General features: G+C 41.5%; 2 long non-coding RNA genes across 2 annotated transcripts; one reads left to right on the forward strand and one right to left on the reverse strand.

Moving 5' to 3' along the window:
- Positions 1-34964: 34964 nt before the first annotated feature.
- LOC125116851 (uncharacterized) lies at positions 34965-105412 on the forward strand. Its single transcript, XR_007132437.1, has 3 exons — positions 34965-35121; positions 88046-88096; positions 105323-105412. It is a non-coding gene; the product is annotated as an uncharacterized LOC125116851 (long non-coding RNA).
- Positions 87001-88505, reverse strand: LOC125116852 (uncharacterized). The gene is made up of 3 exons (XR_007132438.1): positions 88369-88505; positions 88114-88187; positions 87001-87367 (listed from the first exon to the last, which is right to left on the reverse strand). It is a non-coding gene; the product is annotated as an uncharacterized LOC125116852 (long non-coding RNA).
- Positions 105413-144179: the final 38767 nt, after the last annotated feature.

Genomic DNA, 144179 nt, shown 5'->3' on the forward strand with positions numbered 1-144179 from the left:
TCAATCCATGGAGATTTTCGGTTTATTTCCCTGGTTTTGAGGCCTGTGCCTCGTGGATAATCTTTGTTTTCAGACTTCCGAAGACAGCTTGGCTGTTCAACTCTGGTAGGCATCTGATTACTTCTAACCACCCATTAGTTAATTGCTCAGAGGGTGAGGAGCTTATTGGGCAGGGCCAAGGTGATCCTTGGGGTACCCTTCGACCAGTGGGATTAAGGACACAGAGATGGGGAAGACACAAGTCTCCAAGCCCTTGTGAAGTCACAGGGCGAATTCCCTGTGTGTCCCAGGATTCAGCACTGTCCACAGCTGTGTGGTTCAGGGGTGACATAAACAGTGACAGGTCTGGAAAACATTCGGCCAACATGGAGTGGAGCAAGGCCAGGGACTGAACCCGCATTCTCATAGATACTAGTTGGGTTCGTTGCCACTGAGCCACAAAGGGAACTCCAGGGCTGTCTTTTTCTGAAGCCTCCCTTGCCTCTTCCTACTTCCAGTGGTGGCAGATAATCCTTGGCTGTGTCACTTTAAGTTCTGTCTGTGTTGTCAGATGGCATTTTCCCTCTGTGCCTCTTCTCATCTTCTTATAAGGACATCATTCATGTGGGTTTAGGGCCCACCTTGTGACCTTATCTTAAATTGATTACATCTGTTACGTAGTTTCCCAGGGTTAGGACTTCAGCATATCTTTGTAGGGGACATAATTCAACCCATAGCAGAGCATGGTGGAGGAACAGATCTAGACTTGAAGGGAAGTATGGTGGTGGACCAGGGACTTTGTAAGGCTTCTCTGAAAAGCTCAACCTTGAAGAATGTGTATGAAAGCAGTGTTTGTCTTTGAGGAATGGGGAAATGTAGCTGGGAAGGGTTTGGCTCAGTCAACACAGGCAACTCAGGAGCCAGGAGAAGACCCAAGGATTAAATCCAGAGTCTTTGCAAGAGTATTTTTGAACTCAAGTCCATCTTTCTGTATCAAACCCAAACTATTAACCGGGTACACTGATTTATTCCTAGGAAATTCCTTTATGTTTGGCTTAGGTCTGACATTGTACCCAAGCCCCAGGTAAAGAAATTAAAGTCAAAACAGGGTAGAAAAATTAAAATCAAATTGACAATGCTCTTTGAGTGGCCTGAATGAGGTGATGGAAGACATACAGATAAAAATAAGAGGTGGGTTCAACCAAGGAGACAAGAGATTAGGCTTTGGAATACAGAGAAATGGGTTTAAGCTCTAGCGATGTAGCTTCTGATCCTATGTGAATTTGGCCAGGTAAGGCAACCTGTCAATGCCTTAGTTTTTTATTAGTGAAATAAGTCACGAATTCCTCTGTTTCCAGCTCCTTGTCCAGAAAAGTTTACTGTTGTCACAGGACCAATTACAATGCCAGACACATGGGAGATCCCCAAGAGATGGTGATTATGATAAAGGCTTGGCCAGCCAACTAAGGAGATATAGTATCCACACATGAGAAATTAAATCCTGAAAGATTTAAACCAAATATCAAGAGGAGATGTCACAAAGCAGATAATGATTAATTTTCAATGAAATTTTACAAATAATAATTGGCATAAGAAGAGATGAGCTGATAAGGGGGACACCTATGGATGAAGTAGTCTTGCAGGATCAAAGCCACAAAATAGGAGCATTCCTTGCAGAGATAACAGGTTGATTGGAGGATTGCAGAGGGCAAATTTTGAGTGTGGTTTTAAAATAATGGGTAGAACCATTTGACTGGGAGCATATAGCCCTCTTGAGAAATGAAATCCCGCCCTATATATTTGAAAAGGGGTTCAGTGTTGGGAGTGGTTTGAAAACATGCTCACGAGTTCCTGGACTCTTTTCCTATCAAAAGGTGGATGCTGGGAGTTCCCATCATGGTGCAACGGAAAATGAATCGGACTAGGAAACATCAGGTTGCTGGTTTGATCCCTGGCCTCACTCAGTGAGTTAAGGATCTGGTGTTGCTGTGAGCTGTGGTGTAGGTCACAGATGCAGCTCGGATCTGTTGTTGCTGAGGCTGTAGTATAGGCTAGTAGCTGTAGCTCCAATTCAACCCCTAACCTGGGAACCTCCATATGCCATGGGTGCAGCCCTAAAAAAAAAAAAAAAAAAAAAAGGTGGTGGATATTAATTTCTTTACCTTGAATGTGGGCAAGCCTTGTGTCTTGCAATGGAAATAATATTGTGTGACTTCTGAAGCTAGGTCATAAAGGGGGATGTGGCTTCTGCCTGGCTTTCCCTCTTGGTCATTCACCTTTGGAGCTCTGAGTCATCATATAAAATGTCTGGGTTTATGTCCTGAAGTTGCCATGCTCGGGGGACACATGGAGGGATCCCAAAGAATAGAGAGAGATGCCCCAGGACCTGGAAATGTTCTAGCCCCTGCTGTTTGTCTTCCCAGCCCAGGCACCACATGTGCAAGTGAAGGAAACTTCACGATGACTCCAGCCTCAGCTACTCTCTGCCTCCAAGGACATGAGAGACTATACACATGGTCCTGCTGAGTCCAGTTGCTTCCCATAGAAAAATAAGACATGATAGTTATTTGATTTCATTAAGTTTGAGGTGATTTGTCATGCAGCAATAGGTAATACAGCAGGGCTGGGCTGAGAAAGTCAGCTTAAAAGGTGTGGATTTCAAGTTATGGCCAGTGGGAGCCATGCAAGGTGTTTGAGCTGTGAGTAACATGATCAAAGCAGAGCCTTAGGAAGACGAATCTGGATGCTCCTGGCAGGTAAGAGTAAGGAGAGATAGATGTGCAGACAGCTGTTGAGAAGTGAAAACCGAATCCTATGTCTATCTTCTTCCCAAACGATCTGTAATCCATCCCTGGGAGTTGATAGCTGGGCCAGTGCATTTGTCTGCAAGTAGGACTCCACCTGTTGCAGGGAAGGGTGAGTTTGAATTGGCCAAGGACAGATGACAAGGAGGAAATCAAGGTGGGGACAGAGATTCTAGGAGGCTTTGCATGAGGTCCCTAAGTTTACCTGTGACTGTCTTCTAGCTGCTCCAGATCTGGGGGTGTGGGCATTAGTGTCTTGAGTGAGTTTGGGATTAAAAGGTAAACCTTGATGAAATCTTAAGTGTGTAATTTACCACATGAATCACCTGGTAGAGCATTAAATGAAATTTAGAGCCTGGGGTGGCAATTAGCGTAATTAAGCAGCCTGAGATGCTTTGACTTGGAGGCATCTCCCTGCATTTGCTTTTGAGACTGAGCAAACAGGCAACCTAGCAGATAAACTGGGGAAACCTGGATGAGTCAAAGGCTTTCACAGGTAATTCATAGGCTGGATTCCTCCATAAGGGCCACAGGATGTCCATTTTGTCTTTTTCAAAAATGTGGATTCTTTCTGGGGGCAGGGTGGGCTCTTATGTTTTGCACTTTTTTTTTTTTAAACTATAGCAACTGGTAGAAGCTGATTAAAGGGCACATGTTCCTCTAAATGCAGATTCTCAGAACAATGGCATAGGAGCTGTTAGGGGCTGGACTTGGGGATTGGCATTTTTTAACAAGCACTCAGGTGGTGCATACCCTCTCCAAAATTTGAGAAACTTGATCAAGTGTTTTAGAGGAAAATTCTTCCTGGTTTTCTGTCCTAGTTTGCACACACACACAAAAAATTTTTAATTACAAATGTAACACATGTTCACTGTAATCAATTAGGAAAATCTGGTCTGCTTTTAATAAGTAATTAAAGATGGAACATTCATAGAATGATTCATGTGGAAATGTTCACTGGGGTGTTTTCTACTTACCAATTTATATCTCTGGATAGTGATTAACAGCTACTTTAAATAAAGGAGGGAGAGGGAAGAACCTTTCTACCTTGCCTAAGTGACCCTGTATAGGGTGGCCACCACTCATGACAACTCCAGTTGGAACCCTTTTCGAAGCTCCTGGGACACGCCAGGCTGGAACAGCAAGGCTGTGACTGAATGGGTGAAAAAGCCTGCCCAGAATGTTTTGAATGATAGCCAGAAGCCCAGCAGATTTAGCCATTCAACAATTATTTCCTAGACATCGGGAGTGAGGCCATGAACAGCCCTGCAATTCTGGATTCTGATAGGGCGACGCGTCCATTAGTTTCAACCCAGGGAAAGCAGGTCATCAGAAGGCTGGAAAGCCATGGAGTTCCCGTTGTGACTCAGTGGTTAATGAGCCCAAAGCATATCCATGAGGACCTGAGTTCAATCCCCAGGATCTGGCATTTCCGTGAGCTATGCTGCAAGTCGAAGACATGCCCAGATCCCCCGTTGCTGTGGCTGGGGTGTAGGCTGGCAGCTATAGCTCTGATTGTACCCCTAGCCTGCAACCTTCATATGCGGCCCTAAAAAGACAAAAGACCAAAAAAAAAAATTAAAAATTAAAAAAAGGATGGAAAACCATATTCACTCACCTTTTCAGGAAAATCTTCCCCTTAAGAAGGATCTTCTTGGAGTTCCTGCTGTGGCACAGTGGGTTAAGAATCCAACTGTAGGAGTTCCCATCATGGTGTGGTAGAAACAAACCTGACTAGGAACCATGAGATTGTGGGTTCAATCCCTGGCCTTGCTCAGTGGGTTAAGGATCCGGCATTGCCATGGGCTGTGGTGTAGTATGCAGATGTGGCTCGGATCTAACATTGCTGTGGCTGTGGAATAGGCTGGCAGCCACAGCTCAATTAGACCCCTAGCCTGGGAATCTCCATATGCCGTGAGTGCGGCCCAAAAAAACCAAACAAACAAAAAAAAACAACAACAACAACAAAAAAAAAAACAAAAAAAAAAGGGAATCCAACTGCAGATGCTCAGATTGCTGCCAAGGTGTGGTTTTGATCCCAGACCAGGTGCAGTGGGTTAAAGGATCTGGCATTGTCACAGCTGAGGTGCAGGTCACAGCTGCAGCTCCAATTCAATTCTTGGCCTGTGAACTTCCATATGCCATGGATGCAGCCTTAAAAAAAAAAAAAAAGAAAGAAAGAAAAAAGAAAAAAAGGACCTTTTCTTCTACCTTGGACAAAAGACAGTTTCATGAAATGCTAAGGCACATATTTAAAGATCTCATATAATTTGTAAAGCAGGGATTGATGAACTATGACACCTGGGCTAAACTGGGACCACTGTTTATCTTATTGGCACGCAGCCCCACCCATTCATTCATTCATTCATTTGTTCATGTATTGCCACAGCAGCCAAGTCAAGGAGTTGCAACAAAGTTGGAAATCTTTACAATCTAGCTCCTTCCAGGAAGATTTGGCGAACCCTGCAGTGGCAAGCTTCCAGTGGCCCAGGCACGCAGGAGTCCTAAGTAGATTGGGGGAGGGAATAAAACATGAGTTTGTGCTGGTGCTCAGGGGTTCTGGAAGAGGAGGACCGCTCCCTGCCTCTGCCCTTTTGCATGCATCTGGTGTTTTCTGGGCTTGTCCGGGTCATCTGACAGCTCCAGCAAAGATCACACACCTTCTCTGCTCTATGAACTTCCTTTCAGGCCCCCACGTGATGTCTTGGAGTTTTGCCTTAATCCAACACGCAAGCCATGGGTGGGAATTTAAACCGTGTTTGGGTCTTTAGCTGATCTGCAGATAACGCAGAAGGACAGCTGGCCCTGGAGCCAGGGGTGATAGTGATCGGGCAGAAAGTTGTTTGGAGAGGCCCAAGGTAGGGCCATAAACCATGCTGACAAGACTCCCATGTCAGTGAGTGGTCGTCTTCTTTCCTCTCCCCCATTGCCAGGGTTCCTGTTCGCTGGGGGCTCTAATTACAGGTAGCAGAGATGCTAAGAGGCTCTTAATCCCCAGATATACTGGATGGATTTATGCTCCTGGGTGCCTTTGCTCTTTTGTTCTCCAGTTGATTGGCTGGCTGTGTAAGAAGTCTAAATCCTTGATACACTGGGCCCACTGGGAGGTTAACAATTCTTTGTGAAGGCTGCCAGCTCCTGTGGGGACCAGTAAATTGCCCCAGAGCTGAGCTTCTAAGAGTTTCCCAAGCTCATGACTTAAAGGGCTCTGACCAAAGACATAGAGAAAGAGAGTTGAGCAGACTGCTGCCTCGGTTGTAATTTCACTTCTGCCCTTGGCAACTGGCTGGCTCTGGGCAGGATGATTCCTCTTTAAACCACAGTTTTCTATCAAACTACCTAAGAGGATGATGAGAGGATTAGATTAAGTGCCACATACAGCCAGCCACATTGTAGGTGGTCAATAACGGCGAGTCTCTCTTGTCTATTCTTCTGTTCTGGAACCTTGTATGACTCCCCGCTACCAGCCCATTCAAAGCCACGGTAGAGATGGAACCAGTGATGAATGCAGAGGACAGAATTTCAGGCAGAAAGAATAGGAGGTACAAATAAAAGACCATGAATATTTGTCAGTGTGGGTGTTTGGGAAACAGCTAGAGGGCTCATGTGACCAGTGATGGGTAGAAGGGTAGAGTTTCAGCAGGGCTATGACAGAAGGGCTACCTAAGGAGTTTGGATCTGATTAAAAAAAAAAATGGAGTCTTTTCAGCAAGGAGTGATTTGCTCTTGCACCAGTTTAAGGTGATGGCTTTGGCTGCTGCAGGGAGAATCCTGGCACATTCTTCTTGAAAGCACTGGGAAGGTGCCATTGTCTGCATGACCTTCCTCCGTGGTTGAATTTTCAGAGGAGTTTGCAGGTCTGAAAAGGTGGGGGAGCGAGAGAAAAGCCTGTTCCTATTGAGAGGTTCCCAAGGTCACGTCAAGAGCCTGAGATCGAATCCTTGCCTGGTGCTGCATAAAAGCCCTGCTATTTTCCAGGAAAGAAAAGCCTTGGGCACAGGTGCTGTTGCCTTGCCCATGGCCCTCCCGCTGGTTGCGGCTGTCAAGGCTGCCTCAGCCCAGGAGGAAAGCAGCCCAAAGTGTGGGCAGGGACTAAAACTATGCCATGTTCTCTTAGTGCTTTGGAGCCAGACATGCTCCACTTTGAATTTTACCTCTGCCATTTCCTAGCTGGAAGGCTTCACTGAGTCTTGATTTTCTCAGCTCTAAAATAGGAATATGGTATACAATTTATCAGCACATCACGGTCACTCAATATGGTATGCATTGCTATTATCTTTTTTTTTTTTTTCCAAACCCACAGCATGCAAAAGTTCCCAGGCCAGGGATTGAACCCTGCCATTGCAGTAACCAGAGCCACCGCAACAATAACCTCAGATCCTCAACCTGCTGAGCCGTGGGGGAACTCCATTATCTTTTTTTTTTTTTTTAACCGTATTTGCAGCATGCAAAATTTTCTGGATCAGGGATTGAACCCACACCACTGTAGTAACCAGAGCCACTGCAGTGACAATGTAAGATCCTAAACCTACTGAACCACAAGGGAACCCCTATACTGCTATTATCTTAATTAGCTGCAAGACTACTGGCCGAATTTTTTGGAGAAATTTGAAAAATCAAATATAATTCCTGATAATTCCAACACCCAGAATTTGGGGAAGCGTTAATATCTAGTGACATAAATGTTTGTGTGTGAGGTCTCACGAGATTTGAAAGGGTGGGAAGTGACAGAAACTCAGATTTTATACTTAGATTGAATTTGAACCCCTGAACCCCCAGCTTCCTCAGTAGCGTGACTTTGGGAGTTTATTTCACTCCTCTGGGTTTGTTTCTTCATCTGTAAGATGGCAATACTTCCTTCAGAACAGTGATCTTTGACATTCATAAGGAACTTAATTGAAATTAAGTTTAAAATTATTTTAGTGCTAAGTGTATTTTATTCAAATTCCTTGGGAATGGGCATTTGTGTAAAACAGATGAGATGACAAGAAAGCGCTGTACGCTTTAATACCGCACTCCCATAGGTTGTGTGTCTGGTATGAGCCCCGCCTGGCACATCGTAGATTCAGGCATGTGTTCTCTTCCTTCCCTTTGGCACTGTGGATTCAGCCAGGAGAACTCCCACGGTGCTTTGGCTCTGAAGTAAAGTCTCAGTGTTCTCCTATTGACACCTAATCCTTGTTGAAAACTGAGCAATCTTTCCAGAAAGGGAAAGGCCCTTTGCTCTGAGTCACGGGGTGGCCAGGATGTTGGTATTGTCTCCTGGAGCCAGCGGACCTGGAAGAGGAACTCCTCCCTAGCTCAGCGCCTGGACCGCTGCCCAGGAGGATGTGTCAGCCCAGGAGCCAGGCCTGAGCTGGAAGGGGCTCCTCTCTGCAGTCCTGGCATCAAGCAAAGTCCACTGGGGTCACTTGCAGGCCCCAGACTGATTCACTGGGGAAGACCTTCCTGCTGGTCGCCCTGTGCCACCTTCACCCCTCTCATCCAGTCACTGAGGGAGTTTTTCAAAACCAAGACTAGATTGTGTTACTCACAGTGGTGTCAGTGGATCCTGGAGTAACGTTCAAACTTGTACAAGGCCATGGAGTACAGTGGTCCAGAGCCTTCTACCACCCTGCCTTCCATACATTCTTTGCACCTTTCTTTACACCAGAGGTTCTCATGGGGAGGGGAGGGTGATTTTTTCCCCCAGGGGACAACATGGCAATGTCCAGTGGTCATGACTTTGGGGAGAGGGTGCTACTAACTGGCATCTAGTGGGTAGAGGCCAGGGACGCTGTTAAACATCCTGCAGTGCAGAGGAGGGCTCCATGACACCAAGTTATCCACGTCAAACTGTCAAGAGTGTCAAGTTTATTTGATTGTTGTTTGTTTTGCTTTTTTAGGGCTACACCTGCAGCATATGGAAGTTCCCAGGCTAGGAATTGAATCAGAGCTGCAGCTGCCGGCCTACGCCACAGCCACAGCAATAGCCACGCGGGATCCAGGCCACATCTGAGACCTACGCAGCAGCTCACGGCAACTCTGGATCCATAGCCCACTGAGCAAGGCCAGGAATCAAACAAACATACATCCTCGTGGATACTAGTTGGGTTCCTTACTATAGCGCCATGATGGGAACTCCAAATAGTGTCAAGTTTGAGAAAGAGGTGTGGACCTCACCTCCTCCAGAAAGGCTTCCCTGAATCCCTGAGTGGAATAGATATATCCCTTGGCTCCGAAGCACTTCTGATCTTATCTGTCACAGCCTCATCACTCTGTGCAGTCCTTGGACTCTACAGGAAGTCCCATATCATTGTACCTACATCTTTGTCTTCCTTTCTGTCTAGCTTTTGAGTCTCTGGAGGTCAGGGACCGGGTCTTGTCCACAGTTGTGTCTCTACTATCTACCATAGAACTTGTCACATTGTGTCATTTGTTGAATAAATGAATGAATGATTGCATGAATGAATAGAGCTATGGGCTGAGACTCAAGGAAACAAATTTATCTTTATTACCCCCCATCATGCTCCCATTGGGCATGCTATTAAACTTGCTCTCAATTCCAGCCCTCCTTCCAAACTGGTTTACTAAATATTCTCCCGGGAGCCTGGTCCCTGTGAAAGAAAGGCTAGTGGGGATGGAAGTGTGCTGAGCTCTTTGCAAAAGAGAAGACCCACCCTTTCAAAATAAGAGACCATTATTCTCATGTGTTACTCTGATAATATCTGTTATCCCTCCATGCTTAGGAAAGCCCTGGATAAAGGCTTTGTGCTGTGAACAGTAGTGCCACAGTCTCAGGGATCTTAATCTCTTATCTATGACTTTATTTTGGAAAATTGTGCTTGCTCCTACCTCCACCCTTTCCCCCTAGTCCATGCTAATGCTTTCAACAAAGATCCCCGGAAGGGGAAATAGAATTGAGTTCATCCTAGCCAGGAATCACCCCCCCTTCTCCAGCCCAACCCCGGAGTGGGTGGAGGGGCTAGTGGGTTCCACCCCCTATTCAATCTTGTCCTATCAGCTCCCCACACACCCTCAAGAATCACCAAATGGAGTTTAAAACAATGGGAGTTTGAAGACAAAGAAAAAAAAAAAGAAAGAAAGAAACAGTAGATTTGGGGCTCTTCCCCTAAGCCAAAGTTTCTCAACTGCAGCCATGTTGACCTCAGAGACTGGATGATTCTTTGTGATGGGGGGTTGTCCTGTGCACTGCAGGATGTTTAGCAGATCCCTTCTTTTCACAATGTCAGCAGTTGACATCGGGGAGGGCATTGATCAAGATTTTTATCTGTGTCAATAACCTAGGGAAGATTAAATGTTGGGGTAGTAAGATGGGTCCTTAAGTCCAAGTCCTGGTGTCTGGACAGATAAATAAGATAGCCATTCAGTTTCCACTTGCTCATTCATTTTTATGGGTTCACCATGTAAAATCTGGTCATTGTATATCTATTATGCATGTGGCTCATGCAATGATTTAATCCTCAGGAATACTTTATAAAATTACCTCTCTGACCTTATCTCCTACTCCCCACCCTTTCACCCACCCCTACCCCCACTGCTGGCTTCCCTGCAGCTCTTCCAGTAGCCCAGGCACACCCCCACCTCAGGGCCTTTGCACACGCATGGAATCTTTTTGTCCAGGCAAATGCATGGTTTGCTTTCTCAGCTCCTTTGGATCTTGTCTCAAGTGTCACCTTTTCAGTGACACCTTTCTGGATGACTTTCTCTAACCACCACCCCCACTCCAACACGCACACATACAGTCTCACCCAATCCCCTTTCCCTGCTCTGGTTTTCCATTTAAGCTCCTATGTAATTTTCTTATTTAATTTGTTTATGATCTCTCATCCTATACAGGAATGAGGGCAGACTCTGTTTTGTTCACTGCTCAATCTCCAGTGCCTGGAATGCTACCTGGCCCAAAATTAGTGTTCAATAAATATTTGAATATGTAAATGCATGAATAAATTAGAAAAAAAGAAAACAACAACAAAAAAAAAAAGCAAAAAAACCCCCTTACTATCCTTTGTTTTGCAGAAACCGAAACTCAGAAAGTTTAAATTATTTGTCCCAGCTAGTAAAGGACAGAGGCCAAATCTGGTTCCTAATCTACCTGCCCCATGAGCTAGTTGGACCTGCAGAGGTAAAAGACCCCCACCCCCCACCCCAGACCCCAAGGAAGGCAGCACTTAAAGACACAGTTACACATCAGATGAACTAATTACGATTTTGCCAGAGCTTCCGAAGGCAAGTGCAGATGTTCACAGAAATTTCGTCAGAGAGCTCATTCAAATATTTTAGGTCTCTCTTTTTAAACTCTTTTTAACTAAGGGGAAAAAAAACTGGTGTCTACAATAGGATATCCATAATCATGGTCATTTCGGATTTGGGTTTCAACAAAAAGTGCAAAGAAATGAAGGGAAAAACATCACCAACAGTGTGTGTTTATCCTCATTGTTTCAAACCCAACCCATCACAGCATTCTATTTTTTAAATAGACGCTCTGGAAAACAACAATATCCGTCTGCTCCCCGCGCCCTTGCTAACTCCTCCAAAACAAAACGGCCATAAATAGGACTTGGGAAGCAATCTTGCTCGTGCAGACTCAAATATGAACAGTAGAAAGTTCAACTGCCTCACACAATGGCTGGTTACTGGTGGGAGTACACGTGTGTGTGAGTGTAGGGGTGTGTGTGTGTGTGTGTGTGTGTGTGTTGGAACTGGGCAATTGCTGGTGTCTGGAATCTTTTCAGTTACAGAACGAGGCCCGCCTCCCTTATTTCTTGAATGTTCACATGTTTATGGGAGTGAAACGCTGGATTCTGGTGTATGAGACAGGAGGCTCCAAGGCCATGACACCAGCAGCTGTTGATGGCAACATCATAGCTGACATACTGGACTGACTTTCCTGCTGTGGGAGCTGGATGCACTGTGCCTGGCCACCCTCATAAACACTGGCATGGTGTGCTCTGTAGCATGGGGGTGCCTCTGGCCTAGCCCCTTGAATTAATGAGTAAACCCTCACAGTGAGCTCCCCTTTTGCTGGCCTTATTCTGGGCACTTAGTACAGTATGTGGACTCATTTAATCTTCAGGGCAACCCTGGGAACATGTCCTCTTTTCATCCATTTTTGCTGTATGGAAGAGTTAAAGTCAAAGACACAAAGTGACATATCTCTAGGCACAAAGCTAGGAAGAGGCTCAGCTGGGATTTGAATCCAAAGAGTTGGGTCCCAAAGTGGCATTCCAAACCTCCAGGATACACTTGCTCACAACATTAGGTCTCCTCTGACTTTCACCTTGTGTTTCTAAGACCCTCACCCTAAAAGAAAATAATGCCAGTACCCTCCTAATTTAAATATTTATTGAGTCCCTACTTGGATGACTTTGATTTCTGGAAATCCTCACATCAACCTTCTAGGGACTTAACTAAGAGTATCCATGCCCTGTTTTTCAGGTATAAAATCCAGGCTCAGGAAAGTTAAGGGGCTTTGATAGGATTCCATAGCCAGGAAGTGGATAGAATCATCAACTGAACCCAAAAATGTCTAGGTTCAATTTATGAATTTCTAGATTTATAGCCTTTGCTCTGACACTATTCAGCAGTTTTATGCTCTTTTGACTTCTACTGCTCATAATTGCCCCAATGGCTGATTTGGGTTTTGTCACCATTCAAATTTGTGATCTGTCAAATTTTTTAATCTCTCTGTGCCTCAGTTTTCTCATCTGTAAAATGGGGATGATAATATTACCTGGTTCAAAGGATCACTGTAAAGATTTAAGTTAGCTCACATAAACTTTAGAATGATGCCTGACATGTGAATAATGATTATTGTTATAGTTACTGTCATTATCATTATTTCATATTAAACATTGTTTTTCCTTTTGCCTAATGCAGAAAACTCAGTACTCTCTCTGCATTTCTACCTATCTATCTTTACTACTTGCTTCAAACACCTAAATCCTACTATCATTTAAAAGCTACCACCTCCATGAAGCCTCCCCTGATTTCTATGGAGTCTTGTAGACTTCTCTCCCCTCTCCAAGTCACTCCCACCTATATCAGACACCTCAGCCCAGAACCCTGTGCTTCTATGAATATAACTTGTTTCCAGAGTGTCATCATCCACTCCTCAATCACGTACCATCTTGCACTGCTCGGAGTAAACCCTAGCTCTTGAGAAATGGTTCTCTCCCAAATCAGGCACCAATATCTAGACTTTGTCTTTTATTGGCCTGGAAGGCTTAGAAAAGTGTTGGATACTGGGAAGAGCTCCAGGCTTGTGGTCTGGCAAAGAGGTGGGTGAGAATCCTGCCTTTATCACCTGTACCATCATTTAACATCTCAGGTTGTGGGTTCCTTGTTAGTATATGGAAGATAAAAATCCCCTTTTTTTCCTTTTTTTTTTTTTTTTTTTTTTAGGGCCACACCTGTGGCATATGGGAGTTTCCAGGCTAGGGGTTGAATTGGAGCTGCAGCTGCCAGCCTATACCTCAGCCATAGCAACACTGGATCCGAGCTACATTTGTGACCTGTGCCACAGCTTGCATCAGTGCTGGATCCTTAACCCACTGAGTGAGGCCAGGAATTAAACCCACATCCTCATGGATACCTGTCAGGTTCCTAACCCACTGAGCCACAGTGTGACCTCCAGTAATCCCTACCTTTTGAGAGTGGCTAGAAGCAAACCATGGGAAAATGTCTATGCAATTGCCTGTATCAGGTGCTAGATTAGAGCCCTCTTACCTTATTAATAATAGCAGCTCAGTATCGATCAGTCACTTATTATATGCCAGACCCTGTTCTAATTAGTTTACATATATCATTCTTCCATTTAAATGATTATTCAAATGACATCAAAAACACAAACAACAAAATGCAAAATAGATACTTGGACTTTATCAAAATTAAAAACATTTTGCCTTGCTGGACACTGTCAAGAAAGTGACATGATAAGTCACAGAATAGGAGAAAATATTTGAAATATTTAATTAATATTCAAACATTTGAAATATTTAATTATATATCAATGTATAATTAATAAATAATAATTGATAAACACAAAATGTTTGAAAATCGTATATCTGATAAGAGATTGGCATCCAGGATATACGAAGAACATTTACAACTTAATAAAAGGTGAGTAACCAAATTAAAAATTGGACAAAGTATCTAAATAGACATTTCTCAAAGGAGGTGATATGCAAATGGCAAAAAAATAAGATGTTTGACAAAATTAGTCATCAGGGAAATCCAAATCAAAACTGTAATGAGTTACCATTTCATACCCACTGGAAAGACTAGAATCAAAAAAGACAGATAATATGTGTTGGTGAGGTTATGGAGATATTGGAACACTCCTACACTGCTGGTGGAAGTGTAAAATGTCACAGCACTCTGACAGTCCAACAGGTCCTCAAATGATTAAGCATAAAGTTCCCATATGATCCAGAACTCCACTTCTAGATATTAGAAAAGAATGAGATGAAATGAGACAACCCAGAAGAAATGAACAAATACGTACCCCCAAAAACTTTTGCAAATGTTTATAGCAGTGTTATTTATAATAGCCCAAAGGGCCAAACAACCTAGAGATTCTTCAGTAGATGAATGGATAAATTAAATGTGGCCTATCCATATAGAAGAATATTATTCAGCTATAAAAAAGAACGAAGTACTGCTACATACTACAACATGGATAAGCCTTGCAAATATTATACTTTATGAAAGAAGCCAGCCAAAAAAGACCATATATTATGGAATTCCATTCATATATAATGTCTAGAACAGAGCAATCTATATAGACATGAAGTATCTTAGTGTTTGCTTAGAGCTTGGGGAGAAATAAGGGTTAGAAGAGGAGGGTACAGAGTTTCTTTTCGAGGTGACAAAAATGTTCTAAAGTTGATTGTGATGATGGTTATACATATCTGTGAATATACTCTAAAAACCATGAAACTGTATACTTGCAATGGATAAATTTTGTGGTATGTGAATTGCATCTTAATAATGCTATTATAAAAAAGTTCATGTTTATTCTCTAAGATACAAAATCAGAAGGGATACTGATGCCAAATATAAAAAAAAAGAGAAGAGTTTCTTGATTCTTGGGGAAGAAGATACTGATAATAGTATATATTAGTTTCTCATTGCTGCTGTAACAAATTACTGGAAACTCAGTGGCTCAAGACTATACAAATTAATTTTATAGTTCTAAGGGTCAGATGTCTGAAATCAATGTCACTGGGTTAAAAGCAAGGTGTCAGTGGGTCTACTTTTATTTTGGAGGCCCCAGGGAAGAATCCATTTACTTGCCTGTTTCTAGCTTCTACGTTTCATCTGCATTCCTTGACTCATGGCCCTAAATCACTCTGACCTCTACTTCCATCTTCAAATCTCCCTTTCTGACTCTGACTCTCTCTTCTCCCTCTTATAAGGACCTACCTAGTGATTACATTCGGCTCACTGGGATAATCCAGGATAATCTCCCCCAACCCTCAAATCCTTAATCACATTTGCAAAGTCCCTTTTGCCATGTCAAGTAACATGTTTACAGGTTCTGGGGATTAGGACATGGACATTTTTGTCGGGAGGGAGAGAGTCATCATTCTACTTTCGATGAGGTGTTAGAATCTCCATTTCTTTCAAAAGAAAATGGTCCCTCCCCTCATCTGTCGCCTGTGATATAGTTTACCTGCGAAGACAGGAGATCTTTGGAGGTCCCTTCTGGCTTGAGGCTTCTGAGGAGTTCTTTAAGTTTCTGACTCCCTTTGCTGTTATTCCTACTTCTTCCTCTGGAATGGGTGAATATGAGGAAAGGGACTTTGGCTCTCAGATAGGGCTGTTGGAGTCTTAGCTGTATTACCTACCTGCTGTGTGACTATGGGAGAATTAATTAACCTCTTAAGCTTCAGTTTTCTCATCATCAGAATGAATATTATAATGTGCCACTCATAAAATTGGTATGAACTATAAGCAATGACCTAGGCATAAAGAAATGGTTTATTGGTTAGTAGCTATTGTTATCAACATATTTTTCTCCATTCTCACCTCTGTCTCTTTACACACTATCATAGGAGTTTGCATAGTCTATTGAAAATATCTGTTCTCTTATCTATCACTGTGTAATGAGCTCCTTAGAGGGCCAAATGAGGGTCTTCTCTCTCTGAAGGTATTGCAAAGAGCAGATAGATGGATGGATGAATGGATGGATGGATGGATAGATGATGGTTCATCACTGAATGGACAGATGAATGAATGGGTGCATAGACGGATAAATGATGGCTAGGAGGCTGTATGTGTTGTATATATGTAGGTATGTATGTAGTTATTATGTATGTATAGGTTCATGAATTAATGGATAAGTACATAGGTGGATAAATAAATGGCTAGATGCATGGAAGGGTATATGTACTAAGAGTTGATGGATATTTGGATGGATGCATTGATCTATAAATGCATGGATGAGAAATTGGGTGCATACATGAATGGGTGTATATGTCTTATGCATGTATGTGTAAATGACTTGACCGATGGATGGATGGAAGTTTGGATTCTCGAATGAATGAATAGGAGGATGAACACATGTATGCGTATGTATATATATGAATAGGTATGTGTACGGATACATGGATTCAGGAACAAACTGATAAATGGATTCATTACAGAATGGCTAATGGAAGCCATTACACAGCTATGTATGTGTGTGTGTGCACACACACACACACACATATATACATATGGATAAGTGGTTTTATGGATGAACAGATAAATGGATGATCATTTAAGAACTTGCATTCTTATTGCTGAATGATATTTTCATTCTATATCTTTATCACTAAAGGTTCTGATCCCTAAGAATATCAGATCCCTAAGAAAAATCTGATCCCTAAGAATAATCTACTCTGTCCCATAAAAGGAAGACTGGTGAAACCCCCTATTGTGGATATGGATCAACATCACTGCAGAAGCATTCACTATAATCATCTCTAAATGCCTTCTCAATATGACATCTCAAAACCTGATCCCAAGCTTGGGCCAACTCCCTTAGCACAAAATGGTAAGACTCGAGGGGAGCCTAGATGCCATTTCTTTCAATACTTTGATTTTTCAGATGTGGAGATCAGAGCCCAGAAGAGGGAAGGGACTTGCCTAAGGTCTCACAGCTAATGAGTATCAGACCTGAAACAAGAACTCAGGGACCCAGGCCAGGGCTTCTGCTACAAAGTGCTACCAGGCTTCATTTGTTTTGTCAAACCTCCCTGTACCCAGATGCCTCTCCCAGGCAACCTCTCCCAGATAAAGACTTTCTCTCTCTTTGACTCCAACACCCACAGGTCCCAAGAGCCAACCTGAACTTGTTCATCTCCTGTGTGACAGTCATTAACTTAGCCACCAACACCTGGCCCGCAGAGCAGTTGGAAGGATTTAGAAAGACAAGAAATTTGGCTTGTGTGGGTAGATTCCAAAGATGCCCTCTGGGGTTTCAGCATTTAATGCTTTCCCCTTGTCTTCTGATTTTCTAAAGGGAAATCTTTCTTCTCTTTTTCTTTCATTAGTAGAATAAAAGAAAGACAGACACACAGAGTTTTCCCTAGTTACTCAACAAAGGCACCCCACAAAGATTGTGTTTGTTCATCCCCAAGGCCATGGGGGCCCTATGGACCTTCCTGGAATCTTTAGAGTGGCAGTGATGAACTCCAAGCCCTTCCTGCTCGCAGGTGCTGTCCCTCCTTAACCACGTACTTAGGACCCAAAAACTGACCACATTTCATCTGAGTTTCCCAGAGAACCTGGGATGTTGGGCAGATCCCATTGTCATGGTTTTGTAAATAAGCCCTGCTTATCTTTGGGTTTCTGAACTTTCCAGTCTTGAAACAATCTAAACCCCTGTAGGAAGAGCCCTCTCACCTGTGGGGGGCAGGGTAGGGTATCACTTCTGGTCTCTGGGCACTGGGCCCACATGGGAATAACCACAAAAACGACAGCCACATCAGTGATAATAACAACTGAATATGGAGAGAAGACCAGGTGGCAGTCACTGTTCTCACTCAATCCCCACACCAGCTCTCTAAGGGGTATGACCTATGTAGCCCCATCCAACTGATAGAGAAACTGAGGCATGGAAAACACCACCCAGCTTGGCTTCCAGCACTGTATTTAATTGCTATATGATACCAGGCACTTTACATGGATTAGCTTGTTTATTCTTCTTTATGGCGTAACCATCTAATCACTATCCTTATGCCTGTTTTTACTGAGTTGATGGTACGGGGAACAGAGACATTGAGTCATTTCCCAAGGACACACAGCTAGTAAATAACAGAGCTCCCATGCCATCTTCCCAGTGGCAATGACTTTTAAAGTAAATACTTTATGGAATTATAAAGCCATACATATATGGGGCTGAATGGGTCTGTCAGGATCATTTAGGTGAAACATTATAGGTCAAGAAACAAGACCCAGAAAAGCAAAGTGACTCACCAAAGATCCAGGACTGGTTAGCTGCAGACTTCCTGGCAGAGTTGTAGAATAAAAATAATAGTAATAATTATTATTTCAAATATTTCAAATCTTAAATTATTATTATTATTTTTCTTCTTTGTCATCGTCTTCTTCTTCTTTCTTCTTTCTTCTTATCTTAAGGATTGCAGTGGATCTTGTGGATATTTTGTAAATGCACATTCCATTCTATGCAAATCAAATTATAAAGTCATTAAAATAAGAACTACCTCTTAAATGGACTTGCAGGAGCATTTGAGAATACTATCCCACTTAAACACACACACATACTCACAAGCACAACACAACACACACGGCTCTCTTCCTTGGGTAGTGCTTTGGGTTTTGATATATATGGTGTGAATATTTGCTTTTTATCTACCCTTAGATGGCCCTCAAGGACGAAGTGATCATGAGAGATCTGTGTCCTGAAGAAAATCATCTTTGCCACCTCCTGAATTCAGTTTCCTGGGAAAAAGTATGGCTTCAACCCAGGAGAGGGAAATTATTTAGAAAGGGAATTTGGAGCTGATTAGTGGGGGAGGGGGAGGAGCAGCACAGAGGCATGAATAAGGGTAATTCTTCCTGAGAAAACTGGGGGGATTGCCTCTCAGTTTTGCAACCAAGATGCAGCAGGCCCCTTAGCCTCTGAAAGCTTGCATGACAGGGCTGGTAGAGATTGGGTAGGATACACTGAAGGTAAGAGATGAAATGGCAAAGACCCTCCAGATATCATAGATCTTAACCACGTACTTAGGACCCAAAAACAGACCACATTTCATCTGAAGTGATTTTTCAGGAAAGTTTCTCAATTTGGGAGGGACTTTCAGGTGGTATGGGAACAGGACATTGTGTAACATTAGACAACATGGTGGAAAACATAGTGCCTTTTCTCTCCCTTCTCATTCCTTTGGATTTCTTCAGATGTTTTTGCTTTTACTACTTTACCTCTTCCAACACTAGCTGACATCTTTTAAAAAGAAGGAGGTCTCCCCCTGGACCCAGAGCCCTTCTGGAGTTATCTAACTAGAATTTAGCATCAAAATTTTGTGTTCTTTATATTTATATTCAAGGCCACTTTCTGTTTGGACCCTGGAATACCAATAGCTGGAATAATACAAAGTGGCCTTTTGAAAGAAATGTATTTGACAGCAAAATGAGTTGGCATGAAGAACATCTAGTATAATAGTAAGGTAGTTTATGGATGATGCCAAAGTCATGAAGATGATAAAGAATGACTGTTTGGGGGGATCAGTCTAGATAAGAAATGGAGAGGGAGCAGACAGGGTGAACGCAGGGAAAGTGTATCAGAAGGATTCACAGGAAGGTGCCATATGTGTTGGTGGTAGGCCTGAAAGTTGTCAGTGGGTAGGCAGTAGTTGAGTATTATAAGGCAGGATAAGCTTGCTGCTGTCACAAATAACCCCAAACATCAGTGGCTTCCCAAAGGAAGGCCAATCAGGGGCTCCTCATTGGTGGGATGTCTTCCACCAATGACCACCAAATGGTGTTCATTTGGGGCCCAAGTTCCTTTCAGAGCCTTTGTCTCTCCATTTAGCTGGTGAATGACCACTATGGGTGGGTTTTGTGGGCCAGGTGAGGCTTTTATCACTTCTTTCACATCCTTTTGGCCATACCTCTGTCATGTGACTACACTAGCTGCAAAAGATTCTGGGAAATACAGTCTGGCCATCTACTGGAGTGGAAAAGGAAGGGGGTTGGGGGATAAGCTCATCAGTCTCTGCCCTAGATGGTTAGTTCATCCAATGTATTCATTCAATGTTCATTCAATATTTATTTATTCCTTCCATACTTCAATATTTATTCATTCAATATTTATTAAGCACCTATCATGTGCCAAGAATTTTTGCCTCTCAATTTAATTAAAGTGATGCCTTTACCTTTTTTATTTGGGTTTGAAGATCATTTATGAGATATATTTGAAAAATTAATTATATTTTTAGCTAAATAGAGTGGTGATTCTACTCTTTTCATGTGTCTAGGGATAATTTGTGAGATGATGTTTGAAAAATGAATCCCACATACCAAAGTGTGTTCAAATGATCTTTTCAGTAATAATTACTCATCTTTAGTGGAGATTCTTGAAGGTAAGAGCAACATCTTAGGTATTATTTCCAAGTCCCTAGCCCTGAGGCAGGAACATAAATGTTTTGTGGAAAAGAATGTAGAAAATAAGTTTCTAGAGACAATGAGTCTGTCAGATTGGTACTGAACTAGTGGGTTGGGTCATCCACTAACAACCAAGATCTTCACCCACATCATGATCTCATTAGCCCAGGACAGAATCCCAAGACTGAAAGGAAGGATGCTTTTGGCTTAGATCCTCATCTCTCCTGTTGCCATGGCAATACATTGTCTGGCGGGAGACAGGGCCTCCTGTCAATGATCCCTGGTATCCCCTTTTTTACCCAATAGCACAGGTAGTATTTTTTGCTTAATATGATCTATATGAACTTGCCTGTTGAACTCATCCATGGATGAACTCCTCCAAAGGGTGAAGTTCAGAGAACATCCCAGGAGAGTTCATTCGTCTAATGTGCATCGAATATCAATTCACCACTTCCAAATTCTGTGCAATCTTTGTGTAAGTTGTTTCTTTGGATATATACTTTGGGAATGGTTTCCAGGTCTTGGCATATCTGCTCCACAAACCCCAATGATAATACCACATCATTCATAATGTTCAAGGTATATTGTCTTCTACTCATGTAACCCATATAGTTAAGATCATGCTGTTTAAAAAATGTGCCCTTAAACATACATCTTGGAATAATTTCCAATGTCATCAATGTTATTTTTATCTTTTTAATATTTCCAAAATAATTTGGTTCTTTATCAAAGATCTTTAAGTAAGGGAGGACATAATCAGATTAGAATTTTTTTTCATGTCTAGAATGCTAATTCTGGAGCATTATGGAAGTATGAAACGATAAGGACAGAGGAGCAGTTGAGAAAAAAAGGCAAAAGGTTGGTGGAGTGGTCTGAAAAAGAGCAATGGAACTAAGAGAAGCAGCTAAGTGTGCTGGCTGTGTAGGCCCTGGAAAGTGGTTTCTGTGCATTTATAGAAAGGTTCAGGTATTTACTAGTTGTATGACTTTGGTCAGATAATCTCCCCCAGCCTCAGTTTCCTCATCTCCAAAACAGGTCTACTGATGGTACTCACATCACAGGGTTGTTTGAGGGCTAAAAGAGATAATTCCTGTAAAACACTCTGTGTAATGCTTTTATAAAGGATAGGTTGTATAATTTTAAAATATTTATCATCTATAATTCATCTAAAACTACTCTTAAGTAGTGCCTGGCATAGGTAAGTGCTCTGATAGTGTTAGCTGGTATTCTAGTGGCTCTGATAGCAGGACAGATGAGGGTTGTGGGGGGGCATTATAATAAGTTTGTGTGCCTGGGTAAGTGATGGTGCATTTGGTCCAGATGTGAAAGATCGGGAACCACTGAGGAAGGATGGGGAGTTGAGTGTGGGCCTTTTTGACTGGTTATGACCTCCTAGCCCATGTCCACCATAGAGGGTGAGGGACCTACCTGGTCTCGACAAGTCCAGGGACTGGCTTAGCTGGGCATGTGGACATATATTGCCTGGAACCTTGGTCAGGACCAAGAGACATACACCCCTCTGCTCTCTCTCCTTTGTGTACCTATTTAAGGAAGACTCTAGGGTCTAGAATATCTAATTTTGGGAGAAGAGGAACAGCACAGGGGAGGCATCCATTTCCACATTGGAAAATGCAACCCTGGTGGTCTAGTGGTTAGGATTTAGCACTTTCTCTACAAATGCAAATGGGGTCACATCACCCTCTCCTTAAAACCCTCTTCTGGTGTCCTACTGATTTCATGATCTGAGCTGAGCCCTTGAATGTTGGTTTCCCCTGGAAGCAGCCTCTGAGATGGAGTCTAGAGCACAGAATGATTTTTCAGGTGTGCTTTTGGGAGCTGGCAGAGGGAGAAATTTGGCTAGGACGTAGGCCTGACAACAGACTTAGCCAAACCCATGGAGAATTCTGGAGCCAGAATGGTCCTTCAGAGATGTTACACATTGTGCTATCATGGCCAGACCTTTTTATTATTTATAGTCACATGGATCAGTCATTAGATGTGGGACCCCTTGAGAAGGGATGTGATCTGGGGCTAGGCTGCGCTTTGCTTCTGGGGAATCCTTGAAGGGGCTGTTGACTGAAGGTCAAATTAAGTGCTAAGAGTACTTTGGCAACGAGAGCAACATGTTTTTTCTTAGAAAGATCTGGAGAGGGTGACTCTCTGTCCACTTCAGTGGTCTACAAGGCCCTGAATGATCTGGACCTAAAGACCATCTCAATCTTTCCCCAGTGACTGCTCTTTCAGTGTCTATGCTCCAGCCACACCAACCACCTCTCATGGCCTCAAGTGCCACATACTGTTCTGTGTCTCAGGGCCTTTGCACATTCTCTACCTGAAATGCTTTCTACTTGTTTTCATCTGACCAACATCTAACTTGTGTCATCAATCTCAGTTCAAATACCACTTTCTCCCAGAAGCCTTCCTTGAAATCTATATGCATTCAGGATTTACTATTTTGTGCCATGAGTACCCTATGGACTGTCCCTTCACCATTCACAATTACAGATTTATTTGCATGAATCTGTGTTTGCTCTCTTCCCTACTCACCTGAATACTCCATGAAAGCAGGATGTGCATGAGCTTGGACTCAGGCTCATGGTTTTCTCCTGGTCCGTTGGGGCACACAAGAATGATACATTTCCTCTTCTCTCTTCCCACTGGACTATAGAAAATCTCCATTTTTGGCATGTTTTAAAATTTGAGCAAAAAAACACATTCATAAATTCTGATATTTAAGATTTCCCAGTATGAGGACAACAAACTGGAGAACAGGTCCCATTGCTTACCCTTTCAACCACAACTTGTAATATAACTTTAAAAATGGCTTTGCAAAAAGGCAAATCTGATCTCAAATCTCCATTGTATCACTTACTAGCTGTGTGACCTTGGATGAGCCACTTTACCTCTCTGAGCCTCTCAGCTTTCTCTTTTGAAAATGGCTCCCTATTCCTTAGGAAAAAATGGGACATTGTATAGAGCCCAGCATAATACCTGGCACACAATAGATACTCGATGAATACTGCTCATTCCTCTCCTCTCAGATTCAGTTAGATTCTTGCCACACTGCTATCTGTCAAGAACAGCAGTGGGAGATAAGCTGCAGACAAAGAGTGGCTTAATCATCTCATCCTCCTGGCCACTGACCTCGCTGGGGCCAAGGCTTGTTTGCCTTGGAAGATGCGCTGATGGCTCCCAAGGTGGTTTGTTTAACTGATGGCTTTTGAGGGCTGGGGTGAGGGGTAGAGAAACAAGAGGCTCCTGGTCAGGTTGAAGGGCCTTGCCAGACAAGCTGGAACAGAAGTCTGGTGATGCATTGTTCCAAAGTGGAGTGACTAGTTAATCTCTGTTGCTTTTAGAAAGATGGCTCAATGTGCCACCTATGGAGACAGGTGGGGCCTTTTAATTCCTTGGTGATGGCTTGGTCATGTAAGCACTCTGGACAGAAGGAAGTATATTTAGGGAAGTGGCAGTTTTAGTTAGTGATGTTCTAGGCACAGAGGGCTCCTGGCATGGAATCCTGTCTGTTCCACACGTTGGTAATCGGACTTCATGTGACACATCTGGCCCTTATAAGTAGGCAACATCTTCCTTTTTAGTCAGCATCTTCATTAATTACTATCTGACTCCCATGATGCACTAAGGACTAAGATCTGGAAGCAGTGACAGTTGGGGTCAGTTATCACCCTTGGTGTGCCCCTCATAAACAGAGCACAAATTGAGTGATAACAGTGAACACATCCAAAGAGCTTATTAAAAGGAGTCTTATGGGGGGGGGGTCCTTAATAACCAATTAATTATCTTGTGAATTAGTCATCTTTGTAATTCATTAAACATAATCATGAAAATTTGGCTGTTAATCATCCGTCTATCCATCCACCCTTTCACTCATTCACTTATTTATGCATGAACTCCTTTACTTATTTACCCATCTCCCATTGACTTATTCATTGATTTACCTGATCATCCATCCAGTCATTCATCTGTTTCTCCATGTTTTTATGTGTCTATCCACATACCCATCTATCTATGCACTACTCTATCCATGAGTCCAGCCAGCTATGCATTTATCCTTCTATCCATCCATCCATTCATCCACTCACCTACCCATATGTCTATCCAACCACTTAATATCAACTCAGCCATTCACTCATTTTCTCCTCTATTCTTTTTTTTTTTTTGTCTTTTTGCCTTTTCTAGGGCTGCTCCCATGGCATATGGAGGTTCCCAGGCTAGGGGTCTAATCAGAGCTGTAGCCACCGGCCTATGCCACAGTCACAGCCACAGCAACGGCAGATCCAAGCCACATCTGTGACCTACACCACAGCTCACAGCAGTGCCAGATCCTTAACCCACCGAGCGAGACCAGGGATCGAACCCACAACCTCATGGTTCCTAATCGGATTCGTTAACCATGATGGGAACTCTCTCCTCTATTCTTTAACTAGTTATTCCTTCAGTGGAATAACTGAGTACTCACCCTGTTCCTAGTCCTATTCTAGGCACTGGGAAGATAAGACCCTGGCTTTCAGAAGGACATAGTCTCCTGGCAAAAACCATCATAGAACTAGACAATGACCACCCAGCAAGCCAAGAGGAAATTAGAGTGTCTTAAAGTTGGGCATAGCTTTATGCCAAGTAAATATCCATGAAGCTCCAACTCCCTGAAGGTCCTAGGACAAGTTCCTATACTAAAAATGTGAAATGGAGAGAGGAGGCCAAGTTAACTTTTCATTTTTCCAAATCTTTATTCCATTTTGCAATATATGTCGTTTCCTTTTTCTAGCAGTCTCACTTGTATAAATCAGCTTGGAAACAACCCAAATATCCAACTACAGAGAACTGTTTAAATACATGTCTGTACATCTGAACAATAAGGCACTGTGCAATGATTGGAATGGAGAAGGTAGAATTTTATGGATGATACAAAAAAGAATTCAGGATACATTTTTAAATACAGGAAACTAAGCTGCAAAACAATGCTCTAGAAGTCTAGAAGAATCACTCTGTGAGGGTGATGTGAGATCATGTAGATGGGATTACTTCTCTCTCCTGCCCCTTTATTTTTTTTCCTTTTTAGGGCCACACCCATGGTATATGGAAGTTCCCAGGCTAGGGGTTAAATCAGAGCTGCAGCTGCTGGCCTACACCACAGCTACAGCCACAGCAACGTGGGATCTGAGCTGCATCTGTGACCTGCACCACAGCTCACGGCAACGCCGGATCCTTAACCCACCGCGCAAGGCCAGGGATCGAACCTTCATCCTCATGGATACTAGTCGGATTCATTTCTGCTGTGCTACAATGGGAACTCCATATCACAGGTCTTTCTTTCATCTAGGGATGCAAAGGGAAACTTTCTAGGAGAACCAGAATTTGCTTTTCCTCACTGCTGCACCCCCAAAACCTAGAAGAGTGTCTGATACAGAGTAGACATTCAATATATATTTATTGAATGAATACATGGAGACATGATAAAACAACAACCATCACTACTTACTTTGGGGTACAGAAACAAGATTTTGCTTGGGACTTCTGCCTTTTCTTTTATTACATAAAGTACATGAATGTTTTGCTGCAAAACTTTTCAAATTTAAAAACAAAGTGGAAAAAAAATCCTTTAGCGTGTTCAGCCTTCCTATTCTCTGGGAAGGGATTACATAGTTGGGGTGACATGTCTCCATTTATCCACACTGTTTTTCATGTCCAATTAAGGAAGGGGGCCTTCTGTATTTCAAGTTTCCCCTCTCCCATGGGGTAAAAGCCAGACTTGTTAGAGAAAACAAACAGCAGCTTACATGTGTGTGTGTGTGTTCAGGCCCAGGCTCTGAGGTGCATAAAAGCCCAGACCCTCTTTCTGGGGTAGAAGCTGACATCAGGGAGCTGTTGACAGTCCCCCCCCCCCCCAGTGACTTCTTGCACAATGCCTGGGACAGCTCAGCAGCTTAGAAAAAGGAAGAAAACAAACAAAAAAGTCGGTCGAGTCTGTTTGTTCTGAAGAAACTCAAAGAGGTGTTTGACAGTCAGTAAATGCCAGCTTTGCTGTTGTCTTTAATCTCTAACATGGGAGGCAGGAGGCCAGAGCAGGCGTTGGGGGTGGGAGGGAGGAGGGCATGAAAGAGAGAAATAAGGAGAAAAAAAGGGCACCACTGGGGTCGGGTGAGCTCCTTCCAAGAATGCAGACAAAGCAGGTTAAGTAGACTAGGTAGGGGACCTTGGAGGGCAATGATTTAGGACCTGCCCTGTGACCACTTAGGTGATATCAACCATGTTTCAATCTTTTATTTCATTCACTTGTGTATCAATTCATTCATGTCCTCCTTCTTCCCTTCTGCCCTCCCCATATTTCCTTTCATCTCTCTCTTTACAACTATTTATTTAGTTCCTCTTATGTGCCAAGCACTGTTCTGGGTGCTGAGGACCATGGCAATAAATAAATCAAGGAAAAACCTTACCTTCTTGACGCTTGCATTCAAGTCATGGAGACATGAAACAAGTGTTGAGTGGCTGTTAAGACTAAGATGGGCAATAAGGTGGGATAGAGACAAGGGGCATGATGGGGCTGTTTCAGGTAAAGTGCTCAGGGAAAGCCTTTCTGTGGACATTGGAAGAGAGATCTGGATGAAGTGAAGAAGAGAACCATGCAGTTAACTGGGAGAAGACAATTCTAGACAGACTGGAGAGAAAATGAGAAGTCCTGGAGGACATAATGGCCTGGAGTGTTTGAGGAACAGCAAGTTGGTGGTGTAGTTGGGGCAGAGAAAGCAAAGGTGAGAAGGGAGGTGATGAGTTCAAAGAAGGGAGGTGAAGACAGATCATTCAGAGACTGTCCAGCCATGGTATGAGCTTCCTTGTAATAGGATGGCAGGTCTTTGGAGGGTCTAAGCAGGGCAAGGGTATGATACGGTTAATGCCTTGGAAGGATGGATGTTCTCAGAGGGGCTTCATCAGGGCTGGAAAGCAGAGCACAGACACTGCTGTGGAGGGAAGATAAGGTCTGGGGTACAAACCTGTGATCATCATGGTGGATCTCAGGCTACAACTTAATGAGAATGCGATTGGTGGTCCACAAACCTTGGGACCACCATGGAGGTTCAGGTGGAGACCTGAATTAGGGTCGTCGTCGTTTACCTCCAGGGTCCAAGTTCCTCTGAGGCCTTTGGAAAACTAGATTGGGGATATTAGAATCAGAAAAACTTGCCTTTTAACATTGCCTGTCTCTTAGTCAGTCTGAGCTGCAGTCTATTCATTTGAAAACTGTGTCCAATGGGACTTAACTCTCAGGGTGGTTGTAAAGATTAGAGGAGATACTATGGCTAATGTCCTTGGTGCAGCTCATTCCCATAATAACTTCTCAGTACACAACGTATTTTCCTTGATAGCAAAACAGGATAATTAGTTACTCACAATTCAATGCGTTTTGCAAAAAATTTCCTTTAAGTATAACGGTGATCTGGGTTTGTCATGGCTACCCTCTACATCTCTTTCTTTTGAGTTGTGTGAATTGCTTGAAAATAGTGCTCCCTGTGAAAGATGTGGAAATGTTGTCAACATATGCATTCAATCATTGGAGGAAATCACTTGAGATTCATGTAGCCAGTTCTCCTAATGGAGTATATCCCAAGCAATTTGTGGAAAACGGGAGGAAATAAGCCACCATTATCAAAACACTATGACCACACCCCACCACCAGTAATAGCAACACAATCAACACCAGCAGCAATGACACGGCCTCTGCTAAACCATCACCACCATTGCTAACATCACTGCTGTTAACATCACCACCACCATCCTCCTCACCACTGTTAGCACCGTCACTGCCATTACCACCGCTGTCATCATCGCCACCATCCACACCACCGCAGCCATCACCATCACTACCATCAACCACACCAGCAATGATACCAGTGCCGCTACAGTAGCAGCCTATCCACATGACCTATCCACACAAACACCATCACCCTCACCACCACCACCAAGGCTATCAACACCTTTGCCAACGCCACCAGCTTCATCATGACCCCTGTGAAAATCAATAATGCCCACAAACTTCACAACAAAGAAAACCAGAAAACCATGCTTTTCTGTCTCTGAAGGTAATTCTTAATCACACACAAGGCACTGGGTAGAGAAACAAGGATGAATTATAAGTGGCCATTGTCCTCAAGGATCTCACTGTTACACATCAAGTACATAAAGCTAAAATAGGGGTTCTGATGGGGCAAAGTGCTAGTGGTATCCAAATGGAGAGACAATACATGTCTGATTGGGGATGGGGATAGATGAAAGTGGTCCATTTTGATAGAGGAGTTAAAATTGGAGAAGAATGCTATGTGTATGTCAACTTTCCCCTTGGGGAGGAGTGGTAAATAAATGTTCCAAATTCATTTCCTCTGCCAATGGTGGACATCCAGAATCCACCAGAGAAGACTTTAGCTGATCCTGAAGGGGGCCCTAGATCCCTAGAATCCACTTCAATATAGGGATACTGGCAACCTAATCACCTGATGGAATTGGTTTTCAAGATATACCCTATTTGCCTGCCCTAAATGAGAGAGTGCTTAGGGAAGGCACCTATCTTGTTAAGTGTTATATCTCCATGGCTGGGCCACGGGCCTCAGGAATTGCTTTGAGTGTCATTGAATGGATGGATGAATGAATGGGGAGAAGAGAGTGGTCCATATGAAAACAAGAGCATCAGCTGAAGCCTGGAAGCAGGAAATTGCGGTATGTGTCCTGAGAATGGCATAAATGTTGGGCAAATGGGTGAAAAGGGAGAAAAGATCCTATTTTGGATGCACTTGAATGCAGTCACTAGATTTTGAGAAGGAAAATGGTATGATGTGAGTGAGTTATTCATATAACCTGGAAACATAACAGTAGAGGGAACATAACACTCTAGTGATAGGTGGCAAAAGTAGTATAGGGATGGTAATAACCATAGCTAATATTTTATATTGCTTACTGTGTTTGGTGCTGATTTTTTAATCTCTAGGGCAATCATTTAGGTACTATTATTATTGTCATTTTACAGATAAGAAAACTGAGGTATAGAGAAAAGTAACTCACTCAGAGTCAAATATACAGTAATTGGTAATGAATATATAAATGGGTTAAGTCTATTTCTGGATAAAATTGGAAAAATATTCCTTCCTTGTCCCACAATGGTTTAGCTAATTTTTCTTTATTTCCAGTTAGAACCAAAGGATTCGTTCCCTTCTTTCTGCAGCAGTGGGGGGCAAGAAACGCATTTTTACGAGGCTGGTGGCAGCTGTTCTTCCCCACACCCAGCTGTCTTTTCCTGAAATAGGATAGGGCAAAAATTCAAGGTTTTCACGGATAGCCCTTGGGTTGGAGATCTGAGTTTGAATCCCAGCCATCACTCTTTGTCTGGGTAACCATAGCAACCAATATCACCATTCTGCTTCAGTTCCTCATCTGTAAATGAAAAATACCCTCTGTATTCTTGGTTCATATGATCATGATGAAAATCAGTGAGTGGTCTGCATGCATGAGAACACTTTGTAGAATGTGTATACAGAGAGAGCCTGCAATATATTTATCCTTTGCGACAGGTACCATGTTCATAATAACACAGTTATTTTTCTAATTATTGTCATCATTTAACATTTGGCCCCTGAACTAGGTTGGTAAATAGCTGATGTGGATACTTCTGATGCATATTTCCAATCCCCTTGCTTCTCCTATCTTTAATACAGGCATCACCTGGTGTCTTTTCTATGCAAGGTCTGACTGTATTTCACGCAGGTGCAATGCACAGGGCTTTACCTCAGGCCCACCTTGTGTACCTCTCACTTCTGGCCCCAGGTCTTTTCTTCATATGTCACAGTATGGCACACATTGGAGAACCAACTCATCACCAAATTCATCCTCCACGAAATGGCAGGAACTGAATGCTTGTTTGGGCAGTCCTTTGGTCAATGGAGAATGCAAAAGTGAGATGAAGTCTTCTTTTTCCTCCTCATAGACAGACGAGCCTGAGCCCCATTTCATGTGGTTTCTCAGATACTCCTGCAGCCTCACAGTGGTCCACTCAATGGACCATTCTTATGTTGGCTCTCTTGCTTTCCTCATTTCATCCATCCATCCCTTGGTTGTTCCCCAGGACCACACTTGGCCATCAAAGTACAACATATACATCTCAGCCTGTTTTCTGGGTGAACCCAGGCTTAAGAAGTGTTGAACCTAGAAGTGGAAACTCTGATTATTCCCCCAACCACTCATGTTTGTATCCCCCATCACACTAAAGGACTGAGCATAGTATGTGAGACATAATAGATGCACAGTGCATCCTTAGTGAATGCATGCATAAATTAATGGGATGTCTGTATCTCAAGAACATAGTACAAGACAAATTTGATTTATTGACTTCAGTGGCTAAGTATGGTGGTTACAGGTGAAGACTTTGCAACTGATCAGCAAGATTCAAACATCAGCCCTGCCATGTATTAGCTGTGTTACCTCACCTAAGTTAAGTTACATGGTCTCTCTGGACCTCAATTTCCTTGTTTGCAAAATGGTTAAAAATAGAAGGAGGCAGTGACCTCCTTCACTTTATGTAAAGTACTTGGCACATAGTCATAAATCAATCAATGAAGTTAGTACTATTACTAAAAGTAGTAGTATAACTATTACATGAGAAATAATGCATTAAAAAGCTATAGAATAGAATTCAAAGGTCACATAGATGTACATCACTGAATGTTTCCCCCCTCCTTTTTAAACTTTCTTTCTACAGGGGTAATAATTCCCCCATTGACTTCTTATGTGATAATTTTGAGAGTATTTTACAAAGTATAAATACTTCTAGAAATGGAAAGGACTTTTTCCCCTCCGTGATATTGGTGGTGAATGGGACAATCCAGAAAGCATGTCAGATGGCTGAAGAAAGACTTCCACTTTGGGAAGACGGAAATTCATTTGTCATTTCCGAAAGGTGATCTCCCTAGCTGACCACAGTGATTGCCCGCTGAGATGTAAATCCCCCAGACATGGGAAGGGAAACTAGGTTCCTGGAGTCCTGAAAGGTGAAACTGGGGCCATATTTCACATGTGGCTTAAACCCATTATTGCTGATGAAAACAGGATTTTTAAAGGACATGCTTCTTTCACCCTTCAACCTTGTTCAGTGGACCTTTGGCCAAGAGCTGAAGTGTTGTGTGCAGCCAAAGAATTCTTGGTATTTCCCATGATGTCAGTGAGATGAAACATAGGGCTTTCTTTTTACCTCATCTGTGGAGTAGAGGTAATTATGGTCCTTCTTTGATAACATATATATCAACTTAGTATATGCAAAACACCCCTCTCACTTCATTGCATTGTATTGCATTGCACTGTATTTTCACTCTTCATTCCAACCCCCACTTTTGTCTCCTTTTCCCACTAAAGGCATCTAAAGGTATTCACTTTCATATGTCTAAAATACTTCTTTAAATAAATTTTCCTTTAGAAACATGCAGTAGTTTTTGCATCCACTTTTTTTTTTTTTACATAAAACTCAGTAAGCTACCAACCTCGTTTTGTTACTCTCCTTGTTGCTATATGAATACATTAAAAATGTGGTATACTTTATAGGTTTGTATAGTGCACACTCCCCACATTTTCTGTATCATTCCCCTAGAGATGGACACCTAGGTTATTTCCAATTCTTCTCCACAAAACCCAGCACTATGAAGATCTGCTTAAGATTTTTCCTGGAGTTAGATTCTTGGATCCTAAGATACATCTTAGTTAAGTCAGGATGGATTCTATTCAAGTCATGTCGAAATAAAGATGCCAAAGCCACTTTATGGTCAACTTTGCCCAAGCCCCTTGCTTTCTATGGGTATATATTTCCCTTCATTTGTATAAAGAGGGGATTTGGAGGAGAAAATCTCTAAGGGCTCTCCCCATATTTATATTCCACTTCTAATTTCCAAGCCAGCTGTGTTTATCAAACAAATGGAAGAAAAGTTGGACAAAATGTGGTAGTCCATCATCCAAATATTTGGAAGTAGCCAGATGTTCAGCATCTTGTAGACACCACCTAGAAGGCTTTTGTCAGTGTTTTTAGGTGGCTCTCTCAGCAGTATTTGTGTTCTTTTAGGTTCCCAGGAATTCTCTTTTTCTCAGAGAGCTAATGTAGATTAAGGCTTATAGGGGTCTTGTAATCCCTTAGGAATATGGGCTTCAACTTTTTTCAACCTAGGGTTCACATCTATCTGGATCTGTCTGTTTATCTACCTGTCTATCTATCATCATCCTATCTGTTTATTTATGGGGGGATTCAATATTTATGGAGTTAATGAGAACATTGACTCTCAAATCAAATAACATGGCTCAGACAGATATGAGTGCAAATAACTAGCTGTTTGCCCTTGAGCCAGAAACCACTTCTTGACACCTCAGTTTCCTTATCTACATATTACAAACATGAGGATGATAATGTTTCTTCATCAGCCAGTTGTGAAGATCAGATGAGACCATGGGTAGTAAGAACTTAGCTCGGGACCTGGCACAGAGTAAACTCCGTGGAAGTGGGAATCACAAACATTTTGATATTCTTCCCATGGGGAAATGGGGTCTAAGACCCTTCCAATAAATCTAGGTGGGCTTGTGATTGCTTTGGCCAATAGAATCAAAAGTGACATTATGTGACTTCCCAGGCTAGGTCCTTGTGCCCTCTTCAGTGGAACCCTAGCCACTGGGAAGGAAGTCTAACCACCTTGAGGCTGTTATATTGGAAAAACCTCTGGAAACCACTTCAGATAACAGTCTTGTCTGAACCCAGTCTCCTTGCCAGGATACTTGACGCTTAGAAGCTGATTCTCTAGTTCCAACTGTTCGAGCTTCCCAGTTGACTCTAGACATAGTGAAGCAGAGATCAGCCATCTCCTCTGTGTCCTGTTCAGATTCTTGACTCCCAGAATACATGAGCACGTTATGGTGATTGTTGTTTTATGCTTTTATGTTTGGAGGTAGATTGTTGTGCAGTGATAATAATTAGAATGCTCTGAACTATTAATATCATTATATTCCTTCAAGGCAACACTCAAATATTATGTCTTCTAAGACGATATATTATTTTAAAGCTTTGTTGAAGTATAACTGACTAATAAAATTTTAAGATAGTTAAAGTATAAAATGTGATGATTTGATGTACATTGTGAAAGGATTCCCCTCATTGAGTTAATTAGCACATCTATCACCTCTCATATTTCAATCCCCCCTCTTTTTTAAATTGTGAGGACATTTAAGTTCGACTCCCTTAGCAAATTTGATTATATAATATGGTGTCATCAACTGTAATCACCATTTTATAAATTAGATCCTCAGATTTTATTCATCTTATAACTGATTGTTTGTACCTTTTTGCCAGCATCTCCCTATTTCCCCCAAAACCCCCAGCTGCTGGCAAATACTTTTCTACTTTGTGTTTCTAGTTTGACTTATTTTTTTAAGATTCCAAATATAAGTGATACCATACAGTATTTGTCTTTGTCTGGCTTATTTTGCTAGCATAATGCCTTCTAGTTTCATCCATGTTGTTACAAATGATAAGATTTCCTTCTTTTTTTAAGACAATAATATCCCATTCTGTATATATACTATGTATATACTATATATACGTATATATAATTTTCTCGATTCACTCATCTGGTAATGGACACTTAGGTTATTTCCACAGATATTGTGAATAATGCTGCAATGTACATGGGAGTGTCAATATTTCTTTAAGATGATGGTTTTATTGTGAAGATATATTATAACATTGATAGTATCTAACATTTATCCAGTGTTTATTATGTGCCTGGTACCAGGTTAGTGCTTTGCAGATATGTATTCATTTAATCCTCACAACAATGCTATGAAGTAGGTACATTTTACTTGCATTTTAGAGATGAAGGGACAGAAGCTTAAATGATTTCCCCAAGCTAGCAAGTTGTTAAACTTGAATATGAACTCTAGTCTTTCTGACTTACATGATGACTTCATGATCACTCTGGACTTTTTGGTTATAGAGGTGACACTCATTTCTGGTTCATGTGAGGACATTGACCATGCCACTTGATCAGAGAGGTTTCATCCTCTATACCCCCTTTCCTACTTCCCATTTGAAAACCAACCATGTTTTGCCAGAGAAACAATCTGATATCAATTCTTCCAGAGGTAGGGATAGGGAGTAGAACTTCATAGAGAAATCCAAGCGCAAAGGAAACTTCAGCTTCCACCACTGGGAGGGGAAATTCTTTGTTAAAGGATAATGCAAAGGGTTACATTTTCTAAAATGATGAGAGCTCCCCCGCCCCGCAAACTGAGGGAGCCCCCACCCCCTTCAGACCTGAGGACAGCAGATGCTTTGGTCTGAGCAGGTCTGGGAATGGATGGAAGACCCTTAGGTTTCTGCCCTTGCCCCCTGCCCCCAACCTTAAATCCATAACTTAAGTGACTATAACTATAAAGCCACTAATAAAAACATCTCCACTGGCTCTATTTACCCAGCTGTGTATCTCAGGATCTGTCGCTGACATTTTTAATACGCTCTCATTTCTCTGTCTTCCACAGGATTCATTTGAAGCAGCCCACAGGGAAGGGTGTCACTGAGGAAACAAAACCCAGACCCCCCAGGCCTCTGGCTGAGGGGTGGGAGCATGCTGGGAAAGCACTTCCACCTGAGAAGCACAAAGGACCCCAGGAGGAGAGGAAGCTGGCCTGAGGCCAACCGGAGGTATCAGAGTGGCTGGGCTCAAAGAGGGAGGTCTGGGGGTGGGGCTTCAGAGCATTTACCCTCCCAGGGTGAAGGCAAACAGGGCTCTCAGCTTTGGCTGCAAGAAGGGCGTTGCCGTCAAGTCAGATGGTGGCAGTGATGGGGCCGCTTTGATTTTTTTAAAAACCTTTTTATGAATTATATGGTATCTATAGAGAATAAAAAGATCCACAAAACTTTACAGCTCAATGAAATCACAACGTAAACACTCAGCCAACCACACCCAGGCCAAGAAATAGAACAGCCCCCCCCCCAAGATGTCTCCCTTCTGTGCCCTTCCCAACACCATAATGGGCCCTTACCTCCCAAATAACCCCTATCTTGACTTTTAATATCAAAGGTGAGTTTGCTGGTTTGTGGACTTTGTATAAAGGAAAGTATTCTCTTGGAGATGGTTTCTTTTACTCATAACTGTGAGCTTCATTTCTGCTGTTTGTGAACCTGTTCTTGTTGAGTATTACTCCATTGTGGGACAATATCATGCTTTATTGATTGATTCTCCTCCTGATAGGCATTTAGGTTTGGGATTATTATGACTAGTGTCACTGTGAATATCCTTCTCCCTATCTCGTGGCACATTCATTTCTGTTAGGTACACCCCCAGGAGTGGAATTGCTAGAAACTAGGAGACTCCTAGAAGAAAACATAAGGAAACAGCTTCTTAATGGTGGTCTTGACAATGCATTTTTGAATCACATGCCAAAAGCACAGGCCAACAAAAGGAAAAATAGGAAAAAATGGGATTACATCAAACTAAAAAGCTTCTCACATGGCAAAGGAAACAATAAAAAAAAAATTAAAGGCAGCCTATGCAATGAAAGAAAATATTTGCAAACCATATATCTGGTAAAGTGGTGAATAGCCAGACTATATAAGAAACTCCTACAACTCAATAGCAATAAAACAAATAATTTTTAAAATGGGCAAAGGAACTGAATATGCATGTCTCCAAAGAAGACATATAAATGGCCAACAGGTATATGAGAAGGTACTCAACATCACTAATCATCAGGGAAATGCCCCAAGAGATATCATCTGTTAGGATGGCTATTATCCAAGAAAGAAGAAGAAGATAACACGTGTTAGTGAGGAGATGGAGAAAAGGGAACCCTTGTACACTATTAACTTGAATGTAAATTGGTGAAGCCACTATGGAAAACAGTATGGAGAGGCCTCAAAAAGTGAATAATAGAGTTACCATATGATCCAGCAATTTCTAAGTCAAATTCTGAGGCAGTGGCACCAAATGAAGGGAGCAGACTGAGGCTGAGAAGGGAAAGCAACTTTATCACCTGTTCATCCAGCGCATCCTCAATGCACACTTGTTATGTACGTGAGGTGCTCATGCCATCATCCTTATCATTTTATACCCACAGGTAACTGGTTCTCAAATACACACACACACACACACACACACAGCTGTGCTAGCACAAAAATAGCCATAGACAACACCTAAACTAATGACTATGGCTATGGACGAATGCAACTTTATAAAAGTAGGTGGCAACCCAGTATGCTCTGTGGGCTGTCATTGCTGATTCCTGATCTAGTTTATAACTTGAGGTCTTCAGGCTTCAACTTGGGGACAGCCTGGTGATTGAGAGCGTGACATAACCTTGACTTAGAGAGATCAAAACTTCTCAGAAAGGAGTCTTTTGGGGGAATGCCTATCACCACACCTGGGTTTCATACCTGTCTTTTGTGCTCCTTGGGTTTACCTCTATTGGAAGCTGTCATTTCCAGACTGTTTATTATTTTTCTCCTAGAAATGTGCTAAAGGGATCTAAGCTTCCCCAGGTCCTGGCATTGTCACTAGAATATATGAAGCACTTGATAAACCTGGTTGAATATATCCTGATTCACCTCCATGGCGGGCCAGGGATTTTGAATGCTGGTCTCAAATCTCTGTGGTGTTAGGACTTAAGAAAAACCTCAGGGATAAGATGCTTGCCTGGAAGGTCCTGTATGTATGGGGAGAAGAATTATCCTTATTCTGACATAGGTGAGCCTCTGGGGGTTTTACAACCCAAGTAGGGAATGGTTATCAGTACAGTGAAAGAAAACAAGTCCTTTTTATTGATACTTTCTATCTGGTCTTTGGGACTGTGGGTCAACATCTCTATTTTGGAGCTGCTGCTGGTTTTTTCTTGGAAAACAAGTTAGTCCTAAGTGTGAGTGTATATTTTTACTCCTTTAGTTCCTAGCACTCTGGCTCTGTGGAGATTTGCTAGGTGAGCTGTCTCGGCGAGGGTGGGGGGATCATTTTCTCATTTTTAATTCTGGCTTTAGCTGCCAGGGCTCAGGGCGGCCTCAGAGAAATACAGACTAGCATGTAGGATGCATTCAGCTTAGCAAGCAGCAAGCAGAGAGAGAGAGCATGGTAGATATGACATTGGTGCATCAGGAACTTGCTATGCACAGTTAATAATAGTAGCTGCCAATCTATGCTGAGAATTTGTGAGAGGCAGTTATTGACCTAAGCATTTATATTGATAAATGTCTCATTCAACCCTCTCACAGTCCTATGAGGTAGGCACCGATACTAATCGTACTTTAGGGATGATGAAACTGAGGCACAGAAAGGTTGAGTAACAGACACAAAGTCATTCAGCTCAGTCAGTGATAGAGCTGGGGCTTCAACTCCAAGCCAGTCCTCTTCCCTTTGAGGCTGAAGGAGTTCCAGGCATATCTGCTTTGTGCTTTTCCAGCTTAATCTTGCACGAACCTGTCACCAAGTTTATTCCAACTGCTATATGGAACCTGGGAGACTCTGTAATCCCATAGGGGAACTGTATTCTATGGATGCCCTCTCCTCTTTAAAATGCATCTCTATCCTATGTCTTGGGTTCAAGGTCTTGACCTTGCATCTTGCCACACAACCTCACTTGCTGCACCAAATGCTCTTAAGGTGATTCAACCTTCCTAAGATTCATGAGAGTTTCCTGAAAGCCTCTTTTGATGAAATTCCTACTCTTCCTTCTAAGTTCAGTTTCTCTGCAAAGCTGGCCAGAATAGTGACTTGTAGCTAGGACCTATCTCCTCCATAGATAATATGCAAATAAACAGGTAGGGATATGTTCAGATAAAACAAGTAGAGGGTTGGATTTAGTTTGTGGGCTGTGGTTTGCTGACCTCTGGTCTAGAATAATCCTCTGCACTTCCCTGCCACTCGGTAAACATCTATTAAATAAATGAATGCATTCTCACTGCCAAAACAAATGCCTGGAGAATAGTCTTTTTTACCTCCACAGTTCCAGTTCTTAGCACATAGTGAGAACTCAACATACTTTTTAATAAATACATGAATAAAGCATTAGTGCACATGTGTGTTAATGAATGGGTACAGAATGGTGTAAATGAATTCTGACTGTGCAATATATTTCTCATACTGGCATGCTTTGTATTCTAATGAGATGTACTTTGTTCCAGTTATCATTGCTGGGTAACAAAGCATCCCAAAACTTAGTGGTATAAATCAACCATTTTATTATGTTACAGATTCTATGGGTAAGGATTTGGACAGGGGATGGTGTAGATAACTTTTTTATGCTCCAGATCTGAGGTCTTAGCTGGAAGATTTTAATGACTGGGAATATCTGGGCTTATTTAGAAGTGTGTTCACTCAGTACCTATATGTGGACTCTTCATGTGGCCTGGGCTTCCACACAGGATGGCAGTCTTGGGATTTCAAGTTTCTAGCATGAGTGTTTCATTGGACGAGATGGAAGCTGTTATTTCTTCTTAAGACTTAACCTCTGAAATGACAAAGTGTCATATCTACCACACTCTGTTGGACTCTATCAGTCAAAACCAGTCATAGCCCAAAGATTCAAGATGAAGAGGGGAAGCAGAGACACCCACTTATGGATGGGAGGGTGGCAAGGTGACATTGGATAAGAGCATATGGGATGGACAATGTTGTCATGGTCATCTTTGGAAAGTATAATCCACAGCAAACTTCAACCAAAGAAGTTAATCTAAGAGTTCCCACTGTGGTACAGTGGGTTAAGGATCTGATGTTGCCGTAGTTGTGGTGTAGGTTATAGCTGTAGCTTGGATTTGATCTCTGGCCTGGGAACTTCCATGTGCTGTGGGTGTGGCCAGAATAAATTTAAATAAATAAATAAATAAATATTTTTAAAATAAAGAAATTGGTTTATGAAGGAGTTTCTAGCTTTGGAGAAAGATATTTCTCAGCATCCCTGAAATCAGTCTTAAGACTACCTCCTAGAGAGCCTATCTTCTCCTTAGTTCTGTGCAGAGTGAGATTATTCCATCTAGATTAATGAATGGATATAAGGTGTATTAGGAAGAATAATGGCTCCCCAAACACGTCCACATCCTAATCCCTAAAGCATGTGACCATGTCACCTTACATGGCAAAGGGAACATCATACATGTGGTTATTTTGATATGGGGAGATGGTAAGAGGGTAGCAAGAGTGTCTGAGTTGGAGAAGGAGCTGTGGTGACAACAGCAGATTCGAAGATCTTGCTCTTTAACCGCAACACTCTTGGCTTTGAAGACAGAGAAAGGGGCCACAGACTAAGGAATTCTGGTGGCTTCAAGAAGCTGGAAAGGACAAAAGAGTAGATTCTCCCTTAGACCCTTCAGAAGGAATGCAGCACTTCTGACACCCTTTTTGTCCCTAGCAACCCAGTTTCAGACTTGTGACTTCCAGAACTGTAAGAAAATAGAACTGTGTTGTTTTAAGCTAATAAGTTTGTGGTAGCCATACAAGAAATAGTACATAAAAAACATAGCCTTTGGCTTTCTGGCTGGCTTTGCCTCTTTCTCAGAACTCAGAAGACTATAGTCTGATTTACAAACTAGTAGCTCACTCTGAGGCAGTCTGAGCCTAAAAACTGGCACAATGGATTCTAAAGCTTTACCCCCAATATTCTTGACATTCCGGAGCTAATAGTTCTAATGAGAAACTATCTGTAAGGAATCTCAAAGTTTTCTCCCAATGTTTCATCATTGACCTGCTCTAGAATCCTGCTGCTCAATGTGGTTCCTGGACTGACAGCTGCAATGTCATCTTAATAAACCAGCACACACACACAAAAAGAAATGCAGAATTGCGAGTCAGAATCTGCATTTTAATAAGATCTCCAGGGGATCTGTGTGTGTGTCAACATATGAGATGCACTCTTTTAGAGGTCTTACCGCATTGACGCATCTCTCCAGAAGTCCTGAGAGAGAGCATAAAAACAGTTGTTTCCTTTTTAAAAATTAAATAGAGGTGGCTCTGAATGTGAGCAAGTATGTCCTCAGCTACTGACCCTGGGGGTCGGATTGGGGGTGCACATGGGGTTTCTCACTGTCACTTGTTGCTGTTTCCAGGCTGAGGGAAAACAGACACCTGTGTGGTTTTCTGCAGCAAATATGTACAAAGAGAAGTTTGTGATGTTCTCAGAAAGGGGCCAGAGGTTTCACCCAGCTGAGGAGCAATGCTGCCTCAAAGGGGAGATGAACAAAAGAATGCTCATGTTTCATGTTTCCTTCAAAATGGTCATAATTTAATTTCTGTCCAATGTCGCCTGGGTACATTGCAGACTTCCAGAAGCTGCTTTTTTTTTTTTTTTTTTTTAAGTCATGCAATGGGGCTGTTTCAATTTACATCCTCCCTAAGTAAAGCCATACAAGTGCCATGTTTCTAAGTCTGCACACTGCCAGGAACACACACATGGAGTGTAGCGAGGCTGTGGTTGTGTAAGAGAGAGAGGGGGCAGACTGTGGGAGAGAGAAGGAAGGCAGCCTTGAGACTTTTCAGACCGAGACTCATTGTTTGTGACCTCGGTGAAATTCTGCTTTGATTCCAAATCCAATGGTTCTCCATCAGAAATGAATTCAGGCTGAAAACTACCTGGGAGGAGAAGGAAAATGTCAGAGAACCGAAAAGAAATTCTCGAGCATGAGAAGATACTAGCATCAAGAGAAAGAATCATAATTCTTTTGCCTTAGGAGGGAAATTGCTTTTGTTTTCCATTTTCATATTCCCTTAAGTGACATGGCAAGGAGTAAGAGATTTGGATATTCAGAACCCAGATCCAAATAGAGCATCTTCATTAAAGATATACAGAAATTGGATGGTCGAATTTGTCACACTGGATTTTCTCTAGCCAGGTTATGAACTTTTGGGGGACTGTTACTTTGCATGGTTAATAATTATTCAGGAGTTCCCGTGGTGGCGCAGTGGTTAACGAATCCGACTAGGAACCATGAGGTTGCGGGTTCAGTCCCTGCCCTTGCTCAGTGGGTTAATGATCCGGCATTGCCGTGAGCTGTGGTGTAGGTTGCAGATGCGGCTCGGATCCCGCGTTGCTGTGGCTCTGGTGTAGGCTGGTGGCTACAGCTCCGATTCGACCCCTAGCCTGGGAACCTCCATATGCCACAGGAGCGGCCCAAAGAAATAGCAAAAAATAATAATAATAATAATAATTATTATTATTATTCAAATGGGGGAAGGATGGTTTGACTTAGAATTATTTTAAAAATGGATTACTTTAGACAATGCCCTGCTAATAATCAATATAGAGTTTTACAAAACCAATCCAAACCAATTTATCACAAAACCTGGTATGTAAATATACAAAGTCTTCAAGATGCCAGAATTATAAACAAGTTGAAAGATACAGAAGAATGGCAGACAGAGAACATGAGAGAGTTGCTCCGCCAGGCAATGGGTTGAGGGCGTTACACACATCATCTCCCATTGTTCAACCTGTGGTGCCATTTTATTCCAATTTTGCTGACAAAACTGAACTGAAATGAGCTGAAGCTTATTCCGCCAGACTCAAAAAAGTGGGGAAGAACAAAATTGGAATTTGATGTCAAATCTGTGACTTAGGCTTTCTGATTTTCTATTGTTTTTCTCATCAAGTCCATACCACAAACATTTGATTTAGAATTGTTCACTCATTTTACAGATAAAGACACTGAGGACTAGTGATGGAGTCACTTAGCTTTTAAAAAGCAGAGTCGGGGAGTTCCCGTCATGGCGCAGGGGTTAACGAATCCGACTAGGAACCATGAGGTTGCGGGTTCAGTCCCTGCCCTTGCTCAGTGGGTTAATGATCCGGCATTGCCGTGAGCTGTGGTGTAGGTCGCAGACGCAGCTCGGATCCCGCGTTGCTGTGGCTCTGGTGTAGGCCGGCGGCTACAGCTCCGATTTGACCCCTAGCCTGGGAACCTCCATATGCCACGGGAGTGGCCCAAGAAATAGCAAAAAGACAAAAAAAGAAAAAAAGAAAAAAAAAAGCAGAGTTGGGCTTCATGCTGAAAGGTATCTCAACTGATTTCAAAGTTGGAATTTGCAATGGATTAAAGTTGTCCACATGAGGGAAGCTCTTTGTAGATATGCAACAGTTCCATGTTTTGACTATGATGTTGGTTATTCAAGTGCATACATGTGATTTTCTGGAATTCTGCACACAACACACACACACACACACACACAGGAATATATGTGAGAACTGGTGAAATCTGAATAAGGTCTGTACCTGAATTAATAAGCACTGCAGACAATTTCCTGTTCTTGACAATCTACAGTGGTCGTGTAAGATATTATCACTGGGGGAAGCTGGGTGAAGAGTACAAGGAACTCTCTGTACTAATTTGCAATTTCTTGTGAGTTTTGTTGTTTTAAAACATTGTCTCCAAATTCTTTTATGTTTCTCCCATGGAGAGATGGAATCTCTGTTTCCTCTCATTGATTCTGGGAAAGCTCTGTAACTGTTTACAGATAGAATACAGTGGGAGAGATGCTGTGCCAGATTTCAGGCTCAAGTCTTAAGAACTTGGAAGCCTCACTCTCTGGATCTTGCTACACTGTCTTTGGGAGCTCTGAGCCACTATGCGTGAAACCTGACTCCCTGAGACTGCCATGATGAGATGTCCTGAGCATTGCTGATTACATGCAGTCCTGTTCATCCCCTTCAATAAGCAACCCCAGATGAACTCAGCCTTCTATTCATCCTTGCTAAATCACCAGTCACAGACTAGAGCCTGGGGCTCTCTAGACCAGTCTGTTCTCCAACTCATTAACACCAAGTGACATCCCCTGATACCACACAGAGCCAAAAAACCATCCAGCTGAGCCCCACTCAAATTCTTGACCCATGAAATCATGAGATCTAACAAGATGGTTGTTGTTTGATGCCTTGAAGTTTTGGGTCATTTGCTATACAGTAATGATAAGAAAATTTGTCATAATCTGATTAAAAGAAAGAAGGCAAGGTCGAGGACAAGGGCTATATATACACAGAACCAGATGTAGGTGTGTTCCTTCCCCTCTTTTGGCTTCAGTAAGACTGGCTTTACCTTGAGTACTTTCTTCCAGGAAGCCCTCCCTGAAGCTATATATAGAGAGATTAGATGTTTCCTAGGTGTTCCTCCCTTTCTCTCCCTTAATTAGCAAGCATCAGAACTATCTTGATGTTATGCTTTGTTTATTTCTCTCTTTCTCTCCCACCAGACTGCAAACTCCACAAGGTCTCTCCCACCAGACTGCAAACTCCACGAGGTCAAGGACTAACTTTGTCTAATTCATCACTACTCTGCTTTGCCTACTACAAAAATTTTTTTTTTACAATTATAAGATATTTTAAAATGGTGAATGGTTTTTTTTTATTTTATTTTTTTATTTTCCCACTGTACAGCAAGGGGATCAGGTTATCCTTACATGTATACATTACAATTACATTTTTCCCCCAGCCTTTCTTCTGTTGCAACATGAGTATCTAGACAAAGTTCTCAATGCTATTCAGCAGGATCTCCTTGTAAGCCTACTACAAAATTTTTATAGGTGATTCTTGAATCAAGCAAAGACACGAATGTTCTCCAAAATCCTGCTCAGCTTTGGCCTCATGTAGTTTTTTATCTCTGGAGCTTTGGGATAGGTGAGAAGGATCCAAGTATGCCTCCAGCACCTGCCAGACACCAGCTTGCTCTCTGGGACTCCCGAGATCCTAAGTCCACAAATCCATCTGCTGGGCAACAGCTCAGAGGCAGCAGGAGCTAACAGGGTAGAAATGCAAGAGGTGTACCCGCCCGTCCCTCACCAAGCTGGCGTCACCCTGGTTTGCTTACTTTCCTATTGACTGCTTTAGCCAGAGGAGGGCCATTTGCACAGGCTCCTGCCTCGTAGGCTATCACCAAGGGAGCTCTCCAGTCACTCTGGTGTTTGCCTCTGCAGCTTCCTCATTTAGGCTCTGGCAGGGGCGAGTGGTGATCTGGCTCTTCCTGGGTTGCCCTTGAAATAACACTGACACCACAAATATTTACTAAGCATTACCCTCCAGCAAGTCTTTGGGCTGAGCAAGGGTCTGGGCTGGACAAAGCCTCAACCTTCAGGAGCTTAATATTTCAGTGATATTTTTATCTGGTGGATGGTGAGAGGTGACAGAAAGAAAACCAAACCACTGGCCTGCTCCTGAGGCAGTGCAGTGGTGAGATGGAGCCCACAGTCGTGGGCTTGCAAAAGCCATTTGACAGGCATTCAGGATTTCTGTGAGCTAGCTGTTAAACCACAGGTGCCTTGAGACTGGCCAGAGTGGAAATGCACACATCAAGAAAATCAGCACATGCTAGAATCCAGCTCCCTCACACCAGTTTCCTAGCACACTGCTGGGAAATTTGCTTCCCCATTCTGCGCATGTTTCCTTCTCTGAAAAGTGGGAATAGAAATCCTTCCTTTGAAAGCTTTCACAAGTACTGACACAGTCTGGTGCTTGGCACAGAGCAGATGCTCAGTCAGGAATTACTAAGTTCCTCTCCAGCCCTCTCTCTTCTTCCTGAACTAATATAGAAAGTTCACAATGGGTTCAGTTTTCCTTAGGACTGATGGGTTGATGAGTAAAGGAAAGGATAGATATTTTAGGATGGGGCATGGAACGGTTACCCAGAGCGAGCAATGTTACTTGGAAAGCTCCTAATGTTTTACAGGATTTGCTTCCACCCTAGAATTGAGAATGGGGCAGGAGGGTAAGATCAGGCAGAGATATGGAGGAGGTAGGTCAACATTTGAGGGTCTGGGTAGTTTTGCAAGTTGACTGGTTTGGGAGAAGTGTGCACTCACAATGCTTCTCTTTGGCCATGCATTCATTCAAAACTACATTTATTGAGCATCGCAACAGGCCAGCTAATCTCTGAGCTAGATGCTGGGCATGCAGCTATGAACAGCTAAGATATTTGCCCTGCTCTTATGGCACTGAAGAGATTAATGGTGAAGAGAATCATGAAGCAAGCCATTAGAAGTCCGCAGGTATAATTTAAGGGAAATGCAGGCCACTGCATAGGCATATTGGCGGAGGAGGGAGTAATTTTCATTGGAAGTTAAAGAAGTGACATATAAGCAAAATTGGAGGGAAAATAACCCTTTGTCAAGCTAGATCATGGATGTGCAGACAGACTCTTAGAGGCTCTCCACCACCTGTGATCCTTGCCTCCTAACATCCATGCACTGTGTAATCCTCTTTCCTTGAGTGTGGGCAGGGCCTGTGACTTGCGATGACTAATAGAATAAGGTAAAGGGGATGCTATGTCACTTCCATGACTACTTTACAGAGGACTGCAGCTTCTGTCTCACAAGCAGGCTCTCTTGCTTTCTCGGCTTGCATGTGTAGATGAAATGCCATGTTGAAGAGGTCCATGTGACAGGGAACTGGGAGCACCCTCCAGCCAACAGCCAGTGAGGAACTGAGTCCCATCACCAGCCTAGTGGGTTTGGAAGTAGATCCTTTCCTAGTTGAGTTTTCAGATGAGAACTCAGCCCCACGTGACAACTTGATTTTAGCCTTATGAGAGACCCAAAGCAGAGGGCCCAGCAAAGCTAGGTCTAAGCTCTTGACCCACAGAGACTGCAAGAAGTTAAATGTATTTTTGTTTTAAGCCACTAAGTTTGTGATAATTTGTTATGCAGGATAGCTAACTGGTACAACAGTGGGTACAAGAATTTATTCCAGGCACAGAGAACCATATGTGTGAAGGGGATGAAATAAAGAGTGTCTGAACACTAGAGGGAGGAAAAGCAAGCCAGTGGCTGAGGTGAATCTGAGAGCAGTATGTTTCTCAGAAGCAAGGCAGAAAGGTTAGCCCAGGCCATGTTCACAGGGGCCATGGCAATTTCTGGCATTTATACTGGGGACTCTGGGATATCAATGAAAATTTGGAGGAGTTCCCTGGTGGCACAGGACCTTAAGGCATTTTCACTGATGTAGCTCATGTTGCTGCTATGGTGTGGGTTTGATCCCTGGCCTGGGGAATTCTGTATGTTGCGGGCATGGCCAAGAAAAAGAAAGAAAGGAAGGAAGGAAGAAAGGAAAACAAGTGGAAACAGTGAGATTGATGAAATTTGCCTTTCAAAGCACACGAATAGATGTGGGAAGTCCCCTTGAGTGGCTAGGTATGGTGGCTGTGGCTCAGACCAGGAATTGATGGTCGATTTATAAAGAAGTGGATGCTTTCAAGAAATATTTTGGAGGTAATATGGGCAGGATTTGATCACAGGGTGTATACAAGGAGAAGGTAAAGTAGAGTCCTTTGTTGAAATGGACAAAGAGGTTTCTCCTTTAAGTTTTTTGAGGGAGTTAGAACATTCTGGATCATTCTGAGGAGCTTAAAGTCTGCAGTGCGAGTCGGTCTTTGATTCCAGCTTCTGTCTGGGTCGTTTTGACCTCCCTCAGCCAGGACAGTTTAGAATTTGCCTAGCTACTGAGCATAATTAACACGCTGTGTAAAGATTTCATTAGCCTATGGAGAGGGCCTGGCTTCAGAATAAATCTCCATGTCATTTTGTTGATGCAAATTATTTCATCTGAAAACACTTAAATATATGATCAACTGTACATTGATTAGAGCGAATTTATCTCCCTGAGGAGCCAAGCCAGAGATCAAAATGGTATGGATTTATCTTGAACCATCGCATTGCATATTTAATGGGGAATGAGTTATTTCGAGAAGGGTGTGGGAGCTATAACCTGATCATGTTCTTTTTAATGGGGGGGCACTACATCATCCTCCCTTCATTTATGCATTCACATTACTCTTTTCTTCTTAGGTATAGTTCACCTGTAAAAGTTTTGATAATCACCCCCAGAAAGCTACCTTACATTTTGGTGCCTTGGTTTTTCTCTTGTTCAAAGGTTGGCACTCCGCCCTTAACATCTAGCCATCTGGGCTCATATCTTGGTGGAGCCAAGTCAGCTTTCCCTACCAGAACGTAAGCCCTGTGAAGGCAAGATTATGTTTATACTTTTCACTGCTGTGTCCTCAGTGCTTTAAGAGACTGCCTGGCTCAGTAAGCATTTACTGAATGAATACATAACGTAGCATGTGTAGAGCATATGATATCTACAAAGCCCTCAAGAAATGGCAGCCATCTTCTCCCTTTTCTTCCCTGCTCTTCCTCCCTCCCTCTATTCCTATCCCTCTCTCTTTCATCCTCCCCTCTCTATTTTCTTCCTCTTGGGTTTGGGAAAAAGAAAACAGAAAACATCTCTCACTACTGAGTATCTGATTTGCTGTTGGCCTCCTCAGTATGTGTTTAATCATGTCTACTTCTTTTTATTTTATGAAATCAGTGGATTATCTTTCTTGGGCAGAACTGGTTTAACCTCAGCCGTTGAAACCAGTGCTATGGGACATGCACGTCTGCTCTTCCTTGGAAAGGATATTTCTATTTTGGGAGGTGGTCAGTGAGTTATCGTAGTTGTTCCTTGATTTAGATGCTATTCTCCTCAGCTTGGGGAAAATGAAAAATTACTCTAAGAAGTGAGAGGGTGATCAGCCTAGACTTTAATTTACTGCTTCTCTAAATGGAATACTCATCCATCCATCTATCTGTCCATCCATCCACCCACCCGTCCATCATCTATCCATCCATCCATCCATCTAACCACTCAGTCACTCACTAGCTCATTCATTTTTCTATTCAAAGAAATATTTGTTGCATGTAAGCTATGTGCCCTGTTTCATGCTAGGAACTGGGGATATATATAGGTTCTGCCCCAGAGGAGCTTATAGTCTAGTGCAGATAATTCATAGCTTATCAAGGGAATAGGAAATTCTACAGGATGTTTCAAACTGGAGAGGAAGCTTTACCCTCATCCTGCAGATGGCGAGTGAGGAAACTTTGGGTTAATAGTCAACGAGCTAATTACCTTCTAGGGATAGCATAAGTAACATGATACATAATACTCTTCTCTACTACCTAGTTAGCAACTCCTTATATTAAATTCTCTCTATTAAAATAACTGATGGGCTTTCTGTCTCCAACCTGGCTCCTGACTACTAGATACAGCTATGCAAAGGATAAATAACATATGGCCATGTTTACTTTCTAATATAAAATAGGTTTAAAAAATGGGAAGCAAAACTCTGAGAACAATATGATCAAAACTTTTTTCTTGTCTTGTTTTTAGTCATCTTTTTCATCAAAACATTTTAAAAATTGAGATACGATTGACATATAACTTTATATTAGTTTCAGGTGTGCAGTGTAATGATTCAATGCACACATATTTTGCAAAATGTAGGCAATAAGTCTAATTAACCATCACCATGCATGGTTACAGTTTTTTTCTTATGATGAGATCTTTTAATATCTACTCTCTTAGCAACTTTCAAATATGAAATATACAATATTTTTAATTTTAATTTTTAATTGAAGTATAGTTGACTTACAATATTATATTAGTTTCAGATGTGTAACATGGTAATTTGATATTTTTATTGCCTATACACCATACGAAGTTATTATAAAATACTGGCTATATTCCCTGTGCTGTACATTATGAGCCTGTAACTTACTTATTTTATGCCAAGTAGTTCATACCTCTTAATCTCCTTCACCTACTTTGCCCCTCCCCCAGTATACAGTTTTATTAACTGTCATCGCCATGCTGTACATTTCATCTCCAGGACTTGTTTATTTTATAACTGGGAGTTTGTACCTTTTGATCATCTTCACCCGTTTCCCCCGCCCTCTGCTTCTGGTACCACCGATTTGATCTCGGTACCTCTGAGTATTTTATTTTATTTTTTAATGTGGAGAAAAAAAGAATGAAAGTGAATATAAAAGAATCAAAGTGACCAGCAGCAGCCTCCCATGGCCAGCACATGAGTTCACAGTATAGAATGTCCCTACTGTGCTACTTGGTTGAATCCTTTCCCTGCTGTGTCTCGTGAGAAGCCAACATGTCTGGCTTAAGACTTTGAAATTTTTCCTACTGGGTCTGTTTCCTTCCCTCGCCTGCCCTCTTTGGAGGCCCGGTGGGGTCCTGGGTACTGTCCATGGAGCATAGAGGAGATTCCTTTGATGTTGGCATGGTTGGGGAAGGAATCATTTTAGGAGGACAGCCTGACTGTCTTGGATATTATCTCTATGGCAACAAAGCTTCAAGGACTGAAAATCTGATTTTGTTTTGGGCTGTGGTGGCCGCTAATTATAGGCAGCTCTGCTTCCCTTCACTCTTGCTTGGCAAGAATTATCTACTTTATTTGTTGACAAGAATTATCTACTTTTTCTTTGCCCCCTTTTGGACTCTCTTCCTCCCCCTTTTCTTCCATTTCACCCATCAGGAAAACAAACAAACAAAAAAACTGTTGCCTCTAGAGGATGTTTGTTTTCCTGGTTTGGTGAAGACGACAGAGCAGGCTTGGGAAGGAGGACCCAGGAAGCCCTTGTCCCAGCTGGAGATGGCTGTGAAGCAGAAGGGGCAGATTGTGGCCTCAGGGTAAGGAGAGAGATGAAGCAAGGAGCACAGAGAAGTGGGAGGAGGCGAGCTGGTGGGCAGGAGGTGACAGATGCAGAAAGACCCTAGGAGTTGATTCATTAGAAGCTCATAGGAACACAAGACAGCAAGGGGGCTTTTCTATTTGCCATCCTCGCATCTTCAGGGACAGTGGTACCAGCGTTCTGATTTGCTGTGCTCTTTGCTTCCCTCCTTCCTCAAGTCTGATGGAGAAACATTGCCACTTGGAGGTCTGAAGAACCTTTGGGGCTTTGGTGAATTCTTCCAAAGAAAACCCTTCCTGCCTGCTGGGTCCCCTTGTGGGACCAACTATACACAGGATGGGGAGGGGCAGACAGGGACTTATTTCCCTGGCTCTGTCTAAGTCTGTCCTGCCTATGACAGTAGCCACAGACCACATCTGGCTATTTAAATGAACCAAAAACAAAATAAAAATGAACATGCAGAGCCTTCTTGGTAGGTTTTGCTCAGTTTTTCTGTTAACCTAAAACCACTCTAAAAACGACAGGCTGCGAATTCAAAGCAAATAGTTTTCTGGTTGCAGTAGCTACACTTCAAGTCCTCCATACCCCCTGTTGGTGGGTATCTACTATATTGGACAGCACATGTGTAGACTGTTTCCATCATCACAGAAAGTTCTGTTGGACAACTTTGGCCTAGGAAATAGTGTACTTTCTTGACTCCTCCCTACACATTCCAAAGAAGGAAAGGAAACCATAGCCTGATAATTTTTCATTCATTCATTCATTCATTCATTGTTGAACAAATATTTACTTCTTGCCAGGCACTACTCTGGATGCTGAGAATTCAGTTGAGACAAATGATTCCTGTTCTTGTGAAGTTTATGTGCTAGTATCTGATAACAGACATTCTGTGGACACAAATAGAGTATGGTTGCGGAGGAAAATAATGCAGATTAAGGGAGAATCCCAGGTGCTAGAAAGTGGACAGGGTTCTGCTCTGCAAAAGATAGTCCAGAGAAGGCTCACTGAGAAGGAGATGAAAGAAGAGGCTGAGGGAACAAGCTTTGCGTTTTCTGGAGGCAGAGCATTGCAAGCAGAGTGTGCCTCTGGGCAAAGGTCCTGAGATGGAAGTGTGCCACTCAGTTTGGAGTAGATGAGCAACATGATCTAGCTTAGGTTTTAGTGGGACCCTTTTGGCTGCTGAGTGAGAAATAAACCAGAGGGGAGAGGAAGGAGTGTCCCAGAGACAGTGGTGTGGAGGCTTTTGCCATATCCCAGGTGAGAGGTGATGGTGGCTTTGACCAAAGCAGTGGCAGTAGGAGAGGTGAGATATCAAATTTAAGGAGATATTTTGAAGGTGCAGTAGAGGTTTTCTGCTGGATTGAGGCAGCATGTGAGGGAAAGAGAGGTGTCAAAGGATGACACAAAGGAGAGATGGCTGAAGAGCTGTGATGAGCTGGTGGTAGCCAGGAGCTAGCTGTGGAGCCAGTATGTTTGAGATGCCTATTACATATCTAAACATTGGTATCAAGGACACAGATGAACCCATGAGTCTATTCACTCAACAGATATTGCAAATGTAAATAAAGGACTTAGTCATCTTGGGTATAAAAGATTGACACTCAATTTTTTTCAATTTTATTTTCCCCTTGATCCCCTTGTACAGCAAGAGGATCAAGTTATCCTTACATGTATACATTACATTTTTTTCTCCCCACCCTTTGTTCTGTTGCAACATGAGTATCTAGACATAGTTCTCAATGCTACTCAGCAGGATCTCCTTGTAAATCTATTCTAAGTTGTGTCTGATAAGCTCAAGCTCCCGATCCCTCCCACTCCATCCCTCTCCCATCAGGCAGCCACAAGTCTTTTCTCCAAGTCTATGATTTTCTTTTCTGAGGAGATGTTCATTTGTGCTGGATATTAGATTCCAGTTATAAGTGATATCATATGGCATTTGCCTATTTCTGGCTCATTTCACTCGGTATGAGATTCTCTAGTTCCATCCATGTTGCTGCAAATGGCATTACGTCATTCTTTTTTATGGCTGAGTAGTATTCCATTGTGTATATATACCACCTCTTCCGAATCCAATCCTCTGTCGATGGACATTTGGGTTGTTTCCATGTTCTGGCTATTGAGAATAGGGCTGCAATGAACATGCGGGTGCATGTGTCTCTTTTAAGGAGAGTTTTGTCCAGATAGATGCCCAAGAGGGGGATTGTGGGGTCATATGGAAGTTCTATGTATAGATTTCTAAGGTATCTCCAAACTGTTCTCCATAGTGGCTGTACCAGTTTCCATTCCCATCAACAGTGTAGGAGGGTTCCCTTTTCTCCACAGCCCCTCCAGCACTTGTTATTTGTGGATTTATAAATGATGGCCATTCTGACTGGTGTGAGGTGGTATCTCATGGTAGTTTTGATTTGCATTTCTCTTATAATCAGCGATGTTGAACATTTTTTCATGTGTTTGCTGGCCATCTGTGTATCTTCCTTGGAGAACAGTCTATTCAGGTCTTTTGCCCATTTTTCCATTGGTTGATTGGCTTTTTTGCTGTTGGGTTGTATAAGTTGTTTATATATTCTAGAGATTAAGCCCTTGTCCATTGCATCATTTGAAACTATTTTCTCCCATTCTGAAAGTTGTCTTTTTGTTTTCTTTTTGGTTTCCTCAACTCAATTTTATTTCCAGTTTCCTTCAGTTGCTCCATTAAACATTCAACAAAAAGAAACACATCTTGTTTCCATTGTTTTGGTACCAGCCTGAAAATCTAAAGTCTATTCTGAGCAGGAGTTGCTACCCTGTGGTTCAGCAGGGTAGCAAACCAACTCGTATCCATGAGGTTGCAGGTTCAATCCCTGGCCTCGATCAATGGGTTAAGGATCTGGCATTTCCATGAGCTGTGGCATAGGTCTCAGACTCAGCTTGGGCCCAGCGTTGCTGTGGCTGTGGTGTAGGCCAGCAGCTATAGTTCTGATTCCACCCCTAGCCTGGGAACTTCCATAGCTGCAGGCATGCCCGCCCCCGACAAAAAAAGTCTCTTCTGAACAGAACACCTGGCTGGTTTGGCCCCTTGATTTTCTCTCTCTCTCTCTTTCTCTCTCTTTTTTCTAGTTCATCCAGTTCACAGCCAGACACTAAGAGACACTCAAAGCCTTACATGCCAGCCCAGCCCTTGAGAAGCTGGCAACTAGGAGGGGTGGTTAAGATACAGAACAAAGCACATGGGCTTTGGAGTCATCAAACCTGATTCCCCAAACTGGCTCCACCACTCACCAGCTCCTTGGCCCCGGGCCATGCACTCAGCTTCTCTGAACTTGTTTGCTCATCTGTATAATGGAGTGCCTGACACCTAGCTCTCAGGGCTGTCGGCAGGATTAGAGAAAAGGCGTATAAATCTACCAGCCTAGCGCTTGACACCTCTAAGTGCTTATTTAATAAATGGTTGTTAGGATTAACTTTATGTTAACGAATGAAGCAGACATGTAATAGGAAAAAATGATAATATATGGGGTTAGGTGCTTTTCAAAACAGAAGTGAAGGAAGTGATGAGAGACGGAAAAGCATAGAGGCTCCCAGCACAATGAGCTTTGGAGATAGATGTTGGTTCCAAACCCAGTGCAGCTACTTAGGCAGTGAATGGCTTGACACTGGGTGGGCACTTTCATGTCCCAGGGCCTTAGTTTTCTGATCTGTAAAATGGGGACAATAACCAGTACTACCAACTCACAAGTTTGTTGTGAATTTAAAGTGCTTAGCACAATTTTGAGTTCACAGGGATTGCTCAATAAATGGCAGCTACTCCTATTTCCAGGGGAACTCGGGGGGCCAGAGGAAGCTTTCAAGAGGAAAAAGTGAATTAGACGGAACATGCATGTATTAGAAATGAGGGAGAGAGAAACAAAACAAAGCAAAACAAACCAAAGACTTTTTCTGGCATACAGAAAGGCAGCCCAAGCTGCTCGACTGTTGCCCTATCTGGTCTTGACAAACATCTTTGATGCTCCCAGAGAGGGCCCTGGGGCTCTTTAAGATTTTACTACATCTTCAAATCGTCTTCTTTGACTGAAGCAGGAAAATGATGAATATGTTTGGAAGGACTTAGATATGCAAGGGGTAAATATATTTTTCAGGCTGGATTTCTAATCAAGGACTATCTCAAGGAACCAGGGCTCCCTCTTCCTCAGCCTTCAGGAGCTCTGACACCCTCCTAGATGACAAGTCTACTACATTCATGGGTGGCAGAGGTAGTGGGTGCTTGTGAATGCCCTGACCAGGTTGGAGTAACCAGTTGGCAGGCAAAGCTATTCTGACCTGATAAGTCATCCCAACTCTCACTGTATAGAGAGTCACTCCTTGTGCTACCTGCAGGTTTGGCTTGTGGCCTGGCCTACGTCACATTTACACAGGTGCAAGCGCTTACCTGCAGATACTACCAGGACCTGGAAGTAAAGGGAGGGTTCGCCTCCCTTTGCCATGATGCACTTAAAGCTAATTTGCATGGTTTGGGTACACTCTTGAGTTAAGCAGGCAACCTGGGCCCTATGTAAATATAAGGCACCCTTCTGGGCCAGCTCAGGGGCACTGCTGGTCCTACTTAACCAGGGAGGCAGAGCGCAGAGAGCATTGGTCTAGCGATCACCCATCAGGCAAATGGGCTGAACCTTGGACCTGCTACTCACTAGCTGTAGCCAAGTTGTTCCCATCTTTATGCTTCTCTGTTTCCTCTCTTGCAAAATGAATTATTGATGGATAACATCTATGAGGAGCAGCATCTATGTCAAAGCTGTGGTAAGGATTGAATGCAATATTATGTGTCCAATGCCAGTTCAACAAATATTAGTACACTGATATTTGCTGAACATATGCTAGGTACTGTTCTTTTTCTTTTTTATTTTTCTAAGTGAAATATAGTTGATGTACAGAAATATGTAAGTTACAAATATACAATATAGTGTTTCACAATTTTTTTTTTTTGGCCACACTGTGACATATGGAAGTCCCCAGGTCAGAGACTGAACAGAACCACAGCAGTGAAAATACCAAATACTTAACCATTAGGCTAAGTTATCCATCAACCAGGGAACTCCAGGTTTGCAGTTTTTAAAGGTGGTAATCCATATATAGTTATTATAAAATATTGGTTACATTCCCCCTTTTTTTTTTTGGTCTTTTCGTCCTTTATAGGGCCACACCTGTGGCATATCAAGGTTTCCAGGGTAGGGCTCTAATCAGAACTGTTGCTGCCAGCCTATGCCAGAGCCACAGCAACACCAGATCTGAGCCATGTCTGCAACCTACACCACAGTTCACGGCAACACTGGATCCTTAACCCACTGAGCGAGACCAGGGATTGAACCTGCAACCTCATGGTTCCTAGTCAGATTCATTTCTACTGCGCCACAATGGGAGATCCCCCTTTGTTGTTTTATATATTATAGCTTATTTTATGCATAACAGTTTGTTCCTCTTAATCCCCTGCCCCTATCTTGCCCCTTCCTTCTTCCCTCACCCCAGTGGTAACCACTAGTTTGTTCTCTGTATCTGTGAGTCTGCTTCTTTTTTGTTATATCCATTAGTTGGTTGTAATTTTTTAGACTCCACATATAAGTGATATCATATAGTATCTCTGTCTAACTCATCTCACTTAGCATAATGCCCTCCAAGTCCATCCATGTTGTTGCAAATGGAACATTTCATTCTTTTTAATGGCTGAGTAAGCTAGGCACTCTTCTTAACACTTTACATTCTTCAACTTAATCTTTGCAAGAACTCTGTGAGGTCTGAGCTATTTTTGTCCCCATTTTACAGATGTGGAGACAGATAGATAAGGCCTCTTTCCAAAGTTACAGATTAAGTAGTAAATGGAACAATTCAAAGAATGCCTGAGTCCAGATCGTATGTCCTTGACCACTGGATGCTACTTCCTCTCCATAAATGATAAATGATTAGTATTTTATTATTACAAGCTTTACTGGGTGCCTGGGAGCTGTTTGAAGCTCACTCAGAATCCAGAAATAACCACCAGCCTGTCTTTTTCCCACCATGGAGAACAGTGGCTGATCTCAGGCCATTGAGATCTGTGCAATTCCATATACTTATTTATAGCAAGACATAACGAAATCCTGTCCATCCAGACTCTCACTCCCTCTCTCTCTGTTACTCCCAGGAGGCCTCTTAGTAGCTTATTTGGAGTGAACACCATCCGGAAAAAAAAATCACTAAGGAAAACAGGAATCAAGATGTCAGGACGGGTTGCCGACAGGACCTTTGATCTGGCCAGAAATAAATATAAGAGAAGCTGTCGAGAGTTCACTTGCCTGATTTCCATCTAAAGCAATAGTAATAGGCCTCAATCACTGAGCCCCTATGCTGCCCCCAGAACTGGTGAGGATGAGGGTGTGATCTCCACTTTGTCATGGAAATCCAGTGGCTCAAAACTTTGCTAGCAAGCTCTGCTTCCCAGGGGTGGATTGGGGAGAAAACATCTATTGCTCATTGTAGCATTATTCACGATAGCCAAGATGCCAAAGTGTCTGTCAAGGGATGAATGGATAAAGAAATTTTAGTGTATATATTGTACCATATATATATATATATACTATGTATATATAATTGTAGTATATAATATATGATTACATATTATATCATATTACATATTATAATATTTTATATATTAAATATATAATAGTAAATACATAATAATATATAATCATATATTATATATAATTTTAGTATATAATTATGGAATATCTTTAATAAGATATAAATCATATATAATATTATATATTCTTATTATGCGACCTTAAAAAGGAGATCCTACTCTTTCTGACAACATGGATGAAACTGGAAGACATAACATTAAGTGAAATTATCCAGACCCAGAAAGAAAAATACTACATGATCTCACTGACATGTGGAATCTCAAAAAGCTGAACACACAGAAGCAGAGAGTAGAACAGTAGATACTAGAGGTGGGGTGGGGAGAAATGTGGAGAAGCTAGGCAAGGGATAAAAGTTGCAGTGATGTGGGATGCATTAGGATCTTCTGTACAGCATGATGACTTTAGTTAATAATGCAGTATTGAAAACTAGAAATTTGCTAAGAGAGTAGATTTCAGGTGCTTTCACCCATTCAAAAAAAAAAAAGTAACATTATAAAGGACTTAAGGGTTGGTAGATGCAAACTATTGCATTTACAATGGATGAGCAATGAGGTCCTACTCTATAGCACAGGGAGCTATATCCAATCACTTGGGATAGAACATGATGGAAGATAGTATGAGAAATAGAATGCATAGATATGTATGACTGGGTCACTATGCTGTACAGCAGAAATTGACACAACACTGTAAATCAACCCTAATTTAAAAATAGAGATGGCTATGCTAATACATACATACGCATATGTACATATATATGTATAGTACATCATGTGCTGTTAATACAACATATGTGTATGTATAGCATAATATTATGCTGTACACCTTAAATAGATACAATTTTAAAAAAACACAAATATGAACAGGAGAAAAGTTCCAGAGATGATTCCGACCTGGTGGGGTGTCTAGGGTTGGATGGGAGGTAAATTTACATAGCAACTAACTTGAAGATTTGGAAAATAAAAGCAGTTAGAGCTGGCATTTATTCAGTTCTTATGTACCAGACACTGTGCTGAGCCCTTAAATATATTACCACACAAAATGATCACAACAATTCTATGAAGTACTATCATGTCCATGTCACAGATGAGAAAATCAAGGTTCAGACTATCTTAGCAGGTTGTCCAGGGACATGATTGCTATGGTGGAGTGGAGAAGGAATTTGAATCCAGGCTCTCTGACTCCAATATCTGGTCACTTAACCACTAATCTACTCTTATGTAATGATGGGGGCTCAGAAAGTTGAGTTTCTCAATGGAAATCTCCTAGTTTACTAAGTTGGTCCTAGAGCTGTAATATTGCAGAGTGGAAACAACTAAGTGAATCTTGGCATTTATTGAGTGCCTGCTGTATGCTCAGCCTTGTGTGAGGGATTTCAGAGGCTCTAAGAGGGATGTACAGGATAGGAATTGGAGGAAGCAGTGAGGGAGGGAGAATGAGGACCCCAAGATGGCTTGATTAGATGATGTGTGCCCCTGTATCTGACTTGGGTAATAGGTAGATGGTAGAGCCATTCATCAGATTAGGGTACCAAAAGAAAAGACTTGAAGGGAGATGATGAGATAGACCATATGGTTACCAGCCCACCAGCCATCCCCTTTATTCCATACAAAGAGATTCTTTTTATATTTTGGCCTGTGGTCTGGAAGTGGGCATGTGACCCAATTCCAATCATTGAGAGTTAGGATGGAGGCTATGATGACTTTGGAGATATTCTTTGTTGCTCAAAAGAGAAAATGATGTGGGAAAAATGTCCTGCCCTCTCTCCTGCACTCTCTGCTTTTTGTGGAGGTCATGGTACCCGGAGCTGTGTCTGCCATCTTATGAGCATGAGTTGACAAGCATGAAGAAAAGTCAATATGATATTTGTCCTTCTCTGTATGACTTATTTCACTTAGGTCCATGATCTCTAGGTCCATCCATGTTGCTACAAATGGTATTATTTCATTCTTCTTTATGGCTAAGTAATATTCCATTGTGTATACATACCCCATTTCTTTATCCATTCATCTGCATTTAGGTGGTTTCAATGTCTTGGCTATTGTAAAGAGTGCTTAAATCAACATTGGGGGGTGCATGTATCTTTTTGAATTATGGCTTTCTTCAGATATATGCTGGAGAAATAGCTGGACATATGGTAGTTCTATTTTAGTTTTTAAAGGAACCTTCATACTATTTTCCATAGTGGTTGGTCCAATTTGCAGTCCCACATACTACTATATACAAAATATATGGATAACAGGACCTACTGTATAGCACAGTGTAATCTGCTCAATACTGTGTAATAACCTATATAGGAAACAAATATGAAAAAGAACAGATATGTGTATATGTATAAGTGACTTACTTTGCTATACACCTGAAACTTACACAACTTTCTAAATCAACTATACTCCATTAAAATTGATTTTTTTTTTAAAAAAAAGGCAATATGTTGAGCCTGTAGACTGGCTAGATGGGCAGAACTTGTCTTGATACCCGGCTGAGTGGCTTTCCCCAAACCTGGAAAACAACTACCTGTCTATAGATGTCCAAATACATGCAAATTAAATATCTTGAAGGTTTAATTCACTATGAGCTGGCTTTTCTGTTGCTTGCAGCTGAAGGAACTCTAACTGTGAATTTAGTCTTTGGGCTCTTAAGCATCTGAGAGAACCTACTGAAAACTTCCCGAGAAAGATGAAAGAACAAAAGAGATGTTTGTTGACAAAGTTGAAGGTGAAGGCAACTTTATTCATCTGTACCAGGAGATCAGAGTGAGAGGGGATGAATGTAGTTGCTGGAACAGGTGCACAAAAGGTCTCTGAACACATGCAAATTTCCCCAATAAGAGCAGTTTCCATGCTGGCTGTCTGGGTGAACATCTGTCTCTCACACAGGCCAGAGCAGTTCAGAGCATCTTTCTAGTTATTTCAGGAACAGGGCCAAGTTGTTTGTGGAGCTTCACATCTCTCCTGGGTACCTTTTCTTAATATTCAATTTTAGGGATACCAGCCTTCGTGACATTGAGGAGGAAGGGCACATGAAATCATGGCCAGCCAGGGCCATTGGAGCTCAGGCTAGGGACTTGTGTAGTGGGAGATCTTCTGCTTTCAGGGCCCCTTACCACCAGCCTGGTAGTGTTGGCATGCTCCCGGACAAAGGGATTTTACTTCCTTCTTGTGCAAAAGTTTTCCCAGTATTAGTAAATCCTGTTGTCTCTGCTCTGTGCTTCCAGAGAGCCGGATGCAATTTGCACTCCACTATCCTCTGCATCCCATCTGCAAGCATTTGAGTGTCCCCTTGCTCTGGGGATTCGAGACCTGACCTCTTCCTCCCTCTCCCTTCCTCTTCCCACCCCCTTCTACTTCCTCCCCTGATATCTGAGAGGGGCAGGGGCCCTTGTTTGTTGCAGTTACCATTTTTGAAAGCCTTCTCCACGGCAACCCCCTTCTCCATTTCACTCCCCCATTCCAAGCCCAAATGCTTTCATATTTGTCACCAGATGTTAGAGGTTGCAAACCATCCCCCTAGCTTCTCCATCTTCCTATATGTTATCCCCCTCCCCTCTTCCTGTGACTCCGTGCACAACCCCTCATCCTGGCGTGTGTGTGCTGACCTCCACGCGCTCCCGAGTCAACTGATTGTGCCTGAATCCACTTAAAGGTGAAAGGATAAAGCAATTTTCTTCAAGATGTGGCCTAAACTGTTTAGTCTTGGAGGTCTCCAAAGGGCAGGAATGAAGGGATGTCCCTCCACCCCCACTTCAGCCCCAAAGCACCCAATCTGGGCTCGCCTTTATCCGCACAACTTGAAATAGCTTAATCTCCTGCCCCTAGAGGGGTTTGTCAGACCTCTGCAGCATCAGGCGCATCATGTAGGGAACCATGTCAGCGATTGGCTGGTTAGCTGACTTGAAAATAAAACCAGAAGAAAATGTAAAGGGTCAGAATCCATTGTTCCCCCATCAAAAAAATCAGGTGGCATTGATGCACTGTGGGCTGTGACTTGATATTTTTAATTATTAAGTGAGGGGATTGGAAGCAGGGGTGGGAACATAAACAGCTCTCAGCCCTCTCCACCACTCAAGCACATCCGGCCCAAGTTGGCCCTGGAGTATTTTTGATTGAGGAAGGTTAGACTGTGATTGTCTGAAGGGCAGGAAGGCAGGGGAGGGGGGCTGCATACACAGAGGCTCCAGGCTATACAATGAGACCCATCTAACTGCCAGTTCTACTCCATATTTACTGTGGCTCTTGAGAAAGTCACTTCTCTTTGGGACTCAGTTTCCCCCAGGACCTGTTGTGAAGATTGATGGGGGAAGCGGTTCTCTTGGAGTTGAATCCTCCTTGTGCTCACTAGCTAATGAGTCACCTTTTCCTGGTTAGGGTGCCAGCATTTGACCCTGGAGCCTGGAGGGACCAGAGACACAAAGAGATTTTATCTTCCTAGGACTGACTATTGGATCCCTTGTTCTCTAACTTGCCTTTCCTTTGCAACCTTTGTAAGTAGTCTGTGAAGCACATTGCTTGGGTTCTAGCATTCAGCTCATTGTAGCTGCATTGTAAATGCCTAGTGACTTCTTCTGTTTCTGCCAGGAGACAGTGAGATTTCTGTAGGCAAATGTCATGTCAAGCTTGCTTCACAATATAATCTCCCAGTCATTCGAGTAAGTGTGACTCTGGGCAAGTGACTTTATTTGAGCCCCAGTCTGTCCAGTACCATAGGCAGGTAGATTCTTTCCTTCATTGAATCTCACATCCCAAGGGACTAAGGTGCTGGGAAACTCTAAGTGGGATCTAAGTGAACCTGAAAAATCTAAGTGAATTTGGATCAATCTGCCAAGTGCTTTCACAGACATTGCAAGTGCTATCCAGAATTCATGGTGGCTTGGACAACCCATCTGACCTCATAAAAACCACTTAAAGACAATTGTATACATCCAGCAATCCCACCTATTTTTCTCCTAGAGAAACACTTGCAAATGCTCATAAAGAAGCACATAAAAAAAAGGGCCACTGCTGCCCTCTTTGCAAGAGCAGAAAACTGGAGACAGCCTAATCACATGTCAATAGGAGGCAGATTAAATAAATCATGGCACGTCCATGCAAGAGAATAATGTCCAGGACTCTAATGTATTGAGGAAGCTCTATGGAAGGGTCCACAAATAGATAAGTGAAAAAATGGCACAGCAATTTCATCTATGTAAAAACAAAATTAAAAAGCATCTATTTATTCATAGCATATGTCTCTATAGAGATGCATAGAGAAATATCTAGAATAGTGTTCAGCAAACCAGCTGAACAATTCAGCAATGGAGCCAAATAAGTTGTGATGGGAGGAAGAAGAAAGAAAAGTAAAAAAGAACATTCACTGCTTTTTTTCCTGGGAATGTTGGATTTTTTAAAAAAATAGTGTATTATGCATGCCCAACATAAATTAGAAAGTGAAATACACTCTAACAGAGGGAAAGTTAAAATGATAACTCCAAAGAACAGTATTTCGGTAAAATTCTATGCCATGAAATGAATACATCCCAAATGCCTTTTAACACTATAAATAAATTACAGCATGTTCACACAATGGAACATACTAATGAGAATAAGCAATATGCAACCATACAAAATGCCACAGATAAACCCCACCAACAATATTGAGTGATAGAAGCTAAACACAGCAAGCGATGCTACATGAATCCACTGATGCTAAGATCAGAACTGGGTAAAAAGAATCTAGGCTATTTTAAATCAGGCTAGTGGCTCATCTTGGTGAAGGGTAGCTACTGTCTGGGGAACCTAAGGAAACCTCTAGATGTGCTAATGCTCTGTTTTGTGATTGGAGCACAAGTTATACCAGTTTGTTCAGTTTGTGAAAATAGTTTAATGTGAACATTTATGTTTGTGCACTCTTCTGCGTGTATGTTACAAGTTAGTAAAAGTTCAAAAAAAAAATCAATACATTTAAAAATGGCTTTTTTATATGACAGGGGAAAAGCCCTTTATCTTCCCAGAAAACCCACCATAAACCAGTCTTTAACCATTTTCAGAGGTTTTAGCACAAGTAAACAATCATTTATTTCATGAAGGGAGGAGTCCATCCATCGCTTTCATCAGATTTTCAAAGGGAACCTTCACCCCCTAAAAGATTAAGAACAAATGCGATGTGATTCTGCAGGAGATGGAAAGGTGGAGGGGGGAGGGGATGGGAAAAACAAAAAACAAAAACCAAAACCCTTGGGAGAACTAGCTTTCTGCTCAAAAGGCATCAGCTATGAAATGCCAAGCTAAAGGCTGCTGGAAGTGGGGGAGGTGGGAGTGATTTCCTCAGCACCCCTCCCAAATTCTTGGTCAACCTTGCTCTCTTTTTTGCCAGCAGAAGCTCACCTTGCTGTTCCCCACACATCTGTGGTTTACAGTGGTGTATGATGCTTAGAGGTTGATTTATAGCTAGGCTCAGGCTTAGAAGGTTTCTGGAAAAAGGTCCCCACCCCCCTTCTTTTGTAATTTAGGGGCATTTCTTGAATTCCGCAGGCCCTGAGCTGCTGGCAAAGAAATGAATGTGGGTCATTTCTGGGGTAGATGCTCCCCAACATATGTGTCCCTATGAAGAGAGATAATTGGTCAGGGGAAGTGGCTTTGCCCCATAAATCACTGAGGATTTGGAATATATTGTCTCTTCTTATGAGATGAGAGAGAGAGGGTAGACTCAGGGACTCACAGACTCACGTGCAGGGCACTCTCACAGGAAGCAATGGATTAGGGGGAGGAGGTGAGAGTTTAGGGGCTGCCTGGGACCTCTCAGTTTAAAGCAATTTTGTCCTGGCGATAGCATGACACCACCAGGCCAAATGGTGGACCTGTCCCTGCATTTTTGACATCTTTATTATCACCTGGAATTGTGATGCTCTATCTTCTTGATTCTTTCACGTGTTGCCTTTTGTTTGAACAGTGTTGGGGAGAGGAGTATGCAGACTTGAGTTCCAATCCCAGCTCTAGCTCTTGCTACCTGTATGAACTTGGGCATGTTACTTAAACTCTCTAAGACTTAGATGCCTCCTTCATAAAATGGCAGCAAGAATGCCTCCTGCGTTCAGTTCTGGCAGGGGTGGAATGAGATATTAAATGAGGTTAAAGGAGATGAACTGTCTTCCACAGTGCATTTCGTTTACTTTCAATTCAAAGTAATTATTATTTTTTATACCTTCCTTGACATCACTGTTTCTCAACAGAAGGTGACTTTGCTCCCAGGAGACATTTTGCAATGTCTGGAAATGTTTTTGGTTATTGTCAGGCCTGGAGATGTTTTTGGTTGTCAGGCCTGGGAAGATTATTGGTATTGAATTCAGAGAGGCTAAGGATGCTGCTCAACATTCTGCAATGCACAGGGCAGCCCCCACAACAAAGAATTATCCAGCCAAAGCATCGATAGTGCTAGGGTTGAGAAACCTTGCTTTGCTGTACATTCTGTATTTTTCCCTCCTTGGTATCCCTATACTGTACTTGATATTCCCACTCTTTTGCTTTTTTTAGCATGATACATAGCAAAGTTGGTCTTCACATATTCAATACATTATTAGATATTACAAACTGGCTTTGCCACTTACTGGCTGTGTGTCCTTGGATGAGTTACTTAACCTCTCTGAGCATCAGTATCCTCATCTTTAAAATCATAGGTTGGTTATATATGATACTGCACAGGAATAATGGAAAAGACTTAAAAAAGTGGCAAAGCTCAAAAAAAAAAGTGTGTATCTTCACAATCCCCAACAACCTGAAGAAAATGATGAATCTTGGGGTTCTCTTGTGGTGCAGTGGATTAAGGATCTGGGCATTGTCATTGCAGCAGCCTGGGGGGCTGATGTGATGTGGGTTTGATCCCTGGCCTGGGAACTTACACATGCCGTGGGCATGGCCAAAAACAGGAAGAAGAAGGAGAAGGAGAGGGAGTGGGGGGTGGGGAGGAGAAGAAGAAGAGGAAGAAAAAGAACCATCTTGAAAATGGGAAGAAGGGAGGGTCCATGGCTGGTTCCTTTCTGCCTCATATGTATGTACAGGAAAATGGACAGGAAAATGTACAGTTGTACATTTTCTTTCCTCTCTCATCTCTCTCCTGGTTGTCTCTCCTGGTTGTTTCTCCCTTTTCTTCCTCCCTTTCATATATTTTCTTTTTTTCTAGCTCACACCCGGGCGGGAACAGAGGAGGCCCTAACCTTCTCTGCTGTGGTTACACACGCACAATTTCAAAGCTTCCTTCTGAACACAACGTGACCTGTTTAAAGGGGGTTGGTTTGCTCGTCTGGTTTCTTTCTCTTTCACTCCCTGGCTCTGGTTATTAAAGTTTGGTTCCTGTAAGAGGAAGGGGTGAACTTTGAAAGCTCAGGAATAAAACGCTCCTCTAGGCCTTCTTATCACATCACCCTCACCCTCTGCCTTTCTTCCCTTGGTGGCAAGAGTTGGGGATCAGAAACTCCTGGGAGGGCTGCCTGCTTCACTCATCATCTGAGCCCCTTTGCACCGGTCTCCCTGCTGAGAAACAGCTGAGAGCCACGTGCAGCCTCCCCTGCCCATGCATCTGAGTACCACCTGTCCAGCCTTTCCCACAGGACCCAAGAGGAGAGTGAGTCTTCTGGCCTCAGCCTGAGCTTCTGCCTTGCTTTCCTCCAGGAAGAACCTCAACCCACTCCGTGGCTTTGTTTTAAACAAGTCTCATTCAGATTAAGAAGAGAGCCCCAATCAACACTGACTGAACATATTCTACATGCTAAATGTATTGCTCAGAGTTTTCTGTGTATTATCTCAATCAATCTTCACGCCATCCCAAGGAGATGGCTGTTTCATTGTCTCCATATGAAAGATGATGAAACCCAAACTCACAGAGATTGACCTGCCCAGAGTCACAAATTTGCTAAGCTTCAGAGCTAGGATTCAAACCCACATTTCTCAGATGCCAGAGCTATGGTGACCAACTTGTCCCAGTTTGCATGGGACTTTCCCAGTTTTATCACTACGAGTCCGGAGTCCTGGAAAAACCCCTCAGGCCTTGAAAACCCAGAATGACTTTTAATCAGGGGATGCAGTAATGAAAGAGACCCTGACACTAGCAGTTTGAGTATCTTTTAAGAACTGTATTTCCCCCTTTCTTCCTTTTCCATTCTTGTGTTGTCTATTGCTGAAGATTATTTGTGTGTGTATGTGTCTGAGGCACAGAAATTTCTGAAAATTGATTATGGCTAGGTTTGGAGAATGCTACTTTCTGATGCTGAGGTTCTGCACAAGAGATGACTTATTCCTCTGCAGGCTTAGGGTTTGCCCAGACCTTCTCTAGCCCTTTCCTGGCAGTCTTTCAACTGTGATCATGTTTCCATACTTTACCTTCTGTTTTTTGAAATGTCACCTGTTAGTAGATGCAGTGAGTTCATTTGATGGGCTCCAGCCATACAATTAATATACATGTAATATATAGAGGTAAGCCTGATACTCAGGGCTTTCCGGGATCTCTTCTAACTTTATCAATCTGTGATAGAGTCTGGCCAACTCATCTCCAAGTCCATTTCCCCTTCCCCCTGATCACCTACCTGGACTACATTTCCCAGCCTGCCCGGAGTGAGGTGGGGTTATGTGACCTAATTCTGACCAATGGGATATATATAGGTAGAAGTGATGATTACCACGTGGCCCATAATTGTTGCCCATATGCAATCTGCTGCTGTGCAGTCACATGCAGTCTTTTCACTTGTGGGTGAACTTAAAGATGGATGCAAGAAACACTGGCAAAGGATGTAAGAAACACTGTTCCAGAATCATTTCTTGAAACTGAACTTCCTATTGATTAGTAATACCTCTTTTGGACTTTACATGAATATGCGTCATTGGTGTGCACCACTGAGATTTGTTATTTATAGCAACTAGCATTGTCCTAAATAATAAAATATTCTTTCCATGTCTCTCCACTCTAATATACAAAATCTCTTTTTAAGATCAAAAGAGTTTATATACTTTTATCCCCCTTCTCTGCTTGGATGTCTTCTGCTTGGAATAGTCTCAATTACTTTCTTCCTATTTCAAACTATATTCATTTTTAAGTCGCCTCTCTTTGGTGAAGCCTTCCTATATTATCCATCCTTCAAAGACACATAGTATCTCTTACCTTTATTCATTCATTCATTCATTCACTCATTTTTATGTAGCATTTTTTATTACTCAATTACATTTACAGATGTACAATGATCATCACAACCAAATTTTATAGCATTTCCAACCCAAACCCCCAGGGCATTCCCCCACCCCCTAGCCTATCTCATTTGGAAACCATAAGTTTTTCAAAGTCTGTGAGTCATATCTGTTCTGCAAAGAAGTTCATCCTGTCCTTTTTAAAAACTCCACATGTAAGTGACAGTATTTGATGCTGGTGTCTCACTGTCTGACTGACTTCACTTAGCATGATCATTTCTAGGTCCATCCATGTTGCTGCAAAAGCCATTATTTCTATCCTTTTAATGGCTTAATATTCCATTGTGTATATGTACCATATCTTCTTTACCCATTCCTCTGTCGATGGATATTTTGGTTGTTTCCATGTCTTGGCTATTGTATACAGTGATGCAATGAACATTGGAGTACATGTATCTTTTTGAGTCATGGCTTTCTCTGGATAGATGCTCATCAGTGGGATTGCTGGGTCAGATGGCAATTCTCTTTTGAGTTTTCTGAGGGATCTCCATACTGTTTTCCACAGCAGTTGCACCAATTTACATTCCCACCAACTGTGTAATAGAGTTCCCTTTTCTCCACACCCTCTCCAGCACTTATTGTTTGTAGACTTTTTGATGTTGGCCATTCTGGCTGGTGTAAGGTAGTACCTCGTAGTGGTTTTGATTTGCATTTCTCTCATAATTGGTGATGTTGAACATCTTTTCATGTATTTTTTGGCCATCTGTATGTCTTCTTTGGACAATTGTCTGTTTAGATCTTCTGCCCGTTTTTTGATGGGGTTGTTCATTTTTTTGGTATTGAGCTGGAGAAGGTGTTTATAAATTTTAGAGATTAATCCCTTATCAGTTGATTCATTTGCAAATATTTTCTCCCATTCTGCGGGTTGTCTTTTCGTTTTGTTTAGGGTTTCCTTTGCTGGGCAGAAACTTTTAAGTTTAATTAAGTCCCATTTGTTTATTTTTGGTTTTATTGTCATTACTCTAGGAGGCGAATATGAGAAGATGTTGCTGTCGTTTATGTCAGAGAGTGTTTGGCCTATGTTTTCCTCTAAGAGTTTTATAGTGTCTAGTCTTATATCTAGGTCTTCAATCCATTTTGAGTTTATTTTTGTGTATCATGTTAGGGAGTGTTCTAATTTCATTTTTTTACATGTGGCTGTCCAGTTTTCCCAGCACCATTTATTGAATGGGCTGTCTTTTCTCCATGGTATATTCTTGCCTCCTTTGTCATCGATTGGCTGTAGGTGCGTGGTTTTAATTCTGAGCTTTCTATCCTGTTCCACTGATCTATACTTCTGTCATTGTGCCAGTACCATATGATTTTGATGACTGTAGCTTTGTAGTATAGTCTGAAGTCAGGGAGCCTGATTCCTCCAAGTCCATTTTTCTTTCTCAGGATGTCTTTGGCTATTCTGGGTCTTTTGTGTTTCCAAACAAACTAAAATATTTTGTTCTAGTTCTGTGAAAAATGACCTTGGTAATTTGGTAGGAATTTCATTGAATCTGTAGATTGCCTTGGGTGGTAGAGTCATTTTGATGATATTGATTCTTCCAATCCAAGAGAATGTCTTTCCATCTATTTGTGTCATCTTTGATTTCTTTCATCAGTGTCTTATAGTTTTAAGAGTACAGATCTTTTGTCTCTTTAGGTAGGTTTATTCCTAAGTATTTTATTCTTTCGGATGTGATGGTAAATGGGATTGTTTCCCTGATTTCACTTTCTGATCTTTGGTTGTTAGTATATAAAAATGCAGTTGGTTTCTGTGTATTAATTTTGTATCCTGAGACTTTGTCAAATTCACTGTTGAGCTCTAACTGTTTTCTGGTAGTGTCTTTAGGATTTTCTAGGTATAGTATCACGTCATCTGCAAAGAGTGATAGTTTTACTTCTTCCTGTCCAATTTGGATTCCTTTTATTTCTTTTTCTTCTCTGATTGTCATGGCTAGGGCTTCCAAAACTATGTTGAAGAGTAGTGGTGAGAGCTGACATCCTTGTCTTATTCCTGATCTCAGTGGGAATTCTTTCAGCTTTTTACCATTGAGAATGATGTTAACTGTGGGTTTGTCATATGTGGCCTTTATTATGTTGAGGCAGGTTCCCTATATGCCCACTTTCTGAATTTTTTAAAATCAGAAATGGGTGTTGGGTTTTGTCAAAGGCTTTTTCCACATCTATTGAGAGGATCATATGGTTTGTATTCTTCAGTTTGTTAATGTGGTGTATCACACTGATTGATTTGTGGATATTGAAGAATCCTTGCATCCCTAGGATAAATCCCACTTGATCATGATGTATAATCCTTTTAATGTATTGTTGGATGGGGTTTGCTAGTATTTTGTTGAGGATTTTTGCATCTATGTTCATCAGTGAAAGTGGCCTGTAATTTTCTTTTTTTGTATGTGTGGTATCTTTGTCTGGTTTTGGTATCAGGGTGGTGATACCTGAGTTTAGGCACTCACTCATTCTTTTAGTAGGTTTTATGAGTACTACATGAGTCTCAGGAACTATGTTAAGTGTTCAGAAGAGGAAAAATCCTAGGCCATGTTATCTTAAGATGTAGTGAGGAAAATAGATGAAACAAAAAATAGACATCACACCCCACTGTAATTAGTAAAGGCAATTTACTGAGACTGTGGGAGCACAACGAAAAAATGACTAACCCAATTTTGGAAGGGTGGTGTTCAAGAAATACTCAATGGCCAGCAGGCACATGAAAAAATGTTCAACATCATCAATTATGAGACAAATGCAAATAAACTACAATAAGGTACCACCTCACACCTGTCAGATGGCTATCATTAATAAGCCTACAAATAATAAATGCTGGAGAGGGAATCCTTCTACACTCTAGGTGGGAAGGTAAATCAGTACAGCCACTATGAAGAAAAGTATGGAGGTTCCTCGGAAAACTAAATATAGAACCACCATATGATCCTGCAATCCCACTCTTGGGCATCTATCCAGACAAAACTATAATTCAAAAAGATACATGCACCTATATGTTCACAGTAGCATTATTCAAAGTCAAGACATTGAAACAACCTAAATGTCCATTGACAGATCAATGGATTAGGAAGACGTGGTACATATACACAATGGAATTCTACTCAGCCACAAAAAAGAATGAAATAATTCCATTTACAGCAACATAGGTGCAACTAGAGATTCTCATACTAAGAGAAGTAAGTCAGGAGGAGAATGACAAATACCATATGATATCACTTATATGTGAAATCTAAGATATGGCACAAATGAACCTATCTAAAGGACAGAAATGGACTCACAGACAGGGAGAACAGACTTATGGTTGCCGAGGGGGAGGGATTGGGACAGATTGGGAATTTGGTGTTAGTAGAAGCAAACTATTACATTCATAATGGATAAGCAATGAGGTTCTACTATACAGCACAGGGCACTACATCCAATCACTTGTGATAGAACATGATGGAAGATAATATGAGAAAAAGAATGTATGTGTGTGTGTATATATATATATGTCTGTGCGTGTATGTATATATATGTGTGTGTATATATATACATGTATGTGTATAGATGTATACTGTGTCACTTTGCTGTACAGCAGAAATTGACAGGACATTATAAATCAACTATACTTTAGTGATTTTTTTAAGAAAGAAATACTCAGTGAATATTCAATAAAATATTAATAGCTATTATTATTTTGCCAGCTCCTGGGTTTATTCTGATAAAATTAGCAAATGTGACAGGGCAGTTGATGGCCTCCCAGTGGCCCATCTGCCTACTGAGTCTCTCTTTTTTACCCTCCTTTTCCATCACATGCTACTCAATAATGTCAATGTGTCATAATCATGACATTCACTGAAAAAAAGAACTTGTTCAGAGAAGAGAATCCTTATAATTATTGGACACCAGGCCAAATGAGAAGTTGGTGTTTATGGGAGTCAGTGGAAGGAAACTGACATTCATTGTGTGATTCCCATGTGCCATACACACTATCACGTTTTAAGTGGACTTAACCAATGCAATGACCCTCTGAGTTTGGTATTATTTGTGTGCTTACTTTAGAGATGAGTCAATTCAGTTCCAAGTATGTGAAATTACTTGTTATGTTCGTGTATCAAGGAAGGGATGGAGCCTCTGAGTTTGAAGGATTTCTGACTCCAGAAATCCAGCTGTCAAACACAACAGGGGTATTGGTCAGACCTCCTCAAAGGAGAGAAGGCTCACTTAACAGGAGAAATGGAAGAAAATGAAATTAGGGACCACTTTCAAAAGTGTGGGCAGGGTTGTAGGAAACTACTAAGGCTAGTGAAATACCCTGGGATTGGCAAGAGGCTAAAGTATTACCTAATCTAGCCCCCAAAGAGGTAAGCATAGAGAGAGAGAAATTTCAAGAACACAGAGAGAGTTATAGCTGCAGAAAAGGACCTCTAGGCAGAAGATGTGTCCTTGGCAGAGGGACTCAGTTATATAAGCCTAAGCCCAGCAAAAGAGAACTGAGGGGTTAAATGCTCTGGTCCATCTCTTTCCCTTCCTTCACATCTCTTATGAATTTGTTGGTCAAGCCGAACTGGAATCCTGAAGGCAAAGGGGGCTGTTGATGCTGCCATATCAGTCAGCCTTCTAGTGCAGAAGTCAGGGTGGAGAGGAGGGCTGCAAAGGAAAATCATGATAGCCCATATCATGGTCTATTGCCTCTCATATGCACCTCCTTTAAGTGATTGTGGATTCGACTTTCACGTTCCAGTTACCTTTGCTGTTGTTGTTTTATACTGCATTCTGTACACTGCAACTGTATTTTGGCGGAAATAAGAGGATGAGAAAATTTAACAATATTGTGAACTCAAATCATACATTCTTGGAGTTTAAATATTCCTGGAGCAGATCTCTCTAGAAAATATGACCTAGGGCCAATGTGGTTATGGTGACCCAACAAACTTCCTAGGCAGAGGAGTTTCATTACAGTCTTTGTAAATCTAAGCTCTATCATTTCTTGGATGGATTGAAAAATCCACATGCATCATCCCTGGGACCCATGGCACCAGGCAGAAGTATAACTGATTAAACTAGATGGGAGCAAACTTTTAAAATGAGAATAAGAAGAAGTTATCCCAAAGACGGCTTCTCCAGGAGGCAGAGAGGAGTGAAACAGGCAGCCTACTAGGCTCTGAAGAGAAGAGGCTTAGAGAGTCCAGAGCCATCAGCAGAAAAGGGAAATGGGAAACAAAACCAGAAGAAAAAAAAACACAAAACAAAACCACCCATTTCTGATTTCCTGAGCTTTCAATATGGGGATCATTAACGGGAGCATTCTGGCTAATCTTAATTGCTAGGGCTGAGGAAGGGAATTGCCAGGGTAATCAGATCCCAAAGCATACAGGGCTTTATAGATTAAAGCAAAGTTATCTCCTAATCCCATCAAAACGTCATAATCTTGTGTCACAGCAGCATCTAAACACAGCTGATTGAGATGCCACGAGTGCTGAATCTGGGATCCATCACAGCCCTGCCATCCGGAAAGCAAATAACCCCAAATAAGAAGATTGGATTTAGTGTGGTCTGGAGAAATTTACTACAAAGGCCTAAGCACCAGCTCCATCCCTCCCCAAGGCTTCACATGGGGGAAAACTCTGGTCTCCCCAGATGCATTCCTTTTAAAGTAAAATTTCCCCCAAATGGAAATACATTCATCGTTTTCTGCTGATTGTTAAAATAATATGTGATGGCTGTAAAAATGCAGGCAATACAGAAAATATGAAGAAAAAAAAAAGCATACACTTTCACCAGACAGAACAATATTTATTTTGGTGTGTTATCTTTCCAAAGCTTTTCTTCTAGGCATACACACATATACACATTCTCTTTCTCTCCCTCCACCCCACTCCCCCAACTCCTGCCTCCACATGCTGCTTTTTTTGATCATCTTCTCACATCTTCCTTATTCTTCCTCTTCCTTCAATTCTTGAGATCCACCGCTGTTCCTGGTCCGTAGTCATGTGGTTAACATCGAGAACCCGTAGCTCTCAGATCTCCATCTGCTTGGTTCAACCAACCAGCAGAGACTGACCAGCATCTCTGAATTCCATTTCAAGTCCCAAAGAAAGAGAACCTGATGTATCTTACTCCAGTTTGTCACAGCATGTCTATGGGGCTGCACGTACAATGACCACACGGACATCATAAATTTCCATTTTGGAGGCAGGGAGCAGATAGAGGAGGACTGGTGGCTGTTCTCAGGGAAGAGGCCCTCCCTGGCTCTCCAAACATTATCTACTACATTTAACTGGTCTTAGCTCCTCCTGCTCCCATGCAGAGGAAGTGCCTTACAAAGGCCCTTCAACAAAAGCTGAGATCAGGGGCTCTTCTTCCAGACTTTGGGGTCACTCTCTCCTATCAGCTGTATCACAATCATGACAGTTTCAGAAAGTCATATTACAAATAAGAAGGTGGAAATTTGGGTGGGAAAAAAGATAATTGAACATTCATGCAATATTTTACAAATAATTTCAAGAAGTTCAAAGACCCACTTAAGCCTTGAAGTTCAGTCCATGAATCCAATATTGAGTCCCTATTCTAGAGGAGAATAATGCCCAGGCCTTTAAAATATTCATCAATTTAAAATTAAGTATCTTCTACTTGCCTTCAGCCAAAGAGAAGATTCTAAAGCTACTTTTTGATAGATGCTATTCAAGACTCACAAGTTGAAAACTTTGCATCTGGGCATGATGCAGAAGCACCAATTCCTGCAACCCCAGCCGTGGATATTTCCAAAAGTCAAGGGCCTGCCTATGACTGGACAGGCTTCCAACAGCATCCAAGTTGGTAGCTGCCTTTAGATCATTGACATCATATCCATCTTAACATTCTTTCTCCCTTCTCTCTTCTCTTCTCTTCCTCCTCATTATCTGCCTCCTAGAGTTTGTCCCTTTCTTTCTCTGCCCCTCTCCTTTCTTTTTCCTTCCTTTGGGTTTCTTTTATTTCTTTTCTCATGTGCACACTCCTACCTAATATACATTTAGCATCCCTTTATAGGTCGGTATTTCTGACATCAAGAAAAAGCTAATAAAGTAGACAAAGCTCAATTACAATAATGGAGGGAGAATTCATTGAATCTGCCTTTCAACCTCAGACCCAAAGTTCAGTGTTCTGGATTCAAGCCCAGCCACTGACACTTACTAGCTCTTTGCCTTCACTCATGTTTGTCATCTTAGTCAGACTGTTTTCCCATCTATCAAATGGAGGTGAAAATATCTCTACCTCACATGAATGTCTAGGACCTTCTGAGTGAGACAATGGGCATGATTTTGTTGCCACCAAATATTAGGAAGACATAATGCCAAAGAGTTTCTGACTTATTTCAGACAGATCCAGAAGGAAGAATTAGCCATTGTGGGTGAAAGTTACAAGAAGGTGAAGTTTGCCTCAAAGTAAAGGAAGAATTCTCAGGGCAGTCTAACAATGGGCTGGGTTATCTCAGGAGATACTAAGTTCTCCCTCACTGAAAGTGTCCCAGACAGGGGGCAAAAATCAATGTTCTTGGATATTATAAGGGAATTGTAGATGCTGTACAGATGTGGACTTCTGACTCCCTTTTTTTTATCCTATGTTCCTGATGGGGTCTTCATACCACAACCTTTAGTTTCAGTTTTCTTTTTCAGGATCATACCGATGCTTAACTTCATAGAACTATAGGGGGAGGCAGGCTGATCTGGAGGTTAAAGAAGAAGAATCTGGGGATCACATAATTGATGAGAATGAAGACCTTCCTTAATAAGAGGATGTGGAGGAGTCAACCTTATTTATTTATTTATTTATTTATTTATTTATTTATTTATTTATTTATTTATTTATTTTAGGGCCGAACCCACAGTATATATGGAGGTTCCCAGGCGAGAGGCTGAATCAGAGCTGTAGCTGCTGGCCTACACCACAGCCATAGCAACTCAGGATCCAAGCTGCATCTATGACCTACACCACAGCTCACGGCAATGCTGGATCCTTATCCCACTGACTCAGGCCAGGGATCAAACTCGCGTCTTCATGGATGCTAGTCAGGTTTGCTAACCAATAAGCCATGACGGGAACTCCTAGAGGAATCAACTTTAGAAAGAGTTGTTTGATGGGAATTTTTAGGTAGATTTTCATGAGTGTGTGATAGAAATACCCTCCTCTTTTTGCCCTGTGGAATCTTTAGTAAAACCTATGCAGCTCACTAATGCTTCTGTTGCCAGTGCCTGAAGGAATACTGGCATCAGTTAGAGGGAGACCATATGGGGCAAGATGACTTCTGGGTTGCATCTGTCAAAGGAGGAAAATAGATGATCCCTCCCTGGGAGATTGTGAAGAGTCAGGGCAGACAATATTTAACACATAGCAGGCACTCAATAAATGTTCCCTGAATGTGTAAGTTCCCTCTGGAATATTAATGCTATCTTTCTTGAATTTTTCTCTCTGAGAAATGACCAGGCATTTAGGTTTTCCTGAGAATTGGGTTTCACATTTACTTTGGCCTGGACAGTGAGTCAGAAATGGCCTCTGCATCCTGGGGAGCTCTCCATTACCTCACTTAATCTATTTTTTCCCACCCCTGCTGCACTAAGACCTCAAGCTAATTTTGGGAACTTGGATTTTTCACTGCCTGAAATCCAATCCTCTAGAGCATTTCCTCAAAGGAGAGAAGCACAAATAAAGCTACTGAATGGAAATGTCCAGCTTTGAGTGGCTTTTTTATTTTTTTATTTTTTTGCAAGGCAAGAAACCACGAAGTCCTTTACTGGTTTTTTCTTTCTCCTTTCCAGAAATCCTGTGGTATCTCTGGATGGATCTCTCTTTCTCTCTTGGTTTATCTGAGCCAAAAATAAATATGTTACATAGACTAATTGGTGACCAAAACATTATTCCTGGACTTGTGGTTATCAAGGAGGAGGGGATTGGGAGATAGCTAGGGTTGGAAGTCGGGTTATCAGATATAAGCTAACATAAACAGAGGGGAGAAACAGCAAGGTCCTACTGTATAGCACAGAGAACTACAGTGTCCTGTGATAGATAAACCATAATGGAAAGATTATGAATCTTTGCTGTACAACAGAAATTAACACAACATTGAAAATCAACTATACTTAAACTTTTTTAAAAATGAAGTATACAATTAAACACATTGTTCCCTGTTCGAAGATATTCTGCTCTGTGAATCACTTTAACAGATCAGTTGGAAAATCCATACATGGTATTCAGGACACTGAGTTTTCCTTCCAAAGGATTTTTTGGGAGGGGTCCTTGGATAAAGCAATGTCACAAGTTCACCTAGGCTATTTTTCACTTCTGCCACTCATGACTAAGATATTGACTCCTTGGGTCAGGAGAAAGTACAAGTACATGGTTAGGGTAAGGAGCCATCACCTTCTCACTTCTCCCAGCACTAGTGATGTGAAAAACATTGGCCTCAAATTAATTTGAAAAGCAGGTCATGTCTTGAGCCAGAATGAGGGTAGTGGGGGGGAGGAGAATGAGTGATGGCTGACTCACCATGTATTAATATTACTTTACTCCTCATTTCCAAACGGAGCACAGCTCACTAGTAGAGGTCTATAGTCTTAAATGCCATCATGTCATTGAAGGGTATCTTTGCTCCAGTATATGGACTAGTTCTTGACTGAACCCTCTGGAAGATCCAAGCTGTTAAGTACTTGGAAACTCTTATATAAGGCATTTGGGAGTCTAGTTGTTTGGAAGTAGGAAGACAATTGGAGAGAGAGAGAGGCGACCCCAGTGGAGCTTTGTTTGTTCGTTTGTTTGTTTATAATGATTTTTATTTTTTCCATTATGGCTGGTTTACAGTGTTCTGTCAATTTTCTACTGTACAGCAAGGTGACCCAGTTACACATACATGTATATATTCTTTTTTCTCACATTATCAGCCTCCATCATGAGTGACTAGACATAGTTCCCAGTGCTATAGAGCAGGATCTCATTGCTTATCCATTCCAAAGGCAATAGTTTGCATCTATTAACCCCAAACTCCCAGTCTATCCCACTCCCTCCCCATCTCCTCTGGCAAACACAAGTCTCTTCTCCAATCCATATGTTTCTTTTCTATAGAAAGGTTCATTTGTGCATATATCAGTTTCTGGATATAAGTGATATCATATGGTATTTGTCTTTCTCCTTCTGTCTTACTTCACTTAGTATGAGAGTCTCTAGTTCCATCCATGTTGCTGCAAATGGCATTAATCTTGTTCTTTTTTATGGCTGAGTAGTATTCCATTGTGTATATATACACCACATTTTCCTAATCCAATCCTCTGTCGATGGACATTTGGGTTGTTTCCATGTCTTGGCTATTGTGAATAGTGCTACAAAAAACATGCGGGTGCATGTATCTTTTTCAAGGAAATTTTTGTCTGGATATATGCCCAAGAGTGGGGTTGCTGGGTCATATGGTAATTCTATGCATAGTTTTCTAAGTTACCTCCATACTGTTCTCTATAGTGGTCGTACCAGCTCACATTGCCACCAACAGTGCAGGAGGGCTCCCTTTTCTCCACACCCCCTCCATCATTTGTTATTTGTGGACTTATTAATGATGGCCATTCTGACTGGTGTGAGGTGGTCCCATGGAGCTTTTGCAGCTCACGGCAACGCTGGATCCTTAGCCCACTGAGTGAAGCCAGGGATTGAACCTGCAACCTCGTGATTCCTAGTCGGATTCATTTCTGCTGCGCCATGACGGGAACTCCTGGAGAAATTTTAGAAAAGATAGGATGGGGGTCTTTGGGGATATGATTAAGCCCTAAGGTGGTCTTGAGTGCTGCTAAAGACATACAAGATGGCTCATTGCCCTAGCCCCCGTTTTCAAAAACCTTCTTTCCCCTGATCTATGCGCCCACTTTTATCATAAACTAAATCTATGAATAAAGCCTATTTGTGCTTATGCTTCTATCCCTTCAAGCACATTCTTTTGACTCTTCCGCCAATGCACACAATCTGATTATTGTAGCTAGATGACATTATTATCTGGAAAGGCAAATAAGTTCACCTTTGGAAAGAAATTATTGGCAAACTGCATGCATTTAGTCATCCAAATGGACTTGAAAATAAACTACTTTGGCACACTCCCTTCCCTAACTTGTACCTCACAAAGATAACCACCGTTATTTTGTTTTAGAATTGCATTGCATCTTAAACAATTGGGAAGAAATAACTTCTTTACAGTGTTGAATCTCTTCATTTAATTGAATTGTTTTATATGTCCTTTGGGAATGTTCAGTAGTTTTCTGCATGTGGGTATTATACATCTTATATATGTTTTTTTTCTACGCATTTTATGAAAATTGTTCTATTTTGGCTGAATCCTTTTTATTTTTCTAGCCACAATTTGTTGCTCTTTAAGAAGCTATTGATTTGTTAATATATTTTAGTTGGTATTTGCCAACATAACTGAACTCTTTATTGGGTTTTGATTTTTTTTTCAGTGATTTCCTTTGTGTTTTCAATGTAGAATATTATATCATCTGCAAATGCCATATTTATCCTTTTCATGTCTACTTATTATTTATTTCTGGTTTATGAATTCTTATATTGCCTAGACCTTTCAGGAAAAATGCTAAATGTCAATGGTGATAGTGAACATCATTGTCTTATTTTGATTCCAACAAAAATACTTGCAGTAAGTCACCATTAAATATCACTCTGGATGTGGTTTTGAGATAGATAATCATGAGAAAGTTAAAAAAAAAACAGCTATCCTTCTGTTTCAAGTTTTCTGAAAGGCTTTTGGATAAACGGATGTTAATTATTTTTTCAAATGCCTTTTGTGACTCTATTGAGATTTTTATACATTCCTCCTTGACTATTAGATCAGCTATTTTAAATTTATTCCTAGCATAAGCCCTCCTTAGACATGGAAGCTCAGTCTTTTACTATACTATATAAATTAATTAGTGAGGGTTTTGGCATTTATGAACTAGGTAAGATTAGTTTATAGCTTTGTTTTCTGTGCCATTTTTGTCATGCATTGCTGTTACCAGGGTTATGCTGGCTTCAAAGAATGAAGTAAGAGGTGATTCTTTTTTGTCTATGTTCCAGAATAAATTATATGTCATGAGAATGATCTTTTTCTTCTTTGTTAAAAACTATTAACATTGGCTCCCAAATCCTTCTTGGAGATAATATTTTTGGATATTGTTCTCCTTACCCTTGCTCTATTCTAACTTTCAGTTAATTCATTCAATATTATAGTCCCCAGAATATTAATCATTTTGTTGAGATGTAAATTATATATACATTACATACAATATATCTGTATGTATGTGTATATATGTGTGTGTGTTTGTATTTATCTAGTGTAGTCTTTAATTTTAAAATAGTCCTCATTCAAACCATATATCTGATATAGTAAATGTCCAGAATATATAAGCAACTCCTATAACTCAAAAGCAAAAATACAACCAGCTTTGAAAACGGGCATAGGAACTGGATCGACATTTCCCCAAACAGGGACATACAAACAGCCAATAGGTACAAGAAATGGTATTCAACATCACTAGCCATTGGGGAAATGCAAATAAAAAACCCAGTGAGATATCATCTCTCACCTGTTAGGACGGCTATTATTGAAAAAAAAAAGATAACAAGTGCGGGTGATAATGTGGAGAAAAGGAAACATTTGTGTGATGTTGTAGGAATGTAAATTGATGCAGCCACTATGGAAAACGGTGCAGAGGTTCCTTCAAAAATAAGAAATAAAACTACCATAGAATCCAGGACCCTCAATTCCTTGAGTATAATAAAAGACACTGAAATCAGGATCTCAAAGAACACCTCCCTGCCATGCTTATTGTAGCATTATCCACAATCGCTAAGACATGGATGCAACATGAATGTCCACTGCTGGATGAATGAATGAATATGAGGAATTTACAAATAATGGAATAAAAAAGAAGGAAACACTGCCACTTGGGCAACCTAGATGAATCTGGAGGACATTATGCAAAGTGAACTAAGTCAGACACAGAAGGAAAAATACTACATGACTCCACATATATTAGGAATCTAAAACAGTCAAACTCACAGAAGCAGAGAGAGTGGAATGGTAGTGGCTAGGGGCTGGGGCGAGGGGATAATGGTGAGATAGTGGTCAAAGTTTCAGTTTTTCATGTCAAATAAGTTTTAGAGATCTCTCTACATCACAGTGCCTATACTTAAAAATGCTGTGTTGTATACTTAAACATTTAAGAGGGTAGATCCTATGTTGTGTTCCTATCAGGCACACAAATAATAGAGAGGAAGGAAATGTTTGGATATGTTCATGGCATAGATTGTTGTGATGGTTTCATGGGTATATAGTTATATCCAAACTCATCAAGTTGTATATACTAAATATGTACAGCTTTTTATATGCCCATCATGTCTCAATAAAGGGATTTTTTTTTTAAAGTCCTCATTTATGTATTTCTCCCTTTCTCTTTTCTAATATTATATATAGAAATAATGGTTTCTCTATTCTCTTAATGAGGTGCATTTTTTTTAATTTTAATTTTTTTTCTATTATAGCTGGTTTAGAGTGTTCTTTCAGTTTTCTACTGTACAGCAAGGTGACCCATACATACATACACACACACATACATACATTCTTTTTTTTCTCACATTATCATGCTCCATCATAAGTGACTAGACATTTTTAAAAAAATATCAACATTATTCAATACTTATGAATATCAATAACAGATACCATTATGCCAGGTACTATTTTAACCTCTCTCTCTCTCTCTCTCTCTCTCTCTCTCTATATATATATATATATATATATATATATATATATATGGTTGAACCTGATAGCAACCTTATAAGTTAGGTGTCATTATTTTTCTCCATTTTTCAAATGAGTAAATGGAGACCCAGAGAAATTAAATGACCTTCCCAAGGTTACTGAACTAGCAAGTGATAGAGCTGAAATACAGGCTCAGATTCCCTGTCTACAGAGCCTAAGTACATAATACTGGATGTGCAATGGGTTAATGAATATTTTAAAAGTAGAAGAATCTGCTCTTATTCAAAAAGAGAGGGAGAGAATAAAATGATAAGCAGAGCTATTAAATAGTTCAGGTGCCTTCTATCTACATCCTTTAGGAAGGCTGATCCACAAGACATTCACATCTATTCATTCACTCAATTCACTATTTGATAAGTATTTACGCAGTCTTTATTATGCACCTAACACTGATCCAGGCACTAATCTAGGTGTTTGAAATATATCAAGTGAACAAAGAGGCAGTGGTCCCTGCCCTTGTGAATCTTACACTTAAGCTTGTGGGATAGGAATGGGGGGGAGAAGGGATTATACAACTTCTTGCCACAAAATATAGAGGACAGCATGGCATTTGGATCAATTCTATTACGTGTATGTCTAGTCAGCTACCTCTAGTCTATAGATGCTTTCATTATACAAATACTTATTAAATAACTAGTATGTGCTGGGCCCTGGAGTAAAGGACCAGACAAGTGCCAGAAAACAGAACTGAGGTTCAGGGACTTTCAATCTGTCCAGTGGCCCATAGTGAGAAGGTAGTAAAACCGGATGTGCATCCTTATCTATGTGATTCTCATGGAGAATTAAAAATTGGGTCTTGATGTGTCCATACAAGGGTCTTGCCTGGAGATGGAATCCATCCAGCTTTCTTGAATGAATGAATGACAGCCTTCACAGACTTCCAGGGAGGTGAACATAAGAATATCTGAGAGAAATGCAATCCTCCAAAGCTCGCTCAGAGAAGATGAAATCAACCCCATCGCCCACAGGAAGCGGGGACATTTAGCTGGTACCAGGAGACCTTTAAATAATGACGTGCACACTCCCGGCGCTGGAAGATTGAAAGAGACAGGCATCCTGATGGCTTTCCCTGAGCCTCACCTCCCCCTTCGGTCATCAAGGCAAACTGGGGCTGCAGACGGGACCCGCTGCCTTCAACACGGGCCTCGCATTAGATGCGTGTCAACAGGGATTAGCTCAGCCCCACATGCCGCCATTTGCCATTTATTAGGCCACCTTCACCAACCCCGTAATCTAATCTCGGCTGGAGCTGTGCCTCTTCCAGGTTAAATGTATTAAAGGGGGGGTGGGAGTGGGCTGCTCAAGGCGGGATGGCCTCTTCCTTTCTGACAAGCCTGACCCCAGCTCCAAACCCCTCTTCCCCCGAGAGACGCTGGGGTCAGAGCCTCCTCCGTGTAGAAGCGAGCACAAGGCACGCAGAGAGAGGCGAGAGGATATTGGAAACATACTCTCTGGGCCTCTGCGCTTTAGAAATCCGAGAAGAACACGAGGCGACAAGTTAAAGCTTTCACTGCTGGAAATATTTTTCCCTTTCCAGGTTTCAACAAGAATTTGATAAAGATATTGGTGGGGTTGGGATGGAGAGGAGGAAGCAGAAAGCACTTCAAAGCAGATGGTACCTGGAGGAGGGGAGGCACGCCTTGGATCCCTTTGGAGGAAATTTATGGGGGACGACTTTCCGTGGCCCAGATCCATTCCAATTACACGTGTCTTTTAATTAGGGGTTATTCTTTAGGTGAATAAATGTTTCATCAGCAAATCTCACTTTTCCTTGCTCTTTTAGACCCTTTGAAACCCTGACTCCATGCTGGGGTTTCCTGCCATTTCTCCTCCAGTGGAACAGAGCTGAGATGAAAGATCCTCCTTCTTCCTTTCAACGTGCCTGGAACCTGCTTGCTCTTGTGTTTCCTCCTATGATGTTTCTCTTTCCCTCAAAGCTGTTCCTCTTTTTGCATCTGCAGAACCCAGCCTTTTAGGTTTTATCTCTTATATAGCATCTCCTAATGCCACTCATTTTAAGACTGATAGTGACTGCCCTGGGCCAGCCACCGATATCTCTAATACGAGGCTGGACATGGTAGAATTTGTTTTTAATATAGCAGACAACCAGAATAGGGTTCTAAATGTTCATCTTGATGAATTGTCACAACCTGGACACATCATGTAGCCAGTGCCCATCAGAAACAATAGAAACACTATTATCAACCCTTTGGGTCCCCACTCTCTTCCAGGGCAACTGGTATCTGGACTTTTAAGACTATAAATTCGTTTTAGCTATTTTTATCCTTTTTTTTGGCCACACCCACAGCATATGGAATTTCCCAGGTCAGAGATTGAATCAAGCTATAGCTGTAACCAACTGAAGCAGTGCCAGGTCCTTAACCCATTATGCTGGGCTGGGATTGAACTCCTGCTTCTGCAGTGACCCCAGCCACTGCAAAGAAAATGCTGGATCCTTAGCCCACTGCACCATAACAGGAACTCCCATTTTTATTCTTACCTGAAAGGAATTTTAAAGTATGCATACTTCTGTGTATGCTTCTTGCACTCAGTATTGTTTTGGGGAGCATCTTCATGTTATTATGGGTAGCTGTACATCAGCATATCATTCATTTTAAAAGCTGCATGAGATTCATTGTGTGAATATACCTCAAATATTTCTCCTTTGTCATTTATGTCATTTGGGTAGTTTTCAGTTTGGAGCTATATACTGCTATGAACAGCCCATGGTGAACATATATGTACCCATAGGAGAGTTTTTTTTTTTTCAAACCAGAAAATAATCCAATTGTTTTTCTCTTGCAAATGCTTTGGCAGATCCTCATGGGCTTTAAGATAAAAGCCAAACTCCTCACCATAGCCTACAAGGGTCTGGGAATCTAGCTTTTGTTCATTTCTCCATCCTTGTTGGGAGCACACATGTGTACAATCAAAGTACATACATAAGTGAGGTGGAATACAATAGAGAAGGGTGGGGACTGTGGCAAACTGGAAAGACAAGAACCAGCAGTTACTGCGCCCCAGTACATGGCTGACATATGCAAATGTGGGTTCAGTATAGTCAGATGTTCTCCATTTAAAAAATAAGTTGGATATCTTTACGTGAAATCTGCTAATTTTAAGATGTTAATCATTTCCAAAATGGTCTTGACATGAGTCCAAAAAATGCATGTGTATGGGTCATATCTGGCCTCTGGATTAGCAGGTTAGAAACCCTGGCATGCACTTCCCTTTCCATAGTCTTCACTCTTATCACCCTCTGTCCTCTAGGCTGAACTACTCATAGTTCCTTGAATACCCTTGTGGCCTCACCCTGAGATTTGTACTCCTGTTTCTTCATCTAGTATTTTAACCCTTATGGATTTTTTTTTTTTAGCTCACTCAGTTACCTCCTTCCATTAGGAAGTCTCAGACTGAGAAAAGAGATGTTCTGGTACCTTCCCAGGGCAACCTGCCTCACCCTTATCATAGCACTCAGAACAGTGTCCATTACCTAAATAGGAACAAGCACATCCAAAGTGCTCAAATATCACTTAGGTAACTCTACTGGGATTGTGCATCTGTTTCCCCCATAAACAATAAGACAGATTCTGCCACTACCCTGCTTCAAACCTGCTCCAAACTCCTTAACAATTTCAACAACAGAGATCAGAATCTCAAATGTTTTCAGGGTTCATGGGAGTATGAAATGAGTGAGGCAAGCTAAGGGTAACACTAGGGAGTGGTGGGGACTGTGGTGAATTGGACGTGCCTGAGAGATCCTTGATGGGAGGGAGAAGGTCTCAGCCTTCATGACTATCTCTGAATATAGTGAAATGATCACCACAGATAAGTGTAGCTAATATCTCTCACCACCACATATGCTGCCTTCTTTTTTATGGCAAGAAACAAAATCTCACTCTGAGTTGTCAAGGGATCAGGGAGACAATTCATGTATGGGACCAGTATGTTCCCTGGCTCCACTCTAGCTTGTCATACACTAAAGTTGGGGGACTGGAAGGGGTGTTTGGTAGCACAACAAAAGGCAGGGAGATGTATCACCTTCCAGGATAATGACACATAGGATATGGGTTAGGAGGAAAGGGAAGCCATTGGAAGGTAATGTGTTGTCAACTCTGTGGTCCCATCTGGAGATGAACTAGAAGGAGCTGAGTTACTGACAACTCATAGCAGGGCCTGAGGAGGTTAGGGGGAGCCTTAGTGAGACAAAGGATGGAGAGGACTGAGCCATGGAGGAAGGATGGAAGAGAGAGCCCAGAGTCATGGCCATGAGGCACACCTGGTTACAGGGGATCAGGGTGGTGCTTTGAAGTAGAGGAGCCATGGAGGGTATAACTCTGAGGATGTGAGTTTTGAGCTGAGTGTTAAATAGAGATGGTCACATCTCAGGTAAGAGCATCCTGGCAGAGGGAACAGTAGAACAAAGGCCCTGGGGAGGGAACTGGCCTGGCAGAATCAAAGATCAGCAGAGCTGGGGGCACTGAGGCTGGAGAGCTGGGGAACAGGTGAGCTCTGACCCTTGCTCCGGGGCTGAGTTGGGGGTGGGAGAGCCTGGGACCAGACTGAGGAGTGTGGGCTCTATTCTAAGCTAGGCAGGAACTTGAAAATTTTCTCTGTAGCTTTCTACCTCATTGGGGACTTAAGCTGCCCTCTTATTTGTTCTCTCTGATAATCAGCTTCTGTTCCCAGGAGCACTGCTGATGTTCTTTCCTCCACCGAGGAGGGCCCCACCCAACTCAACTGAATCATTCCTTCTGGGGGAGGAGCCCAGATGTGTCTAAGTGACTAGCACTGTGCATGTGATTCTGATGCACATTTAATGCGGAGAACTGGTGGGTCAAAGATACTGATCTGTATCTATCTATCTCTCAGTCTAGCTAGCTATCTATCATCTATCTATTATCTACCATGTATCTATTACCTATCCATCTACCTATCTACCCATCATCTATCATGTATTTATCTATTATATATCAATCATCTACCCATCAGCTATATATCATCTGTTATCTATTATCTTTCCATCTATTACTTCTATCCATCATCTATTATCACCATTATCTATCTATCTATCCTCTATGATCTATCTCTTCACCTATCTTTCTATTTACCCATACACCATTTTTAACTATGGGGAAAAAAAAAACCCCAAAGAGTACTAAAATGACAGCTTTTTCTCTTCTAGTGCAGTAGCTGAGACATAATAAATACCCAAACAATAAAAGGGGAAGGTAGAGGAAGATAAAATGGGTAGGCCTCAAATAAAATAAAGACCTCTTTTTGCTATCATTTGAAACACTATAAGGAATAACCTGATACCTAAATATTTTTCCACATTCATGTGGATTTCCTTAAGAAAAATTCCTAGAAATGGAATTGCTTAGTCAAGGAGTATTAGCTTTTCAAAATTTGGGATACATATTGTCAAATTACTCCCATAAATTCTCCACCAATTCAGATCTCCTACAATAATGCTTATTTATTTTTAAAAAGACAACTATAAGATAAGAGACAACTTGGAAAGAATTTTAGCTACATATATGTTAAGCAAAGTGTTAAGTGCCTTTTTACATAAAGTCATCCTAGCATAAGCAATGCTCTAAAACTCAAAAGGAAAATAAAATGTAAAAGGGGAATGAACTAATAAATGACAGAGAAGAAAAAATTCACTAATGAATATTAAAAAATATTCATACACATTAGTTACCAAAGAAACACAAGCTATAATTGCAATAATATATTTGACTCTCAAATGTACAATTAAAACCTATTTCCCATTCTTGTCAGGGTTTGATGAAATGGACATTCATATAATGCTGATGGGATTCTGAATTGACATAGCTTTATTACAACATTTTGATTCTACATCAAAACCCTTAAAAGTATTAATATTCTTTGCTTGAGTAATTTCACTTCTAGGAATTCATTCTAAAGGAATAAATATAAATATGCAGAAATATTTAGCTAACAGCTTAGTCATTGTACTGTTGAAAATAATAGCCAAAAAAAGGGTCGAAACAAAACTAAATAGTCAACAGATGATTGATTAAATATATTGTAAATAATAGCCTGAGAAAATGATATAGTCTGTAAAACCCAAGATGCAGACAACTATGAGCACAAAATGATAGAAAATACAAGCAATATGCAAAACTCTGCATACAGAATCATTTCCATTTACGAAACAAGGATACTCCCAGCTTATGCAATAGTTTTATTTTGGAAAGTCTTGTGCAATTCAAACTTTGCATAAGTCAAAAAATCTCATTTGTAATCACTGCATATTTTAAAGTTGCAAAACTTTTGATATTTGTGTGTGTATGTGTGTGTGTGTGTGTGCATGTCTAAACTGCCATACATTCAATTATTCAATTGTTTTCCTTTTTATTGTTGAAGTAACTAGAGTTAATGTGAAAGGGAACAAAGAATTATTAAATACCACACAGAGTAAGGTACCTCACTTGGTATTGGTTGCTTAAGAAGTACCTGTTAAATATTTGATGGATGGTCTTGTAGGCAGGTTGTGATAGTTTTACCGATGCTTACCAAATATTCCTCCCTTTCCATCTTTCACAAATGCTGTAGATGATTGCTGTCCTCCTTGTGATTGGGTGGGATCATGTGGCTAATTCTAGCCAGTGAACTTCAAACAGAAGTAACATGCATCACTTCCTCACGGGAGCATTTCCTTGTGGGTGTAAGACCTCCCCAGAAGTCTTTTTCTCTTGCCATCATGAGTGTCTGTATTCCAAATGAGAGCTCTTCTATTATCCTTGTTCTTAAGGTGAGGAGGATATGGGGTGGAGCCCTCCATTCAGCTGCGCTGAACAAGAAAGGAGCCTTTGTTATTTTAACTCACTGAGATTTGGGGGATGTTTGTTACTGCATCACCTAGTCCCTTTACACTGAAAGGGTGGCCTGCAGAGCAGCTGTGTTGGCCTCACCTAGGAGCTTGTTAGAAATGCAGAATCTTGGGCTCCCCTCAGATCTGCTGAATCAGAATCTGCAATTGGACAGGATGCCTCAGGGGATCTGTGTGCACATTAGAGATTTCAGAGTGCTGCCCCCAGCCATCCTGACTGACACTCAGGTGAAGGGAGGTCAAGAACCTGGGCAGGGAAGGCTGGGTTCCAGCAGGTAAGTCACTTAGCCTCTCTGAGTCTCAGCTTTCTCATCGAGACCAACATGGGACTTCAATGAAATTTTGCACATGGCGTGCCTGGCACCCAATGAATACTCAATAAATAGTCACTGACATCATCATTTCAGAAAAGGAATAAACTGCCACATGTTTGGACAGGGGCCTTGGCTTTCTAAAGACCTTTTCCATTAAGTCTGCAGTAAGAACGACATCTTCTAAAGACTCAGGATGGCATCTAATATAAGAATTCAGCAAATATTGATCAATTAACCCACCCACAGTGAGGTTGCTGTCAACCGCTTCATCATCTTCAAATGGTGTGTTTGTTTACTTAATCCCTCTTCTGCCTTGTCTCTGCAGCTTTGTGCACTGATTCCCTGATCCTCCAGCCTGACAGAAATGTTTGCAAAGGTAAGAACAGCGTTTACCTTTGAATTCTTTTTTGTAGGAGGAATGTTTCCTCTTCCACCATCTTTCTTGTGCCTTCATAAGGCCACTCCCTCTGAGAATTATGGAGAAATGGTTCAGCAGAAGGGAGCAAGCAAGCATGCGCATACACACACACACACACACACACACACACAGGCGCACACATGCACACACAGGCGCATGCACGCACACGCAAGCATGCACACTTGCATACCCACTTTCCATTTCTATCCAAGGCAGAGGAAAAGAAATACCTGAGCATAAGCACAGTGATGATCAGACTCCTCACCACACTCATTGTCTCTCGAGAATGTTCCACGGTCTATTTGTTCATTCCATCCTAAATCTTACTATGAGGTAGAAAATACAGGGATTATTTGTCTTTTTGTAAGAAGAGAAAAACCAAAGTTAAGCAGCTCCCCTCAAGCCATCTAGAATAGTGCCTAAGAAGGAAGCATTTGGTGCTGAGCAGGCCTGGGGAAGAAAGGGGGCACCACCAAGGATGATCCCTTGGGCGTCTTAAATGTGCCATTCAACCTCTCTAAGTCTCCATGTCCATATCTGAATAAGGGCATTTCCGCTCCTCCCAGTCAGGAACCCATCCTTCCTTCCCCAGGTGCACTCAGGAAAGTCAATCTCAGTCTTTTTTAAATCAGTTGGATGCAACTATCTCTATGGAACTTTGCAATCATGATGACGCACATAATGAACATTTGGTTGAATATTATCAGAAGCCAAGCGATGTATACTTGCTTCTTTAACCCTTTTGATGAGAGAAGCAGAGAGAGGAAGAAAGGGCAAGGGAGGAGATGATAGAGGGAAGAGGGGGAGAGGAGAGAGAGAAGGGAGGAGGAAAAGAGAAGAATATAACAGAAGTGAGGAGAGGAAAAGAAAAAGAGAAAAGAGATGGAAGCAAAGAAGGAAAGACAGAGAAGATGGGGAGGTTGAGATCCTGTTTCTGACTGTGCTTGCTTTCACCCCCATCCTTGCTTTATGATGTCCCGGAGCCAGGCCACAGTTCTTAACCTTTCTGGGTTGCAAATCCCTTTGAGAACCTGATGTATTTTCTTAGAAAATAATGCAGTATTTTTCTTTTGCCTTCTCTCCATACCCGGTGCCCCCTACATCTCACATACACTTTTTGAGGATTCAAAACTGAATAAATCTGGAGTTCCCATCATGGCACAGTGGAAACAAATCTGACTAGGAACCATGAGGTTGTGGGTTCAATCCCTGGCCTCGCTCAGTGGGTTAAAGATCTGGCATTGCCATGCACTGTGGTGCAGGTTGCAGATGCGGCTGGGATCTGGCATTGCTGTGGCTGTGGCATAGGCCCGCAGCTATAGCTCCGATTAAATCCCTAACCTGGGAACCTCCATATGCCACAAGTACAGCCCTAAAAAGCCAAAAAAAGGTAATAAATCTCTCCTTTCTTTTGATTTTTAAAATGTAAGTATAGTTGATTTACAATGTCATATTAGTTTCAGGTGTACAGCACAGTGATTCAGTCATATATATATATATATATATATATATATATATATATATACATACATACATACATACATAAGTTTTCAAAAACTGAATGTCTTGATCTCAGCTATATGTGGAATCTAAAAAATAATACAAATGAATCAATATACAAAACAGAAACAGACTCATAGACATAGAAAATGAACTTGTGATTACCAAAGGGGAAGGCAGAGGGGTAAATTAGGAATATGGGATACACTATCCTATATATAAAATAGATCAACAACAAGGATTTACCATACAGCAGAGGGAACTATATCATGCAACAATGTATAATGGAAAATCATCTGAAAAATGTAACAGAATCACTTTGCTGTATACCTGAAACTAACACAATATTGTAACTAACTATAGTTTCTAGTCAGAGTCTATCTGCTTTAACATTAAGTAGGTGAGAGGCTACCTTTGTGCGATTGAGTGTATGTGTGAGAGAGACAGAGACAGAATGAGAGGGAGGGGCAGGGGAGACTAGAGGGAAAGAGAGAGACTCACCAGGAATGGTTAGCATTTCCTAATTTACCAGTAATAAAAATTATACATAAAGCCAAATTGCACCTGGAAAGCAGAAGCCTGATAATGAGATGGAAGTGATGATGAATGGTGAATTTGCCCCGGTTTACCAGTGACTAAAGGCTTTCTCTGGATGTGGGACTGAATCCAGGAAAGTCTCGGGAAATCCAGGACAAGTTGGTCTCCCTGATCTAAGTATTCAGCATTGCCACAAGCTGTGGCATAGGTCGCAGATGTGGCTCGGATCCGTTGTTGTCATGACTGTGTTGTAGGCTAGCAGCTACAGCTCCGATTCGACCCCTAGCCTGGGAACTTCCATATGATGCAGGTGCAGCCATAAAAAGAAAAACAAAAAAACAAACAATATAAACTGGCCAGAAAGGGTGACATTTCAGGGGACAAGGGGACAGGTGACAAAGAGGGATCTGGCTGGACATTTCAAGAGAGGAATTAGGACCCTCTTGGTGCATCCACCATCCTCCCTGCTCATGCTGGAAACTGCCCAAGGTTTTAAAGGACTGGACTGTTGAGAATAGGGGGGACCAGAATAAATTTGGGGAGGAAAGAGAAGTGGGGAGAAAACTTGAGGAACCAAAGCAAAGAACCTTCTTTAGAAGGTGGGGGTCAAATAACAAAAGTTGAAATATTAACTCAAAATGGTATATAATGAATGCATCACAAGGTACTTTTGCAAAGAAGAGCATCATGTCATTAGGGAGAAAAAAGAGGCTTGGCCTTCCCTAGCCTTCCCTTTTGGCAGGGAAAAAAACAACAGAGCAACTTCATCACACCGATTCCTTCACGCTCTGGCAGGCAAGTGATAAAATCATCAGATGAGGGTCCCTGATCCCGTCTCCCACAGTCACTTTCACCAAGTGTGCCGTGTCTAAAATAATGAAGGCGGCTTGATTAAATGTTCGCTGGCTGCAGCCGCTGTGCTAATTTGGAGATGGGTTTATTAGTTTAATGACTGCTCCAAATCATCAGAATTCATTAGCATTAGTGCCGCAGCTTCCGACATCAGCCCAAGGCTCCAGGCTGCCACTGCCACATTTCTCTATTTATATCACTCTTGTTTCTAGGAGAGGACGGTGTGTGTGTGTGTGTGTGTGTGTGTGAGTACACTCATGCATGTGCATTCATACATGCAGGAGCTGAGACTTCCTATTTGCTTTATCTGCATCATGATTTCTGCTCTTCTTCCCAAATGAAAATATACTGTAGCCCCTTTCTGTGTGCAGCACATCTATAAATACACAAAGTGGGTTTCTGAAAGAGTTTTGGTGCATATTCTTTTCACTAGACCAAAGAGTATAAAAATCAATTTCTTTTTTACAATGACTGAAAAATTCTACATCACTCCTCATTCACTACTGTTGTTCTCCAATTTCATCTCCTCCATCTTTCCTTCCCTCCCTTCCTTCCAGGCACACAGTCCTTTCTGCAGTCCCTCAGACATATGGTTTCCACCTCAGGGCCTTTGTGCATGTTGTCTTTCTGCCTGGAACACTCTTCCCCAGGACAGCAGCCTGGGACGTTCCCTTACTCCCAACTGATTGTGTCGGTGTCGCCTCATGGAAGCCTTTTCTGACCATCCTATTTAAAACCCCAACCTCACCCATACCTCCCACTCAATTCCACCCTGCTTTACTCATGTCTTTCAGACATGCTACCTAAGTTATTTATAGTTAGTGTCACTATAATGTCATTTCTATCTTTTTTCTCTATTGCTACATCTCCAGCATTTGGAACTATTAGAGAATCAAGAAATAACTGCTGAATGAATACACAAATGAACAAATACAGAAATGAATGGAGTCACTCGGCTAGAAAATAGCAGATCATCAGAATCTGCAAGGACTCCAGGGAGGTCTGTGTCTGTGGGGATGCAGAGTGTTCTGGACCTGGCCAGCCCTCAACCCCTTGTGGCCCAGCCAGATTTCCTATCAAGGATCCATCAGGAGTGGGACCCCTCCCATAAGGGTCATCAGCTGGTGATGTTACCTGTGCAGGTAGAGATGAGTTGGGCCAATGTGATGCTCTCTCTCCTTCTGGAACTCAGGTTGGGGCACTGAGATGAGCTGATGGGGACCTTGGGAACAGAGAGATTGTACTGAGAGAAAGCATTAGGGATAGTGAGGCCACAGAAGCCAAAGCAAGGGGAAGCTGTGAGGAAGAAGATTTTGTGACAGAGAAGGAAGATATATGAGCAAGAAGGTGAGGAAGACACTCCAGAGAGGAAAGTGAGTGCAGCTGGAGTTACATTAAGAAGAGAGTAAAGGTCTCAAACCACTGGCCACAGATATTTCTTCGAGCTGCCTGGTGTCTAGTATCTCCTTCCATGCAGTTTCACCTTCATCCCCTGTTCTGTTTTGTGATTTCCATGAGGTTCACCCAATTCTCTCTCTCTCCACTGACCACCCTCTTCTCACCATAGCCAGGTTGTTAGGCAACCAAAATAACACATGCTCAATCCCTGAGGCTGAGAATTCTCAATTATAATTGACTTGATGCCTCTTTTCTTCATCTGTGAAATGGGTTTGATGTAAATAAAGAGTTAATTTCTCTAGAAGCATACCTTATCCCCCAAGGCAGGGAGGTTTCAAGATCTCCACCTCTATGGGCTTATGCATATAAAATCAGAGGAAGGGTGTAATAGAGAAAGAAGTTCCAAATGCAAACTTACATTCTATTTAAAATAAGAGCTATTTTCTTTTAACAATTACAAAGTAATATACACTCAATAGAAAACAAAGGGAATTCAGAGAAATGAGGGATAATTTGTTCCTTGTTTTCACAAAGCTCATCTGCCATAAGCATTTCCTTGATTATTAAAGTGCACACACTTTCCTGAGTGATGACAGTAAAGTTGCAAAAGCATGGTGGAGATGGGATTAAGATGGCAGAATAGAAGGACTGGAGCTCAATGTCTCTCATAAAAACAACAAAATTACAACCAAATGCTGAGCAACATTCAATCAAATGGACTGGAAACCTTCAAAAAGACATCCTACTCCAGAAGACAAAGAAGAAGCCACATCAAGAGGTAGGAGGGGAAATTACATGATATAAGCAACCCCATACCTCCTGGGTGGGAAACCCAAAGACCGGAAAGTAACTGTATCACAGACACTCACCTATAGGAGTGAGAGTTCTGAGCCCCACATCAAATCCCCATACCTGGGGATCTGGCATTGGGAGAAAGAGCCCCCAGAGCATCTGGCATTGAAGGCCAGTGGGGCTTGGGTGCAGGAGCCCATGGGACTGGGGGAAATAGAGGCCCCATTCTTGAAAGGTGCACACAGACTTTCACGTGCACTGGGTCCCAGGGCAAAGCAGGGGCTCCATAGGAACCTAGGTCAGACCCAACTACAGTTCTTGGGGGATCTCCTGGGAAAACAGGTGACTATGAAAAGAGGGTGACTATGGCTTGTTGTGGGGGAAGGGCATTGGAGGCAAAACTCTTGGGAATATTCATCAGTGTGTGTTCCTCTGGAGGTGGCCATTTTGGGAAAATGTGACCCCACCCAACAGCACTGAGAAGCCCCAGGCCAAACAATAAGCCAGGTGGCATCACAGCCCCACCCATCAGTAAACAGGCTGCCTAAAGACCCCCCCAGGCACACAGCCACCTCTAATCTCACCCAGAGACAGAGCCCCACCCACCAGAGGGACAGGAATCAGCCCCACCTACCAGGGGGCAGGCACCAGTGCCTCCCATCAGGAAGCCTACAGCAAGCCCCCATACCAACTTCAGCCACAAGAGGAGCAGACACCAGAAGTAAGAGAGGCTGCAACTCTATTGCCTGCAAAAAGGACACCACACCAAAAACCTATAAAAATGAGAAGACAGAGAACTCTATCTCAGATGAGGGAGAAAGGAAAAAAAAAACTCCATAAAAACAGCTAAGTGATCTGGAGAGTACCAGCTTCCAGGAAAAAGACTTTAGACTGTTGATGCTGAAGATGATGCAAGACATTGGAAATAAACTGGAGGCAAAGACTGATAATTTACAGGAAACACTGAGCAAAGAAATACAAGATATAAAACTTAAGCAAGCAGAGATGCAAAATACAATAACTGACATAAAAAGTTCATTAGAAGCAGCCAACAGCAGAATGAATACAGGAGGCAGAAGAATGAATAAACGAGGTGGAGGACAGCTAGTGGAAATCACTGATGCAGAGCAGAAAAGAGAAAAAAGATGGAAAAGAAATGAAGAGAGTCTCAGAGAAATTTGGGACAATGTTAAATGCACCAACATCCATATTATAGGGGTGCCAGAAGGAGAAGAGAGAGAGAGAGAAAGGGACAGAAAAAATATTCAAAGAGATAATAGCTGAAAACTTCCCTAACATGGGAAAGGAACCACTCACTCAAATCCAGGAAGTGCGATGAGTACCAAATAAAATCAACCCAAGGAGGAACCCCGAGACACATATTAATCAAACTGACCAAAATTAGAGACAAAGAGAAAATATTGAAAGCAGCTAGGGAAAAGAAACAAACAACACACAAGGGAGCCTGATCAGGTTATCAGCAGATTTTTTCAGCAGAAACTCTGCAGGCCAGAAGGGAGTGGCATGATATACTTAACGTGATGAAAGGAAAAAACCTCCAACCAAGATTACTTTATCCAGTAAGGTTCTCATTCAGATTTGAAGGAGAAATAAAGTGCACACAATTTCCTGATTTCTGAGATGAGGGTGTGTACTAAATAATTACCATGTATTTAATATTACCCACCATCCATCTCATACCTCTTTACGAGCTTATCTCATAGTAACAGCAAATTCTACAGGGAAACTCATCTTACATTTTAAAAATTATAACAGAGACACGCACATAAACATATACACAGACTTACAAAAAATGATGTTATACTCTTTGCTCTGGGTCTAATTTTTTTTTTCACCTTGGCTGAAGAACTTACCTTCTAGGAGATGTAGGTAGATTTCAAGTATTGTAAGTTTGTATCCATCCATTTAATCCTCCAAATTAATTAATTAATCCTCCAAATTAATTAACAAAATTAATTCTGTTTTCTAGATAATTTTTTTTTGTCTTTTTGCCATTTCTTGGGCCGTTCCTGCGGCATATGGAGGTTCCTTGGCTAGGGATCTAATCAGAGCTGTAGCTGCCAGCCTATGCTAGAGCCACAGCAACACAGGATCCAAGCCGCATCTGTGACCTACACCACAGCTCACGGCAATGCTGGATTGTTAACCCACTGAGCAAGGGCAGGCATCGAACCCACAACCTCATGGTTCCTAGTCAGATTTGTTAACCACTGTGCCATGACGGGAACTCCTAGATAATGTTTTAAAAATATATTCAAATTTTTAAAAAAATCCATTTAAAAAATATGATTGAATCTTTGATTCATGTCATACTGAATTTTGTGACCTTAAGCAAGAGTTTTAACCTTATGGACCTCACTTTCTTGATCTGCATAATGTGACAAATTAGATATAAAGAGACTACATAAAAGCCCATGGCATAGAGAAAGTGTTCCATAAATGGTAGTAGAAATACATTCAAGGTTGACTATTTCAAAAAATATTGAAACAGTGCTTGGCTTACTTAATAGATGTTTGGGTATGTTATTATATTTTAACAGCTAATCCAGAGTCCCAGTGAGTGTTAGAACAGTAAGGGCTCTGGCAATTCCTGTAAGAAAAGAACTTACTTAAATCCCTTTAAGCTAGCATTTCTTTACTTTTTTGTGTGGGAGGTTTGGGTTATTTGCTGAAAAAATACATATGAACACAAAAAAAAGAAAATAAAAATGAACTATAATTTGTTACTTAGAATGAAATCTTCCTTTTTATATCCTTCAAAAATTTTCTCTATGTAGACATAAAATATATATAACATGTGTGTATGTGTGTATAACTTGAAACTCTACATATCTTTTGATAACAAACTCCAAATTTTCCCACTCAATGATAAAGGGCAAACATCTTTCCAAATCAAGTCCTTTAGATCTTTAAAATGATGAGGTAAAAATAAGAACCTCCCCCTAAATACCTCCCCTGCATCCAAGAGTTTTTTTCTATGTTGATGTGTGTATTTGTCATCATGCTATTAAAGGCATGAAGGAACTACCAAAGCAAACTTGTCTTCCTCCAGTTTGACCTGATCTGCAAAATTGTTCCCTGCTTTGCTCTCTCCTTCACCTCACACATCATCAGTAATAAACAACCACCACATTTCACTCATTTGGAGAAAAGGAGTTTTAAAACCTGGATTTTCTTTACTACCCTTCCATAGAAAGAAAAAGTGACATGTTCTTATTTTTAAAAACATAATAAAGAGGAGGCTATGCATAGCATTCTAGGACCCAGATAGCAAACCATGATTGCTTTTGGTAGGAAGTTAGGATTTACGGGGTACAGAAGAACTTTCTTAGGCTCCTCAAATATCAATGCCTTAGGCAATCATCTGCTGGGAATCCTTTGGAAGCCTACCCTCATGCATTCCACATTAAACATGCATAAAATTCTTGATGACTCAAAAGGGTACTAGTGGACTGGTGTGGTAATCATAGACATGGCCACATAAATCCAACACACTTATACTCCCTAATTACGTCTTAAGGAATTTCTCAAGTCCTGTATCTACTAAAATAAGCCCCATGCCCTTCTCTCCACTGACACATAGTTAAAGGACTGTCTGAAAGTGTGGGGAAATAAAGGTGTGGAAATCAGAGACCATTTCATTCTCTATGGATCCTTTTTCCCAACAGAAAAAAAGAAGTTAAGAATTCCATTCAGATAATTACACTCAAAGATATTTACAGAGGTGTGAGGCTAATTAAAAGAACCAGAAAGGGATGGTAAAGGACATTCAGGGATTTCCAGCAGCAGGAAGTTGTTAACCAATTCTGGAATGGAAGGGGTAGCAGAGGAAAATGGAAGTCTCAGGGACCAGTGAGAGCTGGAGCCAGGGGGTGAGGCTACCCAATAAAAGAGTGGATCCAGCTGGCCACAGCCATTCTCAGAATGATGATGCAAAAGCAAAGAGGGGATAAAGGCATTAACACCCCGACCCCTCTCTCGTGCCATCTTCCAATCTCCTGCTGGTGCCTGCCACTGGGCAAACTTAACTGAAATCCAGTTGAATATAGGGAATATAGGGAATCCAGGGAATATAGGTCTTGTGGTCTGCATGGTTCTGCCTCTGGGACACAGAGAAGTCAAGCAGAGTAGAGAGTTTGTTTTGAAATGGAGAGCAGACTTGGAAGAATAAGCATGGAAGAATAATTCAAGAGGGAAAGGGACAGGATAATGTACCTGCTCATTGGTTGAGAAGATTCAGCAGATCAGAAGGAAGTTGGTTGGGTAATATTCTCATACAGAATCAAGATTGAATCTCCCCATACTTAGACCATATGTATCCCCTTCTTTATTCATACATCTGGGTTTGGTCTAAGGGGTGGATAGAGAATAATAATAAACAAAGGATACTGAGCCCTTGGATGCAGTTGTATCACAGGAAGACCTAAAAGACTTTCTAGCAAAGAGATGCATCCTTATGTGACATCCAAGACATCCCCCAGCATCCTACCCTTCTATAGTCCCCTCCCACATTGTACCATTGTTGTTTGGTACAGCAGGAGTGATGCTGTGTCAGTTCTAAGATTAGGTAATAAAAGAGATTAAGGTTCCTCTCTCACTGTTTCTCTCTCTTTCTCATGACTTGCTCTGAAAGAAGCTATTTTGGAGGCAGCCCTAAAGAGGGACCCACATGGTGAGGGGCTAAACCTCCTGCCAACAGCCACATGGGTGAGCTTGGAAATGGGTTTCCTCCCCAGACAAGCCTTCAAATGAGACTGAAGCCCAGCTGGCAACTGAATTGCAGTTTCACTGGAGAGATCCTGATCCAGAACCACCCAGCTCAACTGCTCCCAGATAGTTGACCTTCATAAACAGTGGGATAATAGATGTCTGTGGTTTTTGGCCCCTAATATTTGGTGTCATTTGTCACAAAGCAGAAATTAACCAATGCAAACTTTGAGGCCAGTGTTATTTGCTGCTTTTCAGTAAAGATTGTTCATGTGCTTTGGGACTTTTAATAACTCTGTGCTTATCACAATCATCCACCAGGTCTGGGGGCCTTATTCTCTTAACTATGTAGCAAAGTGCTTCTTAGCCTTTCTGAATCTCAGATTCCTTAATTTACAACAAAGGTCACAATAATGCCCATCAAAAGGGTCGTCCTATGGAGGTGAGAGAATAGAGCATTCTAAGTGCCCCAAACAGAGTAGCTGTTTAACAACAACAACAACAGAAATTAGCTATTGTCATTGATAAGGGAGATAAATGGCTTTTAAACACTATGTATAAATAAGAGGATGACCCCATTGGAACTTGAGGTAAATAGCTCACCAGAGTTGCATCATCTGTTTCAGTTGTTATTTCTCTTGCCTTGAAGACTGTTTTATTCACTCACAAGTGCTACAATGCACCATTTCCCAAACAACAGGCCCTCCTGCCAACCCCAGTGGCCTGGAGCTTTGAAACATCTCCCTTCTGACCGTGGAGAATTGGCTGTCTCCACTCATGCCTCCTTGGCAGAATGGGGAATCCCTGATTTTCTGGACATGCTCTGTCACCACCTGGGTGAAAGCCAGGTTTTGCTCATGATTTCCATTCTTGAATGACTCAGGGATGAGTAGGGGACTGAGTCAGAGGGAGCTGGTGGAAGGGGTGGGGGTGGCAGTGCAGCACTTACACTGAAATTACATGGCATTGGGGGAAAACTCAGAAAACAACTCCAAGACATACAGGAATACTTCACTCTTGGTGGATGCTGTCACCAACAGATTGTATTGAATAAAATAATGCATTTAACTAGTAAATTCAATTCCATCCTCATTCCATACCTTGCCATTATATAGACTCTAGATTTCAGAATCAGCTTCAAGGAAGAGGATGTGGAACATTGAAAAAGAATGAGATTAATTTCTGCCAAGTTGGGCTTAGTATTAGAAGTTAAATTCATAAATAAAAATGAAATTATAATTATCAGTCACCTGGAAAGAAAGGAAGGGAGGGAGGAGGGGAGAGAGAGAGAAGGAAAGAAAGAAGGAAAGGAAGGAAGGGAAAGGAAAGGAAAGGAGGGAGGGAGGGAAGGAAGAAAGAATACTACACCAGCAAAGGAGAGCAGCTAATCCAATCTCTGCCATGATTCCCACTCAACCTGGGAAAAGTAGCCAACCTGTCTCTGCCAGTAGCCACATCTTTCAATCAGGAAGAACACCCCCACCCCCTAAAAATGGGATGGACAGTATCATTCCAGAGCATCCATCTTGAAGCTCAAACTGACATTCATAACAGTCATCCCACCTTGGAAAAAAAAGAAAAAAATAACTTCAATTTTCAATCTTTCCCTCTCCCCAAGAAACAGGTAGGGGAAAAAAAGAAAAGTAAATGGCAACACGTAGCTGTCATTCTGCGTCTGTTTTTCTCCTAGGCATAGAAAAGTCTGTCTGGAAAAAAAAAAAAAGGATAGGATAGAATTCTCTTCAAGGTAATCAACCTTATAGATTGATACATGTTCAGAAAAAGTGTACCTGTAAGGAAGTTTATGGTCCCACTGTTAGTTATAGTGAAAAATAAGAGGCAATAAAAATCTCCATCAATTGGTGACTAATTAAATCAATTAAGATACTTCCAGAAGTAAAATACTCTATAATCTTTAGCAAGAAGGGGATATATTTATATGTCCTGAAAAACACAACATGCAGAGTATAAGAATAATATAGTCCTGCTTCTGTTTTAAATTATCATCTGAGTGTATATGTGCATATATATATTGCAATAAGAACTGTAAGTGTCTCGAAAGCTACACAGCAAACTGCTAGCAGTAATTGAGGGTGGTCTGGATGTGGGGAAAGCGGTCGGAAGAAAAACAGCTTTCGCTTTTAAAAAAATATATATTAATTTCTACAGTGTTTGAAAATCTTACATGAAATATATCTGGGATGACTTGCAATTTTCTTTTTAAAGAAAAAATTTAGGCAGGGCACCTGGGTTCTGATTTCTCTGCAGCAAACTAGGTTTCTTTCTACAACTGATTAATTGTACATAACTAGTTTGTTGCAGACCAACCAGAATAATACAAGTACCCTGCCTAGGGGTGTGTGGAGAAATGAAAGAAGGAAATTTGGGAAAAGGAAAGATTTGCATGATTCTAGTCCAGAGAGAGTTCTGGACTAGAATCACCTGGGGGTTTGTGAAAATGCAGATCCCGGGGCTCCTGCTTGTGAGATCCAGAGTTACTAGGTCTAGGCAAAACCAGGAAAACTGCAGCCACCATGTTCAGGTTCTGGGAATGCTGCTGGTCTAGGAGTCACGCTTTAAGAATCACCACCCTAACAATCCATTAACTGCTCTATGGAGCAAGGGAGGACATAGATGAGAGGATGCATTGAAAGTAGAGTGTCTTGTGACATGGTGACTCAACAAATCATTCAAATCCTACCTGTTCTATACTAACTACAACTGGGGAGTGGTGGGGAAATCACTTAACCCTACTGAGACTTGGTTTCGACATCTCTAAAATGGGTATAACATTTTTCAGACATGGAAATTCTGCAAAGTACAGATGAATTACTACTTTGTAGTAATCACAGTTACTACCAATGCTTGACGATTGAATTATTTTCCATTAATGTAGTGTATTTAGTACAGAAGATGTCCACATATGATAAACCTACAATAAATGTTTGCTTTCATGACTACCAGTGCTAAAATACTGTAAGACAGAACGGAAAACCATTTGGATACCAGAGAAAAATCAGCAAGAATTTGTTGAGTGCCAACCATATGCAGATGGGTAGCCACAAAGTAGAACATGAGTTAGCTGGCATCTTTTTGCCAAACCACAGCCACTAAGTCAGGCATTCAGAGCCTGAATCCTGACACAGGTGCATTGTGGGTAGAGTGGGTTATGTGACCTTGATCCTGAGAACCATCCCTTCCTAGTCTGGATATGTAAATACTATAATTTACCCTAGAGGCTCTTGGGAAATCAACTTGTCCACAGAGCCCAGAGCTCTTTAGGCAGCCCAGCTTTTTCCTCTACAGACCTATTTGAGCCTCAAACACTGAGTCCCTCCTCCATTCTGAGCTCGGTTCATCCTCCATGTCCCAGTTTTCCAGTCCCTCAAACTCAGGTTCTTGTTCAGGTTCTGGGATTGAGTGGCAAGATTACAAACTGACGCCAGTCAGCTGTGCGTCTGGAGGCAAGCTCTGCTCCTCCTGTCACTGTTCTAATGTGGAAGAGAGAGACTTGATTTGTTGAGAAAATAGAGTTAGCCCATGGGAACCACTTGACACATGGTAGGTGCTTTTCTAATGAGGTCTATTGTTCTTGCCACTCAACCATGTCGCTGTCCCTTCCAGGGATATTCTCACATGGCTCCAAAGAGTTATCCTCTAGGGGTGTCACCTTGTTCCTTCCTACACAAAATGCTAGATGGCCTCCCCCCAAACATCTCTTGCTTTATAAAAGCCCATGACCCATCTAGCAGTGTTTTCCTAAATGTGGTCACACAGCTATTTTGATATATAACAATAATGATGACAATGACAGCTGTTATTATTATGCATTAATAATAAGGTGCTGGCAATGCTGTGGGGCATGGGATAGCAGATTAGGCAAACTAGAGCCTGCGAGCCAAATCCAGCTCACCTCCAATTTTTGTAAATGAAGTTTCATTGGGACACAGCCACACCCTTGGTTTATATACTGCTTATTGCTGCTTTTATCTGCTACAAAGGTAGAGCCAAGGGGTTACAACAAGACTGCAAGTCTGCAAAGAAGAGGGTATTGTTTCTGGCTTAAAAAAAAATTGGGGGAGTTCTCTTTGTGGCTCAGCAGTTAATGAACCTGACTAGGAAACATGAGGATGCGGGTTCGATCCTTGGCCTCACTCAGTGGGTTAAGGATCTGGTGTTGCCGTGAGTTGTGGTGTAAGTCATAGACCCAGCTCGGATCTCGAGTTGCTGTGGCTGTGGTGTAGGTCAGCAGCTGTAGCTCCAATTCGACCCCTAGGCTGGGAACTTCCATATGCTGCAGGTCTGGCCCTAAAAAAAGAAAAAAAAAATGCAGTCCTTGCCATCAAAGATACTGTGTCCACTCTACCATGGAATTGTAGGCAGCCACTAAAAGTGATGTCATAGAAGAATAATTTCTGCCACTGAAAAACACTCTTTGAGGAGAATTAAGCTAAAAACACAGAGATGCTAGATTTTGATTCTGAGCAATTACCTTCACCTCTCTGTGCTTTACTTTCCTTATCTGAGAAAAATGGCTGCAACCAGAGCTCTTCCTTTTGGCATTTGTGAAGATCAAGTGAGGTGGCTGAAGTCAAGTGCTTGGTCCCCTGTCTGATGCATCATAAATGGTCAAAAATCCGAAGCCATTTTTCCGTCCGTCCTTCCTTCCTTCCTCCCTCCCTCCCTTCCTTCCTTTCTTGCTTCCTTCCTTTCTCTCTCACCTACCCTCCTTCCCTTCCTTCCTCCCTCCCTCCCTCTCTCTCTCTCTTTCTTTCTTTCTCTCTCTTTCCTTTTTAATGGCTGCACCCACAACTTATGAAAGTTCGAGGGCCAGGAACTGAATCTGCCACAGCTGTGATGCATTTGATTAAACCCTTGTTTCTGCAGCAACCTGAACTGCTGCAATCAGCTTCTTAACCCTTGGTACAAAGCAGGAATTCCACAAAGTATTTGCGTGGTAGGGTTTGCATTCTTTCCATTTTGCTTGCCTGCTTATTTGAAATGTTTTACATTTTCCTAAAAGTGATACATGTGCTTGCCTAACTTTACAATATAAAAAGAAGTGCATGCCAATTGCTCATTTACTTTAAAGATGCATCTTGTCTCAAGAAGGTGCTTCGTTCATCACCCTGTCTTGCTCTGCACAGGCTCATGGTTCTAAAAGCAAACTTGTGAATTGCTCCCTGACACAGTTTCCAGTTGCCACGTGCAGCTGCAATTGTATGTGCCTGTGGATTCAGTTGATAATGAATCCCTGTGTAATCCTTAATGTTCTGGTACAAATTCCTTCTCTGCATCTGGCCTCAGTTTCTCTGCAGTTAGAGGAAAGTGTCTCTGAACTCCTTTCAAACTCACACATTCCTCTGCCTTGGGATTGCAAAGCAGCTCCACCAGATGAATTCCCATCAGGTTCAACCTCCTCGCTGGGTTCCAAGGAGAGCAAAGCCTGTGAAACAGTTTCCCTCTTGCTGGGTGTGGCACTCCTTTTAGCAACCCTGGGATCCGGATTAGGAGTTTGAGCAATGCCTCTAAACCCTGCACTCTATTTAATTTCCTTGATTTATAGAGAGGATTTCTCACACCTCCAGGGGAGAGAGGCAATGCCATCCCTGCTGGATCCCAGGCTGAGCCTACAATTCCTCAGCCTGTTTATCCCACCGTCACTACAACACAGTCCATCTCCAGGGACTGCTGCGTATCTCTTCTGGACCAGGTGACATAGCCAAACTGAGTGTCCTTTCCACCCACTAGGATTTCCTCACGTGGAGGTGGCCCCAGGTTCTGATGCTGCACATTTCTTCCCTGGGGAGGCAGCCCCAGGAATATGCAAATTTCATCAGCAGCCCCTTGTGGGGTCTCCTCTGACCCTCAAGACCCCATTTTGTTTCTCTGCCTGGTGAGATGGAGACCAGCATGGCCTCAAAGCCGAGCTCTGAGAACTCTTGTACATGGGATGTTTGGGGGGATGTGTCCAGGCAAGCAGCAAGGAGCATAAGTGCTTAGAGTGGGAAAGTTGGTTCCAGAGTGAGTTGCCAGCTTTTCTGGGTCAGAGTGAGAGTTAGGAAGGAGATCAAAGAGCCAGTAAGACCCAGCAGGGGGCGGGGAGGATGGCGAGAGGAGGCTGTTGAAGAACTCTGTCCTCCTTTTTTTAATGGTTTCCTCCTTTAGCTGGTGCCAGATTTGCCTCCAGAGCAGCTGGTGTCACCAAGCTGAGGCTGGGAAACTCTAACACAGGCATATCCTCCAAGAAGTAAGCATGGGAAACTTCTAGCCGTGTGTATAGTAGGTGACCCCACAAACACCTAAGGCTCAGCCCCCCCGGTCCTTTGCCCAGATTCCAGCACTGACACCTTGGCAACTGCTAAGATTCTTTCAAGAGCTCCATTTCCATCTCTCTTTCTCTCATTTCCCTTCATTTATTGTTATCCCTCTTCCTAGCTCCCCCCTCTCAATCATTCTCTTACCCCTTTCTATATTCATCTCCCATTCTCCCCATCTCCCCATCTCCCCCATCATCTCTCCTTCTCCTTCCTATTCTCCCTTTTCTTTCGGCTCTCTTTCTTCTTTCTCCATCACTTCCTGTCCTTGTCCTCTCTTCTCTTCGAGAACACTCATTCCCAACCTGTGGTCCCCAGACCACCACCAGCAGCATCACCTAGAAACTTGTCAGAAATGCAGCTTCTCAAATTCCACACCAGACCTACAGCATCAGATGTTCTGGGGGTGAGATCCAACAATCTGTGTCCCAGGGAATTTGATGCATGCTAAAGTTTGAGAATCACATTCTTAGAGGAAAATAGCATTTGAAAAAAAAAAAAAGGGGTATCTCTGAGTGCTGATCCAATAAGCCCTCATTTCTAAACATGTAAAACCTTCCTCTACCCATTAGCTAATTAGGACATTGGACCACCAGCCTGGCTGAGATGCTTTCAGGAACAACATAAGCAATTACACTCAAGTTCTCTGATTACTATCATGCTTCTAAATCCCTTCAGCCAACCCACGTCTTTCCTGTCTGCATTCTGCCTCAATTCCTCTCCCTCTCTGGTTGTTTTAAGGAGTACAGAGACCAGGGGGATATGTCTAGCAGTTCACAGTCTTGATTGGCATTTGCCAAAGTGTATCCCTCTGCTATTGATGGGGCTATTGATAGGAAAAGGATTCCATAGTCCAATATGGGTGGGGAATGCTGAGTAAAGAGATTTCTTTATGGCAGGACTTTTCACAACCTGAGTTCCATAGTGGTTCTTAAAGTGGGGATCAATGTTAGTAGAATCTCCTGAGATTGACCACAGAAGTCCATTTTCTACTGGGCATTGAACAGGATGTACACACTTGGAAAATACTGCTTAAGGAGACCATGGCTTTTCTCCACAGGAGCCTTATTTGAATAGGCAGCATACGGCATGGAGTAAAACACCCAAGATGGTGCTCAATGGACTATGATGACCTTGGAAGGGCCTAGGCATTAAGGTAAGAGAATGCTCAGTAGCTTCTGGGCTTCCGATGCGCATTCCTGTTGGTATCTGACTGGGTAATGACCAACCTTGAGTCTTCAGACTTTGTGCAGCCACATGCTTTTTTCCCTCCATGGTATTGACTGTGATCCCATTTCGAGTTAAAGAATGAGAAAGCTGAGAGCAAGCTACTATTTCTTAAATATGCCCAGAATTTATCCCTGGAGCTTCTATTTAGTAGACTGGCATGAGTCCTGGGAATCTAGACTTTTTAAAAGCTTCCAAGAGTTTGGACGTACAGTGAGGATTGGAAGCCACTGGTTTACATGAATTCATGCATCATGTTTATGTAATGGTATATTCAGAGAAATATGGAAATTGGGGCTTTGTCTATAATCTTTGAAATGGACATAAAGGAAGATAGCCAGCTCCTTTTCTATACCATCATCCTTGGGCCCCTCAAAGAAGGCAAATGGACTGTGGATTTGTCAGGGGTTGGGGTGGGTTGCTGACATGGAGGTAAAAGCAAGAGAGAGAGAGATTCTTATTGTTCTATAAACCTAAGATATGCAAAACCGCAGTTTAGTGATAAGTAATTCTCTTTTTTCCTTCATAAGAGATAATTCAGGAAAAATAAAAATGTGTATGGCCTATTTTTTTTAATTAAAATAGAAGATAGTTTTGTTGAGTCCCAGAAGGGGAAATGCCCATTCTTACAATTGAAATGACCTCTGTCAGTGGTCTTCAATTTGCTTTTAGCTGTGGAAATATTTTCTCAAGGGAAGTCTTATAGTCAAACTCCAACATAAAACTTATTAAAGAAACAGCCCTCTAGCTCAAGAGTAGATGGAAGAGCTAAACCTTAACTAAGTGGACCATTTTCAACTGATATTTAGAGACAATAAAGACATTTCTTAGGGACAAACGAGAACACTATAACCTAATTTATGGACCCCCCCCAAAAAAAAATGTCATTGAGAAAATTGGCAACCCTTTCTCCCTTCCAAAATATCACTATTCAAGATGTGATGAGCAACAACATGGCTGCAACTTTCAAGTTTTTCAACATGATACTGTATCTCAGACTACATTGGTTTTTATAAATTGAGATTTCTAGAAATTGCATTTAAAAATTCTATTTAACTTTTTGAATTCCCTTTAATTTGCATCATTTATACATCTATGGAGATTTCTTAATTCTTTTATTCTGGAATTTGGTAGAGTTTACCCCTCTTTTGTTCCATTCCCTAAAGACCACAGCAACCAAAAAATAGACTATGTGTATTTATCTTGTGGAAATAAATTATTAGGTTAGAATTATCTAAAAAGATTAACTGGCAAAAATAGGGAAAAAAGTGTACCATCTGATCTCATTACTAGTAGTATTTTTTAGTTGTAATGACAGTCAAAATAACATAGATTCGGACTTTCCTGTATGTTTTTCTTGTCACTTTGGTCCTTTGAGGATTATTGACAGAGAACTTGAGAAGGTAAGAGAAAGGTGATGAGATGTATGTTTCACCCTGGCTGAAGAGAGACCTCTGGGGGAGAGTTTGGAGGTGAGAAGACCTTGAGCACATGTGATGGAAAGGAAATGATGACAGTAGAAGGTTTACAGGAAGTGACATTGGATGAGTGATAAACTGGGTATTCAGTGATGTCTTTGGAAAGACTTGGAAAAAGAGTGAAATTCCTTTTCATTGCATTGATTGGCTGTTGAAAGACATTTCTTGAATGCTGTGTCACTCAGACATGGACATCAAAGGGTGATAGGGCTGTACTTATAAGCAATAAACATTTGCTTATAAATGCCTATGATTTGACACTTTATTAAATCAGAAGTAGAGATGTGGTTGCATATTTAGATGCTGCTGGCTTTGGCTTGCCTGACCCATTGCTTCTAGTCCATCTGAATGCTCTGCAGCCCTAAGGGCCACAGGATTCTGGACCCATCTTCATCCCACCTGGGAGCTCCTTAGGGATGCAGATCCTCAGGCCCCACCCTGCATTGGACGTACTGATTCAGAAGCTTGAGGGAGAGGAATCCAGCAATCCTGTTATAACAAGCCCTCCAGTACATCCTGATACTCACTGAAATTTGAACATCTGGTCTTTTCTAAGGTTTCACTGACTGACCCTCTGCCACAGACACCATCCACATCTCTAGCCCCTTTCTCTGAATTCTACCTTCTAGCCTTGACCTCACCCTTCGTTATTTGACATGAGTGTGCTTTGGTGGGTCAGAGCTCAGTTTCCAAAAACAGAGTTCTGGGTTTTAATTTCAGCTCTACCCCTAAGCAGCCAGGTGACCCTATCCATGTCACATAACTTATTTGTACCTTGGTTTCTTAACCTGAAAAATGGGAATAATGATAATAATGTCGATCCACAATGGTGATTTGAATGGTTAAATGACTTCTCACAGTAAAGAACCTGAACAGTGTCTGGCACCTAGTAGGTGTTTTAGACATGGTACTAATCATGGTCACTCATCCCCCAGCTTGAAGTGGAGATAGCATATCAGCTAGGTTGCTTATCATCCAGTAAGTGCCAAGTAGTGGGTGAGATACTGAATAGACATGCCGCTATATCCCCTTAGTTATAGCCACTCATGGTACAGGTCTAGATTATGTGCATTGTACCTGTTAAACCAGCAAGGCACTCACTCTTTTCTTTAACCGAACACCTTATGTGTCCCAGGCACTAGGCCAGGCCTTGTACAAACATTACCTCACCTAATCCTCATCACCAGCCTAGGAGGAAAGGAATGTCCTTACGTAACAGAGTGGAGGATAGACTCAGAGATTGACTCCCCCAGTGTCAACAGCTGGCAAATGGGAGAAACAAGTGAGAAAGTAGGCGTGTCCGAATTAAGCATCTAGGTTTCCTCTAGGGAAAAGGAGATCAACTCCCTGAAATAGACTTTCCCTTTACTGTAAATATCTTTGTAGACTTTTCTAATTACAATGTGATCTATATTTGTTTACAAATCTAAGCAATATGGAAATGTGACATGTGCAGTGACTGGCCATTTTCTGGTTATTCTACCCACTGATAATAACTATTTTTGGTAACCCTATATATATTAGTCTGATCTTTAAGATTTTTTCTTTTTCTTTGTTTAATTCCTTTTTTGTATTTTTTGTTAAAGTATAGTTGATTTTCAGAGTTCCTGCCGTGGCGCAGGGGAAACGAATCCGACTAGGACCCATGAGATTGCGGGTTTGATGCCTGGCCTCGCTCAGTGGCTTAAGGATCCAGCATTGCCGTGAGCTGTGGCATAGGTCACAGATGCGGCTCAGATCTGCCATTACTGTGGCTCTGGCATAGGCTGGCAGCAACAGCTCTGATTAGACCTCTAGCCTGGAAACCTCCATATTTCTCCATATGCCTTAAAAAGACAAAAGACAACAACAAAAAAAGTATAGTTGATTTACAGTGTTGTGTCAATTTCTGCTGTACAGCAAAGTGACCCAGTCATATATATACATATATATATGAATATATATATATATATTCGTATATATGTGTGTGTGTATACATATACATATATATACACACACACACACACACACACACACATATATATACTTTTTCTCATATCATCCCCTATTATGGTCTATCTCAAGCGACTGGATATAGCTTCCTGTGCTAAACAGTAGAACCTCATTGCTTATCCATTCTAAATGTAATAGTTTGCATCTACTAACCACAAACTCCCAGTCTATCTTTCTTATTCTATTTTTTCTTTTTCTTTTTTTGATCTTTTTAAAAAAGACACACATATACATTCATTTTTTAAGAAAAAATGAAATCATACTTTTCATTTCTTAATGTCCTGCCACTGAAACTTAATATATTGGTGGCACCTTCCTATTGCAGTACAGAAAAATAAATTTCAGCCTTCTTAAAGGTTACATGGTATTGCATTTGTGGATTTACTCTGATTGAGTTAACCAATTACCTATTGATGAATATTTAGATCCTTTCCAATATTTTACACTTGTAGACAGCTCTACAATAAACATGCTTGCACATAAACATACATAGTTTGGGAATATTTTTTCATTATTTCCTTAGGATGTACTGTTTGAGATGGGTGCTATATTTTTTAAGGTTTTAATACAGATTTTTTTCCAAATTTCCCTGAGGATGTATTATACTTGCCTTTTTTAACCTGTACCAGCAGTGTAAGTGTCTGTAATTCTATGAGTTAGATGTGGGAATAGCTTTTCCTCTTTTGAGGCCACTTTTTAACAAGGATCGATCTCCATGGTATATCTCTTTATGTGTATTTGCCAAATATCATATGGATTTAAAACTAGATCACTTTGCTCCTCCTGGCTTTGCCCAATTCCAAGACCATTTGCTTTTTACCAATTGCCAATATTTCCCAGGCAAAAGCTGAGATTTTTGGCAGGGTTTTCTGTTTGACCCTGTGTTCCTCCAAGTGTAAATAGGTTGTTCTGTAATTATAATTCATGATGTTTGCATGTAATAGAGGTCTTGCCCCAGAAGTGTTAACTTCATTGGATACCAACCACAGGATTTTTTTTTCTTCCAAATCACCACCCCCTCCCAAAAATAGAAAAAGGAAAAGAAATTACCAAGGCTACAGACAGACCTTTATTTCTAATATGTTGCCTGAGCACTTGTATTAAGTCATGTTTTCTCTGGCCAGAACTACCCTGGTATTTTTTTTTTTTCTGTCAGTTTAGTCTATAAATGAAGTGAAGTTACTGCCCCTATTAAAATGGAACACTGTGCCCTTGGTTTGCTCTTAACGGGTGGGAAAACCCCATTAAGTGTTTGTGAAATATGTCTTAAATACAGGAATTTTAATCTAGTGGTCTAATAAATCCCTCTCCTCAACTCAAATGAAAATCTTAGGTTTTCCGGCATCTGTTCAGTTATTTGTTCACCAAAACTTTCTTACACAACCCTGACCCTGAGAACTATGATTTGATAATGTTTCTTCCATTGGGGTATATATATTAAAGCCCATCTTTCAAAGAATCAGGAACTTTGACAGGTGTATTTCATGGTAAGATACCAGTTTTGATATGTGCCTGGAATTCTTCATTTTCTAAGGTAAAAGCCATGAAATCTCTATGAATGTCCCAGGATGTGACAACTCATAATACTATAAAGGCTCAGAATATTCAAAGTCCATCCTTTAGCTGCAAAATTTGGTGGCCATCAAAGAAGTACATTCTCCTTTTAGAGAGTATTTCATAAGAGTTGGAAATTTTCTCCTTAGCACAAGCCAAAAAGAGCATCAAGCTGGACCTAACCATATTAATTTAGCTCTCTTACATATTTCTGTTGACTGTTTTTTTTCCCCTTGGCCAGAGTATTTATTAGGAAACTGGGTATATTTGCTAGAGGTAAATTCTATCTTCATATTGGGAACAACAGGAGGAAGATGTCATTTCTATTTATGGACAAGGTACATGCTTTTATCCCCAACTACTTTATGCTTATTTCCTAAAATCAAAGGCATTTCCCATGTTACCAGGTTATAACCATCAATATCAGGAAAGTAACATTGATACACCATTACCATATAATTCTCAGATCCCATTCAAATGCCACCCAATGATATGTTTGTAGTCAAAGGATCCAGATCAGAATTACTTGCTACATTTAGTTTTTATGTTTCTTGCATTCTCCTTCATTCCAGAGCAATTATTTCAGTCTTTCCTAGACTTCCATGTGTGGCCATTATAGTTTGGCAGAATGGAGCAAAATATACTTCAAAGTAAACAATTTCATTGTGTTCCAATACTGTGACTTTTAAACTGGAAATAAGAAAGGAGCATGTTCTGGCCACCATCTGGAATGAATATTACTCTAAAAGTTCACTTGAATCCATGGACATGATGAGGTTCATTTCCTCTTACCCAAGTAGTAGGTCTCATCACCTATGGATGCATTTCTTTTTTCTCCCTATTTATTCATTCAAAATATTTGAATGTCTATTAAGTGTAAGAAGGAAGCCATGTGTGTATGTCCCACTGAATTTGGACCTCAGGATCCTTCTCAACACAGTCTCCTGGGCAACCCAAACCCATTTCTCTCTGATGGCACTCTAGAGGAAACTCAGTGAGGACTCCCATACACCACGTGAAACAGGGCCTTGCATGCAGAAAATACTTGCTTAACTGATTTAACTTGGCGTGAAAATAGTCTTTCCTTTCAAGGTAAGAGAGGAGTCAAAGGGGAAAAATAAAACAGAAGAGAAAACCACATCCTATAATATTGAGTCAAGTATGTGCTTGTTCCTTTTCTTCCTTATCCTGAGGAGGAAAGATGCCTGGAAAATTTGAGTTGCTAAAAGCTGGGATTGTCCCAGATATGATTGTACAGATAAAAGAGGAAGTGGGGCTGAGTTCATTAGTCGTGACTAAGAAAACCCTTAACGCCTTTTTCAGCATGTGATTTTAGAGAGCATCCCTTCTGATCAGTACTACTCTGCCAGAAGTTCTCTTTCAGAAGCCAAATACGTCTTCCAAAGATTTTGTCATTATTCAGACTATTTTTATAAGCTATTTTATTTTGGGTGGGGGTGGAGTGCGGAAGAGGACTAATCCTTTTTTTTTTTTAGATTACAGAAAACTTCATTTCTTTTTTAAATTTTATTTTATTTTTATTAGATTAAAGTTAATTTACAGTGATGTGTCAATTTCTTCTGTATAGCAAAGTGACCCAGTTATACATATATATACATTCTTTTTCTTATATTATCTTCCATCATGTTCTGTGGCAAGAGATTGGTATAGTTCCCTGTGCTGTACAGTAGGACCTCATTGCTTTTTCATTGTATCTACGATCCCCAAACTCCTCATCCTTCCCACATCCTCCACCCATCCTCCTAGGAGTATATGCTTTAGATTCTTGCTTGATTTGGGGGGACACTTTCTTTCTTGGTGGCCAGATCTGCAAACATTGAGAGTAGCTTTACCTTGGGGAAATAGTCAAATGTCACTCAGGGATAAGCACTAAGAATAAAATGGATTGGGAGTTCCCTTCATGGCTCAGTGGTTAACGAACCCGACTAGGATCCATGGGCATATGGGTTTGATCCCTGGCCTCGCTCAGGGTGTTAAGGATCCAGTGTTGCCATGAGCTGTGCTTTAGGTTGCAGATGTAGTTCAGATCCAGCATTGTTGAGGCTGTGGTGTAGGCTGGCAGCTGTACCTCTGATTTGACCCCTAGCCTAGGAACTTACATATGCTGTGAGTGCAGCCCTAAAAAAGCAAAAAATAAATAAAATAAAATAAAATAAAATAAAAATAAAATAAAATGGATTATTTACTTAGCTGTACTCTTTTGGATCAAACAACTAAGATATAAACCTGAATTTTTTTTTAAATGAATGAATAGGTTCATCCTAACTCATCTTGTGCTTTGTTTTGAAATGTCCATTTCGACATTCCCAAATGCCACTCCCCAACAGGAATTCCAAGAGCACTTGGGGTGATGACACCATATTTGTTCTGAGAAAATATTCTTGGAAGGGGTCTCTCTTGAGAGTGGTCTGTGTGATGAACTCATTCTGGTGAGGTAGTTAAAATCTGCCACTGCCACTTTTTCATTGCCTTTGCATTTCCCCCTTGTCTAGTGCCTGGAAGTGAGAGGCCCAAAAGAGTGAGAGAAGAGTGGATAATTAAGATTTTTAATGCTAGTAAGATAGGGGAGAGGTAAAGGAAGGAAAGAGCAAAAATTGGGCCCTGGAGGTACTTGGGGAACTTGCCTGAGGCCACGTTCTGTTGCCTCTTAGCTGCTGCAAGGCTGGCGCTCCTGCGCTCAGAGCCATCTGACCTATGGATGGCCGGAAACCAACTATGACAGAGGCCTGAGATATTGCAGAGCAGGTTGAGGAAGGGTCAAAATCATTAGTCACAGGAGATGAGAGGAGGAGGAGGCGGGGAAGTGGGTGCAACGGAAACAGTTCCAGTTTTGGAGTCCAGAAGGCCAACCCTGAGGCATCTAGACCCTTCTTTTCCCAAGTCACCACTCACTCCTCATCCTCTTCACCTCTGCCCTCTCCACTACCCACCCCCAGCCCCCGCATCCAAACTCCTGGCCCCTCTATCTCTGGCCCTACTGACTGCCTCTTCACTTGGGTTCAGTGTTTTCACTATCCCTGTTTCTTTTTTCCAGCCAGGCTCCACAGAGGCTCAATGCTTACAGGCTGGGCTTTTTCTCTGATTGTGATTGGGTGGGTCAGGTGGGAGGCAAGCCAAGAAGAAAGGAGGGACTTTTCGAAAGTCTTTTTATTACCTCTGCTGTTGCCCCAAACCTCCCCCATCACTCAGCCTACTTTGAAATTAATTAATGCACAGCACAGAGAATGCAGGCTTTATGTAATAAAACCTCTCCTTCGTTCTGCCCTGCCTCTGAACCCTTGCCTGGAGCGTTTTCGTGAATTTGAGGCTGTTGACAGGGGGTGGATTGACAACCCTTGATTTGGGAGGCCTCCCTCTTTGACTGAAGACAGGTAGAGACAGTGGTGGCAGCTGCACCCAGAACACTCTGGCTTTTTCTGTCCCTCTCTGGGGCCACTCCCAACCTTGGGGGCAGGGTTGAGCTTAGATGCTGCTTCCTCTGGAGAGCTTTCTTCGAGTCCTCTACACTCACGATTCTCAAACTCCCTGCACGTTAGAATCATCCGTGAGTTTTAAAAATTCTGATGTCTACACCACACCCCAGATTGACTAAACTAGAATCTCTAGAGGCAGGACCTACACATCAGTCATTTTAAAACTTTCCAGGTGACTCCAAGGAGTAGTAGGTAAGCTTGAAAACAAAGTCTGGACCAGTGCTTCTTAAACTTTAACTTGCAAAGGTATCCTCTGGAGATGCAGTTAAAAATGGAGATTCTGGAGTTCCCACTGTGGCTCGGCAGTAACAAATCCAACTAGTATCCATAAGGACTTGGGTTTGATACCTGTCCTGTGGCATAAGCTGGTAGCTGCAGCTCCATTTTGACCCCTAGCCTGGGAACTTGGTGCTGGTGCGGCCCTAAAAAGAAGGAAAAAAAATAAAAATAAACAATAAATAATTTAAAAATAAAAAAGGAGATTCTGACTCAGTAGGTCCGGGGTGGGATCTGGGCTTCTGCATTTCTCATTTATTCCTGGTTATTAATGAAGCTGGTCCATCAGCTACACTGTGAAAAAGCAAGGTCCTAGAGCAATATTGTGTATCAAAATCGTCCAAAAGACCTATTAAAATATATATTCCTGGGCTCCATTCTCAGAATTCCTATTTCAGTGGGTCTGGTTTGGAGGCCTAAGAATTTGCCTGTCTAACAGTTTCTCAGGTAATATCTTTGCTGCTGGTCCAGGGACCACACTTTGAGAACCACTGGCCTAGACTTCTTCAATAATGCCCCTCTGCTGGCCTCCTGGAGCTCCTGTACTGACTTTATTGTAGCGGTTGCTTATTCAATCAGCCATCATGTACTGAGGGCACTCACCATGGCCTGGGTTGGTGCTAGGCACATAGTAGGAAGCAGTGCTATGTAGCCATTTCCAGCAAGAGCTTTAAGTACGGAATATATTTGTGAATCCAAGCCTAGGATTTTTAGCTTTTTAACTGGGGTCAGTCATTTTATTCTCTGAGCCTCATTTTCCTGACCTGCAAAATGGGAATCACACTAGTACTTGCCTTACAAGTTTGTTGTAAGGATTGAGTCAAGAAATGCTTGTAAAATCTAAAAAGATCACCTAGCATAGAATAAGCCCTCATTATGTCGTACCACGTATTATAATCTCTATTATTATTGAGTAGCACAGATACTTCTTTAAAACCTCTTGTACTTTGCAGTTGCCTGTTTTTGCATCTACCTTTCCAAACTTTGAAGTCAGTGTTCACATCTGTATACTCACCAGCCAGCAAGTACCTTGCAAAGGTGATGTGTGAAGCACAGGGGAGCCATCTGGCCTGAGCTCTGTGTCATGGCTGGTCATCAGTGAGTACTCTCAGCCATCAGCCCTCTCTGGGAATTACTCATGCAGTGGAAGGAGCCATTGGCTATGATCTGAAAGTTTGAGGGTCTCCCAAAATCCATAGGTCAAAATACTAACCCCCAAAGGTGATGGTATTTGATACATGTTCTCTTGGGTGGACACATCACAGAGAGACAAGCACGACTTATAAGTCTCAGCCTAGAACTGACACACATCACTTCCATTTACAGGCCATTTATTGGATGGAACTTGTCATAAGGCCCAGCCTTACTTTCAGGGATTTGGAAAGCATCATCTTCCCAGGTTCTCAGGAAGGAGAGAAGAGCCAGGTGTGTGTGAGCACTAGATATTGACCACATCTCCCCCAGTGTTTATTTTTTCTTATGCTTCTTAATATTTTGCTTTTTTTTTTCCCAACACAAAACTGAAGGTCCAATGGTTGAGCCACAGATATTGTTTTAATTCACAAAATAACTGTATAAATGCATTGTGATAAATGCTAGGAAGGTAAACTTTAAGATGACATGAAAGCATACATCAGAGGGCATTGATGTTAAATTAGGTAGCATTTTTAGTTCCTTTTACTCACTCTTATCTCTCAAATAGCTAGAAAGTACTCAGAATATTTATGAATAAATGTAAAAGTTATCACAATATTTGCTGAATAAACAAATAAATGAATAAATGGTAGAGTCTTGCAAATCCCATCTTTTGGGAAAAGAATCAGAATGTTGACTCTCTACCAATACCATTCTCCACTTTCTTTATAGCTTACTGTACCAGTAAAGTTTCTCCCAGAGGGGAAATAGAATCCAGGTATATATCTCTCTCTCTCACACACACACACACACACTCACTCACTCACTTTAGTGTGTATATCCAGTCCCAAATCTTTAGGGCAGACTGGCAGGCTGGAAACTCAAGGACAAGAGCTGATGCTGCAGGCTTGAGGCAAAAATCCCTTCTTCCTCAGGGAAATCTCACTTCTGTTCTTAAGGCTTTTCAACTGTTTGAATGAGACCCACCTGGATTATCAATGATAATCTTCTTTCCTTAAGGCAACTGATTATAGATACTGACCACATTTACAAACTATACCTTCATAGCAACACATAAGTTAAGTGAATAACTGGGTACTAGAGCATAGCCAAGTTGACACATAAAACTAATCGCCTCACCAGCAGAATTCTGATTTTGTTTATCCTCCCCCCAGCAGCCCTGTCCTTCAGGGTGTGAGGCATGCAAAGTCATTCCAGCATGACCCTGTGGGGAGAACTCCAGTGGGAGGCTTCTATATAATTGTTTCTTGCTCATAAAAGGAGACACAAGGAAGGAGATGTCCTCTTTTCTGCCTCTACTCATGACGTCTTCATGAGCTGGGAGCTATCTTAGGGCCAAAAGGGAGCCTGACCAAGACAAGCATAATGAGAACTGACAGTGGAGGAAGATAAGTAACACCTGGGAGTTTGATAATGTCATGAATTACTGGACTCACCAGCTCTGGAGTTTCCCTTCCCCAGTTCTTCTGTGAGATAATAAATATCCATTGGCTTTTTCTTATTTGTAGCAGAGAGCACCTTTATGATACAAGGACCCAAGCACCTGCCTGACTAGCTAATAAGAGTTGGTCACAACTGAATGGAATCTGCCATCTATAATACTTAGAGATCATATATGTGTAAGCACAAAGTCAGAGATAAACTTCACTAGGAAGGGTGAAGAGTCAGATCTTGGAATTTTCTACCTTGGTTTCACAGAGGAGGATTTATTAACAAGGAGCTGCTCTTGTCATTGAACTCAGTTTCATACCAGTGGCCCAACTCAAAGTTCATGGACTAAGCAGCATCTTATTAAGTCACTTTGCCCAATCATTACATCCTAACAATGCAAAGTAAATCAGTGAGAAAACTGTGTTCTGGGCCTGACACTATCATAAACTGGCTGAGTGATCTGGTAAACAATCCTCTCCTTGATAGACCTCAGTTTATATATCCACTCAATGTATGCTTTGGCCTGTATCAGGGATTTCCAAATTCTTTCAAAGTTGAACCTGTTTTTCAAATACACTCTTACCTCTAGCTCCTCCTTGACATGACAAATAAAATCAGAGTCCTCCAACTGACCTGTACATAAAAGGACTAATATTCTCCTCCAACAAAGTGGATCTCCACAGGATCCACTTTTAAAATCCAAGGCTCCATTCAATAATATTATCTTAAATACATAGAGCTTTCATTACTTTTATTCAAAAAATATCTATTGAATACTTTTGGTATACCAAACACTGTTCTAGATGCTAGTAAAAGATAAATAAACACACACAAACACATTCTAGTGGAGAGTACAGAGTGTAAAAAAATTGGATAATATATCAGATGATGATAAATGTGAAGAAAAATAAAGGAGTGGAATGGACTGTAGTGGGCATGGAGGTTGCTACTTACAAAGGATGACAGGGGAATTTCCATCTCCTTGATGTAGGAATCGTACCAAAGAAAGCCAGGGTGCTATTCATGGGAATATATGGGAAAAGAACTAAAGACTTTCCTCCAAGGAGAAAGAGGTTGTGTCTTGCCTTACTGATCTTGGACTTAGATATGTCTAGGATTGTGTGATAAAAAGATAAGGGTCCAAGCCTACAGGAGTGATTTTGCATGTCTTTTTTTAAATTTTTTTATTACTCAAATGAATTTATCACATCTGTAGTTGTATAATGATCATAACAATCCAGTTTCACAGGATTTCCATCCCATAACCTAAGCACATCCCCCCACTCCCCAAACTGTATCCTCCGGAGACCCTAAGTTTTTCAATGTCTGTGAGTCAGCATCTCTTCTGCAAAGAAGTTCAGTCTGTCCTTTTTTCGGATTCCACATGTCAGTGAAAGCATTTGATGTTGGTGTCTCATTGTATGGCTGACTTCACTTAACATGATAATTTCTAGGTCCATCCATGTTGCTAAAAATGCCAGTATTTCATTCCTTTTAATGGCTAATATTCCATTGTGTATATGTACCACCTCTTCTTGATCCATTCCTCTGTCAATGGAAATTTAGGTTGTTTCCATGTCTTGGCGATTGCAAACACTGCTGCAAGGAACATTGGAGTACATGTGTCTTTGTGAGTTGTGGTTTTCTCTGGATAGATGCCCAGGAGTGGGATTGCTGGATGAAATGGTGGTTCTATTTTGAGTTTTCTGAGGAATCTCCATACTGTTTTCCACAGAGGCTGCACCAATTTACAATCCCACCAACAGTGTACTAGGGTTCATTTTTCTCCACACCCTCTCCAGCACTTAATGTTTGTAGAGTTTTTGATGATGGCCATTCTGGCTGGTGTAAGGTAGTACCTCATCGTGGTTTTGATTTGCATTTCTCTCATAATTGGTGATGTTGAACATCTTTTCATGTGTTTTTTGGCCATCCATGAGTCTTCTTTGGAGAACTATCTGTTTAGATCTTCTGCCCATTTTTTGATGGGGTTGTTTGTTTTTTTGGTATGGAGCTGCAGAAGGTGTTTATAAATTTTGGAGATGAATCCCTTGTCAGTTGATTCACTTGCAAAGATTTTCTCCCATTCTGTGGGTTGTCTTTTCGTTTTGTTTAGGATTTCCTTTGCTGTGCAGAAACTTTAAGTTTGAGTAGGTCCCATTTGTTTATTTTTGTTTTTATTGCCAATATTCTAAGAGGTGGATCTGAGATGTTCCTGTCATTTATGTCATAGAGTGTTTGGCCTATGTTTTCCTCTAAGAGTTTTATAGTGTCTGGTCTTATATCTAGGTCTTTAATCCATTTTAAGTTTATTTTTATGTATGGTGTTAGGGAGTGTTCCAATTTCATTCTTTTACATGTGGCTGTCCAGTTTTCCCAGTACCACTTATTGAACAAGCTGTCTTTTCTCCATTGTCTATTCTTACGTCCTTTGTCATAGATGAGTTGGCTTTAGGTACATGGGTTTAATTCTAGGCTTTCTATCCTGTTCCACTGATCTATACTTCTGTCTTTATGCCAGTACCATACAGTTTTGATGATTATTGCTTTGTAGTCCAAGAGCCTGATTCCTCCAGCTCCATTTTTCTTTCTCAGGATGTCTTTGGCTATTCTGGGTCTTTTGTGCTGCCAAACAAACATTAAAATATTTTGTTGGAGTTCTGTGAAAAATGTCCTTGGTAATTTGATAGGGATTTCAATGAATCTGTACACTGCCTTGGGTAGTACAGTCATTTTGATAATGCTGATTCTTCCAGTCCGAGAGCATGGTATGTCTTTCCATCTGTTTGTGTCATCTTTGATTTCTTTCATCAGTGTCTTATAGTTTTCAGAGTAGAGGTCTTTTATCTCTTTAGGTAGGTTTACTCCTAGGTATTTTGGATATGATGGCAAATGGGATTGTTTCCCTGATTTCACTTTCTGATCTTTGGTTGTTAGTATATAAAAATGAAGTTGGTTTCTGTGTATTAATTTTGTATTCTGAGACTTTGCCAAATTCATTTTTGAGCTCTAAGCATCTTCTGGTAGTGTCTTTAGGATTTTCTAGGTATAGTATCATGTCATCTGCAAATGGTGATAGTTTTACTTCTTCTTGTCCCATTTGAATTCCTTTTATTGCTTTTCCTTCGCTGATTACCATGGCTAGGACTTCCAAAACTATGATGAGGCATAGTGGTGAGAGCGGACATCCTTGTCTTGTTCCTGATCTCAGTGGGAATTCTTTCAGATTTTCACCATTGAAAATGATGTTTGCTGTGGGTTTGTCATATGTGGCTGTTATTATGTTGAGGTAGATTCCGCTATGCCCACTTTCTGAAGGGTTTTTATGAGAAATGCGTGTTGGATTTTGTCAAAGGCTTTTTCCACATCTATTGAGAGGATCACATGGTTTTTATTCTTCAGTTTGTTAATGTGGTGTATCACACTGATGGATTTGCAGACATTGAAGAACCCTTGCATCCCTGGGATAAATCCCACTTGATCATGATGTACAATCCTTTTAATGTATGGTTGGATTTGGTTTACTATTTTTGATTTACTAGTATTTTGTTGAGGATTTTTGCATCTAAGTTCATCAATGAAAGTGGCCTGTAATTTTCTTTTTTGTGTGTGTGGGATCTTTGTCTGGTGTTGGTATCAGAGTGATGGTGGCCTCATAGAATAAGTTTGGGAATGTTCCTTCCTCTGCAATTTTTTGAAATAGTTTCAGAAGAATAGGTGTTAGCTCTTCTCTAAATGTTTGATAGTATTTGCCTGTGAAGTCATCTGGTCCTGGACTTTTGTTTATTGGAAGATTTTTAATCACAGCTTCAATTTCAGTTCTTGTGATGGGTCCATTCATCTTTTCTATTTCATCTTGGTTTAGCTTTGGAAGATTGTACTTTTGAATTTGTCCATTTCTTCTAGGTTTTCCGTTTTATTGGTGTAGAGTTGCATGTAGTAGTCTCTTATGATCCTTTGTATCTCTGTGATGTCCGTTGTTACTTCACCTTTTTCATTTCTAATTTTATTGACTTGAGTCCTCTCTCTTTTTTTCTTGATAAGTCTGGCTAAGGGTTTATCAATTTTGTTGATCTTTTCAAAGAACCAGCTTTTCGTTTCATTGATCTTTTCTATGGTTTTCTTTGTTTCTATTTCATTGATTTCTACTCTGATCTTTATGATTTCTCTCCTTCTACTAACTTTAGGTCTTGTCTGTTCTTCTCTCTCTAGCTGATTTAGATGTAAAGTTAGCTTCTTTATTTGAGCTTTTCCTTGTTTTCTGAGGTAGGCTTTTATTGCTATCAACTTTCCTCTTAGAACGGCTTTTGCTGCATCCCATAGGTTTTGAAGTGTTGTATCTTTGGTGTCATTTGCTTCTAAGTATTTTTTAATTTCCTCTTTGATTTCTTCAGTGATCCATTGGTTGTTTAGTAGCATGTTGTTTAGTCTCCACATGTTTGTGTTTTTCTGCAGTTTTTTTCTTGTTGTTGATTTCAAGTCATATAGCATTGTGGTCAGAAAAGATGCTTGATATGATTTCAATTTTCTTAAAGTTACCAAGGTTGGATTTGTAGTCCAGGATGTGATCAATCTTACAGAATGTTCCATGTGCACTTGAGAAAAATGTGATTCTGTTGCTTTTGGATGGAATGCCCTATAAATATCTATTACGTCCATCTGGTCTAAAGCTTTATTTAGGGCCTGTGTTTCCTTATTGATTTTCTGTCTGGATGATCTGTCCATTGCTATAAATGTGGGGTGTTAAAGTCCCCCACTATTATCGTATTATTGTCGATTCCTCCTTTTAAGGTTGGTACCAGTTGCCTTATATATTGTGGTGATACGTTATTGGGTGCATAGATATTTAAAATTGTTATATCTTCTTCTTAGATTGATCCTTTGGTCATTATGTAGTGTCCTTCCTTGTCTCAAAATATTCTTCATTTTAAGGTATATTTTGTCTGATAGGGGTATTACTACTCCAGCTTTCTTTTGATTCCCATTTGCATGGAATATTTTCTTCCATCCTCTCACTTTCAAATTCTATGTGTCCCTAGAAGTGAGATGGGTCTCTTGAATACAGCATATATTGGGTCTTATTTTTGTATCCATTAAGCCAGTCTATGCCTTTTGGTTGGGGTATACAGTCCATTAAGATTTAAGGTAATTATCAATATGTATGTTCTTATTGCCATTTTATTAACTGATTGGATTTGTTTTTGTTGCTCCTTTCTCTTCTCTTCTTCTCTTGGTCCCTCCTCTTGTGGTTTGATGACTATCTTTGGTGTTGTATTTGAGTTGATTTTTCTTATTTGTTTGTGTATGAATTGCATATTTTTGGTTTTCAGTTGCCTGAAGTTTTGATATAGGAGTGTATGTGTATGTGTATATATATATATATATATATATATATATATATATATATATATATATATATGAGATTGTTTTAAGTTGTTGGTCTCATAAATACAAGTGCATCTCCAGGTTCCTCCATTTGTATCCTCCTCTTCTCATGATTTGTGATTTGGGTAGCATAATTCTGCATGGATGATTTTGTATCTTTATTGTATATATGTCTTTACTGGTGAGCCTTGTCATTTCTGGTATTTTTGTTTATGGTTGTGGCCTTTTCTTTTCTGACTAGAGAAGTTCCTTTAGTATTTGTTGTAAAGCTGGTTTAGTGTTGCTGAATTCTCTTAGCTTTTGCTTAACCATAAAGCTTTTGATTTCTCCTTCAAATCTGAATGAGAACCTTACTGGATAAAGTAATCTTGGTTGGAGGTTTTCTCCTTTCATCACGTTAAGTATATCATGCCACTGCCTTCTGGCCTGCAGAGTTTCTGCTGAAAAATCTGCTGATAACCTGATCAGGCTCCCTCGTGTGTTGTTTGTTTCTTTTCCCTAGCTGCTTTCAATATTTTCTCTTTGTCTCTAATTTTGGTCAGTTTGATTAATATGTGTCTCGGGGTTCCTCCTTGGGTTGATTTTATTTGGTACTCATCGCACTTCCTGGATTTGAGTGAGTGGTTCCTTTCCCATGTTAGGGAAGTTTTCAGCTATTATCTCTTTGAATATTTTTTCTGTCCCTTTCTCTCTCTCTCTCTTCTCCTTCTGGCACCCCTATAATATGGATGTTGGTGCATTTAACATTGTCCCAAATTTCTCTGAGACTCTCTTCATTTCTTTTCCATCTTTTTTCTCTTTTCTGCTCTGCATCAGTGATTTCCACTAGCTGTCCTCCACCTCGTTTATTCATTCTTCTGCCTCCTGTATTCATTCTGCTGTTGGCTGCTTCTAATGAACTTTTTATGTCAGTTATTGTATTTTGCATCTCTGCTTGCTTAAGTTTTATATCTTGTATTTCTTTGCTCAGTGTTTCCTGTAAATTATCAGTCTTTGCCTCCAGTTTATTTCCAATGTCTTGCATCATCTTCAGCATCAACAGTCTAAAGTCTTTTTCCTGGAAGCTGGTACTCTCCAGATCACTTAGCTGTTTTTATGGAGTTTTTTTTTTCCTTTCTCCCTCATCTGAGATAGAGTTCTCTGTCTTCTCATTTTTATAGGTTTTTGGTGTGGTGTCCTTTTTGCAGGCAATAGAGTTGCAGCCTCTCTTACTTCTGGTGTCTGCTCCTCTTGTGGCTGAAGTTGGTATGGGGGCTTGCTGTAGGCTTCCTGATGGGAGGCACTGGTGCCTGCCCCCTGGTAGGTGGGGCTGATTCCTGTCCCTCTGGTGGGTGGGGCTCTGTCTCTGGGTGAGATTAGAGGTGGCTGTGTGCCTGGGGGGGTCTTTAGGCAGCCTGTTTACTGATGGGTGGGGCTGTGATGCCACCTGGCTTATTGTTTGGCCTGGGGCTTCTCAGTGCTGTTGGGTGGGGTCACATTTTCCCAAAATGGCCACCTCCAGAGGATCACACACTGATGAATATTCCCAAGAGTTTTGCCTCCAATGCCCTTCCCCCACAACAAGCCATAGTCACCCTCTGTTTTCCCAGGAGATCCCCCAAGAACTGTAGTTGGGTCTGACCTAGGTTCCTATGGAGCCCCTGCTTTGCCCTGGGACCCAGTGCACGTGAAAGTCTGTGTGCACCTTTCAAGAATGGGGCCTCTATTTCCCCCAGTCCCATGGGCTCCTGCACCCAAGCCCCACTGGCCTTCAATGCCAGATGCTCTGGGGGCTCTTTCTCCCAATGCCAGATCCCCAGGTATGGGGATTTGATGTGGGGCTCAGAACTCTCACTCCTATAGGTGAGTGTCTGTGATACAGTTACTTTCCGGTCTTTGGGTTTCCCACCCAGGAGGTATGGGGTTGCTTATATCATGTAATTTCCCCTCCTACCTCTTGATGTGGCTTCTTCTTTGTCTTCTGGAGTAGGATGTCTTTTTGAAGGTTTCCAGTCCATTTGATTGAATGTTGCTCAGCATTTGGTTGTAATTTTGTTGTTTTTATGAGAGACATTGAGCTCCAGTCCTTCTATTCTGCCATCTTAATTTGCAGTGACAAAGACATTTTTCACTTGTGTTATATGTCCATGGAATAAACAATATCTTGGGCCTTGATGAACTTATGGTAGAAGGGAAAAATAATATGGTTAAACTACCCAATGGCTCTTAAAATATGTTAGAGCTGGTGCTTGGAAGTTTTATATGCCACTTTTGACTATATGCCATTGGCCAAGTTAAGTAATTTGGCTGAGTCTGACATCATTGGCACAGGAATGGATAATTCTCCCACAGAGTGCGATCTTAAATGAAGGATAGCAAATAGTATGGAAAATAGTTCAATACCAAAATCAGTAATAGAGTGTATATCTGGAAGAACGCAAATAGATTCTTTGTAAATATAGGCAAGAGATCCCAAGAGAATTTCATAAATAATGTGGCCAGTTAATTGAAGATTTAATGTTTGGGGACATAAGCTATTAAAATTAGACTTACTACTCTGAATATTACCTAAACTCTATTTCCCATTGCAGAGTCCTGGGAAAATTCAGGTGATCTTTAGGAAATGCTGATTTTGAATATAGCATGTACAGGAGCACTTTGCTACTAAGGACTGGTAAATTGTCAACTCAACTCTGAAATCCTGGCATGATGTTGTCTTAGTAGACAGCCAGTGACCTAACTAGAATGCTTTAGTAACCAGAATGTTATTACTAGACTAAGTCCTTAGATGATCCAACTATTTTGAGTAGTTATTTTGGTTACTACTGCTGTATAACAAGCCACCTCAAATCTATGTGGGGTAAAACATCATTTTTATTATCCTGGAGGTTAGGGATTCAGAAAGGGTAATATGGGAATTAGTTGTGTCTGTTTTGGGGTGCCTGCGCTTCAGCAGGAAAGACTCAAAGGCTAAGAGTGATTCAACGAGGACCTGCTATACAGCACAGGGAAATCTACTCACTATTCTGTGATAACCTTTATGAGAATGGATATATGTAACTTAATCACTTTGCTGTACAGCAGAAATTAACACAATATTGTAAATCAACTATACTTGAATTTTTTTTTAAAAAAAGAGTTACTTGAAAGTTGGGGACTAGAAGACCCTAGAAGTGTCTTCATTCATATCTGGTGGCTGGTGCTCCCTGTTGTCAGGGACCTCTGCTGGATTGTTGTATACACACACATAGCTTCTCCATGCAGTTCCTATGTGTAAATAAGGTATGGTCTTCCTCACAGCACAGTGACTAAATTCTAGGATGCTGGATTTTTAGCTGAAAAACCAACTTGTGACTCTTCCCTGAAGCTGATTAAGCTTCCTCACAGTATTGCTGCTGGGTTCCAAAAGTAAGTGTCCCAAGAGAGGCAGGCAGAAGCTGTGTTACTTTTTATGACCTATTCTTGGAAGTCATGATGCCATTTTCACTATAATCACAAGCCTACCCAGATGCAAACTGAGGCATCCATCACCCCAACTCTTCTCAATGTGAAGAATGCCCAAGTCATATTGCAAGAATAACTGATGAGACTGGAGCTGGTATTGCAGCTATTTTTGGAAAATACAGTCTGCCATAGTAGCTATCACATGTTGCAAAGTCTAGGAGATATGTGATTACCCTCAATGCTTATCTCTGTTCAGTGAGGTTAGTTATATTTTATTTACTCTTATTTCCTAAATATGGTTACCATACATAGTGCCTTTCTGATAATTTTACAGACACCCTTTCTCTGCTATTAATGGTCTGGAACTTGGTTGTTCTCAGAGATTTCTGGCACATTATTTAAGAATCATAGGTATCTTTCTAGTAGTTCCCATCATTGTGCAGCAGAAACTAATCCAACTAGGAACCATGAGGTTGTGGGTTCAATCCCTGGCCTTACTCAGTGGGGTAAGGATCCAGCATTGCCATGGGCTATGGTGTAGGTCACAGATGTGGCTTGGATCTGGCATGTCTGTGGCTGTGTCTATGGCTAGCATCTGTAGCTCTGATTAGACCCCTAGCCCGGGAACCTCCATAGGTCATGAGCGCAGCCCTAAAAAGCCAAAAAAAAAGAAAAATAGGTATCTTTCTAGAAGTGGGGATCTGCCCATCTGGCAAGGAGATTGGGTGAACCAATAGTGGATATACAGTTTTGATGTTCTGTTAGCTATGCTGTTACTCCTCACATATTTTGGAGAAAATGTGGGGATACAGGGAACTATCTCTACTGTGTTTTGATAGCTCTAAGGAGGGAGACTCACTGCCTTTCCCTATTTTGGGTACCTCTGCAACTCCAAGGGCCACAAAATTTCCCCTTAAGTCTCATCTCTGTAATTTTTTCCCCTTTATTGTCAATCCATGGAATTCAAAGCTGTTCAAGTTCTCTATGTGGTCTCTTCCCTACCCTGGTAACTGTAAAGAACTCATGCTGTGCAGCTAACAGTCATCAACCTGGGTCCTGGAGTGGAACAGAGCCCCTTGACAGCCTGCACTTGGTATACAACCTGAGTAAGGAATCAACTTTTGTTATCCTGAATCATTGAGATTCCAGGGAAATTAACTTCAGCATATTCTAGCTTTGTCTGACTAATGCATCTCCCAACACATTAAGCCAAACTGATTTTCTCCTTAGGATCTCTGTGAAAGCTGATGTTATTCATGAATTACTCCCCCCTTCTCTGGCAATCCAAATCCTGCTCATCTCCCACAACCCATTTAACCTGTAACACCTTCACTGGTAGCTCTAGCCAACAATAATGTCTTCCTGTCATTCATTCGTTTCACAAATACTTCTCAAGTATTTATGTTGTGCCAAGTAGATTCAGTAACAATTAATGCACCTAAGTACTAAGTAGACAAATTACATGTTTCCTGGCCTAAATATCTCCTTAGGAGTCTCCAATTATCTTCTTTTTTCTCAACCTGCTGCTATGATCTTCTGTTATTACAGTTTTACATGTGTTTGGCAGACCCAAGAGGATGCTCTTGTGCTTAAATAACCTTTCTTTCCCTTCTCTTCCAACACTCTTCCCTTTCTCTCTGTGAATTCACTGTCTTAGGCTGTAAAATAAACAGATCTCTAGGAAGGTCACCCCAACCTGTAAGAAATTCCTCCCTGTCAAGAACCTGGTTCATTCATCACTGGACATAATCATCATGGAATATGAGTGCATGCTTTTTTCTGTCTTCTTACTCCCATGATGCTTGGACCCAGACTTAGTCAGCTGCTTAATTTTAAGAAGTGAGCTTTCCCTTGGGGCAGAGGAAAGCTTTGACATAGTCATCCCCAAATGGAAGCTGCGTATGCACTGATATACACAGGATCGAGGTGTTGAGGAGACAGTTGGAGTTTGGTTCCACCAGGAAAGGCACGGCAGGTTTGAGGAAGCATAGCCTTTGCTTGCCTTGATGCTCTACTCTAGAGATAAAGGACCCTGTAACTTCTGAGCTGAGAGGTAAACCCTAGTACTCAGAGCCCAGATTGTGGAAATAACCTGCCTAAGGTAACACAGCAAGTAGGGATCAGAGCTGGAACTAGAAGCTAGATTCCTGGATTCCTGTGTCATGTTCTTCCTTTGATATTACACTCTGGCTGCACTTTTCAGGACAAATAGTTTTCTTTTCAGGTTATTTTTTGAGGCAACATTATCCAAATAATAATCATTTGCCATTTTATCAACCCTCTGTGTCAGGGCATAGAGAAGACAGACTACATATACTGAGTATCCATATCTGATATACAGTATCTTCACATGAATAAGATATTATTAGTCTATAATATAGATGAGGAAATTGAGGCTCGAAGTGTTGATGTAGCTGGCCCAGAAAAACTTAGCTAGAAAACAGCAAGCCCAGGATTTAAATCTCAGTCTGAGAACCCTCAAGCTGACCTTCTCAACTACTAATCTAGTGTCTCTGAGAACTTCTGACTCTTGTGTGTCTACAATCCATTTAGCACTTTGAACTTCTTGCCTGAGCCCAGGGTGACTCATGGACAAGACTCAGCTTCTTTATCTCTGGGGAATGACAGGACCAGTTTTACCTTCCAAATGGAAACATGGAGCTGGAGTATCCTAGGGCAGGGACTGAGTAGGCATTCAAGAAATGTCTGTGACATGAATGAGGTCAATCAAACCCAGCTTGGAAGACTTTCCAGTCCTTCTTGTGTAACTGTGAACTATTTCTTGAAATTTCACAGTCCAAACTGCTTTTTGAATAGGAGGAAATATGGAAAGGCATTCCTCATGGTAAAGAGAAAGAAAATCTTATCAAGAACCAGTTCAACGCAAAGAAGTTACTCATTCAACACCATCCATTGACCATCTCAGATGTGCCAAGTTCTGTGTCAAATGCTAGGTAGGGGTAGTTTAGTGAACTGGCCTTTGCTTGCCTCTTCAAGCTCCTTGACTGCTGGAACAGTCACTTCTACATCTCCAGCCACTCTAGTTGCCTTGATTGCCCCTAAACATGACAAGGTTGCTCCTGCCTCAGGGCCTTTGCACATGTCTTATATGATTTGCCCTGAGATCTTTAAGTGAAAACAACTTCCTATATTTAGATGTCAATGTATCCTCCTCATAGGGCCCTTCCTTAGCATTCAGTTTAATTGTTCTTCCTCTTTCTGTTACCCTTTCACTGTGGTTTTTAGAGTCCTTATTGCTATCTGAAATCACCTAGTTCACGTTTCCCTTCCTTATTGTCTGTCTTCCTCCACTAAAATTTAAGTCTCTTTGCTGTACAGCAGAAATTGAAGGAACATTGTAAATCAACTACACTTTAATAAAACATAAAATAAAATTTAAGTTTCACGCAAGCAAGGGTCTTCTCTCTCTTGTTCTGCTTCTCTCTCTTGTGTCTCCAGAATCAGGAATGGTGCATCTAAACTATAGAGGTAGGTCCTCAATGAACCCTGATTAGGCAAATGAATGATAGACAGTGACTAAAAGGAGATGGGGTTCAAATTCTGGCTACTACAGTCACTAGCAGTCAGGATTTTAGCAAGTTAATCTCTCTGAGCCTCATTGTCCCTAACTGTTAAATTGGCATAGTAATATTTATCAACACTAGAAGGATCAAGCAAAGTAATTTAAGCAAACTTACTTGGCATGTAGTGAGTGCTTGAAAACCATTACCACATTTCTTTCTTTTTTTATTTTTTTTAACTTTTATTTGTGTGTATATTTTTTTCTACCATACAGCATGGTGACTCAGTTACACTTACATGTATACATTCTTTTTTCTCATCTTGCATGTTCCATCATAAGTGGCTAGACAGAGTTCCCAGTGCTACACAGCAGTATTCCATTGCTAATCCATCCCAAAGGTAACATTTTGCATCTATTTACCCCAAGCTCTCAGTGCCTCCCACTCCCTCCCCTTCCCTCTTGGCAGCCACAAGTCTATTCTCCAAGTCCCTGATTTTCTTTTCTGTGTAAAGTTTCCTTTGTGCCATATATCCTTATGGTATTTGTCTTTCTCTTTCTGACTTACTTCACTCAGGATGAGAGTCTCTAGTTCCATCCATGTTGCTGCAAATGGCATTATTTTGTTCTTTTTTATGGCTGAGTAGTAGTCCATTGTGTATATCATCACCATCACTGTTGCTTAAAGTGGAGAAAGTTTCAGAGAAGGTAAGAGGCAGGGGCACCTACTTATAACGCTATTGTAATTATCTACTCAGTACTTCCCGATACTGAGTTCTTTCTACCTGCCATACCCTGTGCTAAGTGCTGGATGTGCACTATCTCAGGTAACATCACTCTGGGACTTATGTGTCTTTGATAAGACAAACGTGGAAGCAAGCCGAATTCAAAATATTTCCCCCTGCTTCAACCCCAACCCTGCTCTGTCACTACACTGAGCCTTATTCTGATATCCCTACCTTGTGGGGTATTTGCCCAAACCAGAAAAGATTCTGCACCATGGAAACTTGGATGATAGCCCACTGAGTTTCATGGCCTATATCCCCTAGGAATAGTGCCAGACACCATTCTTCTAGGGGATCATAGTTTTGTCACTTTTAATACTAGGGTTGGTGGAGGAAAAATTCATAGATGTGCCCTGAAGTCAGGAAAAGCTATGCCCAGCAACACTAGTGCATGAATGGGGTCAGACCCATATTCTTTTCTCAGCTGTACTGTAGTTGGTTTTTGACCAAAGTGGAATTGCATTAGGGAACCATTACTTTGCCATATGTCAGAATCAACAGAGGAGCCAGGTCCAGGATGGGCTTATTGTGACTCTGATGTTGTGCAAAAACCTTCTCAGACCTTGCCACAATTTCCCATGTTCCTTCTGAGAACTTCTGAGAAGGAGCTTCTGAAGAAAGATGGCTTCATCAGCTATAATCTGAAGGAAAAATGAACCCCTGCCAAGTAGGTAGGACGCAGCTTGGGCTGCCAAAAAGCTTTGCTTATGAGTCCAACAAAGTTTCCTTCTCTTCTGGTTCTAGGCAAACCTTGCCGATCATCCAGAACTGTCCTCTGGAGCACTTTGAGGTCCTCTCCCCTTACTTCTCCCATGTCCTCCTAATGCTTTGATGGGATGAAGGATTCAACAAATTATTTTTTTAAAACTTGACTATAGATTAGTATTTGGAAATCTTAACCCCCCAGTGATGTTATTTTGAAGGCAGCTTACAAGGTTTGGCTGGAGGCAGGAAAGTAAAATGTTCCTCTACAAACTTGAGTGATAGTGACACAATTACTCTACATGAATATAGTGCTTGCACAATACTCTGCACAAAACTTTGAGATTGTCTGCAATAATAATGACACAGAAGTTTATTTTCAAAGTTTATCTTTGATCAATTGGTGGTGGGTCCCTGAAACTAGGTTGAAAGGAATCCTGAGACTGTATCTGAGATAAACAGGAAAGAATAAAAGGATCAATTAGTGATGTCTGTTATGGGTAGGACAGTCGAGAGTTAAGACCCATGAGCTGAATATATATTCTCCTATTTCCAGTCCAATCATCTCCTTTCCAGCTGGATAGCCAGAGTCCCAAATAAAAGTCACTTGCCCCAAATTATATAACATGCTACTAGTTAACTCCAGTCCAGTGCCTTTTCCCCCACACCATAAGATTCAGCTTTCATCAGCCATGAGAGAAATGCAAGCTGATGAAAGAAAAACATTGTGTTGAACAAGATGAGTTCATTTATATGGTTTCCACCAACATCTGACATATCAATGACTTACACAGCATGGTTTATTTTAAAGCTGCCACCATTTTTTTTTCTTTTTGCGAGTAGCCTTGATGCCTGAATTATTTTAACGGGCCACTTCGTACCAGTCTTTTACAAGCCGTGGGAACTTTTTATGAATTTACACAGTCGGATTAAGATTATTGTGAAACTGGGTGGTGGGGCTTTCACAGAGGATATCTGAGAGACAGGGGTTGTTGACTTATTTGTTGAGTGATGAGCCCTCAACCCCCGCTTCCCCGCCCCAGTGATATGTTACACGGCCCTGATCCGTTTTCTCCCATGGTATCCTCTCCCAGACCCACTGGCACAGCTGACAAATAAATACTTGACATCCCCAGAGTATGGTGTGAGGAGTGGGAAGAGAGGAATGATATTTATTTTCGATGCACCCTGGAGATCTTGACATTAATGTGTGTCTATCTCTCTTCTCCGTTCCATGAGTTGATGCTTAATATGATCTCTGGTTATTGCGAGGGAGGAGGCCAGTGTGAGGGGCATCTGGGATCCAACCCAGACAAATGGTGGGAAAGCAAATATCTTGACAGACCAGTCCAGGAAATTCGCCCTCCTTTAGAAGACAGATCTGTCCTCCTCATTTAATCCTCAGCACAGCTGCACCGCTCATGGCAGAGAGACACATTACATGCAAATGGATTCTGATTTGGGAATCGTAGTGGCAAATCTAATTTCAGATGTCTCCTTTTCCATAGTCCTGCCCCACTGGGGTTTTTGAGTCAAAACATATAAATGGGACAACCTGAGGTGGAAATCACATGCCCATTATCGGAGATGCTGAAGCTACAGTTGCACCACCACTGCCCAGAGTGGCTACCATACACCCAGTGGACCCTGTGTACCAGGAACCCTCCTTTCCCTATTTTGCTTCCATCTCCACAGTCACCTTGTGAAAATACCCTTCTGTTCTTCCATTTCACAGTTGGGGAAAATGAGGATCAGAAACAGCATTAGGTTTCTTTTCATTTAGTTATTCACTTAATAGTATTACATCCTTAAAAGTGTGCCAATAATTCCATGTAGACGGTGGATGAAAGATAAGATTTAATTTAATTTAATTTAATTTAATTTTGCCTTTTAGGGCCACACCTGTGGAATATGGAAGTTTCCAGGCTAGGGTTTGAATTGGAGCTGCAGCTGCAGGCCACAGCCACAGCAACGCCAGATCCAAGCCACATCTATGACCTACACCACAGCTAAGGGCAATGCCCAATCCTTAACCCACTGAGTGAGGCCAGGGATTGAACCCACATCCTCATGGATAGTAGTTGGGTTTATAACCCACTAAGCCACAAAGGGAAATTTGAAAGACAACATTTTAAAAGATGAGTTAAAGAAAGAGCCAGCAGTGCAAAAAGTTGGGAAATGTATGTTCCAGATGGAGGGAAGAGAGCAGGTGGCTTTGGCTTTCAAACAGAATCCAGAAGTCACCTTAAGGGAAGAATCAAGTACTACAGTGCCTCCCAAAGTCAAGAATGCAGGTGGGCTTGAGGAAGGGGTAAGAACAAGGAGCTTGATAAATGCAACTTACGTTTTTTTCTCTTCTCTGTCCCTTGGTGTCGTGGTTCTTTTCTCCATCTATGTGGTGATCAAAGATGACCACTACCAAACTCTTATACATGGATTAAAGTAATGAAAGAGAGTAACTCCCTCTTTCTCTCTCTCTCTCAGTCCCAAATACATATTCCTGGGCAAGAAGTTTTATTGGCTCAACTTGAGTCAAGTGTTTAACTCTGATTAAACATTGGGGCTGGTGGTGGCTGGACTCATTATGCAATACGGTTTCTGAGGGCCAATTACTGGGGTGAAGGGCTAGTTAAGATGGCCATTAGATGGGGTCCAGATGGCTTGAAAGATGCTGTCCCAGCCCATAAGACAGAGAAAGAAATCAGACTCAAGCGTACCTAACTCAAAACACAACAGTTAACAACCAACTTCTTTACTTCAAAGTAGCACGAAACTGGACTCCTGAACTTGGTCATTTGTGCCCTGCATGTGGTCAACTCTATGTTGCCAGGAAGTCTGCTAAGCAGGAGTAGACCTAACCCACCCACCCATGTGGCCTGCACATTTCGGTTATCTTCCTATAGCAGAACACTTACAGGGATGGGCTCCAGAGCTGGAATACCTGGATTCTACCACTGTGTGACCTTGAGAAAGCTCACACTCCCAGCTAAGTGTGCCAGCTTCCTCCTTGGTAACATGCAGATAATCTTAGCTTCTAGCTCAGGGTTATTGGGAAAGTCAATGAACTAATGCATGCTAAGGACTTATAGAACAATATTCAATAAACACAAGTTATTTTGAGCCACTCAGACCCAATGCCATAGATTATGACTTGAAACCATCCTGTGTGAGGGATGGTGTAAGATGGCAGGGTTTGGGGTATTCCAGAAGCTCAGCTGCCAACATGAAATGATGGGCCCAAGGCAAGTCGGACACAGTTCCTTTGCAATCCTGTTCCAACTATGACATGGAATCATGGACCCAGATGCTGCCCAATCTGCTGGCCCAGCTTGGCTTCATTAGTAACCCAAGATCACCCAGGAAGATCAAAGAAAACCCATCCTTGTACAGCCAGAGATTGCTCAAGAGGCCAGTGACTTTTCCATCAGGGAACAGAATATTCATTTGATGGTTAGCCCTGAAGAAGAACACAGAACTGAACTCTTCCCTCCAACATATATTAAGGACCAGCAACACACCAAAGCTGGGTAACCAAGGAGCCAGGATGCAGAAATGAAGACCTGATCACAGTATTAAAGAACTTGATGTCCGGTGGGGGAAAGACCTGAAAATCCACAGAAAATTATATGGGGCTATTAATTTGTTTATTTTTCTCATAAGAATTTGACAGGATTATAAAAAAGAACAATGTAATTTTACAAATAATCTTGTCAAACATGTGTCAATTCATTTTTATCTTTACATATAAATAAATTGTCTCAATGAAAAAAATGTAAAAGAACAATAAAAACATGAACAATGAAGACATGAAATGAAATGTAAAATATATAAATGCATGAATAGGATGAAATGTGGGGAAAAAGAGACACTAGAGAATAAGATGTGGCAGGGGGTTAGATTAGTGAGTAGAATCAAGAGATGGGCTTTAGAGCCTTGGCTCCGCCTCTTCCAAACACTGTAAGCTTGAGAAGGATAGTCTACCTTGCTATGTCTCTGCTTCCACATTGATAAAATGAACAAAAAAATGATGGGAATTTTGAGATGAATGAGTGACAGCACAACTACAAAGCACCTTGTAGATGGTAGTTGCTTATTAGAGGTGGGAGCATGATTTCCATGGTGGGCTAATGGTACTAAGCCTGAGATCACAATGCATTGCCATCTGTTTCTCCTCCTGAAACTACTCCTAACAGTAAGAAACAGGACATTGCTTTATTAATACCTGATAGTAATTGATAACCCAGCCAGTGTTCAATGACACCAAATGCTGAATTGTCTGATAGAGTTGACTTGAGCTTGGGACATCAGTGCAGTGAGCCTCCTGCTCCTATACCCTAATGACAAATTCCCAGTTAGACTCACTTCCTCATTTTGGATAAGGAGGAGTCAGAAGAGGAAACAAAAAGAAAGGAAGAAAAAAAAAGAAGATATCTGTCTCAGGCCACCCTGTAGAGGATGACTCCATCTCAGTCTTCTTATATGGAGACAGGAAGTGGAAGAAGGAACTCTTGTGGGTAGAAAAGCACCATAGAGGAATATATCACTCATCTAAAAGGTCTGAGGACTTGATTATTTAGATTAGAAGCTCATGCATATAGTTGAGGTGAGTATGGAGGACTTAATGAGAGTAAGAAGCATGGAGAGAGAGGTGAGATATTTTGCCCTAAGAAGAGTCAAGAAAAATATCCAGAATGGACATGTGGCATCTCTTATTAAAGACAGCTCCACAGATGTCAAAACGCTGCACCTTTCCTTCAATTTCCATTCTCATTTCCATCAACTCTAATCACCTCCCAACACCCCCTTCCTCACCAAGCATACATGTACACCATTTCAGTCAGACATTGGATTGGCTCTTGACTTCTTACCATCATATTTCTATGTGAAAGAGACATATATTTCTCCTTTGTGTGAATTGCTGTTAGTTTGAACTCTGCTACAACTCAACTTACCTCTAAATGATATAAGACTAGGAGCCATGTTTTAAATATCAGAATTGAGAAACATAATTCAAAGTTATGAGCCTTTGAAAAATATACAGATAAGTAACTTAAGATTAGGTTCATAAAATCTTTGTGCTTGTTATGATTTCAAACCAAGAAGAGTCTTTGAACCTCCAATGGGTATCAGGTACTAACTACACTGGACATTACAAAAATCAAGGGATAAGTGAAATATTGCACCTTCCCTTTAAAAAATTTGAAGGATGAGACAACTGCAGAAGGATTTGCTTCATGTATCAGATGAGGCATTCTGCTTTGTAGAGGAAACAACATTTGGAATGGATATGAGAGTATGGGTATGATTTCAGAGAAGTAGTTCAGGAGGTCGTGTTTCTTGAAGAGTTCACAGTAAGATTCAAGGGCATGAGTGGAAAACCACTCTCCTCCATGTCAGTATTTCCTTTAATATCATCCTCATTTAGTAAAAGAATCTCCTTGGTTGCTTAATCATATGAATTTGATTCCCCAGTTCCTATTATCTGTATGACCTTGGTTAACTCACTTATCATCTCTGAAACTCTATTTCCAATTTGTAAAAGGGGAATAATGAAATCTGCTGAGTAGAGACTATTATGTGTGTACTCCTGGGCACACAGCCAAACTACATTTCCCTGCCTCCCTTTCTGTTAAGATGAGGCCATGTAGCTGAGTTCTAGCCAATGGAATGTGAGTAAATGGATCTGCATCATTTCCAGAACAAGGAGGCCCTTCTAGGCATCTATGTCTCTTTATGATGTTTTCCTTTCTGTTGAGTGGATTAATAGTGTGATGAGAAAAAAAAATGGAGTTCCTGTTATGGCTTAGTGGATTAAGAACCCAACTTATATCCATGAGGATGTGTGTTCAATCCCTGGCCTCATTCAGTGGGTCAAGGATCCAGTGTTGCTGCAGGCTACAGCGTAGTTTGCAGAAGTAGCTAGGATCCAGTGTTGTCATGGCTGTGGCTTAGGCCAGCATCTGTAGCTTGGATTGGACCCCTAGCCTGGGAACTTCCATATGCCTCAGGTGCGGCCCTAAAAAGGAAAAAAAAAAAAAAGGAGTGTGATGAGGCCTCAGGGAATGGCAGAGCCATAATATGGAAGGAGTCTGAGTGGATAGAAACTGCCAGGAATATCTGATTTTGTTCTTTCATGAGTGAGAAATAAATTTGTATTGTGTGGAGCTACTAGGATGTTGGGATTTACTTATTATAGCTTCTAACACTTTCGTAACTGATGTACTGGTCTTAAATGAAGTATAGTCATCTCTTGGTATCATTGGATAATTGGTTCCAGGATCCCTGCGTGTACCAAAATCTAGGGATGGTCAAGCCCCTTATATAAAATGGTGTAGGATTTGCATAGAACCCATGAAATCCTCTTGTAAACTTAAATCATCTCTGTATTACTTATAATACCTAATACAGTGTAAATGTTATGTGAATAGTTGCCAGCATGGCACATTCAAGTTTTTCTTTTTGGAATTTTCTGAAAAAAAATTTTTCTTATATTTTCAATCTGAGGTGGGTTGGGCCTATGAATGTGGAATCTGCAGATATGGAGGGCTGACTGTAATTATTTTAAAAACTTAACACACAGTCTGATGCATTGTCACTTCCCAGTAGAGGATGGATGCTATTCCTGCAGTTGTTGTGAGATGTGCAAATCAACCCAAGCAGAAGAGGAGTAGGGCCCACAAGTAACATCTTTTGCCATATGTGATTTTTTTATTATTCACTACACTTGGTCTCCATCTAAGTATACATGATCACACTTCCTGTTTCCCAGATCTGTGCTTATGGTCAAACACGTTAGGCACTGAAGGACTCTAGGGAAGGTCATTGACAGCCTACAGTGTGACTTATATGCCTTGGGGTTGTGCAGTGCACAACTTACACAACCATCAGCTGATCCTCCACTCAGGACCTCTAATTAGAGGAAAACTAGGGCAGGGAAGAGGAAACAAATGCCATTTCATCTCTCATCATTCTTCCGCCCAGTCCCCACATCCCACTGGAGTGTCACCTCCAAGAGAGCAGTTTGCTTGTCTATTTTATAGATTTCTGTATTCCTGGTGATCAGCAATAGTCACTCAATACGCCAAAAGAATCATTTGCATTGTTGCAGGAATACCTTCTTTCCACCCTGGAAATGCTCTGAAGCTCCATTTCTCAGCCAGTTGTTAGCACAAGGCCCTAAAGAAACCAAGGAAACTCTTGAAATAAGCAGAACAAATACTCCCATGCCCTACACACATTGCTGGCGTCTAGCTCTGTGTCTGATTCCCTTACCATGTGTGGCCCCAGTCTCAGAGGTTTGAAGCATTAAATCATCACTTGAGCAGGTGAGGACAGCCCATTAGGATAGAACAAGTACACAGTGGTAACGGACCCTCCCTCCAGCAAGAATTGCGATCTGGCACCACAGAACAGCATCTTATTGTGTCTCTGCAGCCTGGGAGGACAGCAGCTGGCAGGGAAAATGTGGCCCGAGGCTCTGAATTGCTAGGTTTCCTACCATCACAGCCATATGACTACAGTGAATCATTGACTGAGTGCAATGACTTTCTAAGCAAGGATAGAGATTCCTTTATCTTCTATTTTCTAGCAACTCAGTGACACCCACTACTCTTTGCAAAAAATATTTGCAAATGAAACTTCTACCCATCCACAAGAAAACATGCAAGTGACTTGAGTAGAGCACCTATGATGTGTCCCAGGCACCGTGTTATACACTGAACACATGCTGTCCCATATACACATGGCCACACTCCTGTGAATCTGGAAGAATTAGCCCCATGTCAGCCTCAGAGACATTAGGAAGACTTCCCAAGATAATACTGTTAGCTAGTACACGTGGGGCAACTTCTTGCATGTGAGGCTGCACCTTTTCAAGATGCTTTACTGGGCAGACTTATGTAATTTTCACAACAAGCCAAAGTTGAAGGTCAGGTTGCTGTGCCCATTTTTCATATTGGGAAAGCTGAGGTGCCATTATCCAGGAAGTGATGGAACTAGGATTCAGAGTCAGTCAGTCAGCACCAGAGCCCACTCAGGTTAATCCGGTTCTAAGGCTGGGCTTTGAATCCAACCTTGTCTGGCCCTCCTCAGGCCCCCAAGCCTAGAGCACAGTCAAACGGATTTGACAAACTCCAAACTTTCCAGAGATCTGGCATGCAAATGAGTGACATAGGCTAAGAATGAACTCTTTCTATTGTTTCTGAGACAGGAGGTCTGCTCAGTGTCTCTTTAGTTGTTCTTTATTAGTTAGAGACATGAGTACCAGAAATATTTTATGCTTTTCATAATTTGGCTCTGAGTAAGCCAGAAAACAAATAAATGTCTACAACACAGAGGCAGAATTTGAATTCAGGGAGCAGTTTCCCTTCCAAAGAGTTTGCCTTTGGAAAACACTTGAAGTTTTTACCACTAAATTCAGCATCCTGGGGAACCTGCAAATCTTTTAGCTTCTTCAAGTTTTTGCCTCTTCCATTTAAAAAAACAAAAGGAAGAAGATGATGCATGATGGATGGCTATAAAGTTTTTCATAATGTGAGTCTTTCCTGCTAGCAAATGGCCTTCAGAAGGCAGATGGGACAGTTTGTGGAACTGGCTGTGATTCCTGATCCTGGCTATTGTTCTGCAACTGGGATTAAGGAACCAGACAACATGCTGGAGATTTATGGATTCCATTGCCCTTTATGTTGTTTATTCCTTGCAAGTGTTCCCTCTGCCTCACCCAACAGGGAGCACCACATCACAGGACTGGTGAGAGTTGAAAAAAACTCTCACTGACTTCCTGAAAATGGTCCCAGTGGGACCCACCCATGGGGAGAGGCTGTCTCTGGCTGATCCCCGCAGTGCACTTGGCTTCTAAAATCAAGGAGGGAGAGGAGACCCAGGCATAGGTTGTATCTGGTACCTTTTCAGCAAATGTTTTCTAAGTAATAATAAAAGGAATAATGATCTAAGAGAGTAGGTCCCACATGTAACTCTGCTTAATTGAAATCCAGGTTTCTGTTCTTACCTCCTGAATTCTCAATTAAGAAATGTCTGGTGGACAGAGTTCCCCTGTAGTGCAGCAGGTTAAGGATCCAGCATTGTCACTGCAGTAGGCCAGGTTGCTGCTGTGGCACAGGTTTGATCCCTGGCTCAGGAACTTCCACATGCTGCAGGCAACAGCACCCCCCCCCCACCCCCTGCTAAAAATAAAAAAACCTCTGATGGAATCCAGTAGTCTGTGTTTAACCATCTCTCCAAGAAATCCTTAATCAACCACCTTGGCAGCTAATCATGACATCCAAAAGTCACTGACCTTAAAAAATGATAATGAAAAAGGAAAAAAAGAAAACAAAACCCCAAAATGACAACACACTATTCATTGGCACTTCACGCACTTTCCTTAAATAATTCAACGTTTTTCTTTGACAATGACTCCTTCAAGAGGGCAACACCATTGCAAACAAGTACAAGCAGGCCTTCATCAAAAATAGTCTAGTCGCTGTTCCTGTTGTTGCTAAGTGGCTAGCTGAGGCCTCATCGAACCCATGAGGAAGCGGGTTTGATCCCTGGCCTTGCTGCAAGCTGTGGTGTTGCTGCAGCTCTGGCGTAAGCCAGTAGCTACAGCTCTGACAGGACCCCTAGCCTGGGAACCTCCATATGCCGCAGGTGCAGCCCTAAAAAGACAAAAAAGGAAAAAAGAAAATAGTCTAGTCATTTATTGAACATTTACTATGTGCCAGACACCAGACATAGAACTTTAAATGCACGACTTCATTTAATCCTCTACAAATCTCTGGAGAGAATGTTGGAAATGCACTCATTCAGTAAATAAAGAAACTGCCTTGGAGAAAACTATGGCTGCCTGAGATCACACAGCTAGCAACTGGGATTTGGGTCCAGGTTAATTTGACTTCATCTCATGCCTTCTTTGATGAAAACAGGACAGGGATTACTATTCTGATTTTCCTGAAAAGGAAATTGAGACTGAGGAGGGTTTGGAGGTCCGTATTAATTTCCTGTGGCTACTGTGACCATTTACCTCACCCTGGTGACTTACAGCAACAGAAATTTGTTTTGACAGAGGTTTGGAGCCCAGAAATCTGAAATCAGCATCACTGTGCCAAAATTGAGATATTAGCAGGGAGCCTCTCTCCAGGTCCTAGGGGAGAATCTGTTTTTTTGCCTCTTCCAGCTTCTGAGGGCTCCAGGCATCCCTTAGCATGTGGCTGCACGACTCTAGTTTCTGCCTCTATCTTCTCATGGCCTTCTTGTCTGTGTTTCTCAATCTCCTTTGGCTTTTTTTTTTTTTGACAATTAAATGAATTGAATTGAAGGCCCACCTGGATAGTCCAGGATGATCTCAAGATCCCTAATTTAATTACATCTGTGAAGACCTTTGACCAAATGTCACAATGACAGATCCTTGGTAGACATATTTTGGGGGGAACCTACAACAGAGTCCCCTGGTCAAGAAGTGGTAGAGGGGGCCTTTGCACAGATCTTGACCTAAGCCTGCCTACATTTTCAGGACTGTTCAATTTCAGATGACAAAACCCCATCTTGATTTCAGATTTCGTAAGTGGTTATAGGGAGGAGGAAGGGAGGAAGTGGCTGATGCATTATCCCTGTTCCTGAAAAGGCCAAAAGGTAGCTCTTCCTGGGTTCAGGAAAGGCTCACATTTAGTGGTTAATGCTGAATCCATCTCTTAGACAGGCTTTCTCCCCTCAACAGGTGAGATGACGGCTGCCAGCCCAACGCCCACACCCTTCTCTTTTAGTCCATGGAAGTGGCTTCCCTTTCCATTAACTCCAGAGAAGCAGTCCTGAAAACACTCTTATTGGCCTTGTCTTAATCACATACCCATCCCTGAACCAGTCACTGTGGCCAGAGAGATCATTTACCCAACAGCAATAATAAATACACATTGAATACTTTCTATGTGTTAGGAACTCTTCAAGGTATGTGGAAACACACCACTGAACAGAAGACACATTTCTGCCCCCACGGGGCTTATATGCTAGAGGAAAATACAGACAATTATCATATAAACAAATTTTAAAAACTGCAATTCAATTTCAGGTAGAGATAAGTACTATGAAACAAATGATTAGGGCAATGTGCTGAAGTATGGCCAGAGGGCTCCTTCAGCCAGTGTGAGCAGTTAAAACCTCTCTGAAGAAGTGATAAGGGAGGCATAATTTCAAATGATGAGAAGGGAATTTCCACTGGGGTGCAATGGGGTGGGCCCCATCTCTGGAGAGCCGGGATGCAGGTTTAATCCCTGGCCCCATACAGTGGGTTAAAGGATCTGGTGTTGCTGCAGCAGTTGCAGCAGCTACACATAGGTCATAGTTGCAGCGTGGATCTGATATCTGGCTTGGGAACTTCATATGCCACAGGGAAGGCAAAAAAAATGATGAAAGAGAAGTACCATATGATTGTGGAAGAGCCTTCCAAGGAGAAAGAATAGCAGATGCAAAGGCACTGGGGTAGGAATGACTGTGAAGAACAGAAAGATGGGCAGTTCAGCTAAATTGCAGCTCTATCAGCAGGGAAGAGTTATGAGATGTAGCAGATAAGCAATGAATTAGAATCTCAACCCCCAAAAAGTTTGATTTCCAAGTCCTTGGCTCTTTACTTTTTCTTTATCCACCTGTACTCAGCAGAGGTGTATTGCTGGTCACCCAGAAAAAAATCTGTGCAGTGTCACCTCTCTCACAACATGGCTAGGAGATTTTCTTTGAGCAACTGAAATATTTTAAATGCCACTCCACCTACATGGTGGATGCCTTCTTCTTTTCCACGGATGACAGGATTCAACTGTAGAACTAAATCAAGGGTTAACTGATTCTGTACATTCTCATTGGGTCTTCATCCAAACCCATACTTAGTCCAAGCAAAATGCTTTGGCAAAGTTTATTTGGGTGGGAGTGGGGGAGTTGATGAACAATGTTTTCCCTTTTCTTTTTCACTTTCATATGCCTCTGGGCTCATGGTTCCTGGCCAAGGTCAGAAGTACTAAAATACCACAAGAAAGAAGACCTTTGAAGTGATCATCTGTTCAGCTGTGGGGGGAGGTGGTGTTGCCCAAAGGCTCACCCAGGAATGTAACCTTCTGGAGCTTTAGACAGAGTGCCTGGGAGGCCCCCCAGAGACATGTGGAAGCCTTGGAGTTGATTTGGAAAAACATCTGAACTTCTGGTTGGGGCTCTAAGCCAAGGCTGTAGCCCTCTGGGAACCTTCATTTGCTCTTAGCCAATCAATGGAAGCCACCTGTTCAAGATCTGAGCTGGCTGGACCACCACCTTCAATTTCAGGAAACTCAGAGACCAGATGCTGACTTGCTGTTTCAAAGTATACCCTGGAATCTCTTGTTCTCCAGAACAGTGATTTAGACAAAGTTATGTGACAATGTGAATGACAGATCTGGGAAAGTGGTGGTTTCCTTGGTAGGTTCCACTAGATATTCGCTACTCAAAGTGAGACCCAGAAACCAGAAGTATAAGCATCCCCTAGGGGAAATGCAGAATCCTGCATCCCACCCCCAGATCTACTGAATTACAATCTGAATGTCAACAATATCCAAGTTAATTTGTATGTACATTGAAGTTTGAGCAGTGCTAGACAAGCTTTGTCATACATGCAGAGTGCTTCCATTACTTCCTATTGTGTGCTTGACAGACATCAATAATCAATCAAAGAGTTATTTCCTTCCAAGCTCAGAATCTTTGCAAGTCATAGTTCCAGGTAGTACTAGCCAATCAACAGGAGTTGGCCCAAGATTAAATCTACCGTCTATACTAGTGTCAACACTTGAGAGAATTCAGGTCCATTCATTTTCACTAATATCCCCCCAGTGCTAAATATAGTGATGCACACATCATAAGTGCTTGATCAATGTTTGTGGAATGACTGCATCTTCCCCTTGGCTTTTTTTTTTCCCTGTAGCATTCATTCTACTCCAGCCCCCATCCCCAGAAAATTAGAGTTTCCATTGGACATGCCTGCAGTCCAGCACATCATCTGGGTGTTGAGTTTTGTTGCTGGCACTCACCTATTGGAAAATTGAGATGAGCTTGTAAAGATGTTAGGATTTGCATGAAGACACATGGGAATCTATCTTGCTGGCATGTGGACCTCAAACCATGCAAGCTTTCTCTACGATGTGGTCCCTTGTGACCTACACTTACAAGATGATGGCCACATGAACTGGGTTTCAGGCAGAGCTAGAAAAGGAAGTCAGAAAAAGGCAAGAGGCACAGTTGGACCAGCAGGGCTCCAAAGACAGAGCAATAATGATTATAAATAGCATCCTTTTGACGGCTGTTTGATGTACTGTCCAAGGCCAGGTGGAAAATCTTTCCTCCCTTGAGTTTCCCCACTAATCGCCTTCCTCTCATTTTTCAATAAAGATTCTGAGTCTAGTCGGTCGCTTGTCTGGAGCATTTGTTTCCCATTAGAATACCTTTTGCGATTTCAGTGTGTTATGCTAGATAATTGCTTTAATAACAA

The sequence above is a fragment of the Phacochoerus africanus genome, chromosome 15, assembly GCF_016906955.1.
Source record: "Phacochoerus africanus isolate WHEZ1 chromosome 15, ROS_Pafr_v1, whole genome shotgun sequence".
NCBI lineage: Eukaryota > Metazoa > Chordata > Mammalia > Artiodactyla > Suidae > Phacochoerus > Phacochoerus africanus.